At 41.7% G+C, this 127,400-nt stretch overlaps 12 protein-coding genes across 22 annotated transcripts in view; 8 read left to right on the forward strand and 4 right to left on the reverse strand.

Moving 5' to 3' along the window:
* Nucleotides 1-4,409: 4,409 nt before the first annotated feature.
* LOC116390593 (galanin receptor type 2) lies at nucleotides 4,410-5,333 on the reverse strand. The gene has a single exon (XM_031860432.1). The coding sequence runs from the start codon at nucleotides 5,331-5,333 to the stop codon at nucleotides 4,410-4,412; it is 924 nt and encodes a 307-aa protein (XP_031716292.1).
* Nucleotides 5,334-8,464: 3,131 nt separating this feature from the next.
* Nucleotides 8,465-10,528, reverse strand: pthlhb (parathyroid hormone-like hormone b). The gene is made up of 3 exons (XM_031870383.1): nucleotides 10,431-10,528; nucleotides 10,108-10,226; nucleotides 8,465-9,485 (listed from the first exon to the last, which is right to left on the reverse strand). The coding sequence occupies exons 2-3, from the start codon at nucleotides 10,209-10,211 to the stop codon at nucleotides 9,095-9,097; spliced, it is 495 nt and encodes a 164-aa protein (XP_031726243.1). The 5' UTR covers nucleotides 10,212-10,226; nucleotides 10,431-10,528; the 3' UTR covers nucleotides 8,465-9,094.
* Nucleotides 10,529-34,734: 24,206 nt separating this feature from the next.
* tmpob (thymopoietin b) lies at nucleotides 34,735-38,601 on the forward strand. Its single transcript, XM_031865818.1, has 6 exons — nucleotides 34,735-35,459; nucleotides 35,589-35,706; nucleotides 35,990-36,145; nucleotides 36,373-36,488; nucleotides 36,578-36,678; nucleotides 36,798-38,601. Exons 1-6 carry the CDS (start codon nucleotides 35,229-35,231, stop codon nucleotides 37,177-37,179), a joined length of 1,104 nt encoding a protein of 367 aa, XP_031721678.1. The 5' UTR covers nucleotides 34,735-35,228; the 3' UTR covers nucleotides 37,180-38,601.
* An 80-nt stretch (nucleotides 38,602-38,681) lies between these two features.
* ldhbb (lactate dehydrogenase Bb) lies at nucleotides 38,682-45,401 on the forward strand. 2 transcript variants are annotated; one of them, XM_031865838.1, is made up of 8 exons: nucleotides 38,682-40,229; nucleotides 41,909-42,045; nucleotides 42,900-43,017; nucleotides 43,172-43,345; nucleotides 43,424-43,597; nucleotides 43,710-43,827; nucleotides 44,273-44,396; nucleotides 44,828-45,401. In XM_031865838.1, the coding sequence occupies exons 2-8, from the start codon at nucleotides 41,917-41,919 to the stop codon at nucleotides 44,993-44,995; spliced, it is 1,005 nt and encodes a 334-aa protein (XP_031721698.1). In that variant the 5' UTR covers nucleotides 38,682-40,229; nucleotides 41,909-41,916; the 3' UTR covers nucleotides 44,996-45,401. The 2 variants fall into 2 exon arrangements, with proteins under 2 accessions (XP_031721698.1, XP_031721690.1); XM_031865830.1 differs by lacking the exon at nucleotides 38,682-40,229 and adding an exon at nucleotides 40,254-41,540.
* Nucleotides 45,402-47,819: 2,418 nt separating this feature from the next.
* golt1bb (golgi transport 1Bb) lies at nucleotides 47,820-50,752 on the reverse strand. Of its 4 annotated transcripts, XM_031865556.1 has the most exons (5): nucleotides 50,636-50,752; nucleotides 49,716-49,807; nucleotides 49,442-49,620; nucleotides 49,263-49,344; nucleotides 47,820-48,352 (listed from the first exon to the last, which is right to left on the reverse strand). In XM_031865556.1, the coding sequence occupies exons 1-5, from the start codon at nucleotides 50,658-50,660 to the stop codon at nucleotides 48,314-48,316; spliced, it is 417 nt and encodes a 138-aa protein (XP_031721416.1). In that variant the 5' UTR covers nucleotides 50,661-50,752; the 3' UTR covers nucleotides 47,820-48,313. The 4 variants fall into 4 exon arrangements, with proteins under 4 accessions (XP_031721416.1, XP_031721397.1, XP_031721407.1 ...); XM_031865537.1 differs by lacking the exon at nucleotides 50,636-50,752 and having other exon boundaries at nucleotides 49,716-50,609; XM_031865547.1 differs by lacking the exon at nucleotides 47,820-48,352 and having other exon boundaries at nucleotides 49,202-49,344.
* Nucleotides 50,753-52,227: 1,475 nt separating this feature from the next.
* slc35b4 (solute carrier family 35 member B4) lies at nucleotides 52,228-55,557 on the forward strand. The gene is made up of 10 exons (XM_031866712.1): nucleotides 52,228-52,452; nucleotides 53,341-53,454; nucleotides 53,551-53,653; nucleotides 53,730-53,779; nucleotides 53,888-53,969; nucleotides 54,140-54,200; nucleotides 54,475-54,584; nucleotides 54,716-54,791; nucleotides 54,894-54,969; nucleotides 55,273-55,557. Exons 1-10 carry the CDS (start codon nucleotides 52,376-52,378, stop codon nucleotides 55,520-55,522), a joined length of 999 nt encoding a protein of 332 aa, XP_031722572.1. The 5' UTR covers nucleotides 52,228-52,375; the 3' UTR covers nucleotides 55,523-55,557.
* Nucleotides 55,558-56,166: 609 nt separating this feature from the next.
* LOC116388465 (proline-rich extensin-like protein EPR1) lies at nucleotides 56,167-63,644 on the forward strand. The gene is made up of 9 exons (XM_031856354.1): nucleotides 56,167-57,953; nucleotides 58,807-60,505; nucleotides 60,605-60,719; nucleotides 61,659-61,839; nucleotides 61,953-61,967; nucleotides 62,179-62,262; nucleotides 62,522-62,592; nucleotides 62,749-62,884; nucleotides 62,988-63,644. Exons 1-9 carry the CDS (start codon nucleotides 57,876-57,878, stop codon nucleotides 63,009-63,011), a joined length of 2,403 nt encoding a protein of 800 aa, XP_031712214.1. The 5' UTR covers nucleotides 56,167-57,875; the 3' UTR covers nucleotides 63,012-63,644.
* A 12,759-nt stretch (nucleotides 63,645-76,403) lies between these two features.
* On the forward strand, nucleotides 76,404-83,401 carry LOC116392291 (neuroepithelial cell-transforming gene 1 protein-like). Its single transcript, XM_031863612.1, has 12 exons — nucleotides 76,404-76,701; nucleotides 78,260-78,326; nucleotides 78,513-78,572; nucleotides 79,224-79,331; nucleotides 79,456-79,623; nucleotides 79,730-79,792; nucleotides 79,881-79,977; nucleotides 80,506-80,582; nucleotides 80,675-80,932; nucleotides 81,094-81,264; nucleotides 81,354-81,540; nucleotides 81,809-83,401. The coding sequence occupies exons 1-12, from the start codon at nucleotides 76,562-76,564 to the stop codon at nucleotides 82,138-82,140; spliced, it is 1,728 nt and encodes a 575-aa protein (XP_031719472.1). The 5' UTR covers nucleotides 76,404-76,561; the 3' UTR covers nucleotides 82,141-83,401.
* Nucleotides 83,402-86,811: 3,410 nt separating this feature from the next.
* Nucleotides 86,812-93,807, reverse strand: LOC116391205 (ankyrin repeat and SOCS box protein 13-like). The gene is made up of 6 exons (XM_031861588.1): nucleotides 90,332-93,807; nucleotides 89,659-89,858; nucleotides 89,430-89,580; nucleotides 88,496-88,630; nucleotides 88,149-88,340; nucleotides 86,812-88,067 (listed from the first exon to the last, which is right to left on the reverse strand). Exons 1-6 carry the CDS (start codon nucleotides 90,375-90,377, stop codon nucleotides 87,907-87,909), a joined length of 885 nt encoding a protein of 294 aa, XP_031717448.1. The 5' UTR covers nucleotides 90,378-93,807; the 3' UTR covers nucleotides 86,812-87,906.
* On the forward strand, nucleotides 92,017-111,340 carry tasor2 (transcription activation suppressor family member 2). 5 transcript variants are annotated; one of them, XM_031861538.1, is made up of 22 exons: nucleotides 92,017-92,478; nucleotides 92,778-92,926; nucleotides 93,214-93,309; nucleotides 93,397-93,469; nucleotides 95,015-95,106; nucleotides 95,194-95,331; nucleotides 95,491-95,624; nucleotides 95,715-95,731; nucleotides 95,993-96,092; nucleotides 96,212-96,306; nucleotides 96,441-96,547; nucleotides 96,913-96,985; nucleotides 97,115-97,186; nucleotides 97,306-99,441; nucleotides 99,854-100,607; nucleotides 100,806-101,259; nucleotides 103,038-106,607; nucleotides 108,301-108,423; nucleotides 109,073-109,226; nucleotides 109,320-109,425; nucleotides 109,650-109,831; nucleotides 110,019-111,340. In XM_031861538.1, the coding sequence occupies exons 1-22, from the start codon at nucleotides 92,445-92,447 to the stop codon at nucleotides 110,114-110,116; spliced, it is 8,757 nt and encodes a 2,918-aa protein (XP_031717398.1). In that variant the 5' UTR covers nucleotides 92,017-92,444; the 3' UTR covers nucleotides 110,117-111,340. The 5 variants fall into 5 exon arrangements, with proteins under 5 accessions (XP_031717398.1, XP_031717435.1, XP_031717407.1 ...); XM_031861575.1 differs by having other exon boundaries at nucleotides 100,292-100,607; XM_031861547.1 differs by lacking the exons at nucleotides 92,017-92,478; nucleotides 92,778-92,926 and having other exon boundaries at nucleotides 92,937-93,309; nucleotides 93,397-93,581.
* Nucleotides 111,341-115,160: 3,820 nt separating this feature from the next.
* On the forward strand, nucleotides 115,161-121,629 carry taf3 (TAF3 RNA polymerase II, TATA box binding protein (TBP)-associated facto). The gene is made up of 7 exons (XM_031869651.1): nucleotides 115,161-115,509; nucleotides 115,951-116,193; nucleotides 116,685-118,498; nucleotides 118,576-118,658; nucleotides 119,048-119,318; nucleotides 119,577-119,683; nucleotides 120,743-121,629. The coding sequence occupies exons 1-7, from the start codon at nucleotides 115,344-115,346 to the stop codon at nucleotides 120,855-120,857; spliced, it is 2,799 nt and encodes a 932-aa protein (XP_031725511.1). The 5' UTR covers nucleotides 115,161-115,343; the 3' UTR covers nucleotides 120,858-121,629.
* A 3,905-nt stretch (nucleotides 121,630-125,534) lies between these two features.
* LOC116390646 (CUGBP Elav-like family member 2) overlaps nucleotides 125,535-127,400 on the forward strand; it is a 27,698-nt gene continuing 25,832 nt past the window's right edge. For 2 of the 3 annotated variants that reach the window (XR_004213184.1, XM_031860528.1), the window contains exon 1: nucleotides 125,537-125,784. Coding sequence is in view for 2 of the 3 variants with exons in the window: in XM_031860528.1 (XP_031716388.1) it covers nucleotides 125,672-125,784 (113 nt within the window). In the remaining variant the exon portion in view is untranslated. Of the gene's footprint in view, nucleotides 125,785-127,400 lie in introns of all 3 variants that reach the window. The other variant, XM_031860541.1, reaches the window with a different exon arrangement.

Raw genomic sequence — 127,400 nt, forward strand, 5'->3', positions numbered from 1 at the left:
TGTGGCGTCATGAGATGCTTCAGCTGCAGGACAGCAGTGAAGGCCCAGGTATAAAATGCACGGCCCGCTACTATTTTTGTAAGACTAAACATTGGTAAATGTTAGCGATATACTAGCACTGAGATTTGAAAGGAGGCCTATAGCTACTCCCGAAATGGACCCGAGGACGAAGTTGGCGGACATGTGAGAGATGGACAATGTCAGTTGAGTTGTCTGTGGTGAAATACCTCAAGCCCAGTGGGGATGTATTATGGTATGTATTAAGTAATGTGTGTGTCAGAATGGAGATACCGATGTTAGTGAACACACACTCGGCATCATGAACAGGGCTTGCCAAGGTGTTGGACACATTTGGAATCCATTATTTCACATCAGTGGTTGTCACCATTAGTTTGTTATTGTTTATAGTCCGTGCAGAGGTCTAATAGTAGTCACTTGTTTGAATGTTTTCATCCTTGACTCGGTTTTAAGATGGGCTGTGTAATCGATGGCCGTGAGAGTGAAAATTGGTTTTAATGAGTTATTAGTAATAAAAAAAATGCTTTTTTGCATTCCATGTCATGTGTATTTGACACATATACCTTGAACATGATTTTGAAAGTATTCTGTGAATGTAAAACATATTTCACTACTGCCTAATACTTCATATATAAGAGCACAAGAAGCTGGATAATAGACATTATGTCATATCCTTATGTAACTTTGTGATCTGTTGACATATATGTCACGACCCGGCTCAAAAAGTCGTAACATGAGGGAGACAAGACGAGTGATAAAAGTAATAAATAGACATTTATTTAACGTACAACTAACTAAACCTAACTAACTAAACAAACAATCAAATCAAGGCAGCAGCCAGCCAGGTCCTCCACACAGGAGTCAGAGAGGAGAGGCGCAGCGAGGGACCACATCCTAAGAAGAGGGGCAGCCTTTATAGCTGGGACCAACCCAGCAGGCTCAGGTGGGGCTCGTTAGCTGCCGATCAACATCCTGCAAGACAATCTGAGAGGAAACAGACACAGACCCCTGGTGGAAAGGAGGGGTCGTGACATATCATGCATTTCATACAGAAGTTTCACTCGGCTTTCTTTTGAATGAACAAGTTTGTGATAACCAGTCTATACTGAAGTCACCTAAAAAAAACAAAAAGCTTTCTCTGTCATGATCAGAAGACCTCTGCAGTTTTAAACACAAGTCCTCTAAATATTGAATATCTACTTCAAGAGGTATATAACCACATCCTAAAAGAAATGGTCTGGTATGAGGTAAATTCATCAATATCCAAAGCATCTCAATAAATGGATTCATGAGGTCGTCTCTCAATTCAGTATGCTATATGATTTAGAATATATATTGCAAAGCCACAGACAGCTAATTATATCTATTCTATGAACACTGCAATTTCATTACCATCTACCGATGTATCTAAACGTGTTTCTGAAATGGCAAGTATGTATAAATTCTCATGTATAAGCAAGCAACTTACCTCGTGAATTAAATTCCTTAGGCTATATAAATTATGATGTGAAATTCGGTACCCTTTAGTCATGATGAGGGTGATAATAACTCATTCTTATCAGTGTCTATGAAAAGTTAACAATCACAAGTATTAAACCTGTTAAACAGATGATCACGCCTCGGGTCTCTCAACATCTGTCCTTGGTTTCACGATAAGACGATCATAACTAATAACTGCATTGTCCCTCTTGCTTTAGCTTGCTGTTAAGAGAGCAGCACGTCTGTGGTTCTGAGACGTCTTGTTAAAGACGTGACTATTTCTGAGGTTTTCCTTTACCTTAAGATGCTTTCTTTATGGCACAGAAACTTAACCACAATTGGCCTTGGCATGAACCCTGAATCTCCTATTCCTGTGTGCACATGTGATTTCTATGCTGCTTGCATCCAGATTAAGTTTTGAGAAGAATAGCTCATGGACTCTTGTCTAGGTCTCATCTGCATTATCAGGTTTTAGGCCTTCAATGACCTGGTTGCTCCTCAGAGTTTATTTTTGAATTAGCCAGCAGCCCCAGCAGATAATCTTGAAATATAGGTTCACCAACCATTATAGAAATTGGTTAATAGTTTTCTTTGCTGGGTTTTCCTGACTCTGAGCTATTGCTGAAATTGACGGAAGGGCATCACCAGGTGTGGAGCCTGCGGCTTAATTTGACTCAACACGGGAAACCTCACCCGGCCCGGACACGGAAAGGATCGACAGATTGATACTGTCGTAGCATCAACTTAATAAAACTCTCTCAAGGAACATGCTGACTCAAGATACTGAGGATGTGCAGGCCCAAAGAACTGAATATTTAGTATCTGATAGTTTGATTCATTAGGATGCTACGTACATCACCAGAAGACATCAGCGATAATAGACAATTACTCTGCTGCCACCTTGAGATTCCCTCCACATAAGTCGGTGTAATGCAAAATTGAAAGTCAGATGATGATGACCCACTTCTGCAAAGTGAATTGTGTTGTTTTCACTGTTATAAAAGATGCATTGAGACATTAATCATATATAAAATCATATTACCTCAGAGTATTCAGAGGTAATGGATAGATGCCGACATCACTCAAGAAACATCACATGATTATTGCTTTAATGTCACTTGATTATCAGTAGCTACACTCTGAAGTACGTTCAGAAGGTTTACTTAAAGCGTCCTAGCTTCACCACATCCGACATGCTGATGGTCTACAGATGATGGTCTGTACGAGTCAAGCCAGCTGCCCTTGCTGTACGCTAAAGAGAAGGCCAAAAGTCAGGGGGCAAACTGACAGGGGGGGGGGCAGGTTGTCTCCTATTACTGCAACGGCCGCCTGAACTCAGCCAGACTTCTTATTCCCTTTCCCAATCGGTTTGCTTTCTGTGTAACAACAACACTTGCGCCAAGGCCCTCTCCTTACTCCTCTGCTACTCCGACCTTTAGGCCTATAGCTGCCTGAGAAAAAAAAGTGGGAAGTCAGGTGCTAGCGAGCAAAGAATGGCACACTGAAGCTAGTGGTGTTACTGTTGATCCACCCATGGGACAGCCACCAGGTCCTGGGGGATTAAGCTAAATAAAGAAGCAGTCATCCCTAAAACACTTAGTGTTGGTAACGGGCCATTTGTGTGTTTTTTTCAATTGATTTATTAATTAAACATGTTATGGACCCAGCATCAATATCTGACTGGGTGGGGTTATGTTGTGTCCCATTGAGTGCAGCCACAATATCATAACAGAAAAAATATTATATTCTGTAAATGTAAAAATATAGTTAAAAGAAAGCATTAATACCTGTATTTACAAGAGCACCGCCCAGAGACAGTACATCTGTATTTAGGGGAAATATCTGAACAAAATCACACTTACAGTCCCTGAATTATAGTTGACTCCAACAATGCATTTACTGTTCCTGCATTACAATTGTTAATTTTTCTGATGATCCTTCGCCATCTCTTTACTTTGCCTGTATGCTCTTGCGCTTGTATCTTGCTATATAATTACAATATTACTGATCAATGTGAATAATATATATAAGACATGAAATAATACACTGAAACTAGCCCTGAAACAATTGTAATCACACTGTTGGCGATCAGAATCTTGGCATTCTGGCCAGTGTCGTTGAAACGTCACTTTTGATGGCTCAATAAAATGATATGAAGGCTGAGAGGCATATAGCTCATATTTAATGGCCGCCCTCTGCCAAGGTGGCTAAACCTACTGAATGATTTGTTGTTGCTTGAAAGACTAACTACCCGGTGAAAGTTTATTTGTCATATGAGCATTTGTGTGTTTTTTGTGGTTGTTGCGCTCAGATTTTCAAATATGATGGAATATTGCAACACAGTGTAGTACAGTTGTGTATTTACATGTACCGTTGGAATGAAATAGATTGTGAAATTTACTTGAAATTTACTCGGGAGTAGGAATATGTCAGTAGACCCACGTCTTTATTACAGTAAATTAACACAACGTCAGATAGACCTGCTATCCTGTCACGTAGCGTAAATGTCAAGGATTTTTTCCTGGTGGCACTCGTGAAAACACAAACGTACTCAAACATATGTGAAACAAAGACACCAGAACCTCACATATTTTGTAAATTTAAACACAGCACAAAGGGAAAAGACAAGGCAAAGCAGTAAAACTACTCCAGCATTGCTATCTTTCAAAATGGAAACATTTGCAAAGTACAACCTTGTATTCCTGTTATTGAAAAAAATAAAAAATAAAAATCCTAAACCATGCATCATTTTTTCCTGTCTTCTGATTTTGACATTTATATCTCAAATATGTTGGTAAAATCTGAAAGTAATCACAAAAACATCTGTATTATTGTAAAAAGCAATTGATTTTTATGAACAATAAATATAAAAGAGTGTCCTTAAATGCCACCAACTCATTGCTGGGCTGTGTTTATAAGCTGTCTGTGGTGACGCTGATGACCTGTGGCTGCACTCTGTTTCTGTTACAGCTGAAGAGCCAGGCTGCCCTCCTGTGGCGGTAGCGCTTTGACAGCAGCACATAGAGCACAGGGTTGATACAGGGGTGCAGGTACTGCAGCACAGTACAGATGAAGTAAAACATCTCCCAAGCCTGTCCGTGGCGATACAGCCCCATGTACACGCACAGCTCCAGCACATAACCAGGCAGCCAGCACACTGAGAAGGTAGCAGCAGCCAAGAACACCATGACAGAGGCACGGCGGGTGTTCCTGGCACTGGACACCGTCATTACGGGGCTCTTGTGGAGAAAAAGAGCCAGCCGGACGTAGTTGAAGGCGATGACTAGCATTGGAACAAAGTAGTAAAGTACAAACTGGCTCAGCACCACTTGGTAGTGGTGCTCATGAATGGTTGGAAGGCAGAAGGTGAAGTTGGCCAGGCTCGGGCCCAGGCTTTCTTTTGTGGCAAACATACGCAGCGGCAGGCTGATGAAGAAGCTGAGGGCCCAGACCAAGACAAACATGAGGATGACCAGGTCCATGGTTGGCGGCTGGTACGGGTTGGTGATGATCATGGCGCGGGTCATGGACACGGCACATAGCGAGTAGGTGCTGGCGGCTAGGCTGAAGGCCAGCAGGAACTGGTAGACCTTGCAGGAGGTGTCGCTCAAAGGCCAGGAGTAACTGACGGCGGAGTGCAAGGTGAAGGGGATGAGCAGGAGGGTGAGGAAGTCGGCCAGAGTCATACTGAGCAGGAGGATGTCGAGGCGGTTCTTGCGCAAGGTGTTGTACTTTGCAAACAATGAGAAGACCAGCAGGTTGGCACAGAGCCCAATGCCCAGGATCACTCCACAGGTACAGGCAAAGATCAGCACGTAGGTATTGGGAACAGCCATATTATCACTGACTTGACATCACCTTTCAAATATAAGAACAAAAACAAACATTTATTAATTTATGTTTAACATTAGTTGATTGTCAATATACATTGGCAACTATTTTAAAATCAATTGTTTCAACAAAAACTCCAAACTTTTGCTTTTCCATCTTTTATTTTCTTTGTGATATACGATATTGAACTTAATATTTTTGGTGTTTTGACTATTATTTAAAAAGCAAGACAAAATACATCATATTGGGCTCTGGAAAAAAAGGTTATTTTTTGCTATATTTCTTTGTAGTCAAAACAATCGTTTCCTTGACAAAATATCGTAAAAATAATAATTAATTGTAGCTCTATTTGTATTATGAGTGAGAGAGGAAAGTTACATGTGTGTAACATGTCAGCTTTGTTTCTAGCTTGGCTAAAATGCTAAAGAAATATTCTCTATGTATCATACTGTCACCAAAACACACATGATGCAATATCACCAAAATAAAAGGTACATGGTTTTTACATAGAAACAGTAATATGGTAGTCTGCTAAGATACAAATCTTTATTGAATCAACATTTTGACAGCTACTCTTGTGTAAATATCTAGAACATACGTGTGTCGTACTAAAACGGTAGATGATACAGTTCTCCATCATTTGGGCGCACTCACCATCATCGTTCCAGTGGTATCTTCAGGTTCATGTTTGTGAGTGAGCTATCCTCAAAACGTAAACTTCTGTTTCACTGGTGTCCATCCTGTTAAACTGGACTGACAGAGGGAGAGGTGGCAGCCTCTCAGGACTCATTACAAAGTGTGATAGGTGAATGTGGAGGGTAGGAAGGCAAACATCACTTGGGTCACATTGATTCTGGTTGACTTGGTTTAAAGAGAAACGACGTCAGACCAGCTGCTCAGGAAACGGTGATATACTATGCGTGCCAGTTTTGTTATTGTTATTAGAGTATGTGTATCTGTTAAAGCCTCTTTTGTTTTTGGGGATTTCATTCACACTGTATGAATTATATTTTAAAAAAGTATCACTCTCCAAAGAAAAAGGGACAAATCCATTGATCACGATTACTGTTCCTCCCCTTCTCTGGGGATATTAATGTCTCTCCATTGTTTGATTGATTTCTTCGGCGTGAGCTTCAGGCTCCTGACAGCGGTTTTATCAGGCTTTCCACAGCGTTTATGACTCTGTGTCAGCTAATGGCCTTTGGTGTATACTGCTGCTCTTAGCACAGGATATAGTTGATGCTGATGCATCTGCTAACCCCTCCATTACCAGTGTCTGTGCCATTCAGTCAGCAGCTGTTACAAATGCCACATGTTCTCAAATGGGACATTAACAGCTTCATTGTGCTCTGTCCGCGCCCCAAAAGTGAACAGAAATATTGACATTGATTTTTGCCTTTTGACCCAAATATTGAACTTCCTCTTTATTTCTCTAAACCTCTTAGCAAGGCTAAATGTCATGATGAAATACACAAACCAGGACCTCAACATTTAAAGAGATTCAATGGTTTTCTCAAAGACATTTCAGCTGGACAGATATTTACTGATTGAACTCAGGACCATAGTCATTACATTCCCCTTTTATAACCATTTTTATTTTTAGCCACTTATTCTTCATGAAGAGGCATACAGGTCTCCTCATAATCAACTTAGGATTTTAGGGATAAAATGGGTAACTGACCTACTGACTACATTGTCTGATATGATCGAATACTAAATATTCAGCTTTTGGACTGGACAGTGCAAGCTATTTGAAGAGGTCACATAATGTTCTGTAAAATGATGATGGACAGGCATTTTAATTATTATATAAATAAAGTGATGAATCAAAAATAATCATCAGCCTTAGTCTCCTCCATATCATTGCCAGGTTTTTGAGGTAAAATAAGCAGTTGAATATGTTGCAGATTGATCTAATTTGCAATCAATCTATTGTTGTACTACAACATTTTATGCATATTGCTCTAAGTGACAACAAACCTTGCATTTATGTATTTATGCACGACATGTATTATATATTCACAAACGACAATCTAAGTGATATTTAGCATTTTTGCTTGACTTAAAAATCACTAAAAAGGATCAATCTATAATCTAAATATTTGCTTTTAATAATTGTAGCTCTACTTGTCATTGGTATTCAGTGTTACCAATACACTGATTACCAGTGGCGGGCCGTGCATTTTATACCTGGGCCTTCTGTGCTGTCCTACTGAGCTACGGTTATTTGTTTCTATTGGTGTAATAATACACGTATTCGTATTAAACCGAGGCTGACAAACCGAACAATACGTTTGAATAATACTAGTGCATTTGGAAAATGCAGAAGCTTAAATTGTGGGAAATATAATGTTTTCGGTGGACTGCGCTCACGTAACAGACAACGGGATGTGTGACCTTTTGAACCCGGAACAATAACAAAAAACAGCTGGGGCCGGCCGGCGTTCTGCGTTCTACGTTCGCCGGCTGAGAAATAGAGAAATAGGGGCTGAATCTTTATTATTATTAAATTATTAAATAGCTATAACTTTGTGATTCTGTTTAGGCCAGCAGAGAAGGCTTAGCTGGCCCTGACGGACCACCACTGCTTATTACGATTATGAACTGAAAAGTGTCTGCTCCGTCGCCTACAGCAGAGAGAGTAGCAGGAGTCACATTTCACTTATCACGTGAGAGTTAACCGTCAGGATGATGGTGGAGGATTTGGCGTCAAAGTGAAAAGCAAAACCCTCTGTTTGGCAATATAGTAGTAGCAGAGCAGTAGTGGTAAGAGCTCTACTGATAGTGATCGTCATAGACACATACATTTTCTTGAAAAGAAATCTGGTGTTATCGGTAACACTAGTGAAAATGTCCTTGCAGTGACTTCTCTACCTGTCATAAATCATAAGTGGCACATTTGAGCCACATATGGCTCGTGAACAAAGACGCCGTGAATAGAAAATATTCTAATGGCTACACTTTTAATGTTTGATTAACTGGAAACATGTACAGTATGCCCTCAGTGCATGGTGAAGAACATTAAATGAGTCTGACAGCCCCTGACTTGGGCTTGTTCTATAAAAATAAACTATAGTATGAAATGGTGAGAGTGGATTTGATGAAGCATCCAATAAGTTACAAGTCCGTGGGGGATTTAAGTTTGGAAAGGAAAGCAGGACCATCAGAAAGAAACATCAAAACAGAACTCAACCACAAAAGAACATGTACAGAATATAACTAAAGTGCATTATGGAATTTAGTCAGCAGCACCATGATACATTCACAAAATAAATACACACTTTCAAAGTGAAATAAATTATTGCAGAACAGTTCGAACAGATGTATGCAGTGAACAGTTTCTATGTACAATAACTAAGTTCACAATAGTCAACATAGAGCCAAACACAAGTAAACCATTTTGAAGTTACATAATATTCAGGCAATAAATATTTCCTCCTATGATCTACTCGTGCACACGGTTGGTTAGAGATGACAACACATGGCTTTGTTTTGAAGTCAATCAAAGTTACAGATGCCTACAGATGTTCCAAAATAAATATGGACCTAAGAAGATGTTATGAAGATAATTCACAAAAACTTTGTGATCAAAAATATAAACAGCAAAATATTATCATACAAGCACAAACCCAGGGTGTATAATGAAGTGACTGAGTCAGCCACGAGTAGAGTCTCTCAGATCCCAGTCTGGCTGAACCTATGTCAGTGTCTCAGTGCAGTACCATGCAAAGGCTAGTAGGAGTCTCTAGCCAGGGCACTGCGTCCTTCATGGCTCCTTTGTTGTGGCAGACCGTGCCCGCCTCCGCTTCTTGTCGCTCTCTCTACGTCGGCCTAACCTCGCCTTTTTTTTCCTCTTGGTGGCCACCTTAAGTGGCTGGTCCTTATAGGCCAGAGCCTTGTTGGTCTCCTGGGGCAGGTTAGGGCCCTCTCTGTCCAGCCTGAACCTGTCGGGGAGGTCCTTCGTGGCCCCTGGGGGCTTCTCGTGCAGGGCATTCCCACTGAAGGTTTGGCTCTGGGTTCTGCTCTGCACAGGTGGAGCTCGCTCATCGGCGGTGTGCACCTCTTCCAGCAGCTCCTGCAGCCACATGCGGCGCTTGAACTCCTGCAAGGAGCGGCCCTTGTCATGCATCAGCTGGGCGTGGCTCACTGACCTCTTCCTTATTGCATGAAAATGAAGACACAGAGTGAGAGTCAGATTAACAAGGGAGGTTGCATTACAGCTAATAAATAAATCCTAAAGCTGCATCGTGCCTGAGAGGAGAGCAGTTCACTTTTCCCTAAATCTGTCAGAAATCTTTTTTTTCTGATTTCTCTTAAACCATCTGTGAAACAATTAAACCAGAAGTCCTCATTTCAAAGTTAGCACCAATAAAATCTGACAATTTTCTTTTCTGTATAGATTATTTTGTAATTTCATGATACACCACAGTGTTGAGGTTTTGTGTGGAGCAGTGATAGAAGACGTGGAAGCTGAAATGTGGTCAGGCACCAGGAAACCTCAGTACAGTAGGTGGCAGCATAAACAAGTTTGTTAGAGCCACCACTAATCTGAGCTCCAGACCCCAAAAAGCCAGAGTTGAAAAAGAGAAAACCTCCTGTACCTTAATTAAATATGATTAATCAACTGTCGATGTATTTTCTAATCCAAACAGGAATCTTTCAAAAGTATTGCTTTAGTACTTTTAATTATTAACTCGTCTTCCATTTGAAACCTCCATATTGCCTAACATTTCTATCACATTTCTATTGTCATCAAAATCGATATAAAGGATAACTCACGTTCTGCTACTAAGTGCAGCAACTGGTCTCCCATCAAGAGTCACTGGGGAGCACAGCAAGAACACAGCCAGACTCCACTGATGAAGCATGACTATAGAGCACATCCTGAAGCCCAGGATCTGAAGAACACAAGAAATAGTACATCAGTGACTTCAAGGAATGAAGTGAAACTTTGTTTTATGAACTGTCTACTATCCACAGATTGTCAGAAGCAGTGTAGGCAGCTGGAAAATGACACAGTTCCTGAGTACGGGAGATGTCCAAGGCAGCATTAGTTGTGCCAACAAATAGTTCATTAAAGTAAAAGAGAAACTTAGACTTACATATTTATAGTGAAATCCACAAAAAGGTCAGTCTGCAAGTTATTAAGAGATGAGCTTGTTGCAAAAATTGATTTACAAAGTAAGAAGAAAAATTATTCTTCCAAATACAATCTGGCCAGTTCAAAACGTGTGTCCAGATCGGTGTGCAGGCAGCCTGGGGAAATCCCCCTTCACTCAGCTCCATTCATTTGCCTCCCAACAGGGTGGGTCGAGCTATTTATTTCTCCCCAGCGTCCCAATTGAAAGAGAGATAAAGATGGAAAGAGCAGCAGCAGCAGCAGCCCATCAGCTGCGGAGCTGCCACTCCACCCAGTGTTGCAGTAATCTCATGAAGAGTAATGATGAAGCATCTTCTCTGGTGGCCCGGAGCCGGAGAGCAGAGCAGAGAGAGGGTTTTTTTTTTACAGTCCAGCACTGTGTGAGTCTGTCTGAGAAAGGCACAGTGAGAAAGTCAAACTCCTCTTTGGGTGAAGAAGAAGGCACTACCTTAGCCCCTACCCATTAAGTCCAGTCCTAACACCCTCCCTCTCTCCCTCCCCCCAGACCTTCACACACACACCTGCTGTGACAAGAAGGTGGCACCCATGCAACATCCAAAACGCCCCACAGCACAGAGTATACTTTACACAAGTACATTTTTAATCAATTTCAAATCATTTCAACTAAATAAAGTCCACTAATTATTTAATCATAAAGAGGTCAGAAAATGACAGGTGTGCACCAATGGAGGTAATCATGGGTTACCAAGCAGAGTGTATAAGGGGAGGGGCAGAGTTACTCCAAAGTAAACAGCCAGGCCTGACCACATTCCCAGGGGAGAATGACCATAACCTCAGAGAAACCCAACCCACAGATTCTCACTGCAGACCATTCAATTCACCTCCACTCTGCCTCAGCAAACCAGCTCACCACCGAATGGTTACAGTGGGCTCTGAGGCATCTCTCATATCCAGCTAATAAAAAGAGTGGAGGAGTTTGCATTGAGACAGCCATATACAATCCCAGGTTCACTGTATGTTGTATGTTTAGGTGATGAAACCGGTCTCGAGCATTCAGCAACATTTGTGAATTTACTAAAAATAATAACTACACACATCACAGGTCGGTAGTCTGATGTAAGAGGTAGCTCGTGTGTGGCTAAAATTGTATGTATTTTTAGTAGCACATTGATTGACAGCACTACATGAGTATATGCAGCAAGGGCAGGGCGATTTTTTTAGTTTTTAGTTTTTTTGTAATATCTTGTAATGCTTTACAGTTGAACAGGGAATTCATTTCCTGTTCAACTGTTGGTGAAATTTGAAGTTTTGACATGTTGGTGGCAACAGATGTAATCACTGAATTTATCACAATTCGTGCTGGGGGAACATAAATATATGTATAAAATAGCATGGCAATCTGTCCAACAGTTGTTGAAATATTCAAGTATAAACTGAAGTACTTGACCAACCGACAGACTGAGAGCCATACTGCTATCATGGCTAAAAATGCATTGTCCCATGCAACATCAATTACAGCCTGCAGTGTTTGATCTTAAACATTTTTTCCTTGAACTGACGACCATATTTTGCTCCACTTGTGAAACTTTGTGATCTTGAATCTCACAATTGGCAAATCATTTCCACATCTTTCATGGTAGGTACAATACGAACACGTTGTTCTGGGGTGTGTTCAAAATGATCCCTCCGTAAAATGCAATTGGACTCAAATGAGCGATAACAACAAGACCATGAACATGGGAGTCCCTCAGTTGTGGTTAAAGTTCATTTAGGTCTGGCAGCAGATTGTTCTCAAACCAGTTAAATGTTGCTGTGATTCATTTCTGGGTCATGACCCATCAGTTGAAGAAGGATAGTACAGCCTGTACTTTTGCAAGGAAATTCTGCCTCTGTATAGACTACCATTGTTCTCTTTATTTTACTCAACACCATTTCTTTAGCCATGTTTGTGGTGTGGCTCTAGGGTAAGCAGTGCTGGTCTGGTCCCCCTCTTTGGTCAAGACTGAAATATATCAAGAATCATTTGATGGATCACCTTCACATTGTGTATGGACATTCATGATCCCCAGAGGATGAACCCAACTGGCTTCGGTGATCCTCTGTTGTTGTTTTTTAGTGCCACCAGCAGGTTGACTTTAACTTTTAGCGAAATTTGGGGTCCCTCGGAGGTTGGATCCTGATGAATTTTATGATCTTCTGACTTTTCTTGTAGCGCCATCTACAGGTCAACGATTTCACTTATCCATGAAAATGGTACAATTGGTACAGACATCTCTGGTTCCGAGACGATGTATCAGAATACTTTGGTGAACTTTGTAGGAGACTTTCACCCAGCGCCACTATGAGGTTGACATTTGTTGTTTGGAGTGATATGTCTCTATGTCTATTGCATGGATTACCATAACATTTGATGTCCCTCTCTGGATGATTTATAATAACTTGTGTGATCCCTAAGCACCCCTGTCACCATCAGGTCAAAATGTCTAATACTTTGGTTTCTGATCAAATACAAAACTAAAAAAACTAATGGCATTTCCATCAGCCTCAACTGTACTTTGTGTTTAGTGCCAAAAAATGTTTTTACCATTGATGTTTTAATGCATTTGATGGAATGTTTTTTTCATTTAATATCTTTAAGGTTTTTTAAACTTATGAATTTATGTATTGTTGAATATTTCACTCTTTATTATTTTGATTCTTGTCATGTAATACTTGTAATGTAGTACTGCAACATTTCCAGAGTAGATACACTGTGTGTTAAAATTGTTTGTGAGCTGACTAAAATGAATACAGTCCATTCAAAAATCCGGAGTCATTTATGTGGTTACTGCACCTACTTACACTGTTTTACTGGATGGAATAACTTGCATTTCTCCTCATGAATAAAACCCATAAATTATTTCTGTGAGCAGTGATGATTAGTAGAATCACTTCAGGCTAGACTGTAGACCAGTTGGTGGTAAATTACTTAATAGAGGGCTCAGTATTTTACAAGCAGTCATGATTCAATTCAGCAAGAGGTCCAGAAGGGGTTTTGGGGCAAATATATGGCAGACCCCCCTGCTGTCTCCAAAACTCCGCTTTCTTCTGTTTCCAGCGAGTCTGCCTCAAACTTCGAACACTTTAACATTCGGTAGGGAAAGAAATACCTCATTTGATTCCATTCTGCAAAGACTTTACCTGCAAAAAAATATATAAAAAAGAAAAAATCCCATTTCCTGGCAGACAGCAGTGAAGGGAACAGGAGCCAGGAAAGCTGCTTTTGATTCATGTTAAATTGCACTCTCAACACAGAACAGTATTCCTGTCCGTTTTTCATCCTTTTCACACTGCACCTACTTCACACATACAGAACATATACACACCCACCCTCCCTCCTCTTCCAAGCATCCAGTATCCAGAGAAACACCCTCATTTCATTTATAATTTCAGAGTTTGGCATCTATTTTTGGATGTGTTGTACCCATTCCCTCTTATTGGCCCATCCAATTATGTCATAAATCTTAGCTTTAGTTGCAGCAACAGTTCCTGCTTTTGTTGTGGGGTAAAAGTCAGAGTCACCATGTACTGGGCATGCACGTTAGTCAGTGTTAATTTCCACACAAGTCACATTCTAGTGCTGTCAGCGTTCTCTATTATTTTATTCCTATTTCACAGCACCACTCCCCTTTTTAATTCTCAACACCATTCCAGCTTTCAATGAAATTTGAACATGACGGTAAAGTGAAAAGAATAGACATGTACTCTAAAAACATCCAAAGTCTGTTTGAAGAAATGATTATTCACAGGCGTACGTGTTAAACGTGAACATATATAACACCTTAAATATCATCTGTAACAATATATTTAGCTGCAAAGAACAGAATCCGAGGTTTTTACAGTGTATTTGATAATGGTGCCTTTATGATGCACTCAGGGCTTTGATGGCTTGGCCATTTGTTCGCATGAGAACTTCAGGTTTGTTATCCTGGAAAACCTCACTTGAAAAATGACTTCTGCAGAGTTACTTTCCCCTCATAATGGTTTTTCAACGATGAGTTACTGTACGGGCCGTTTCAGTCATTTCATTTGAGGCATGCTTCATAATGTCATATTGTGGGCAGTTGGAAGAGTTTTTTTTCTTCTAATCATTCACACCTTCCAATCATAACTGTCTTCCCAGAAAAGCTCTTTATTCGTCTTTACCTTCTTCTGGTTCAGCTATTTTCAACAACTCCCCTACTGAGGCAGCAGTTGTTTTTTTTCATAAAAGCTCAGGAGATGAAATGTAAAATTGATACTCTCTGTTTTCTTTTCGGTTGGCGGTTTATTGGTGCTTAAAATGTGTCACATTAAATTTAGACGCTCCACAGTGAAGTGAAATCAGCAGTGGAAGAAAAGAGCTCTTCATCAAACTAACTTCGAGACACAGAAAACACCATGAGGTGCGATTGAAAGCTTAAGAAAAAGCTAGTACGTTTGCAGCTGAGATTTTTGGCTAAACAACATATTTTCCAATAATGTAACTATTTAAACAGTAAAAGAAAATCATGATTACATATTTAACATGTATATTGTGACAATGATTACATGTTTTTATACGTATATAATCGAGCAGCTGGCAACAATGAACGTTTGGCATTTTTGCTCGAAAAAGTATTGAAATTATTCATTGAGTATCAAAATAGTCGCCAATTGATTTTCTGTAGTTCAAATAATCAATCAATAGTCTTAATTGTCTCGGCTTTATAATGTTGAAAGAATTCACAAAGAATCTGTAACCCACTGAAAAGCTCTAAGCTATAGAGAGAACGTATTTCTCACAGTTAAAAACAATAATGTGTTTAGTACAACATTTTACATGTTCACATCCATTATATTGCACTCATTTAAATTTACAAGTTTTGAGTCGATGTTTCCAACAGGAAAAGCAGACTGCCACAATGCACAATGGATAGTTTAGTCAGGATGTCAGAGAAGGGTCACCGCTCCACACTTTAAGAGGCATACATCCTGAACATTACCTAATTCCTGCTCAGGGTTACCCAAACATGCCCTCCTCCGTCACGCATTTACTTGATCTGAAAGTAGCTGCACGATTTGTCTGTTTCTGTTTCTGCTGCTTGATATATGATAATCCTCCTCAGGTAGCGCTTTGGGGCTGATTTCTACTTTATAACTAGATTATTTTTAAACATTAACCATAAATGTCAAGCTCCTGGAGACAGTGAGTCGGGGAGGTCCTACTAGGACAAAAGCATGTTGTCCAGACTCAGTCTAGAGCACAGGTACATTAAATCATTATTTTTCAGACAGGAAATATCTACCACTGGACATTTTGCCTGTAAAATGTATTTCTAAGATGAAATGATTCCTCCTGGCTCTACTCTCATCTGAACTGGAGTGTTATTACACTCATCTATTCAATGTTGGAGCTTGTTTCTGGTGAAAACCATTAATGTTGTTCATCTTGTGATTAAACCGTGTTTGATCATGCCCAAGATGTGATTCAGAGTGATTCAAAAAGCAGAAAAACAAGTCTTTGACCTGGCCTTATAAGGTGGGTGTCTGACTGTGGCCGGCCTCTCTGCAGTGGCCCTGTCCTCCGGGCTCTGGGGAAGGGGGGGGCCTTATTTCTTACCCTTTAACCCCCCCCCCCCCCCAACCTAAACCACAAGCTGCCTCATGTCTGATGTCTGACTGATGCCCCCCTCTCACTCTCCTGACCTCAAACCAGCTGAACACAGCCTGCAACCCCACACAGTTACCACACAGCCACCACCAATAGCCGCCACCCTCCTGCCCCTGACCTATCACCCAAAATATTACCATAAACTTCTGCCCCGCTGCCAAGCAAGACACACACACAGCAGAGCTCACAGTCAGACTCTGCACTGCTCGTCCATGTAAAGATAGCTCTGTCTGAGGGGAGAAAGTGGAGCTGATGTAGAAGGGTAAACGCTCTCGGTTATGATGGCGTTTTTACATGCAACATAAAACCTACTGTGGTGTTTTATGTTTTGTGGCTTGTGGTGATGCCGTGGCATTGCCTGTGGAACAGACTTCTGCCCTCTGCAACAACTACTGTGCAGTATTTGAGGCTGATGAAAAATGTGTCCGCTAGTGTGTCAACCGCTTTGAAACACTCCACAAGTCTGCGTGCTCCATGTCTTCTACACGCTTGACAAACCGTGCCGTTTAGCGTTGCCTCAGCCTCGGCGAAAATTGGAGAATCAATAGAGGTCTGATTGAGAAGACCACACACACATGGTGTTACGGTAATGACGGGCCGAGCCTGTTTGTTTGCACAAGTGAAGAGCAGGCTCAAATCGTTAATGAGTGCTTTGCGTCCAGCGTGCAACCACAGCTAAGCCAGTGGGTCAACAAGGTTGGCCAAACTAACCACTGTGTGTGTGTGTGTGTGTGTGTGTGTGTGTGAGAGAGAGAGTGTACATGTTTCTGCATGTCCTTGAAAAGTTAAAAAAAGTTTACATACATGAAGTAATATTTGATTTCTTCAGACTCCCCTTGTTTTCTTTGCGTGTGTTAATTTGTTCTTACATCATCTATAAGCACTGGCTGTAATGTTTCTATATTTAACATCACTCTATATTTACTTGTGCTCTGACACACAGACACAGTTTTGTTTTCCCATTGAAAAAAAAAATGCTTCACTTGAAATTTCCAAATCGTTATAATGCGCGGTGTGAGCCAAGTGCACTTCACCAGCTCAAAGCTGATCCATTTACTGTAAACGAGCTTGTCTCTGTTGGTTTCCTGGCCAATTACTGCACAGTGAACTTAGGTCCTGTATTTATTTATCCATAGGTTATTTTAAATGGACTGCACTCAATGCAGAGGCCTTGTTGAGCAGTCTTGTCCTCCCAGCCTACCATGGGACATGCTAGCAGTGCTTGGCAGACGGACACGGATGCTGAAGGCAGCCTCCGGACAGCCTTATCCTGCGTGGAGCGAGGCCACCCGCCTAGTGCTCACCAGGGCACAGTGACTGGCACGGCATTCTCCGGCCTCAGTTTTTACCTCTCGTTTTTCTGCTGCTCCGGGAGAACTGGAAAACACTGTGGACTTTTTTAAAGCTGTGTGAACATGAAAGGATATCAAGGCCAACAAGAGAATAGGAAGTCTTATACTTTGCTTGATACATTATTATATCTTTAAAAAGACATCCCAACGAGGGGATTATTAAGTGAGTTATGTCTTCATCTTTGTCTTACAGTGTAGACAAGTGAATTTCTGTGGATTTTGACTTGGTCGGACAAAACAAGTAATTTCACTACAACTTCTACAATCTTGGGTATTTTCTGACTATTTATATACATAACGTGTCATTCAAGAATATAGTTGGATACATCAATAATGAAAACAATTGTATGAAAAAATAAAACTGTCGAGGATGTTTTAGTGCCACAAAAGTTGGATAAATCCTCTAACAGGTGAAACCTAAAAACAAGAAAAATAATGCAATGAAACTGCAGCAGTGGGATAGAGAAGTACGGCACAATTTAAGTTGTGTGGCTGTAGCGAAGCAAAAAGCAGAAGGAGCCAGACTCACTGGTGCTAAATAGAGGAGGGATATGTCATCTTTGATCATTTATTATTAATTGGTATTTTTCACTGTGTGGTCTCGTTTAGCAGAGGTCTCTTTGTAAAAGGAACTGTTACGTCTGCAATATTCAAAGATGGGATTTGTTATTTTGTTGAAAATGCATTCCAGCCGGTTTATAAAGCTAAAATAGTCAAATGTGGTGAACAGTCATGCTCTTTTACAGAGTGCCACATATTTGTTTTACTGAAGACTTCACCAAACACAGACAGACAGACCATTAAAATGACATGAGCTCCGTCATCGAAATTGTTTTTTTTCCTGAGAGACACAATAAATTAGAGCAGCACTTAAAACTTGATCAAATATGAGAGGACACGGTTTAAGGAGTATCTATGGCTCCTCAGACTAGAAATAACATTCTGTAAACAGGCTTTTTTTATGGCTAAAATAGCTTCGTATGAAAAGAAATGCAGTGAAAAAACTCTAAGAAACAGAAACAGTTAAAAATAAAAAAATCTTTAACTATATCGTCTTTTATGTCTGACAGTAAAGTGAGATAAAGAGTCGATTTTTACTTTTATATCTTGTAGCTTTGTAGACGTTTATATAACTGTACCACTATAAACACTGAGGGGCAGGCTCAACAGTAAATGCACACAACATACAGTGAGCTTGAGATTAGTTTGGGATGATAGTATTTCAACACAGGCCATAGCGTCACATTTATGGATTGGTCCTTCAATATTGTCAGTAATGATCCCTTTAAATCTTAACAAGGCACAGTTTTAAGAGGTGTTGGGATGAAAGTGGTTCTGTAATTCTATATTTTTCAGAATGGGTTCCCACAAAAATATCCCCACCCTCTGAGCAAAAACTCTGAAATAACTTTTTCTTTCATAAATTGGAAACATGTGCGTGGCCTTGATGATGTAAATGTTCAAAAGTGTCAATTCACTAATGAACAGTGAGTCCATTAGACATTCGATTACATACTCTGGGCAGCAGATAAATCAACACAGAGTGTAATTCAAACACGGGTTCTGGCCAGGTGGCTTGTTTTCTGTCCGACTGTGGTTTTCCAACAGTATAAATCCATGAAGCGGATTTGCTCACAACAGCCAACATATTTCTCCAATCTGCATCCCCTTGTAAAGCAAAGGAAGGAAGGAAGGCAGAGCTCACAACTGTTGGTTTTGTGCTGCCCACGGTCTCGCAACCCTGTAACATAAGGCCAGGCTTTCATTGCCTCTCCACTGCGTGAGCAAAAGGGAATTAGCTTTTAAAAGTTTGTTTTGTAAGAGTTGTAAATAAAGCGGCACTGATTCAGACCTAGATCCCCCTTTCTCTCAGATGGGGTATGGCTTATGTGGGTGGCTTTGGAAATACTGAGGCATGCTGAATATGTTTATATTACACTGTCCCCAAGGAGAGTTGAGCTTTGTGGTGCAGATGAATTACAGGGGGAAAAGAGCTGTTGTAGGGCTTTTAAAGTTCAGTGTTAATGGTGGGAGTGAAGTGGCTGTGTAGGTGTGATGTGTTCATTTCACAGGTCGCTGGTATTTCTGTCCGCAACGATGAAGGGTCAGGGGGATTCCCCCACCAGCTCAGAAATGATAGTGTTTTTGCTTTAAAGCTGGTATCTAAAAGAGGTCCTGATTCTGCAGAGTGTTGCAGCATCTTCCAGCTCATTGTTTTGGTTTTAGGGTCGATAACTGCTGAAAGTTAGATGAGAAGATTGATACCACTATGTATGTCTTTGAAGCAAAAATGAAGATACCGCCAGTCAGCTTAACTTAGCTTAGCTCAACAGCTGGTCTTGCTCACACTGAAAGTAACTAAATCCACCTGACAGCACCTCTAAAGCTCGCTAATTAACACTTTATATCTTGTTTATTTGTCGCCTGGCACATAATTCCAGTATAGCCGCAACATGCTGTTTTTACACAAACAAACAAGATATAATGTGTTAATTATTGAGCTTTAGAGGTTATGATAGGAGGATTTTATTATCTTTGAGTCGGGCTAGCTCTTCCTTGTTTCTAATCTTTAAACTAAACTAACTGTAGCAAAATGTTGAACTATTTATTTCAGGAGTTGGTGGAGAACAAAACAGAGCTCAAAGAGAGTGAATAGTGGACTTAAAAGGAGCAAGATCCGAGGTTGGGAGCATTTCGATTGCCTCTCAACGGCTCTCAACATGTCAACAGTGAGCCGGCGGCTCACAGCTAACGGTGCTAACTGTGCAAACTACGGCGAACGTGCTGACAGAGCTAGCAGCTTTTACCTGAGGTGGAACCGGAGGTTGTTTGCTACGATTCTGCGACAACACTGTCGGTCAGGGGCGGCATTATCAGCTGTAACCACCGTATGAGAGCAGGGCAGGGCAGCGGCCAAGCTAACCAGTGAGGCACGCTCACATGCACTAACAAATGATAATATGTCACTGTTGTGTTTACACCTTGCGTCAGTGAATGCAGATTAATGGTATTTTTTTATAAAACAAAGGCCAGAAAAGAAAAAAGTACAAGGAAGGTTAAAACAGTAAAAGATGTTGATGGATTTATTTTAACACCTCCGCAGCTGTAGATATCTGATCCCAATCAAGACTTTTCGTGTAAGAGCACACCAGCTCCTTTTCTACAGTAATGAACCACAGAGAGAGCAGTTCTGGGCTGTTTGAATGGGAGCGTGTGTGTTTTTGTGTGTGTGGGCGGGCATGCCTGAGGTTGCTGAGCCTCGACCTTCTCCTCAACATTAATAAGGACTTCCTTCCTACCAGACAGAGTCAAACACCTGATCACTTACCGAGGAGGACATGCCCACGCATCCCTCAGAGCTGGCATCCTTCAGCCACTAATGGACCCTTTTACAGCCAACGTCATCGAAAATATGCGTGCGCATGTTGCCAATTGAAGGTTTTGCCCCAGCCGTCCAGACGAGTTAGCAAGCTTTAAACATTGAATTAAAACTGTCACAAGCATCAAAATGCCTGGTTGTTGCATGTTCGGTTGTCAGAACCGATATTCCAACAGCGGACTCAAGTTCTACAGAATTACGACCGAGTCACGAGTTGACTGGTGACTTTCAGCTGGAAGTTACTCGTAGTTGTCAACAGCTGCGGTCACTACGAGCAGCCACAGACGCATTTGGTTAAGTCACCAGTTAACACAATCACGGTGGCGTCAACTTGTTTAGGTTGGATTAGCAATCTTTGGGGGTTAATGCCCTTGATAAACTATTGCACTCCGCTGTGCTTCCTTTGCCAAACTTCGTGCGCATGCTTGCATACATCATCATTGCTTATCAAACTGTGAAAGGATCTCTAAGGGTCGGCCTGTGTTCTGTATCCATCAATCAGACGTTCACGTGCCGGACATCCACACACAAATCATGTTTTCTCTCCGTACTTGTGTGTTTATGTGTAAGATTAAGAGTTAGATATCATGGGTGGCAACTAAATCCAGAAATAATCTTCACTCCACTTCAAAAATTACAACTTTTTCTCCAATGGCAATAACGTTTTGCTTCTTTTAAAAAGTGTTGAGCCAAGGTACACCAGCTGAAATGTGCATTTTCATGATGTGCATATAACCTCTTATTTTCTCCTTAAATATCCGGTTTTCAAATGTTTTTCCCCTCAATTGAATTAGAACGGCCAGTCACAACTGACTCAAGAACACATCCACAGAGATTTCAGCCCAGATGCTGTCAAAGAATCACTTGGCCAAAGCAACAGACAAGTTGCTGATGCTCATGTCAGGCACGAAATTATTTGGCTTCCTAATGTCCCATTTTAGTGTTGACATAGCAGTTGTTAGCTCTTCATTTTAAGGTAACACAGTACATTTACTGAAGTACTCTGCTAAAATTCTTTGTTTCTGTTGTTTGTGATCATTGTTTGAGTTTTTGGTGCAGCTCCTGCTTAATTTACATTTTCTTCTTGTATTTGTTACAAATAATCCTCTGTTTTGTCCTCCAGTAGTACAAAAATCACTTCTCTGTTTTTCCTCATTAAAGACCATTGCCTTGAGTCAACAAGCAGCTATGTGGCGAACTGGAAATGATCACATGAAAATGTCATGGAGTAGATCCCTCCCACTTTTCGTCATGGGGCGGGTGAAGCTACGTGTGGTATAGAGCTCCGTAATCCTAGGGTTGGTGTTTTGATCCCCAGTTCTACGTGTCAAAGTCAGTGAGCCAAGACACAAAAAAATAAAAAATGTAGGCAGCTTTTGACAAAGTCTTTGTCTGCCAAATGAATGTCATATAATGTAATGTAGACATCCTAAATGTGACATTTGGGCTGCATTTAGGGAAAGCATTCAATACCTTTAAAACGGACTGCTACCTCCTCTTCTCGACCTACAATGGAGACATATAGTATATTACAGCAAAATAGAAAGTTTATTTACTTTCTCCAGTGAGTCTAGAGAAAGCAGGTCGACACTTTGGAAAGTATTACAGACGATACATATTTTACATAATTTGCAAGGACTGAATTTCAAGTGATTCCCTTTAGGGGGCCTTGACACTGCAGTTGGTTAATCCTGTTTGCCCCGGGCTTGGTACGTGCTCCTCTATGTTACAGCTAAAACCACAAAGCTCAGTGGCACCATCAAAGACAAACAACACTAATCTCTATCGAGCTCCAATTTGATAATGCAGTTTCTTTTTGAATATCCCCCTGTGTGGGTTTTCCACGGTACAAGTCTGAACAAATTCAAGCCCGTCTATTCGACAGTGCTCAGGTCCTCAGCTCTGTTTGATTAGGGGCAACACACAGGAGGTCCACTGCCACGGTGTTTTCTTTACCTGGGCCCATAACTCTTAAAAACACACAAACACTTGGGTTGTAAATGACCTGTTCATCACACAGTGACAGGAGAGGTGATTCTGGACTCTTGGTGGGCCAGGTGTGCAGATCAGGACAGCTGTGCCGTGCCAAGACCTATTGGCATGGCGACGCGGGACCATGGAAAGTTCTGGAATCTGTCGCTGCTGGCAGGACCGAGCTCCTGAACGGGACGGGTGTTGGCTTTGCCTCCAGCTGTTTCTTTACAGACATGCTGAACGCCAGCAACAGCCAGGGGCCAAGATCAGCCCAGCGAGTCTGGCCACACACAGGCCACTTACACACACACACACACAAACACGTATATATATATATATATATATATATATATATATATATATATATACACCCCACAGTTATACAAGCACACACAAACAAACAAACACAAGCATTTTCTGCAATAAGCCTGTCTCTGCCAGAGCAACAAAATGCAACAGACATATTTTCACAAATCCTTGTTTTATTCATATTCCTACATTATTATTAACTGATGTATCTTTGTACATTTTATTTGCAGTATGTTCTTGTTTTTTACGGCCCTTTTTCATCCATCTTGGAATTAGTTTTCCTGTTACTTTGTATTTTCATTTCTATAATCCTCATTTGTTTTATTAGTTTTACTTTTTGCAGTGTTGGCTCCCAGGTTATATAATATTGTCCCTCTGAGGGAGTTTTTTAAGTCTCATCTCAATACCTGTTTATTCTCATATACATTTTATTGAAGCTTTTTTCCCCTTTTTGTGTTCATATTTTTAAAATATTTGCTTGTCTTTGATTTAAATAATTATTCAAATGCCCTTGATTCCCTTTTTCGTAATTGCAAAGCACCTTGTGACCCGGGTTTAAAGTCCTATATAAATAAAATGTAAGATATTTTTCCCCTCTTGCTGTGTGGCGTTTGCTATGTATTTGGCCAGCAATTCAAAGGTGTGGAACCAGGTGCTGTGTTTGCTGCTGTAATAATCTAATCTTTTCTATGATCACATAATGAACAATATGCTTCTCTGTGTACAGCTGTCTAAAAAAACCCGACTACAATAAACACATTAGTAGTGTGCCACTCAGCTTTGCAGCACTAAAAACATTCTTGGACAAATACTTTACAGATGTTGTTTTCTTCTTTGAAAAAATATACAAAGCATACCCTTCCAGTTCTTAACTAATTATAATGTGACAATATAATACACAGTACTAGAATGTTCCCAGTGTAGCTCAGTACTATCAGTGGTGCTTGAAAGGTTTGATTGAGGAACGTTTGAAGGTGGTGTCAGTGAATAATCACTCTGTTGAAACAGCCCCACCACAGAAAAATAAACTTGCCATCTTTTGTTTTCCTTGTGTGGTCGCAGGTAATTCATTGAGTAAAGAGAAATGCGAAAGAATTCTTTCAAGGCTTTTGTTTGGTAATTCATTACGATCTTATGAGTGGGGAAAGTGGCTGCGGAAAGTACAATTTATTGAAATCTATTTCAGTGGTAAAGTTGGCCGTGTTTCTTGGAGAGTCTGGCCCTTTTTAAAACTCGCACAGTGAGTTTTGGTCAATTGAGGAGGTGAACTGCTCTTGTGGCCGTGCTCAGAGGGAGGAATGTGTAGGCTTGCGGTTGGTGGAAACCTGCAGTTAGAGGAACTGGTCCTAATGGGAAGGTATAGACTGATGAAGTGGCCAGCGGGGCATCAGATTGACAGTTTGACAGCACAAAACCATTAGTAGTACGTAGTGTTATGAAGCGCAACGGTTACAACAATGTTACAGGGAGAAATCCAGTATAGAGGAAGAAGATACCATTTCTTCACTAACCGACATCTCGGTTGTCCAGCTGCAAGACTTGTTTTGACCCAACATGCTTCTTGTCTTGCTTTTGCTATCCTATCACAAAAATAACAGCAGAATGCATGACAGTGTAAGATATTCTGGGAAATGTAGGGAATCATAAAGAAAGTACGTCTCAATCATTTTAAAGGTAGTTTAAAGTGAGCCTATGAAACTTTTTGCAGATGCTGCGTTCATGTCATATCTGAGTTAACATAATTAAGTGAAGCGAGGCGGGAGAAGAGCAAAAACATTTTTGCCATCGAGAAAAGCCTTCAGTGTCGTTATTTGTTCTTCTTTCAATAAAGAAATACACTCCAGTTCTGTTATAACTGATGCTATTGCAGCATCTACGGTCATCTCTTTAGATCACCATTGTCGCCTCTCCATGTCGTCACTCACACACCTACACCACGCCCTTAGCTGCTCACAGGATGCTTACCGGTCTGTGCACAAACACATTACTTGAAGCCCGACAATATTGGATTTTTCCACCTCAACCTGGTCTCCTTACTGACAGCCAAGCTTTTCATTACATAAGTGAGTGAAAATTCCTATGAGAATGTGAAGAATTATTTGATCACTCGTCATTGTCGGTTGACACAAGTTTTGGCAAAATTCACCACCAATGCCGGTTTCAGTCAACGCTGAAGCTGCAGTTGCTAAAGCCATTCATCATTTTTCCTGCAAATAAATATGCAGATTTAAGAATTAGGCCATTTCTGTAAGTTGACTTACAACAACCTGTACAGCTGCGTCAATCTCATTCACGCTTGTTACCATTTTTGTAGAAGGTTTTCTGGCCCTTTTTTTTCCGACTCTCACACATGAAGGTGACGACGCCATTCTCAATCCCGCCTGCAAAGCTTTTATTGGCTCAGAGCCATCGATGAACACAACACCAGACCTTTTTGAATTTCTGAAAAGAATGTAGACAGCCATTCAGAGGGAGACTGTTTTGCTGCTTTTCTCCCATGCATGGTATCACCAGTAGGTTTCGGGTGTGCAAAGTTTCACTTAAAGCTCTGTCCATCGTCCAGCAGCTCAATAGCCTGCTGAGATGAAGTACGACCTGAGTGACTGAAAGACTTCCTCTCCGCTGTCCCCCTCACTGGGCACAGAGTGGGTGGATATGGTTAGCAGCAGTCATAACAAGCATTTTTCAAAATGAGCTTCATCTGATGACAACCTCGGACATATTGAATGCTCGACAGTGTTTTTCCAGTGGAAGTCTGATGATGCTGTCCAACAAAGACTTTTCTCTATAACCGTATAGAGAGAGGAAATAGAGAAAAAAAACATGTTTTTGGAAATGGAGCAGACATCATGCGGGAGAGCAATGTTTTAATTAAGCATCTCGCACACAGCTGGACATGCACGGCTTCCTCAAGCTGCTACAAAACTTTTCACCGAATCCACCCTAAATCATTATGTTGTCACTTCAATTTCAGTCTCGCAGATGGCATCATATGTCTTAATGCATGTGGTTACTACACTTATTACTTCACCAGAGTGTGTCCATCAACTCGCAAAGCTTCACCAATAAACTAATTTCCATTTGCTGTCTACTGCTGGTGTTGTAAGTAAATCTTTGCTTTCCATATCTGTGGTGACTGCCAGCGCTCACACAACCCACCCATCTGGTCTCATTTTGACACCCGAGGTTGCCATCGTGTAAGTCAGAAAAAGTAAGAGCTATAGAAAGGTGACAACAGTTTTCCCTCCTAGTTTACCTCCCTGCACCACACTGAGTCTGACAAGCTGCTGAAAAATAGGACCGGGTCACATTTCAGCCTCAAAAGAATGTGCATGGGCTGTGAGTAACCCTGTGGTCTGCCTTGGCATGTTTGGTCTGGCTCTTCATTATATCATGTAGTGTGCCATTGAGGACCGAGGGCACGAACACCAAAGAGAAGTGCCGAGGGCGTTCCTACTTTGGACCAGAATTGACGCCACAACCTAATAGTAGCACTGTAATCAGTCTCCCCCTAATATTAGCACCATGACTTTTTTCTCCAGGGTGGCGGTCGGTGTGTTTGGCTCAGTGCATCCTCTTTGACCTTAAATTCAGTCCTGTCGCTTTGTAAAGCAACTCTTGGCATAATCAGCAGTCAGCACATGAATAAAAATTCAACATTAACCTCATTTAAGATGCTTTTACCTGCAGATAATTATACCAGTGATTTCAAAAACATCCTCAATATGTACAATACACTTATCCTTCTTAAAAACAGAGCAGGTTACTGAATTGATCCGCTATGGTCCTTCGGCATGTAAGATGTATTAACTTCTTGAGCTGTTTTTGCCACATGGTTTTATCGTTGAACTCAGGTTGTCTCATGGAACTGGTATTTTATCAAAACCAGAAGTGTTGGCGATGGCGGGCTGAAGCAGGCAGAGAAAGAGTCCAGTTACACAGAGGAATAAATGACGTGTCCCAAAAGGACTGGACATGAACTTTAAGATAACTTGAACAATGCACTTGAAATCATGGTTGATAATAAATATCACCCCCCCCACTGGCGATTGTTGCACCTCTCACACTGCAGCGTTGCCTTCCACTATCGCACCTGTGCTGAATTTGCAGGAAAACTCACCCCAAAGAGAAGAGCTTGTCAATTAAACTAGAAGCCGATCTGTGGTCAATCAAGCCACCCAGTATGCGCTCTCACTGTGAATTAAAATTAAAATTGATATCCCCAGCAAGGCCAATGTTTTTGTTCTGCCACTAAATGTCGACGATTTATCATTCAAACATCCCAGGGTTTTGTGTAGGTCCTTTTGGACCTCAGGTTCAGTGGGTTTGATGCTCAGCCAGGGACAATATCCAATCCATGCCAAGAGTCCAAGCTGTGAACGCTTGTCTGAGAGTTACCGTAAATCCTTCTGCTCGCACCACTAAGAAGCTCAGAAAGCCACAGCCCTGCTATTTGCCACCCCTGTGGTCCTTACAGGTAGCCACTGAGACTCCCCAAATTATGATCTTTGTGTATAGGGGAGCAATGCAAGAACAGAGCTCAATGGATAAAGGCCTACCTGTTGCCCCTTATTTTCCTCCGTGGATAAGGACCGGGGCTGTCAGTTTTCCTCTGCGTTGATTAATCTGGCACTTTATTGGATATGATCCTGATGATTAATGGCATATTATCCTGGAAAGGTTGCCCTTCTGATAAAAACATTGAGATTTCAGATATTTCCTGATTGAACCTGATATTTGTGGCTGTTATTCCTCAACTATTGAATGGGATATATACATAATACCATCTGCTCAATTAACCATTTACACTCATCTCACTGTAGAAATTACATTCATTTATAATTTTTCTTATATCCCGATTGCTTAATTTAATTTATATTAATTCCTTTTAAATGTATGAAATATTAATTGAAGGACATTTTGCTGTGCAGAGAAATGCCTACAAACATTTATTTCCACCTTAAAGAAACTCCAGGGAGCATTTATTCTGATCTAACCATAGTAATTTAAGTGTCATCATTGTTTTTTTTCTGTTTCCCTTGATTGAAAGTTACACCTTTTCCATCTTTAAAAAAAATCACTGATGAAGGTCAAATCATATCCATCACAGCCTCAATTGCATAATGGGTCATTTATGTCCTGATAGATCTCACTTGCAAATCACCATGAATAAGCATAATGACAGTAAACATAACAATGTTCTTAATTTAGACTTCTTTTTTTCCAGATGGAAAATGATCCGTCAGAGGGGTCCAGAAGGTGAAGTCCAACACTGCCCCCACCAGGAGTTCCCAGCAGGGTTCTGGGATCACACATCAAGGTCTGTCGCTGGCCCTCGACCCCTGCCGAGGCCTCTGTGATGGGGAGGAGCCAAGATTGAGTGGGCAGAAGGAGACAACACACCATAGCTGTGTGCAACTGCACAGTGAGTCCTTTCGCGCGTTGCCATGCTGTAGCTGACCGCAGGATTGCAGTGTTTACTTAAGAGCCGGTGCATAAGAGAAAGGCGGACCACCGGCAGTCACCACCCGCCGGGCCCTGGGCTGGACCTGGGGCTCATCTTTGTTGAAAATGGCTGTGGAACCTGCCACCTCCCACCGGGCTGGCCTATATTTAGCAACAAACTGAAAAACCTCTTCATTCTTAAAAAGCTGTTTGGGTTTCCATTGAGAAGGAGGTTCAGAGAAGGACGGGTGGTGATGCTGTACTTCTGTGGTCTGAGAGGTGCTTCTCTTTGCCCTGGACTCACCTGTACAAGATATAACTTACCTAGGGTGGAAATACTCCATCTCCGAAGGACAGTAAAATGTGGTCAATAAGAAGACGGGTCCTGGGATCCCCAATCAGAGACATCGTTAGGAAGAAGAAAGTGATAAAATCTGTATGTGAAAAATACAAACACATGTAAGCTCACTGCCAATGCTCCTAATTTCTTAGCCGAGATATAAATCAATATTGACACTTTCTTCTGATCTGTTGGCGGTAATTAACATGGAAAGGGACTACTGAGACGTTAAGCCTGTCAGGGTGCTTAAAGACAATCATAATTAAATGTGAAATAACTTACAATATCTGAAAAAAGTCAAATAAGATTGCACTCATATTAGAATACACGGTACGTACTGTATGTATGCAGGTGTAGGCAAAACAATAGGAATTCACACTGAATTTACAAGCTCCCTTTAATAGTTTAAACACTAGCCAATTCAGAAATCAACAACTAAATAATGTAAATAATACTTTTTTACCACAAAGGATATCTGTCTTAATTCCAGGTGTCTACTTTCTACTTTCTCAAACTTTTCTTTTAAGCATTTCAATGTTGAATATTTAACTAAAAAACAATCAGGCTGCATGTTGCTTTCCTAATGAGAGTGAAGATTTGCTGACTCTTTTCTGTTTGCGTGCTGTTCTACTTCTTCTCTTCCCACTTCTCAACTTCTCATTGAACTCTGGAGGAGGGCAAATCCAAGAAAGGACATGCGTAGTCCATGTTTTCATTTGCCCTCATATATTCCTGAATAGTGAAACAATCCCTCTTTTCATGCCCATGGTTTCATTTAGTGGGTGGCGAGAGCACCACTATGATTGAGGATGAGGGAGCTGGGTGATTTTTTTTTTTTTCCAAGGTGAGTACCTCATGGGAGATGACTGCTCGCTGCCATTAGTTTAAGTGCAGGAGTGTCAGTTAACCCGACACTGGCACCAGGAATACTTAATGCCAGATGGAGGGAGCTGTCCTTGAAGTCGTAACAAGCAGGCACAGAGAAACAAGCGTTTCTTCAGTGTGAGAGAACATAGAAAAAATTGATAACTTAGCAAGGTTACCACAAAGTGTACGTTAAATCCCACATAGGAAAGGGAGGGATAAAGGAGATTGAAGGGGGTGGGGAGGGGCAAAAGTCCAAAGTGGATAAAAACACAGTTTAGATGTTGCTGACTGTAATTTTTGATTGCGTTCAAAATATGCAGGAATATAAAACAAAGCAGCGGTTGTCACGCTGAAGGGTCCAGCTGCTTAAAAGGTGTCAAATTATTGTACCTCAGCTGGATACATCGGTGTTGGAAGCCAGGGGGTGAGAAAAGAGCCAAACCCAGCAGACTTTGGCACATTTGTCCTTCACTGCTGGCACGGATGAGCCACGCTGTGAGGCTTTAGAGCATCGATAGACCCCCACCGTTTTACTACCCAAAACTATGAGCTGCTGCAGGAGCCGGACCATGAAGACTACCTCCTGGAAGGACAGTAAACATGACGACAAGTGCTTTTTCCACATGATGCACCTCCTAGTCCACTGACCAAATAGTTGTGATGTAGGTCCAGCTAAAGAGCAGTCTATTCAGGCAGCGAGGCACCATGAGGCCTAAAAGTTTCAGTTTTCAAGATTGAATAAATAAGATCATATCGGCTTGAAGTACCAGGTTTTTGGGAATGTGTCCTGGCTGCAGTAAAGACCGAGCTGAGAGCTATTACTTAAAATAACTCGACACCAGAAGGACCTCAAATCCACCAGTAAGGAAATTACAAACACAGTCATGTCAGTCTGTGGAAGCACCTCACACAAAGGTCCCCAAAGAGCTCTCTTGTTGTCAGCTTTTATAAAATCCATTCCCTTTTCTTTTTTGGTACTAAATTGAAAGTTGAGCTTGAGTCCTGCCAATGATTGCAATAAAATGCTGAATACACTGAGCTGTTGGCATGTTCCTTGATCTGGCACTTGCACACAGGAGTGCTGCTGAGTCTCTGTTGATTGTCTACTTCTCATTCATTAGGTACGGTTATTGCTGACGCTCCTGAACGGTGACTCCTCACTTGAGCGAGGGGCCCGTGAGCTCAGAGCCCAGGCATCCTGGAAAGAGAGGAAACCGTCGAGGGGCACGGCGGTGTCACAACCGACACATCACAGGAGGCTTTTGAGAAGCCTTTGGCTCTTCCCATACTGGTCCGGTACCCGTGTTCAGCCATGCGTACAGAAAAACTAAGCAGAGGCAGTTCTGTTGAGAGCGTCGGCCAAGTTAAGCACGGAAATATGTCTTTCCTGTTAACTCAAGAGTTTGGCAGTCACCTGTGTGAGGTTGCCGTCCTCTTTTAGTCGCGAGCCACCGGCCGTAGGGTTCAGCCGTGTCAGGCACGTTAACAAAAGGTCAACCTAGTGATGAACCATGAGTGAAGTCAAATATGTGGGGTTTTGAAATATTACATTGTGTTTACAGAGTATTATGACACTATATTGCACTGCGTGTCATTGTCTCTTAACTAAGAAAATGTTCACTTTGCTGTGTTGGCTGAAACAAATTACCTTATTTTCTACCTAAGTGTAGAGTTCCTGAAGGCCCTGTCATGGGGGAGCCAGTTCTGCGCTCATCAACAATGGATGTGTCTCTGTTTAGGCAGGGCTGGTGATCGTGTTTGCCACACAGTAGCTCATTAGCACATGCTCGCCTTTAAACTGCATTAACTGTTTTTTGGCCACATGGGAGCAACTTTAGCATTCATTTAGGATTGTGTTTCTGGTCACCTGATGAATTTAAGTCCAGTATTGTCTCTTTCTCTGCTGTTTGGTGTTGAACAGATAGTGTACAGTGTGCTTTTAGAGCTGTTTAACTGACAACAGTTGCCTATTGGGGTTTAAAATGACGGCTCCGGGTGATCATGGCAGATTTGTCACGATGAGCGACCCCTTTCTCATTACACATAATAATTTGGTCCATTTCTAATATTGAAATGATTGATTCTAGCAGCTTTACCTATATGCACACAGAGCCCATGATCTCCTGAAGTGTGAAGTGGAAAAAAGATCTGCATCAGTGAAGCTCCATTGCCTTGGAGTACATTTGCAGTGGCAGAAGAGGCACTTTCAGTAGCTCTGACGGATCAAATTTGTCTTGATCCTTTTTATGTCAGTGCATTACATTTTGAGGAGATGGATGGCCCATGTTAAGTTTTCCTCTCAGTGATCCAACATGGCATCACATGGGTGCCTCACTGTGGAGACTCAGTAGAAATTCTTCATTCACTACATGAAAGTTCACACACAGAAATGTTTGCCTTAAGTTCAGTGAGGACACGAGCAAGTGTGTGTCTGCACTCAATGGCCAAATAAAACGGGAAAAGCCCGAATCATAATAGTAACGCAAATATACGGAGGAGTACTTATGATACAAACAGGCAGGTGGCCAAATGGGCATCAACAAGGACCAGGGAGGGGAGTCTCATTTTTCCTTCAGACAGAAATGTCTACAACTAAGTGTGTGTCCTTCAAGTAGAATTTGGATTGTCAACAGATGAAAATATACTGTGTGAGCACTACAAGATGGCTGTTCTTAGGCCAGGACACACAAATCTCAGCTCCTGTGAAATACACTGCTGACACTGCCTGCTCCCTGCCCTCGGTTATGCACAGGAAACTGCCCAGGACTTGATCTCAATTAGTTTGGCACTGTGCAAACATCCTCTGAGGATTAGAGATTATTGTCATTACTGCAGGAAAACTCACCTTTTTTAAGTTTTTGTTTGGTACAACAAAATGCTCTGCTAATGTAAAAAATCTTTTTATGTGAATTTTGTCAAAGAAAACACACTTTTAGATATGAAATTATAAAAGAAAAACAGCTGAATGTTTAGTTATTGTGTAAATCTGGACCAAGCAACAGATTGATGTCCATGAGGTGATGAGGGCTGTTATCGTATACGTTGTGCTGAAATGTCATAACTAGGTAGGCTATAACTAAGTATGTGTTGTGTTGTGTCAGTGGAATTGGATCAGACATCCTCTGGGTGGTAAAGGTTGACTTTTCCTAAGCTACTTCTGTGGTTGGCTCAATTGGGATTTAGAAATGTTTAAAATCCAAGATAAACTTGACCGAGGAGTCTGTGTTCAACATTTTTCTAAATGATCAGAAATCCCCTTTTAGAACATGGACGCTTTAGTTTGAGATGTGCCGCGTTTTCCAAACACTACAACATTTAATGATTCAATCCAATTTTCTTTAAGTAACTGCACGCAGGCCTTTATTTTCACATAAATTGCTTTTGTTTTTTCTTTAACAGTTGTTTCATTTGTCTCCTAGATATATTTTTACAATCTTCCGTCAAGTAATGGCGTCGATTAAACTGGCTGTTCGACATCAGATGGAGCAGTTCCATTTTCAATGAACTCATTCTGAAAATGTGAATGTTGACGATTAAAGAGCGGGCTTTGATCATTTTTCAGAGGCCATGACTGTTATGCTTAAAGAGGCACTCTCTATGTTTCTTGGCTCACTCCTTATTTTCTGTATAAATTACACACAAAGAAAGCTTAAGAGGTGTTTCTCAAGGGCTCAACATTTTTTATGCTTACACTCCATTGGCAAATGTACTATGGAAAAGCTGAACTATACTTGAAGTGCTGTATTTTGGTGTGGTTTGGAGCTGAGGTGGGGATCAATTGCTTGGTTCTGCAGCAGCATCCCAGAAAGCCCCAGAGAGGCCGGTCTGAAGGACAGGTGGGGAGCCACACAGTGCCACCTCAAACCACTGTCCCCACGACAGGAAGGGGGAAGGCCTCACCACAGGGTTAGAGACCAGCATGCCCAGAGACCCAGGAGAGACCAGGTGGTCAAACACTTCCATGTCTGTGTGCGAGTCTGTAGGGCTGCAACTTGCAATTATTTTCATTATTGAGTCATCAATCAATTATTTGATTTAATTAATAATTTAGTCCACAAGATGTCAAACAATACTGGAAGATGTGCCTGGCTCCAGTACTCTTGAGTTGCTGTCCTCATCTTGTATTTGTTCAGCTATAGGGTGAAATAAAATTGCAACTCAGTAGAATTATCAGGCTACTGATACTTTAAATGTCTTGTTTTGTCCAAAAACAGTCTGAAACACAAATATTTGCAATTTGCAATAATATAAAACAGACAAAAGCAGCAAATCCTCGCATTGGAGAAGCAGCAGTTTGTGCGTGTTGAAGGGGGACTGGAAGAAAGTGATTATTGTGTCATTGTTTGCTTTTCTGCTTCTCCCTGTGTCCTTAATTTTATCATTTTACTATTGACCACCTCTGTGCATCTGTTCCTAGGTCAAGGCTGAATAGCGATTGTGTTGATACAGACTCGTCTTTGTTTCCTTTGGCTTTCCCTTGATTTTATTTTGTAGTTTATTTCTTCTTCTCTCTCTCATAACCGTATCCAGCCTGCTTGCTGGCTGGATATTGAGTATGAAACCTAAAATAAGACTAAACCCTTGTCTCTTTCGAATAATGTGGCTCGTGCTGCCCTCCTCTGTTACAGAGGCAGACTTCATCTGTGTGACCTCACATTCACTCAATGCCACACTCTGTAATATGAAAACCATTGGTGAAGCTGTAGTTATTGTTATTAACTGCTATATTAATGCATGATGCAAACATGCTACAAGCTGAAACTGCCTGTGTGTCAACGCGAGTAACACACCGCTGTTAAGTCGCCATTAACATCGTCTTCTCGTCAAATGCGACTCATTTTCATTATTTAAACTCGCATTTGTCTACGTATCAAAACCAGAAGTTCTATTACGCCAGTTATTTCAAACAATAGTGGAAATATCAGCAGGATTAACGTGAAGTCGTTGTCTGTAACACGGCCTGCTTGTTTCTTTGTGGCAGAGGCCTGCACGCGAGCCTGCCATTCACAGCCAGCCAATCAGAGCGCAGCTTACTAGGCTCTCCCACCCAATAGCGGGGACGGTTGTTGTTTCGCCCTGGTGCGACCGCGGACAGACAGAAGCAAGTGGACCGGGTTTGAAGCTAAGCTAATTTAATCACATTGCAGCTAGTTCATTTTGATTGTTTGTATCGGCTTCCGTTTGCAGTACGCGCGCGTATCCGTTAGCGAAAAATCCGATGCACCTGTGAATGTTTCATCCAGCGGGCTAAGAAGCAAACACGCGCATTTATTTAGGCAAACCGCGTCTGTGCTGCTAGCTGAATTGGCGCCAGTCGTGTTTGACAACAGCCGTTATTCGGTCACGTTCTCGGTGTTGTTGTTTTTAGCGGCTCTTGAGTGAAACGAGCTCATTTCCGTTAGCGGGAAAAAAAATAACAAATTAAAAAAAAAGCTCACGACAGCTAAAATATAAAGTTAAAAATGGCAGATTTCCTCGAAGATCCGTCGGTTCTCACGAAGGAAAAGCTGAAGAATGAGCTTACAGCCAACAATGTGCCACTTCCCACCGGAGAGCATAAGAAAGAAGTGTACGTGCAGCTGTATCTGAAGAACTTAACGGCGCTAAACAACAAGAGTCCGTCTGCAGACACCTTCTCCAGCGACGAAGAGCTGCCTGCTCCCGTGGTCTCCAACAGGAGTCGATCTGGAAGAGTAGGTTTTGTTTGTTTTATTCGTGAATAGCTGTGATATGATGCTGGGGTCGCCCGTGTGTGACGTTATTGATAGAACACGTGTGAGTTATGACTTGTATGATTATATGTATCTTAATTCTTTCTGCAGAAAGCAACCAAAAAGACAGACAAGCCTCGCACAGAGGAAGTGGAGGTGACAGATCTCACTGATGAAGATTTAAAACAACAGCTGGAGAAGCATGGTGTGGCCATAGGACCCATTGTTGGTGAGTTCCTTCAGGCCTGTCAGAAAACATGTGACATAAGATGAGGTTAAAGATATTCAAAGAGGCATGTAGAAATACATTTATCGGCATTATTTATACATTTTAGCAAGAATCCTTTAAATTTGGTTTGTTTGTTTTGACCAGCTGTTAGAAAAAATATAACAGATACTTGCAAACACAGGTCATTGCTGTGTGTTTCCAAGTAATCGTGTTTAAATGAGTTAATTGAACAAAATGTATAAATCCTAAATAAATATGTAATTCATCCCTGTCCTCCGTTCAGCCTCCACCCGTAAGTTTTATGAGAAGCAGCTGCAGAAGCTTCTGGACCAGCCTCCATCTGAACCTGAAGCGCCTACAGACGTCACAGCTCTCCCCAAAGCAGACAGTAACCAGAACGGCAACACCAATTCTGACCAGTACAGTGACAAGGAAGATGGTGAGCTCTGAGCACACATCACCTGTGAGCTTTTTAAAAGTTCACATCACTTACCGAGTGCCCATAACGTAGCCTGAATATGTCTGTATGTTGTCTTTTCTTACGTGAAGTTATCCAGACTCTGCTTCATGCAACAGGTCCCTGATTAAATGTTGGGAAAACACAGATTATGATACTGATGGCTTCATGTTTCACTGTTGTGTTAACGTTGCATGTATTGTTTTCAGAGGAAATTGCTGCCCCTGAACCAGAACCAGAACCAGTTCCTGTGGTGGAGACATCTGTGAGGAGCAGAGGGAAAACTCCAGTTACCGTCAGAACCAGCAGCAGACGACACACCAAGGTGAGGCACATCTTTGCCATTTCCACTCTTTGTGATAGGAGTATATTTTAAGTTTGTATTAAAAACATTTTTCAATATTAAACTGACAGGTGGTGGAGGAAATTCTTACTGAAGAAACTCCTAAGAAGGCCAGCAAGAGTGTTGTTGAAGATATTCTTGCCAACGAAATAAACACACCAACAGGCATGAGGTAACAGGCATATGAATCCTGCTCTGCACAATTTGGATTAAAATGTTCAAGTGGATGTTGGATTAAGATATACGTTTGTGTCTAGCCTAACATTTTGATTTTGTTGTTTCCCTGATCAGTGCGACCTGCAGGCGTCCGATCCGAGGGGCCGCCAGTCGACCATTAAAAGCAAGCGAATACTGGCTGGACGAGTCCCGTCTGCAGCACAGCGTCCACACCGAGAACCGCTCTTACTCTGAGTCTTTATCCAGAGCGGGCGGCTCCGTCTCCTCGAGCAAAGCGCCCGCCCGACGAGGCTTCCCGTCTCTGTTGCTGAAGCTCCTGCTCCTTGTTGTGGTGGGTGTTTCTCTCTTCTATGCCTACCAGAACCTGGATGCTGACCGCATCAACACCCTCAAAGGCCTCCTGGACAACGCCATCGTCCCCCTTCAGGGCATTGTGAACAACGCAGCCACCTACCTGGGCATCAGCAGCGGTGCTCCAGAGGGTGCCGGTAAGTAAAGACCCTCAGCAGCCTCTCCCCCACGCCACCTTCCTGCTGCCTGCCACAGCACACCACAACTCACGCAGCAAACTTGGCTCACCTCTTCTCTTTACCTGCGCGGTTGGACAAAGGTTGCAGATTTAATTGGAATGCTGAACTTTCTCCTTTCTGGACTTTGGCTTTCCTCCCACCACAAGATGAACCGGTAGCTTCTGGATAACACTGTTTTTATGGCAGTCAGAAGAGACTCATTTTATTGTTGATTTTAATCTCTGAATCGTTTGTGTCTTTGTGTGTAGTTAACCCCTTGTGTGTAGAAACAGGTGAAGAATGGAGAGGCCAGTTTGTCCATGCATGGTTGTAGTTTTTGACGGTCATACTGTAGTTTCTAACTCTCTGTGCCAGGTGTTTTTTCAGGTGAAGTGCCTGGACACTCTTAGCACGTAGTGCCCTCCCATTCTCACGCACAAAGCAGTGCTCCTACTAATGCCAGAATGTTAGCTGTGTTTCTGTATGAATTTCAAGATTAGCTCTAGAGTTAGGTAGAGTGATTTATTCTTTCTATGGTGCTCAGGTCGATTCAGCTCAAACGTTTTAATGCGGTCTGTGCTGGGAGGAGACGCGTGGTGTAATCAGGTCGCATCACTGCATGAGGAAAATCTGCCCACGTTCAGGTTGAGGTATAAAAACCTTTTCAAAGGCTGTTGATCACTGCTGGAGTCATTGTGTACGGGGCTCTGTGGCTAAAATTCTGATTCTGTGGATTGTTATCCAGAATATTTACTTTTAAAATCTCTCATAAACGTCCATCAGTTGACAAACAAAATTGTAAATGAATAAGTGGATAGTTTTGATTATCTTCCACTTATTTGACAGTTCCTCCTTAAGGATGCAGTGTTTGATCATGGATTATTGATTAACCAGTCCTGCCAGTGTTTCCATTTGAGTTTACAATGCTTTGGGTTTTAGTGCTCTGTTGTGCTTTTCTTTCTGTTCTTGTTAGATTTCTGATCCTTCAGTCCTATAAGCAGGATTGGCTGTTGCACTGCACCCACATAGCCCACCTCACTGACTGCATGTGTCCAGACACATGGAGGGAGTTAAATAATGAGCAAATTACCACAATTAAGAGACGGTGTGTTCACCTGCTGGGAGAGGGGATGTGGTGGTGGTGGGGGGGGGTTCTGGGATGTCTTTGTTTCTATTTTGATATTTTTCTAAAATGGTATGTTTTTATAGCACATTTGAAAGCAATATGTAATACATGAAAGTGATACTGTATCTTAATTTGAACTTTGCTGACTCAACACAAATGAGTCATTAACGGGCAGCTCTCCCACAACGGACAAAAACGACGGGTTATGTGGGTAAGGATTGTGAATCTGTTTATTTATGATAATGTAGGCAGCGTATCATAAAATAAACGTGCTATTACCAGACTTTTTGTTTCTCTTTGTCTTCTGTAGCACTGTTTGGGCAATACCAGTGTTTTTGCACGTTTTAACTATTTTATCGCAACACATTTACAATGCTACTAATATTTTGCAGCTGCAATATCATCTTACTAGGATGCACTGAGGAATTTATTGCTATAATCAACATTTATCATTGAATAAATTTGTTTTAAACACAGCTCCCCGTCTAATAATCTGACACCTGAGGGTAGAGGTTAACGTAAACCCTTCCAACAATACAAACATTTAAAACGCTGACTCGTGTTAGTTTGTCAGCTGTTAGAAGAGGCGACTTGAGTGGTTGACGATGCGTTACCAGCAAAAGGGTTTCGATTAACGTTTTCTCACCGTGCAAATTTCCCTTCCGTTCTCGTGGCCTCTGTACACTTGAATGTGTTGTTAATGTGACAGCCTGAGCAGGTAAGTCCCTGCAGCTCCCTGCTGTTGTCCCTGTCCCCGACAGAGCGCATACACTGCTGTGGCTTTCATGTTAAACTCCTGGATGCTGTGAAGTTGCCTTACCTGCAGTCCTACAGCCTTATTGTTTGTCAAAGAGGTAAATATAATTGTTGCAATTTGTAACACCAGAAAATTACGATGTTTATTGTATTTTTTTGTCCTAAAAGCTTCTGAAAACCAATGTAAGCCGTGGAACACTAAATTGACCCAAATTGATTATGTTCTTATTTTTCCTGAGTGCAGCCAGTGGCTGACCAATTACAAATAAGCGTAAAGAGGGTAAAAAATATTTTAAGGCTTTTAGTCTGTAGGTTAGAGAAATGTTTATCACATTCTAAAGTAGACGACATGATTGGCTAATTGTCAACAAATGGTAATACCTAATATGTATTTACCAGAAGGCTAATGGTGATGTTGAGTGTAGCGGCCCTTCACCGATAATCAGATGTCTCTCTTGAGGTTTTCACTGCATTTGTTGTGCTCCAACTTTGATTATCCCTCTGCCGGCTCAGTGGTGCCTGTGCTTTAAGAAGGAATGCAGCTCAGCATTCAGTGTCCTCAAGAGGCTCGGATTTAAGAGTGAGTAAGTGACTGAAACCTGTTGTCTGTGGTAACAGCCAAATCAGACACACTCCCCGATATCGTTCTCTTCTCGAGCAGCTCCCTGGCTCTGAAGCGCTCGAGTCATTTTCATGTCAAGCGGTCAGCTCTGCCAAAACACTGCATCGGCCCTTCAACTGGACCTTAAGCAGTGCAGAGAGGCTGTGAGGCAGGTGCTTATTTGAAAATATACATGTGTAATATTAAGTATGAAAATTAAAGTTGCTGTTTTCTTTATATGGCTTTGAACAAAAGGCATTATTATTATTGTGAAGTGGTATGTGGGCTAGTTTTCTTTTTCTTTCTTTTCTACCAGCAAATCTGCGTTGTCGGTGAATGTGTACCAGCTGACTGAGGTGAACTTTGGAGTGCCAAAATGAGACTTTGCATGGGATGGAGAGGCTTAGTCAAATAAATCTTGTCAGCTGCAGCCTGACAGCACAACAGGAAGAGGAGCAGGCACACAGGACCGCACACCAAGGTTGAGTCTGACTGACCTGTTGAAAAAAGGACGAGGACTTGCACTCAAAGTGACTGGACCCTCAAGACAACAGGTGAACAGCCATGATTTCCTTTGTTATGTGGACATTTTAAATATCTGCCGGATGCACACAAATCTACACTGGATTTGATTGGATTCTGGTTTGGATTTGTCAAATTGTGGTGAAGGTTCTGCTGTCCAACCTTTTCCTTCTAAAGTGATGACGTTTGTTTTGTATGTATCCTCTTCCTGCACTGATGTTGCACCATTATCAAAGTTAAATGTTTTACACATTGTATTGTCCCTACAGTGTAGAAGTCCTATTGTTTGACTGTTCTGGTGCTTAATGTGTTGTCTGGCTCCTGCCCCGTGCACCGTCTGTGTTCAAGGGAGACTTAACCTCATCAGTCAAATACAAATATTCGACAAGTTGCTACACAACAGCTGTGTTATCTACAATTTGGGTTTTAAAAAGGCTAATTCTCTGATGATACTTTGTTTCCTCGATCATTCAGGTACCAACAATGTTTTTATTTTGCGTAATTAAAAGTGCCCCCACTGTGACCTTGCAGGCTAAGCCACCTCATTAACCAGTCGTGTTTACATGCTTTGAGTGCACAACGCTTTCTCTTGGTGATCCAGCTTCACTCGAGGCTAATGAATGGACACTTTGCCCGTGCACTTTTAATGGTACTTTCATCCTACTTCAGAGATGGCAAATTGTGAGAGCTAATTTCTGCAGATGTGCGTTGTCGTTCACAATAACTTGATTTACTTCATTCCGAAGCACTAATCTCATACACAGACAACAGTTGGAGAGTGCCTCTTGTATTATAGTATTTACAATTTGCAGCATAAATGTGCTAAAAATTCAGTGGCAGCAAGAGCATACATAATTAAGATTTCTGCCTGTTATTGGGAGTAAGGATTATGTAATGTACTGTATCTATTCATTTTAGTAAAATGATCTCTAAACTTCTGAGGTAATGTGTAATTGTTCTTTCGAGACATCCTACTAGATGCAAGGTTAATGTGCCTCTGTAGTTTGGGTGCAACAGATGGCGGCAGCGTTAAGGGATTACACAGTAACTCCTTTTAACAGTCTGCAGTCACTCAGTCAAGTTCGGCATACGATTATAGTGCTCCGTCCTCCATTTGGGGAGGTGGGGGGAGGAGGAGATGAGCCGGGCCTGAGTCACATGTGCTCCGAGCTGCAGCTGACCAGATACCTGATTGTCTGTCTGGTTTGCACAAATAGTAACTGTGGGAGGTGGATGTGGATGCAGGGGGTACGCAGCTCTGTGGGAACACACCGTAGTTCACTTTGCCATGCTGGTTACATGTTGGTATTTATACCTCGCAGCTCGGAGCCTCGCCAAACAATGCAAGTATTGCTGCTGTTTTTTGTATCTGGGTGCTTGTCATTTCAAAGAAAGATAATGTGTGGGACAAAGCTCTGTCAGTGTGTTCCCTCTTTTTTTGGTAATTGATCTAGATGAGAGAGAAGTCATGCTTGCATTAGTGCTACTGTGATAAATGTCTGGCCTAATTTTTAATCCCTCTACACTCAGAATATAAAATGTGACGTCGTGATTGCAATATTTATGAAGCTTGAGCACGCAGCTTTCTGGATGCAGGACTGTTTCCCTCAGTTGTGTCTGTGCATAGTGTTTGTCACTTGTCAACGTGTTTTCTGACCAGGAACATTCTTCTCTTCCTCCTTCCTCCCCATCTTAATTTTACTCTCCTCAGCACTGAACATGGCCTCAATTCTGCAGAAGCTGATCACCCCGATGTTCAGTGGTCCTCCTGAGCCCCCCAGGAATAAAGTGACAGTGGTGGGCGTGGGCCAGGTTGGCATGGCCTGTGCCATCAGCATCCTGCTCAGGGTAAGAGCTCCACTGCTTTTGCCTCAGATTGCCGTCACGCCTGCTGGTGTCACAGGACGGGATAATACCCAGGATTCTTCCAGACTGACACCGGATTATTACTAATCTCTTGGTGTCTGATCTGTTATCCATTCACTGTCCTTATTGAGGGGTGGTGACAATGAATGAAAAATGTATTCGTCACCAAAAGCTGTAGCTCAGTAGTAGAGTGGTCATGCTCCTAGAAGCTTGGCGGCTCTATCTCTGCTTCCCACAGTCTGCATGTTAACATCTTTGAGCGAGACACTGAAGTTGCTCCACTCTTCCTGAATGCTGAGGATGGGTTAGAGCTCAAATTTCATGTACTTACTACTATGTGTATGACCATTGAAATTAACACAATGACTTTCTACTAAAACAGCTGAAATTGGGGTGCAGCTTTCTGTCTGTGCAGTAGTAATGTATGTAGATTTTGTTTTACCTGAATGGAGTTTGAGAAAGTTTTCAATTGCAAGCCATCCCGTCTTACACTTCATTGATGCAATCCTGCAGTAAAATTATATTATTCTATTCATAATTTATGCTCTATATATAATTGAGTGTCCTCTGTGTAAAAGTGGTGTAAAAAAAAGCCAAAGCAACTTATAATGTGGCCTTAATGGAGAACATACATGCAGAACACTGGTTTGGAATGGCCAGTGGATGTACCAGGTGGAGGCCATGCTACAATAGTGTGTCAGGTATATATTTAGTCCCTAAAACAAACAGGTTGAACTTCTCTATTTAGGTTATTTCAACTGGGAACTCCAATTGCAGAAACGGGTAGATTGCTGAATGAGTACTGTGTAGTTCTGAATTTGCCTGATATGTTGCAGGAGCTGTCCGATGAACTGGCCCTGGTGGACGTGATGGAGGACAAGCTGAAAGGAGAGATGATGGACCTGCAGCACGGCAGCCTCTTCCTCAAAACTGCCAAAATAGTTGCAAACAAAGGCAAGTTTACGCCTCAGACATTGTAGTGTGCAGCTAACTGGCAAGCATTGTGACTGAACCATTTTTGTCCTTTGTTTATCTAAAGACACCTGCGTTTAGATAGGAATTTGACAGTGAGGACACTAAACCGTTATGACTCCTCCTTCTCTTTCAGACTACTCCGTGACAGCGAAATCCCGCATCGTGGTGGTGACAGCTGGAGTCCGTCAGCAGGAAGGAGAGAGCCGGCTGAACCTCGTCCAGAGAAACATCAACATCTTCAAACACATTGTCCCTCAGATCGTCAGATACAGCCCCGACTGCACCATCATTGTGGTTTCCAACCCAGGTACTCTCCAACGCACATCTCTTACACACAGACATACAGCATGCACCCTCTAATGATGATAACAACACTCTTTAACAGTCGATGTGCTGACTTATGTAACCTGGAAACTGAGCGGCCTTCCCCAGCACCGCATCATCGGCAGCGGCACCAACTTGGACTCGGCGCGCTTTCGCTTCCTGATGGCCGACAAACTGGGAATCCACCCCAGCAGCTTCAACGGCTGGATCCTGGGAGAACATGGAGACACCAGTGGTGAGGATCTGTTGGACGTCTGAATGTTGTTATGTTATTGACGAACGATCGTGCAGACTGTGATGCGTGGAGCATGTGGACGAAGGTCAATGGTGTCAGCATGTGTTTCTAGTGCCTGTGTGGAGCGGAACAAACGTGGCAGGCGTCAACCTGCAGACCCTAAACCCGGACATCGGCACTGACTGTGACGAAGAGAACTGGATGGAAACACACAAGATGGTGGTGGACAGGTGGGCCACAGTTCCTTGACTGATATATATTTTTAACACCTCTCCATGTAGTCATATATACTTTGGTTCACTCTTCTCACATCTAAAGGAATAATAACACTCAAACATTTTCATCAAGACCTTAAATAATCATCATTATTTTTAAATTATTTTAGGGTCTTCTATATAATAAATCATTTGTCTAAATGGTATTTCACATTAGTTAAACTTTGTTATCTGAGTTTAATACTAGTACTATAATAATCGTCACATTTCAAAACAGAGAAAGTGATAACTATTCACTATTGATTCATTTGATCCATATTTTCCTCAATTGTCACCTGATTGAACTAGTATTGTGTTGGTATAAAAATAAGTGATAAATTCGAGGACAAGACATAAAAAGTTCATGATGCATTCAGACAAAAATGTCCGTCACCCCTAAAGCCGTGTGCTGTCCTCTCAGTGCCTACGAGGTGATCAAACTGAAGGGTTACACCAACTGGGCCATCGGTCTGAGTGTAGCTGACCTGACAGAAAGCCTCATCAGGAACATGAACAGGATTCATCCGGTTTCCACCATGGTGAAGGTAAAGGCTGCCCACACACACAGATTCATTTTCACTTAAGACCGAACCTGAAGTGAGCTGTATCTTATCTCTAAAGCGTACTGTTGCCTACAAAAACGATGTTGCTTTGTAACAACATGTATGTATCTAAATCAGTGGCACTGAAGTACTTTTATGTTACTTTTTAGCATAAATATTCATTCATTTTTGGAAGGAATGTCAGCAAAGGTTTTAATTTGCATACATTTGGATTGTTCATGATCATATTGTGTCTAAAGTTTAATTTGTAAAACAAAAGCTGAAACAGTCGCTGATTAAAATACAATTTTGAAGAATTCAGGTTCAAATTTTGGGTTCTTTGTAGCTTACTGTTTTTTTGTTCGGCCTTTTCAAATTTAAGCACAATAATTGACATTTCTGCTGACAGTGCGGTTTTTGTTCGTTGTGTACAGGGCATGTATGGGATCACTGACGAGGTGTACCTGAGTCTGCCCTGCGTGCTGAACAGCGGAGGTGTGGCCAGCGTGGTCAACATGACCCTGACCGATGACGAGGTGGCCCAGCTGCAGGCCAGTGCCGACACGCTGTGGGACATCCAGAAGGACCTGCAGGACGTCTAACTGAACAGCAGGGGGCGCTGCAGCCCTTCCCTCCTGACGAGTGTTATCGCTTGTTGTGATTTATCACTGTGCAGTCACTAAGCGCCACTCTTCACACCTTCATCCCACTGCCCTCTGTAGATTCACAGGCTTACTGGAGTTTAAACCCGTCAGATGTAGCTGTAGGTGTCAGTTTGCGACATTAACTGAGTGAAATGCTGCTCTGACTCATCTGCCCTCGGCTGTTTTGCAGTGTGGGACCGTGTGTCACTCATGTTGCTTTGGTGTGTCATAAAGCAAGTTAGTTGTTGCTTGAACAGTAAAGTGCACTGGAAGTTTAATCTAAAAAATAAACAGTCCACAGATAATTTGATACTTCCTTCCACATATATTGGATCTTCATTGTAAACAAATAAAATAAAGCTCTTTAAAGAATGCTCTGGTGTCAGAAAATCATTATTGTGCAAGATCTTTTGAATGACAAAATGTCAGCTGGGTTCATTCACATGTGACCTGCAGATAGTGATGATCACATGGTGAACATCTTCCATAACTAAGAAGCCGTTTGATTAGGAGTCATACACATACACTTTTATTCTCATGTATGTCTACAAACAAGACTAAAACTCTTCTCAGCTGGTGACCTTTCATTGACTCAGTCACGAGTCCAGCCTGCCATTTCCAATACAACTCATGGGGCCACCTCTCTCCGACAGTGTGTTGATGATGACTTAGTGATGTTTAGCATGGTGTTAATCACTGTGTGGTGTGAATTACTTAATTGTTGCCCCAAGCTGACACAGACTTCTTTGTTTTTCTTCCCAGTAGATAAATTGTACGACTGTGAAAGAAAATCCTTCAATGTTGGACACACAGCTCACTGATTTATTTAGCACGTTTGATTACAAGTAAACTCAAACAGCGACATGTAACAAGTAATGAAAACATAATGAATACAAGAATGCAACAATAAGACATAAAAGAAAAAATATATCTTCACACATATTTCAAATTCAGCTCTTGTTCATCCTGGTAATTATCTGGATTGCCTCCACCTGAGTAAGAAAATAGATTTGCTTGTAAATCTTTAATTTGCTGTGTTGTTGGTAACTTTCGGGGTTTTTACCTCCTTTAATAGTTCGCTGCAGAAGCTCCAGAAGAATGGAAGACAGAGACAGTCCGGGTCCATCACGGCTCTGGTTGTGAGTCACTGCAGAGACATTTAAAAAGTAATAGTCCGAGTAAATATGTCATAAAAAAGTGTTTGTATTGGATACTCTATAAATACTTTATAGATCAGTGAAATCAGTACTAAGAGCACCTTTTGGGTAAGCAAATCATGAAACATCTCTATTTCTGGTAGTATTTAAATGTCAAGTAATCAAGTCTGCAGTTATAAATGTCAATAGGTTGTCAATAACAGCTTGTATCATTTATTTACCAAGTCATTAGTTACACGTTTTAAACCCTTTATAAAGTGTCACTACTAGAAAGTGGAACAAGCTTTTAAGAGTCCAAAAATAATACTTCACCACAGCATACATAATATTTGTATTGATTTGACATCACATACTACACTCACCTATGTGTAAAGTGTCCCCTTCCTCTCTGCTGGTGCGCCGCAACACTGAGCGGTGTCCTTCTGTAAAACATCAACACTCAACACAGTTTACTCTGAATTTGACAGGACGGCTTAAAACCAGTTCAACAGTTTAAATGTCCTCTGCAAACTCTTACGTGCTCCTTTTAGGTATAAGATGGCTTGAGGAGTCCAGTTCCTCCGCTGATGCAAAAAATCATAGTTTATCTCATCATCATATTTCTTAATGTGTTTGAATTCAGCTTAAAGAGAAACTAAATCTACTTTCACCCACCTGTGGATCTCCCCAACACTGAGCAACCAATGTCACCACCAGCAAAGTGACTGTTAGAACCATTGTTGAACTCTGTAATGACATAAAAATAAAACAAATATTAATAGAACTTCTAATAGAAGAAGAGGAGTAACTACCCACCACCAATTCATAAATGATTGATAACAAAATATAATGTAGTTATAGGCAGATATAAGAATATCTTAAGTGTTTATTAATGTACAGTATGTCAATTAAAATTCCAAAAGAAAAGTCCTATGAAGACATTTATATTATATCTTCAAATGTATTTTACAACAACTAATAGTATTAATAATAATAATAAATTACTACTAATAAGAAGAAGAAGAATATCTTACCGTTAATTGTATGTGTAGTGCTCTCCTGCAGGCTAAATAATTGTGTTATGATTTCCTCTGTCACTGCTACGTTATACTAACGACAATGCAAATCACCTCATTAGACGGCGTCATTGATGAGAATAATTAGTACCTCAGTTGGTCCTCTCGTTATATTTCCACTGACCAGATTGACAGGTGTTGTTAAATCTGTCACCGCTCATTAACCACAGACAGACGAGAGAGATTTACACTTGTTAAGACTCTCATCAGCAGCGGAGTCTCTTCACGAGGTCACCGCGTGATGACGACACTGGTGAGATTTTATGAATGAAAGTTGACTACTTTACTGACACTACTGATGACAGCGTGTCAGTAGAGTACGTGGGCGTAGACCCGTGCATGAGGCCTGAGGATGAGGAGGAGGAAGGTAGCCTAACAACAGTTCAAGTCCTGCACTTTTCATCATGTACTTTGTTGTAATTTGTTTTTATAACGTGCTGGTAAGTGGATCTTTACCTTTGGACAGAGCCAGACTAGCTGTTACACAAATCCAAGGTATTTTTACTGTAATAATTATCCTGGGTGGCATTTAAAACTGTTATCTCTGCTGCAAAAAACCACAACACAAACTTATAAAAGACACTTTATTCCAAGTATGCACTTACAAAAGTTACAGTAAAACATCTCCATAGAAAGCATCTTAAACCTTAAACTATGTTCCGCTGTTTTTGCCCAAGTTACATTTAGCTCAATATTATTTATTTTTTAATGTACAAAATTCCAGTAACATTGAAGCTCTCAGTTCAGGCACACAATCCAGAGGAGAGGATGCTGCAAAGAGCTCCCGACTCTCCGCTGAGTGAATCCAGTGGTCCCAAGTCATCGGCCCATAAATATCAGACAGGAATGATACAAAATGGGAGACCTGCTTCCAGCTTTTAAAATAATAATTGAAAAAATGTCTTGGCTGTCAGATTCAAAACACCATGACGTCAGTCAAACACCCACAGATGCACTTAGTTTGGATTCACAGTTCTGGAGTGGCAATGACCAAAGTATACAGTAACTATGATAACTATATGATAAATACTGACGCTCTCCTCTCATACAAAAACAGTCCTCTGTTATACCATGTTGTTGCTCTCACCAATTTTATCCACCAGCTGAAAGAGAATAAGACAACAGTGTTATTTATAAGCTGCAACTTTTACAACTTATACTGAATCAGACAAAATAAGTTTAAAGCTCAGAGGAAGAGAAGGAGAAAATAAATCTTTTGAAACTATACTGAAAGGAAAGTTTTCCCTAAAGACGCAATGAGACATTAAGATAATTATATCACTGAGAACTGATCCTGGACTCCAACAGTCTTCCCTGACAACAGACTCCATGTGTTCAGTACAACAGAGACTCTGTCCTCAGACTGTCACCCGCTCACACGTCGGCTTTAGTTATTGTCAGCACAGCATGAAAGAGAGTCGGCTTCTATGGGAAATCTTTGTAATGACATCAGTATAGCTCCAACGATTTGTTTATGAATGGACAAAATGAAAATCAGTACAGAAAGTCAATCTACATCTATTTAGATCATTTTGGATATTTTTCAAGCAAAAATGCAAAACAAATTCTCCGGTTCCAGCTTTTAAAATGTGAGGATTTTTTAGTTTTGTAATGTATGATATTACTATCATATCATACCGAGTATCTTTTGATTTTGGATGACTGACTATTTGAATACATCACCTCGGGCTGTGAGAAATCTTAACATTTTTTGAAATGTATTTTCATCCAAACAATGAATAATAATGAAAATAATCATTTGTTAAAACCCTAAAAGTAAACTACTAAATTCATTTTTGTAACTTTTTGTCTTGGCTTCCTGTGACAACAGCTCGTAAATACTGTGTTTCTTTCAGGATCTAACTGTCAAACATCGTATGTTGTTGTTGCAGCTTCTGATACAAAGGAACACATAAAATAACGAAAACCGAGAAGCCGAGAAGCAAGTTTAAAAGTCTGCATTCATTTAAAGGGGCATTCAGTTTGCGGTTGATTGCTGGATGTGATACTTACTGCACTGATCCCTGGTAAACTGAGCAAAGACCCGAGCACAGGTACCCTTCTCATGAAGCCCACCGCCACCGGGAAGAACCCTCTGTTAATGAGAGAGCGAGAGAGGTGAGGCCAATAAATCACATTGATTCAGGATATTGATGGCAATGAGATTTTGTATTCTCTCTGTTTGAGCCGACCTGAATAAGAGGAAGAAACCGTAGATCTCCAGAACGACTCCAACGATCGGCCAGCCGATGAGAACCACCAGCACCCCTCCGAGGAAGAAGCTGGTGGCTTTCACTTTGTGTCTCTGGAAGAAGAATCTGAACGTTCGCTCCAGGCCGATGACGAAGGACAGGCCCGAAACAAACAGGATCTGCACAACGAGCAAAGACACACAATAAGACCGTATAGGTGAGGGAGATGTTTGACTGTCGTGCAGTGTGATAATCGGATCATTGGTCAACTCACATTTCCAATGGCGAGGAGAGCTTTATCAAAAAACAGCATCATCCCAAAGAAGAGGAAAAACACGCCGAACCCTGTCAGCCCCATCCCAATTTCTGTGAGAAACAAAACGGTTATTAAAATATGTGGTGACATGAAATAAACTGTTGGTGAGATTATACTTAGATTTCCGTGAAGAAACCCAGCAGCTGCAGACACTAATAACTAGCAACAAATAAGAAAGGAAGATCGGATAACAATAAACAAGGCAAACCGGAGTTCCTCAAACACACACAAAAATAAACAGTTAAAGATAAATAAAAAAAGAATGTGGGAATAAATGTATAAAAACATATGAGGATTCCAGTATTCACGAGGAGTGCATTGGTCTCCATTCAAGAGCAACATTGGATTTTCTAAAGGATCTATGTGATGTAACGAGAGATGGCAATATCAAATACATCAAATCAGACACACTGACAGATCATTTTATCCATATTACAAACTCCTACTTCAGTGTTTAGTTCTGAAACAACATTGTTAGTAGTTGATTCAATTCCCATTTCAATCAATTAAAGAAAAGGTAAATCAAGGCAATTCCAATGTGGAATGAATTACTTTGGTATATTTTACACAGAACCATTTTAATACTAGTGATGTAGGTAATTGATGGCAACCAATATGCTAATTGTTTACGTTTTAATAGATGCATTATAACAAACTAGTTGATAACCTGAATGCATACGAAGGGAAGTATATTTTAAGAAAATAAAAGAGTTATTTCAATTTAAAACCCTTCACAGTGACGTACAGCTACATGACGTAACTACAATCTCAGCCAATGGTGTTTGAGCTGCTAACCTCAGATGTTCAGCTCACTAACCGGGTTTTACGCACCAAAAAAACAACGACAAAAGACACGGAAAAACATCAACCGATCTTACTTTGTGAGTCCGTGAGTGAAATCATTGTGGCGGCAGCAGGAGATAAATATTTAATGAATAATCAAAGAACACGGAGCTCGTAACGGCTCAAACCTGCTGCTTTCCGCCTTTAGAACAGTAGCAGCGGTGGAGGCGAAGCTATAGCGGGTCATTACGCCACGTCGTCCGGAGACACGCACGTATTCTACCGGAGATCGTCTATGTTACAGTTGTCGGTCCAGCACGTGGTCGTGTTTCTGCTCCCCGATGTTGTCAGCACAACTTTGACCTGCTTTTACTTTACATTCGTAAATCACTTTCATTCTGTACATTGCACGTTATATTCTTTATACGTCTTTCTTTTTGCAAAACACTGTACAGCTCTTTACAAAACATAGACATACATCAAAAACATATTGTATTTTGAAATATTATTATTAATTATTATTGTATATTATTCTTATTTTTATTGTACATTTTTCTATTTTATTTTTAAGTTTCTTGACTTTGCAGTACTCGCTTTTTACCTTTTTTTCCTATGTTTATTGTTATGCCCCAAAAACACCAAGACATACTCCTGTAAAAACCGACTTGATTCTGCAGTTTTCCTGCGTTATTCTTATCTGACAGCTGCAGTTGCTTGTTACTTTGCCTTTAGAAATATGATGCACTATTATAGAATAAACTACCTGATATTATATAAAGTAGTTTACATTGTCTCCTTCATCATCAGCATGAAAAATGCTGCATGTATGTTGATGTACAGTATAACGCTCTGGTCTGCTTATTTTGAATGCAGGACTTGTAAGTCAAAGATCTGATCGCTTCCATCACTGGTCTTAACAACAGATTTTCCATTAGATAGACTATGGATTAAAAAAAACCATTTTGAAGATCTAGTCAGACCAGTATTTAAGACAGTCGATTTTCACATTACATTTACTAAAACTCCCACTTAATTGTTTTATCACCAGTAGGACAAATCTATGACACTTGCATGTGAAATGCTGCTGTTGACAAATCCCCTAATTAACATAACAGCATCTACTGCTGCTGATAAAACTGCCAGTTTCTGTTGTGTTTTCTAAATATATGCAGTTGGCTACATCTCCAACAGTGAAATCACAGCACGGCTTTATGCATTTGACATGTATGCTTTCAAACACATTGTGATGTATAAGATTGCACAAAATAACCACATATAATATGACCATTCAGGGTCACCGATGGATCTATAGTGTCTGATAAACCTGTGACCCTCTCAAATCTTGGACTGATTAACCTGTTTCTTAAAATACCCAGAGATTCAAGCAGAGTGAGAGCTCTTCACATTTTTTAAGGCAGTACTGGTATGCGCATGCACGTCCGAACGTTTCTGTGCGTCACAACTGCGCAGTGATTGCGCCAAATTAACACATTCATTTACGCTTTCTGTTCATAATGTTCCACATATTTCACGAAAATGTGCATCTAATGTTATTGCCCAAACAATACATATATTTATTTTTTAATGTTGCCTTAAATACTGATACTGTTAACAACACTGCGTGCCTTATTCCCCCGATGTCAGAAAGGAACTACAACTCCCAACAGACCACGCAATAAGGAAGCGTTTCAATTTCAGATTCAGAGTTTTGTGTCGAAGCAGAAGATCTGCTCTAAGACAAAAAGACGCTGCGTGTTTGCAAATATGCACCGATTGGAAATCTGCTTTATCAAGTGACACGTTTTGCACCGAGTTGTTCTCAGCGGTGAACCAACATGGGTACTGGTGCTGCTATTGCTCTGGTGTTTGTCGGATGCTGTTGCAATGTGGTGTCTCTCGAGCTGCTTGTAAGGTCAGTGACAAACTGACTGTCCTGTTTCCACAGCTTTAACTTCCCACTGTACGAGTGTTTGTTACTGTATCCAAATATGAAGTGTCTCTGTGGAGCGATACATTTACACATTAACAGAGCTATAAAGTAACTAGTAGGGTAATTAAGTAGCTCTTGTACTCGTGTAAGTTCATTAAATGCTCTGAACTGACTGCTACACTGGTGCTATTTTAAAACAAGATAAGAGGCAACTTAATTCATCCCAAATGTTGTTTTTTAGCCAAGATGTTTGATATGGATTGAAAATATTTGTATAAATATACAATACAGCCTACTGTATGTTTAGGCCATATAGTACAGTCGAAGTCATACATTCATGACTTAAATAGAATAAGGACAAATGGGAAATATGAAGTAAAGGTTAGTGCAAAGTACACATGAGGGAACTGGTTATTTGATTATTCTTTTATTGGATGGGATCCTCATTAGCGTCTGCAGGGAACGAAGGAGGTATGCAAGTTTAAAAAAAGCCTTTTTTCTGTAGAGCCAGTGATCAACTCAAATAGTTGTGATGTATTTTTTTTTCTTGCACCCGTATCTTTGCCTGTATGTGCGCATACTTGCTCCCTCTTTCCTCATTAGCTGGAATCGTCCTGGGTGTCCAAATAAATCACTACAATTGTGAAAGCAAAGGTCCAAAAGAAAATGTTAAATAGAGAAAAACAAAGCTAATCTCAAATAAACACAAAACTATCAACAATTCATATTACACTGTTCCAATTATCCAACAGAAATGTAAACACATTGCCCTTGCCTGTTTTAAAGTAGTCTGTGTTTTGCAACTTCATTAATAATCAAACCTCTTTAAATCTATTAAATGTGGATACTTTCTGTTGTTTTGTCCTTCAGACAGTTTCCAGGATGTGGCAACATAGTCACCTTCGCTCAGTTTTTATTCATCGCATTAGAAGGTTTCATCTTCGAAACACACTTTGGGAGGAAGAAACCAGCGATCCCTGTAAGGTAAAAACTCGTCGATGGGGCTTTGAACTTGCTGCAGCAGAAACATATGTAGAACGGACGCTGAAATAAACCCGTTATGTCCCTTTATTTCTCCAGGAACTATGTGGTTATGGTGACCATGTTCTTCACAGTCAGTGTGATCAACAACTACGCTCTGAACTTCAACATCGCCATGCCGTTACACATGATCTTCAGATCGGTAAGAACTGTTGTTTGTCAATCACCTCCATCCATCACCTCCACCTCGGTCTGATCCACGCCTTGTTTCTTTGCAGGGATCGCTGATCGCGAACATGATTCTGGGAATAATCATCCTGAAGAAAAGGTACGCCTGCTTCCTGTGACAACAATAAGAGCTTGTATGGATGAAGGCAAGTCTGCAGGTTTCAAAGCATCAAGGTTGATTGTGCCTCACTTTCTTCTTCCCCTGCAGGTATTCAGCGAGTAAATATCTGTCTATAGCTTTAGTTTCAGCCGGTATCTTCATCTGCACCATCATGTCTGCCAAACAAGTGGTGAGTCCTCTGCAGAGGTATAATTCAATATCACGATGCTTGATGATTGAGTGTCTTTAGTGTCTGGTTTCTACACAGTCATTTCTTCAATCCACCATTATATTTGTCCATAAATACGCCATGTTGACATGTACATTTTTTTATGCATTATGTCATTTTTGTTTCTGCAGAATGTGACCAATGAGGGATCAGAAGAGCAAAACATTCATGCCTTCATGCGCTGGCTTGTAGGTGAGTTTTCGGGTGCCAAACACTTCATATTAACATGTCAGTTGGAATAGGAGTCCTTTTCGTTAACAATTTAGCAATCCGTTATTTTTGTTGATTTAATCTGTGAAGCATTTAGTCTATAAAACGTTGTAAAATAGTGAAAACCAGTGACGTCTTCAAACTGCTTGCTAGCTAAGCTAAAGAGAATGTAGCTTATGCTTGATAAATGACATTAACATGATGTCCTACAAGTATTTTTATTTGTTGTTGTTGTTGATGATTTCTGTCCATTAAGGTATTGGCATGCTGACCTTCGCTCTGCTGATGTCTGCGAGGATGGGCATCTTCCAGGAAACGCTGTACAAGCAGTACGGAAAACACTCCAAGGAAGCTCTCTTCTATAATGTGAGCGTTCTCTCTGCTCCGACATGCAGGACTCTGCATGCAAGATTCAGACGTTCAAGCTATGAGGAAATATTCCCTCTTGGGCATAAATTATCACTTCAACAGCTGTTGATCTTTTTGTCTCTTTGTAGCACTGCCTGCCTCTGCCGGGCTTCCTGCTTCTCTCCACAAACATCTACAACCACTGTGTCTACTTCAGTCAGAGCAGTGAGTGCCAACGATTCATTCAGGAGAGCGAACGTTTTGTCTCACAGATGTAAATAAATCTCTCTCTCTCTCTCTCTCTCTCTCTCTCTCTCTCTCTCTCAGCTCCTACAGTTGTTCCTGTGGTTGGAGTCACTGTGCCGCTAATGTGGCTCTACCTGCTGATCAACGTCGTCACACAGTATCCTGTAAAACAAAAATATATATATATTTTTTTTAATCTTCTGTAGCAGTTATTACCTTATTACGTTGGTGTGCAACCTCCACCAGATGACAGAACTAATTTCTACTACTGCTCTCAACTGACGAAGTAGACACATCCAACATGTGACGAGAGGTTTGCAAGTGAAGATGCTAAACAATGCTTTTGTTTTTGTTTGTTGTCGAGGAATTCAATTCAACTTTAGAAAAACCTGCCATTCAACAAATGGCAGGTTTTTTATTTTCTCACACTCTTGTTACAGACTTTAACCATTTTTTTCAGGTACGTGTGCATTCGCGGTGTTTTCATTCTCACCACAGAGTGCGCCTCGCTGACCGTCACTCTGGTGGTGACCCTGAGGAAGTTCCTCAGCCTCATCTTCTCCATCATGTACTTCCAAAACCCCTTCACCGAGTGGCACTGGGTGGGCACAGGGGTGGTCTTCCTGGGCACTCTGCTGTACACGGAGGTGTGGAGCAGCGTGCGGGCGGCTCTGCGTGGACCCGATGTCAAGGAGAAGAAGGCAGATTAAAGAGACAGAAGAAGAAGAAGAAGAAGAAAGGACTGGTGGTCGAATAGAAAACAGCCGCTGTGTTGGACTTGGAGATTGTTATTGGTTGACTATCCTGCAGTGATGTTATACAGTTACGTATGTCATTTAGTTTAGGCCGTAGGAAACCTCTCACACACACACACACACACATGCAACAGTTTACAAGATAAGGCTGGTGACCGTCTATATTTTCTTTGCGTTGGTCTGTATTTAAGACCGCAGACAGTCACCGACTAGCTGGTCAACATAATTGAACATTTAGCAGCTAAAGAGACAAATATTTCCCTCCACAGTTGGTTGAGACCAAACACAGAGCTCAAAGAGAGTGAATATCAAGTGGGCATAAACACGACTCCAAATGAATTATAAGTATTTAAAACTCTTAAAAGGGAGAATTTGCTTAAAGGTTGTCTGTACAATATTCAGAGCTTTAATATAGCAGCAAACAACTATTTACAATGGTCATCGCAGAATAGATAAACACAGTTGGCTCTTTCAGTAGTGTTGGTGTTTGCACTGTTAGCACCGTTAGCTGCTAGCCGCCACCTCAGCCGGCACCATGTTGAGAGCCGTGTGGAGGCAATACTCTGAATTTTGAATTTAGCACCTTTTAAGGTCAGTTAATTTTTTTTGGGCTTTGAATTGTTGTTTCTGATCTTTCATGAACCAAATGTGAAAAGCAGATTAATCGATAATGAAAATAATTGTTCAATGCAACATTACTGTAGTGCCCCCAAGTGGCCAAAAAACCTGCTCTAAAAACCTTTTTTTATTTTTTTAAGTGGTTAAATAATTAAAATAAAACAGTTGGGTACTGTAGTTTCTATAAAACGTTAGTCAAACAGGATTAAATAGTGCATTTGGTTGGGACTATTTTCAGCCGCGGATTAATACACAATTAGTGCACTAATGAGTAGATACAGCAGGACGTGTTTATAATGGTCTAAAAATAAACTGCAGTGCCCAAGTTCATCATAATGAGGGAACATGTCATGTGGCTCATCAATGAGTTTTTGGAAATCAATGGAACAGAGGAACAAGTTGTATCAGACTTTGGCTCCTTGTTAAAATATAGAACTATAATAATTTAAGAATATAAATATAGAATATCACCAACCCTATTCTTTAACTTCAGTACCTCATTCACAGTCACTGATGCAAAATCATGGTGCAACTTTTCTTTTGTCTTAACATTATTTAAATATTTATTTTCTTAATGTGACAACTAATTTCCTCAATATTAGCCTTGATAGTAATGTTCATCGACAGGATTACAGTGAACACAATGTGAAGCTGAATACACAAAATACTATTGTATTACTATATAAATGTTTAAGCAGCTGAATCAGGATTATTTTGAAACATGAATATACAAAGGGATCATTTATGGAGATCATGTCGTGTTTTATTTCCCTCGTGTGTCAAAGTGTCTCAGGTGTATCAGATCATTATTTAATCAATGAAAAACATCACATTGTACAGTACAATACTTTACACTCCCTGCCTGCTGGAATTAAAATGACAAACCTGACTATAAATATAGATTTCAGAGTCTCTGTAGCTGCATTTTCAAATAATTAAGCATTACAAGAAGTGCTTGTTTATAAAGTAGCAGTCAAAAGTAACTAAGTACATTCACTCAAGTACTGTACTTGGTATTTCTATTTTAATACTTGTACTCTACTACATTTCTTCAGGAAATATTGTATTTTATGCTCCACTTTATTCATCTGACAGCTGTAACTACTTATCAGATTCAGATTATTAATACAAATTATATTCTAACTAATAAATTATTAAGTATTATTACAGATTAAGCAACCCTGCGGTAAATAAAGTAGTTGAAATTCGCTGCACTTTTACCAGCTGCAACATTTATGTGATGCTTAAACATAAATGCATCAATAGTTATGATACAATAATGTAATATATTATGAAATGGGCCAATACGTATAATGACTACTTTCTAAGTATATTTGGATTCACTTTGAATCCAGGACTTTTACTTGAGTATTTCCACGTGGTTGTGTTGCTACTTTTACTCCAGTAAACTATCTGAGTACTACCTCCACCACTGGAAAAAAGTACAATGCATTTTTAATTCGTTTAATAAATGTTGCACGATGGGACACGATGTTCCTTTACGTTTCATTGGCTTTAAATTGAGTCGACCAATCCAGAGAGGCCTTGTTCAGCTGCATCCAATAGCAGCAGCTGATGTTGACACCCAGTGGTGGGAAGGGCAGATTGTTGCAGCTGATCATAGAGTTTATTTCACTGAGTGCAGACACACGTTGTGGATTCAATATTTTTTAGTACGCACCCGGTCCTGATGGGGGGAAACAGCCCGAGTCACCTCTCTCGTGAGGATGGTGAAGGCGGAGGAGTTACTTTTGTGAAGGGCATTCGGGTGAGTGAAAGCTCAGGGAGAATGCATGGACTTGAAGTGGGAGAAATTAAAATATATTAGTGCAGACTGTTTCAAAAAGAGAGACCGTCGCTGCATTGTGCACGAGTGTTTTGTTTTTTTGTTTCATCTGCAATCGTGGCTGATCTTTAATTCTCTGATTCTGTGATATGTAATCCATAAGTATTGATCTCGCCCTCATGTTTGTTGTCGCAGCACAAAGTCAGGGTCTCAGATGATCAATTATATCATGAATATAACTGCAAATATTATTTATTTATATTTTTAATAACCTGACAAAACAATGAAAGTAGCTTTACTTCTGTGAATGAACTCTTAACAATCCTTTAGTTATTTGTAGGCAGTTATAATCTGTGACATCTTGTTATTTTGACCACTACTGGTGACCTCATGCAACGTCTAGAAAACTCTAAACTTTTTAGCCAAAGTAGCCAAAACATGGGTTGTCCTTTTCCCAACTACTTTTCTAATAAATAACAAGAATGTGAGGTAGTTCATATAATAAAAATATGTGATCGTGACAACATTTTTTATTATTATTTCCTCATTTTTAAATGATAATCCATGTTTTTTTCTCATATCAGGCTTTCAAAACTGTTATTTTCCCTACAAGCTCTGCACAGTAGCTGTTCTGTAGCTCCTCCTCCTAACTTCAAAACACAAAAGTAGAAACTGAACAGAAACAAAGCTGGAAAAACTGGATTTTCAGACCAAAACAACAAAATTAAATTAATTTAGGCTGGTCACAGGCTGCTGAGGGAAAGAAAAACACATTAGAATGAGAAGAGACGCTGATTAATCCGTATTAACAAGTGTTTGTCTTGTTTCTCTTCAGCTGTCAGATAAAGTGATCCACCGGATGAAAGAGTCTCCAAAGGTCTCACAGGGTGGACGTCCTAATTTTCGCTCACCTGAAACACAAACACCCACTCCAGTTCCCGCCCCCTCTGTCGAACACTTGATGCCTCTTCTGAAGCCTCCTCCTCCGTTCAGCACACCATCCACACCTCCGTCAGCGGAACCTTCTCCTGCTGTAAAACTCGTCCCTCCTCCTCCTGTAAAGTTTCACTCCCTGCCTCCTACTTCTGTGGAGCCTGCATCCCCGCCTCCACCTGTAGAGCCAAAAACTCCACCTCTAATTGCGCCTGTTGTCTCAGATGCCGCTGCACCCACTCCCCCTCCTCCTCCTCCTCAAGAAGCCCCACCCACACCTCCATCAGTGGAACCACCTCCTCCTGTAAAGTTTCACTCCCTTCCTCCTACTCTGGAGCCCGAAGCCCCGCCAAAAACTCCACCTCTAACCATTCCTGTGGTAGCAGCCCCTCCTCCATCTACACCATCTCCACAAGTAGAAGCACCTGTGGAGCTTGAATTGCCTCCTCCTCCTCCACCAGCTGCTGGAGAGCCAGTAGTCCTGCCTCCTGTTGAATCCTTCATCCTACCTCATGTAGAGCCAGAAACCATGTCTACTCCGGCGATAGCAGAACACATCTTCGACCCTATTGTCCTACCTCCACCCGTAGAATCGGCTGTAGCTCCACCTGAACCTTTAGCTTCACTGCTGCCCTCTGAAACATCTCCAACTACTATTGAACCTGCTGCTGTCACTCCCTCTGTTGAATCTGTTATAATACCAGTGGAAATGGCTCAACCTCCACCCACTGTTGAATTTACACCAGTTCAACCAATAACACCAACCTGTCATGTTGATTCTGCTCCTGTTGAAGCTCTAGTTTTACCGCCGCAAGTGGAGACGACTCTTGTTGGAGCTGCAGTCCCACCTGCTGCAGTTGAAAAAGAAATGCCTCCTGTCCTGGTTTCAGCTGTCGATCCACCACTTCCATGTGAACTTATTTCACCTCCTCTGGAGCCGGTGGCAGCACCCTCTCCTCCTCTGGAGCCGGTGGCAGCACCCTCTCCTCCTCTGGAGCCGGTGGCAGCACCCTCTCCTCCTCTGGAGCCGGTGGCAGTACCCTCTCCTCCTCCGGAGCCGGTGGCAGCACCCTCTCCTCCTCCGGAGCCGGTGGCAGTACCCTCACCTCCTCCGGAGCCGGTGGCAGTACCCTCACCTCCTCCGGAGCCGGTGGCAGCACCCTCACCTCCTCCGGAGCCGGTGGCAGCACCCTCACCTCCTCCGGAGCCGGTGGCAGCACCCTCACCTCCTCCGGAGCCGGTGGCAGTACCCTTACCTCCTCTGGAGCCGGTGGCAGCACCAGCACCTCCTCCGGAGCCGGTGGCAGCACCATCTCCTCCTCCGGAGCCGGTGGCAGCACCCTCACCTCCTCCGGAGCCGGTGGCAGCACCAGCACCTCCTCCAGAGCTCACTTTTGAAGAGCCCCCCCTACCCTGTCACTGTGTGGAGCTGGCCATCATACCGACTGATGCACCTATAAGTGAACCCTTCGTAGAGCCTCTGGCACCACCTCCACCCTCTCCAGCTCCTCCTGCTGAGGAGCCCACCATAAACCCGTCTCTGCCCCCTGTTGTTGAGGACGAAGTACCTGCTGTTGCCTCAGCAGCGCCACCTGCAGCAGGTGAGCTGATCACCACGATAAAGATTGATGCAACAGTTTGAAATAAATCAACTTCTTATGTTTTTTTTTTTCTCACAAATATAATATGTTTACTTACAGCTTCACCCGTTCCTCCTGCAGTGGTGGAGGAAGAGCTGAGGCAGAAGATCAAAGAGGAGATGCAGATGAGTCTGGAGGAGGAGATCAACCAGAAGAGGCAGGAGCTGCAGCGACAGTAAGGACACATTACTGTGAACGTTTTACTGAGTTTCTGTCACATCTCATATGTGTGGGAAGATTTTTGTGTTCCTGTCTTTGCTTGATGAGATAAAATAAATACAGATAAATTGGGGATAATTTTTCTACCTGAAGTAAAGAAAGATGCTCGATATACTGTACATAGGAAAGCTGAAACGGTTATTGATTGAATTGATCAGTCAATTAATAAACATTTAAAAGTTTTAAAAATTCACTGATTCAGACTTCTTAAATGTGGTTATTTGCTGACAAGTAAATTGAATATATTTTGGTTGAACAAAACATGGAATTTAAAAACTCTGGGAACGTTATGATGGACATTTTCACCATTTTATAAGATACAATTATTGACTATTTGAGGAAATAATCAGCCGATTAACCGATAGTAAAAATAATCATAAGTTGCACCTCTAAAATGTAGTAAAATACATAAATATCAGTGTAGTAAAATAGTATAAAGTGACAGTAGAGCAAACCATAACAAAAGGAGGTATAAAATACAAATTGTGGGTGTAACCTACAACTGTACAGAAAGGTGCATCTATGTTACGAATTATAAACATAGAAATGTAAAGTATGAGTGGAAATTGATAAAAATGAGATGACTGTAGGGCTGCAACCTACGATAATTTTCAGTATGAGTTAACCAGCCAAAAGGTTTTGTCAATCAATCGATTGATTCATCATCTTGTGTATAAAAATTGTGAAAAATGCTCATTTTATATTTCCCAGAACCCATAAAGATGTTGATCAAAAGTTAAAAACCAAAAGATATTCAGTTTACAGTCGCATGACGCAGGAAATCTTGATGGAATTTCTGTCTGTCAACTAATCAACCCATCATTCACTCTCATGAAATGTATGAACTATGCATCACTGCTAGCAGAAAGAGTAATGGAATGTGATCTGTGTATAGGCTGGAGGAGATGAGGGCTCAGGCTCAATCAGAGGCCCGTGCAGCCGTTCGGGCTCAGGTGGAGGAGCAGGTGAGGAAGACGCTGGGGGCGGAGAAGGAGGCGTACGTAGAGAACCTGACGGACTCCATCATGAAGGAGAGAATGAAGACTGGCGACGAGAGGCTGATGGTGCAGCTTTATGTGAGCGCAACAAAAACATGAATAGTTGGCGTGTCAAGATCTCTCTTGTAAATGTGAAAATCTTTCCTCTTATTGTGCCTCTTTCTCTTTCTTGCCCTCTTGTGTTGTTTCAGCGGATGGAGGTGAAGGTAAGACGGGAGAGAATTTATACGTGCATGACTCACTTTTTCCACTTTCATTCTGCTCTAGTTGCACTTGAAATCACAGCTCTGAAGGAAAAAAGTCAGTTATCAATTATCACGGCCTGCAAAATATGAATCGATAAAATGTTGTATTTGCATGAATGTGGCCGGTTTAAGAGAGGTGATGACGTCAGCAAAACATTTAAAACTACCACAGGCTCATCAGCTGGAGGAGAGGGAGAAAGAGTTGATGAAACGAGATGTTCTCTACAAGGAACATGTCGCAAAACTTGAGGCAAAGGTGAGAAACATTTTGCATTCCTCATCAAGTTACATCCAAGCCCTTGGAAACTAGTTTAAATCCTATTTTATTTCTTGATAACACTGAATATTTATGACTCAAAAAGTAATATATGATGGGGGGGTCACTCCCCTGAATGTGAATCTCCCCTCGGCTTTACGATGCTTCACCTGTTGAGTTTCTGCTCGTTGTTTAGCTGTCGGGCTGCTACTTTACTCTTGTGGTTTACTCTCACTCTCACTCTTTACCTCTTTGGCAGTGCACCGAGTTTTACAAAGTGACTGCTGAGAGCTTCCAGAAGGGCAAAGAGGAGACTCACAACCGTTTTGCGTAAGTTTGGAGTCACTGTGTTTGTATAAATGTAAAAAATGATATGCAAACATTTTAGAGGGCCATGGTAGCAGGTGTAACCACAGTCCATGGAGAAATATAATGGTGTTAACGACCAAACCAACATGGTGTTTGATATTTGAATGTCTCTCTCAGGCGTTTCGACATCCAGCCGGTGTGCGGTGACTTGCAGAGTCAGATTCTGAAATGCTACAAGGACAACACGGGAAAGACTCTGTCGTGCTCGAGCATCGCCTCGGCCTACATGCAGTGTGTGGACAACGCCAAGAAGGTGCAACTCAATATATACGTATACACATCTACCGCTTCTTCACTGCCCGTCACTCGCATTGAGTTGTCTGTTGTTTTAACCCGTTTCTGCCCCCTGTGTACAGAATAAATTGAGCCCCGGAGGTTAATGTGGACCGCTTGATGAGGATGAAAACATCTGGAAGCTTTACAGCTGCAGCAAGGAAAAGTTGACCGACAGATGAGTCACAGGAGAATCGACTCCAGCCTTTACATATATCTGGAAAAACGTGGTGACGTCATGTTTTCAACCTCTCTGGTTCTTGGGATCATCTTAAAACCAATTGTGCCACAACAATAACAGACGGATCAATTCATTTTATGTGCTCGTCTTCGTAAATGAGGTGAAGCACACAAAAGGAGTTTGACTTTTGAATTTAAGTCAAGTGTTTGTGTGAGATATACAGTATATATACGGAATGACATCCTGGTGAATCGATATGTATGTGTGCCTTGAAGTTACAAAAGCTAATTATCAGATTTCAGATGCATGAAAGAACTGTTTAATGAGCGGGATGTCAAGTAACAAAGACTTGTACATGCTTGAGTTTATTGATTCTGTATATAAGTTATTTCAGAAGTTTTCTTTCTGATGCATGCAAAGAAAATTAAATCGGTCTCAATAAACTTTGTTGTGGAATCGCATAATGTTGTAGTTTGAGTAAAAGTGCACAATTTCTTCTACAGGGTATGCATTCTTCATCATTACATAATTAAGGACTGAACCTTCACTTTATTTTCCACCATTCACAGAAGTTGTGGAAGTTTTCAGGATTATTTTGGTTACAAGAAATCACTGGAATACGCCTTTAATCTTCCTATGATTTGGTTTTAATCAATCATAAAACAATATACCAAAACATAAAACACACTAAAATAAAAATGTGAGATGTACTCTATATGTCAAGAAAAAACTATATATAATATATATATTTTTTAAACCATAAAGAGCATGGAGTACAAACATGTTATGCATGAAATAATGGAAGGGGTGTGTATTAATTTAAAGAAAAAGTCCACATCTGTACACGCATTCTTAGTTTGCTCACCAACCAACCACTTTAGGAAGTTTTAGGAATATGTGCCTCACTCGAGTGTACTTCAGTGGTCAGGACTCGCACTGGGAATTTTCATGAGAAAATCTTGAATGGTTATACAGTATGTAAAGGAAGATGGAACACGGCATAAACTAAAGATTTAATTTCCGCCTAATAAAACTGTACAATTTTTAGAGTGAATACCTCTTTGGAATGATGCTATTGCAGCTCAAAACCTCTAGCGAACCGTAACACAACATCTGAACACTACCTGTGCACACACTGATGCTGATATAGTGCATCTTACTTGAAGTGTGAATCATCAAATTGGTTATTTGGGTACATTTGGGGACATCTGTGCCATTTGCTTTAAAAAAAATGTATTTAATTTACATGTCATTAAGTATTAATTCCATGTAAATACAACAGTTTTTTTTAAACTTTGTGAATCAATCAGTGAGAACTGAATACATGTTCCCATTCAAAGAAAACCATAACCCATTGGTCTGTGTGGGCACCTCTCGCCTGTAATGAAAGCTAATAACTTAAGAATGGGTGCAGTACCACAATTCAGCCACCGGATGGAGACACGTGGAAGACTGGCTTTTTGATGCTGGAGGAAGACAAAGTGCAAATGGTCCTCCACAAAAAATGATACCAGAAAGCTGGAATCTACTCAAAAATGATCCAGAGACATTGGAGAAGCCATTTGCAGCATTGATATCCCCTCAAACACATTTTTATTGATCACAAAACCGCAAATGTAAGACATAGTTTATACTTAATGTCTGCATTAAGTGAAGTTTATTTTTGCTGTTCTTCGGCTGCTGCTTCAGTGAGTTTTTGGTTGTAGGGTGATAGAATTCATACTGCTAGAATCTGTTTGATTTCAACTTTCATAATAATGTTTGTGTGGGTAGCATGAAGTAGCCTATTGCTAGGCATGCATATACATCGACTCTTACTCTTACCCTTTGCTGTAAGTCATTTTGTCTTTAGTCCTTACTTTGAATCACTGGTGGAGCTCAACATCAGACAGAACACTGATGCCAACAATGACATCAGTAGAGGTCCCTCGACTTCAACTACAGGCTGCTGGTAAGAACATTTCCTTCCTCTTCTGTTATTGACTAAAGATAGTCCCTGTTTTCAGAGTCACTTATTCACCATTCTTCAAACAGCTGGTTGAGTTCAGTGACTTCCATTTAGCTTGTAAATAAGAGTCTTGGTTGCAGCAGTAAAAGATTGTATCTCAATGAGTGAGAAGTATTCAGTATGTGAATGCAGCAATTCCAGACGATACAAAATATTCCTTTATTATTCTTAATATTCTGGCATTCTAAACGTAACTTGAGCAAAAGAGAAGTATCAAGTGTCATGATTTTTTAGCATGTTTTTTTAGTTTTTTAGATTCCCTGCATGTTACCTATTTTATAGTAGTTTCTCGCTGTTTATTTGAAGTTATGTATCACAATGATCTAAACCTGTCCCTATTCAGTTGACGTCATGCTTGAGAACTGAAGAACCTATTATTGAAAAATGCTTGAGCAATAAAAGGCAACCTACTGCTCTCCAACCTAGTGTTTTTATTTATGATCTGGAAAAATGTGTCAGTCTTTTCAAGATAGCTGCGTTTGTGTTTAGGCGGTATTTTTTTCTAAATCTTATTTTACCAAGTGATCATGTTTGTTATAAGTCACAATATTTGCCTCTGAAATATAGATTAAATAGAAGTATGACATTAAATAAGTACAAGTGAATAAAAAGTTATTTCAACACTAGTTTTATTATCCAATCTCGTGTCTTCGTTCCTAATTTCAGTAAAACCACAGTGCAGTTAAATCGAGAACTTGCGTGTCTGTTAGCATGTGAGTGTTTGTCTCATCTAATTTTAGCTGCAGCATGTCCTGCTCTATATGAAGAGGAAGTAAGCATTTGCATGGATGTGTGGCTGTGTGTGTGCAGACACCCAAAGAGAAATTCTGGGTAAAAACTCACATTTTGACAATTTGCATGCAGTTATATTAAAAGATTACATGCTGTTTATGTAGGTTGAGAAAGTGCCACAGACACCGAAACTTCCTGAATAAATTGAATATTGAATGGTTGTCAAACTAAAAACAAAGCCGCCTCTGTTAGTTAATAAAATATGAACATTTTGGAGGTAAAGGTGCACGAAAACTACAAGTTTTAGCCTTTTTTATTTTTAGTCTTACTACTCATTCCCGATATTGTTACCACTTTGTTTCATGTAAATTCCTTCACAAAGGACTTTCACAAACAGGTTGGATTGAAGTAGACGTGAACGTGTTTATTTTGCCCTTGCAGCTTACATCCTCATCCACTCGCTGCACAAGAAAAGCCAGGAAAGTAAAACAGAGATGAAGCTGTGGTCTGCAGACCAGACCTGACGTCAAGTTCTGTCATTAGCCACAGAGGAAACAGCGGCCAAACTCACTGGTGTTTATCTGTGGCTTTTTGTGTTCATGGAGTGGAGTGTGAGGGTAAACATTATGTAATTGCATTTGAGTGCACTCATGCCTTTTGAAAATAGCACTACTCCACATGTGTTTTTGTCTGTGTTTGAATTGTTTTTACTATCAAATGAGGTACAAACATTTACTCAACTAACCGCTAGCTGGTGAGTGAAGCATTTAACTGCTAAAGATACAGACCTGTTTTCTCTCAGGAGCTGGTGACAGTCATCAAATGGATAAAAACACAACTCAAAAGTAATGCTAATGTTGCTACGTGTCTGCTGGATGTATAAATAAGTGACAGTTGTGCTAACGTATTCGCCATTTACTGTACAAGTCAAAGTTGTACTTGCTTCTGCTGCTCCCAAGTGACCAAAATAATCACTTAATGCAGGTTTAATATAACAAAAAGTCTCTTTGTTTAGGTGGTCGTCCTGCTCCCGTCCTGCTCTTCCTGTCGTGTCTCTTCGCTGCTGGATATTTTCACATCCATGGTCGTGGTGCAGATCACAGACAGGATCATCTGACCCTCCAGATTGTAGTCAGACACTCTCCATGTGCTCGGAGTCTTTCGTCCATCATGTGAGTGAACAGAGGAGGTGACTCTCACAAACTTCCTCCCCCTCAAGCTCCATGGTGTTGAAGAGATTCTGGGTGTTAGCCAGGGGCCTGTATGTGGATCTGGACTGGAGTCACCAGCAGTAACTGGCTGCTGTCTGTCCTCCCCCCTCCTCCTCCTCTCTGCTTCAGCTGTTACTGCTGAGAGTGGGGTTGTGTTCAGTTGGGAACTTGAGCCGAATTGGCGCACCTTTAGCCTTTCTTTGCACCACATTTGTTCAAACTGCTCATCATCTGTTCTGGGCCCACTCTGCAGTGAAGGTAAGCAGGCAGCAGGCAGCTCTGTTGAGTCAGAGCAGAAGACCTGAGGTTTGACACTTCCATCTTAATGACCTTTCGCCATACATGGTAACCATACATGGTACAAAATCTATTTGCCCAGTGTTCATTAGTCTCATATTGAACATGTTTACCATGCTTTTTAAAAATAATGCATCATACCCAAAGAGTGTGCAGGTGATGTCATACCTGCAGTTTCATACTGACCTGTAAACAAGTTTCAAAAGTTTAAGAAAGTTAGGGGGGATTTTCACGCACTAAATATTACTGTGTTTGAGATGTTAGCAGTCTGACAAAATAACACCTTATCACGTACTCAATGTTTTGAGAAATAACTCATAATACACTAACACAAAGAATGTTGAATATCCAGCAGCATCACATCGCAGCTTATCATCAGAATGTAACAGCATGAAGGGCACATTGCTCTTTTGAAGGGAAACTATTCATCTCTTATACTGTTGGTTTGGGAGGTTTGCATATGGCTTTGCTGAAACAACAAAACAATGCTATGGAGCTGCAGGGCTGCATCAAATTAATCATAACTTTATTGAAACGTAAAGATCCAAGCATCAGAACCTCACAGTATCACAGAGCATGCGAGTGTATAACGGCTGCATTTAGCTACTATTCGAAGGCATTGAGTTTGTCGTTATGCAATCCTGTCCTTTGGTGGTGGTGCTATAGTGATTGTTACCAAGGACGCATCTGAAGCCTGCAGACTATTTGAGTAGGATTGTTACATAATGCTGTTTTTACTTTGTGGATTTCTCTTGTCGCCTTGTTGCCTGCTGAACCTGAGGGAGAGCATGACATCTGCTGAGATATTACCACAACAATCCCGCAGGGCACAGGTCATATACACAGTAAGTGCAACGAAATCTACTTGTATTGCACAGAGGCGTACAGCAGCCATGCACCAGTACCTTCTTTGCAACCTGCAATGTGTATTGTGTCTGCATATCACTCCTGTGACAACCGACCTTTAGCCTTCACCCACCCTATCAGTGATGACACACACACACAAACACTTTGACACCACTCTCATTTTTGTGCCTAAATAGGAAGCTAGAGCTGCTATCTTTTCTTAACCATGGAATAGAAGCAGGTGTTAAAACACATGTGGAAAGTGTAAAAACAACGAGTGGTTATTTCACCAGGGGTTTTGTGCGACAGGGTTGTTTCTTAGCAATGTGCCGTGACTTCCTGAAGTCTGTGCTGGTTGCCTGGAAACCTCACTGCGACGTCAAGACACGTCACAAAACCACAACTAAACAAACAAGACATAACTTGTTAATCAGTGAACTTTATAGGTGCTGGTAGGTGAATATTGTTACCTTTGGACGGAGCCAGGGTAGCTTTTTACCTTGGTTTCCACTCTTGTGCTAAGCTAAGCTAACCAGCTGCTGGATGTGGCTTCATATTTAACAGAGAGATGTGAGAGTTGTATCAATGTTCTTATCGAACTCTCTGCTAGAAAACGATGTCTTGCTATAGCTCTACATTCAGCGCACACTGTGAAGTTAAACTGAGCTCTTGACAGTCTCGATACAGCTCAAGTCTGTATTCTTGTTGTCAGAATTACACAAACAGAGAGAGAAGAAGAAGAAGAAAGTGTGAAGAGAGGAGAGATATTTTCAGGAGCTCAGTCTTTATAGCAGAGTCGTCCTCTGGTGAGGGGATCTTACAAAGAAGGTCAGGATGTCGGGTAGCGGGTGGAGGCCGGCTGTGGGACTGCGGGCATCTAGAGAGGCATTCCTCGCAATACTGCGGCTGTGGATTCACACACAGCTGGAAGGATGCCTCAAAGGGAAGGAGAGGAGGGTGGGAGGTCGGAGGAGGGGAGAGTAGAAGCAGGTGCCCACGGCGCTGTGGGAGGATCCTGGATGACTGACAGCAGGATAAAAGTGTAGATGCTGTTGCTGTTGTGATGATGAAGAGGGGTTTTGGGGTGGGTTGAGAAGTTGATGTGGCTCAGCCCTCACAGTCACTTCCTTTGGCATCTTCATGACGGACAGATGAAAGGAGCGACTCATCGTGTGGTCAGCCGACTCACCCTATAGGAACGGATACTGGGAAAGGAAACACGTGCTGGATGGGTGATTGGGGAGGGGGCTGGGCTTATGTATGCATGTGTATGAGTGCGTTATGCCTTTGGTGTTTGACAGAGGCACAATTATTCCATTTCCCGTCACACCAGAGGAATGCAAATTGACATTCCTGCTCAGTGAGTCGCGCCCTCTCACCTGCCATCACCATACGGATACGATTTCATCTTTCCCTTTTCCCCTCGGCCGGGGAGTTTCCCAGCTTGTTTGCTTTTATTCATGGAGGAAGTTACAGAGTTTGGGTGAGCTGTGTTGTTCTGCCAATAGTTGGCTACAAGTTGCAGCTCAGTTAAAAAAAACAACAATGTTTTCTCAATTAAAGGTCAGGAGTCTAATCCGGTCATACATGAGGGGAAACGTGGGGAATTTCACAGCATTTTAGAGTTGGGTCATTTACGAGCATGGAGGAAATATATCAGGAGGATTATAATGGATGAAGTGTGTTTATGGAGTAAATTGCTTGCTTGCGTTGGCGAGACAAAGGATGCCTTGTCATGCTGGGTGTGTAATGTTTGCATGTGTGTTTGGGAGAGAGAGAGAGAAAGAGAGGTTTTATTTTCTGTTGATTATGATTGTGTTTCAAAGGCTTACAAAACGTTACTATCTTCGCTGTTTACATCCTCATAACTTTCTGTAAATATAGATATTAATACAGGGCAGACGATCTGCATGTATGAGTGTTGTTCTGTGTGTGTGTGTGTGTGTGTGTGTGTGTGTGTGTGTGTGTGTGTGTGTATGTGTGTGTGTGTGTGTGCGTGCGTGCGTGCGTGCATGCGTACGTGCGTGCGTGCGTACGTCCGTACGTACGTGGGAGCCGGTGTTGACTCACAGTTACAATAATGACTCTGGCAGAGAACAGCTCACGCTGACTGTAAAGAGAGAGAGAGAGAGAGAGAGAGAGAGAGAGAGAGAGAGAGAGGAGAGAGAGAGAGAGAGATCAATCAGAGAGAGAGAGAGGGGCTGTGCTCTCTCTGGCATCTCCATCTCATAACTCTTCTGCTGCTTCGTGTGTTCACACACACAAATACATAGAAACACACACATTCATACAACCATGAGGACTACAGCACCTACAGTTCAGTATAATACACTTCAGTCGGAGCAGTCGGAGTGTGAATGTCTCCAGGGAGGAAACAAAGCTGTGTGCGGTAGGTGGCGGATGATTTGCAACAGGTTAGTGTTCTTCTTTATGTATTTAAGTGATCCTGTGTTATTGCTGTTTTTACTTACACACTCTTGCTGCTTCACAGCTTAATAATTTACCATTTTATTGGGTGTTACAGAAAGTGACGAAGCAGTTTCACTTTCTATTTTTGAACCACAGTCTGTAGCCACGTCTTGAAAAACTTGTTAGGCTTCAAATGCATTTTTCTTCAGTAGCGTTTACTGGAAAAAGGAAACAACTCGTCCATGTAGACGATGAACACATTTGTGCTGATTGGGGGAGGAAATTAATCTGCGATCGTTTCAGGAGGAGATCCAACATGGAGGTTTGTTCTCCGATCTCATGATCTCAAATGCAATGGCACACAGTCTCAGATGTATTCCTGCTGTCTCTTCTCAGAGAAACACGTTCCCTCTGTCACTCTGCACTCACAGAAAAATGTGATACCACTTGGTGAGTCTGTGAGATGGATTTTTCGAGGCTCAAAGTCCTTCCTTTATATTAAATCATCTTGTGTATATATGTGTGTCCATACAGTACTTTCTGTCTTTATTTTTACTGTCATATATAAGTGTTGCCAGATAACCACAACTGGATCCTGTCCTACATTGGTGCGGGTATATATATGTATATATATATATATAGCTGTAAAGTACATTCCCTGCAAACCTCATTCTGTCATTTAAATCCTGCGAGTAATAAAGTCTTTGTTGGTCTGCACTGATCTCAACCAAGGCCAGACTAATTAACGGCAGACTGGCAGGTCTGTAAAATCCCCTGGTTACTCATCCTCCAACATCAAATAGAATGACATTTATTTCCATATTTTGACATAAGTAATTCAGTTTCTGCTTCTCTTATGCACTTGTCTTCATACATCAAAATCACCGTGCTGAGACAGGTGTATGATATCATGAACAAGAGATGTGTCCGACGCTGCCTCTTCAAAAGCCCAGGAAGTATTTTCTTTGACTCATCTGTCACAAGGTTGATTGCCTTAAATGATGCACATCTGAGTTTGAGTGTTGACATCATAGACTATGTGGACAAGGAGATGATTGACTTTAGTTTATTGTCCTGTAAGACAGTTTGGGTTGGGTTTCTGATCCTAACAGCTTCCTGGAGATTCACACTGCCCTTAACGAAATATTTGTTTCCTTGTTGAGATACCACTGATACCACTGTCCATTTCATGAAGCTACAACCAGCAGCCGGTTAGCTTAGCTTAGCATAAAGCCTGGAAACAGGGGGAAACAGCTAGCCCGGCTCTGTCCTTTGAAGCTCACTAAAACCACAACACACTTTGCTTTTGGACGGATTAAACAAACAAGATAAGATCGAGATCGAGCTTCAGAGAGAGAGCCGGGCTACCTGCTGTTTCCAGTCATTATGCTAAGCTAAGCTAACCAGCCGCTCGCCATATCTTCATATTTATGTGAGAGCGGTATCAATCTTTTTACATAACTCTCGGCAAGAAAGCAAATAGGTGTATTTCCCAAAATGTTGAACTACTTGAAGGAAGCAGGACTTCTATGATGACATTAATATGTGTCTGCATGTCACAATAGCAAGAAAATGCATTTCTTTGGAAGTAAATCCTCTCACCATGGTCCAGCAGTAATTGTTTCTGCTTTGCTGCAAAACATTAAGTGCTGTCTTGGAGGGTAAATGCTTCAAATAATTGTTTTAAGTCACCCAAAGGTCTGGCTGACTCAGGTTTCCCACACCTGCTGAACTTAAAACTGCTCAAATTCTTCAATAAATACTTCAGGAACCTGAATGTCAATTATCCTTTGCTTGGGTCAACAAGCCTCCATGTTTATGTTATGATGAATAGGAGACCTTTCCACTAGATTCACTCCTTCCTTCCGCATCTCGCTGCCTCACGAGCACATGATTGTACATATTCATAGTGGTTTTTCCTTCCGCCAAGAAGCATAATTGCTCTGCTCGCCCTAGCTTTGAACTCACTGAAGCATGCTGAGGAGCATTCAGTGCGACACGAGCATGAGGATGCAACGAGAGACACACCACCTTCAAGAGGAGCTCAGGGGATCGTTAGATTGCAAACATCATATCTCCCTCCGTGACTCTTCAACTGACTCATTCCTGCTCTGAATTCTTGGACGCTTGATGACTCCAGACAAAAATATTTGGGGTGATGAGAGATAAATTGATGACCACAGTTTCTTCGGATGCCTCTTGAGGCCTCTCTCATTTAGCTGTGGCTCAGTCGTGGTCCCAGTTTGGTGATGCAGAGCCATCAAACCATCAAACCCAGAGGAGGTTAGAGTTTATATTCCTCTCACTTAACTCATCCAGGGCTGTTTTGATGTGACGTGGCAAAGATTGCACCACGACGAACCTTCTCCTTGAATGGGCACATGATTTATTTTTATTTTTTTGTCACTGCATGTCACTTTTATGTTTACTTAGATGGGATTTGGCCCATGAACGTGGTGGGAAGGAAGGGGAAGAGGAGGTGTGATGAACAGTGTGTCATAAGATAAACCTTCACCCCCTTCAGCTCCTGTTCAAATGAAGCCATCTGGAAACAAACATGAGTCATAGCATTATTATTAGACCTGGTACCTTTATGTTGCACATTTAATGTCAACAGAATTTCTATAGCTCAGACAATAATGCATTTGTGTTCACTTCTCTTTCGTCCTGCTACCTCTTCTTCTTCTTTTTCATATTAAGGCGGTAATTTATATACACCAGCAATGTCATAACCCCTTATTTGACACCTGTTTAACCCTATATGGCTTACCTGAATGGAGGATTTGTCCTTGTAAGATGATGACTGATGTATTTCCCGGTCATGACATGAGAGGAGCATTGAGGCGTCCATCCTGCTTCTCCATCAATTCAGTTTGATGGTTTTTCCAGCACCTTCTGCTCATAGAGCAATAGCTTCACATTTTGGGATTCAAGCTTGTTCACTTTTTTCCGAGAATCAGAGGAGAAGATTGATATCACTCTTAGTTGTGTCTGTTCAACAGGAAGCTACAGCCAATAGCTGGTTAGCTTAGCTTAGCATTAAGACTGGATACAGGAAGACACAGCTAGCTTGGCTCCGTCCAAATCTCATTAGTTAACCTAACTGAGTAGATTCCTGTGAAGACGGAAGTTTATTTTTAAAGGAACGTATGCCATTTTTTAGGCTAACTAGCTGCTTGCTGTAGCTTCATGTGAAGCTTAAAACATGAAAGTGGTATCAATCTTCTCATATTATCTTAAGCAAGAAAGTTAATCAGTACATTTCCCAAAACGACAAATGATTTCTTCAGAAACACTCTTAATGTTCAATGCTAAAATGTCATCTCAAGCAAAAATGACTTTTTCCCCAGAAGTATCCTGATGTACAATATAAACTTTACATGATTGTTTTACTATGATGTATGTTTGTGTGAGTTTGGTCTCTTTAGGTGGAGTACCAGGATACACGAGGGGGGTTCCCTCCAAGATGGTCTTCACAAAAATATCCCTTTGAGGTTCACTTTAAATAATCTTCCACTGGGTCACTGGTTTGGCTCTGGCTTTCCATGTAACCACACCCTCTGCTGTTGGTTTGTAGAATGGGTCATCGTGCAGCAAGAGGAGCAAACACAGGGCATCCTCCTTCCTCAAACAACACTTTTGACCTACATCTGCATCCACTTTGCAGCAGGAGGCTGACCACTCCATGTGACACAATATCAAATATCTCTTCTTCTGTATCCAACATGTCTTGTATTGCGTGTCTCAAGCACAATGCACTGTGTATAAAACCGGAGGACTGCACTCAGAAACTGATTTCATTTGGTGACGTAGATGTTTGTACCCAGTCTCTAGCACCATATGAAATCAGTGTTCTGGGAGGTGGATCATCAGCATGTACAGACGCTGTACATTCATACACTGAAATATGAGATGTTTTTATAATTCCACAAAGTAGGTCAGATTTGTATAAATTACTGTTCATTCACTAACTGGTCACAGCTGCTCTCCTTCTTCTTGTTAACTCTTTTTTCCCCCTCTGTGTCTGACTCAAACTTACTTTTATCATGAAACCACTTTCATTGATAAATTCTGACACAATTAGCATACAAATGGGTATGATTTTCCTGAAATAAACTATGTATAGACTCTCAATGATCACCAACAGTGTGGCGATGCCTGCCCTCTGCCTGTATTTTCTCTTTTTTTTAATTTTGATTTGTTCGGGGCGTTTCTATAAAAGCACATTACCACGATTCTTCCATCAGATGGAAACATAGAGGGTGTTTTCACATGGATGGCTGAGGATTAGCTGAAAGAAGGCAGAGTGAGAATGCTCCTCCATGACATGCAAATGAACACAGACGGCTGGAAGTGACTCAGAAATGAACCAGAGAAATTATAGTCTGGTCTCCTACCACCTACTGCCCTGCTTTCCATCCCATACTATTATTATTTGTATTATTCTATTTTATTATAAATTAGTGTACAGGTAATTGACGGCTACTTTATACAGTTTTCAGTTTTTAATACACTTGAAAGTGGATCTGACTCCACGACAGCTACTGCATGGACCTTGAGGTGAGATTGTTTCATAGATCCATATGTTAGATTGTGTTTATCCCATTCAACTGTAAATGCACACTACAAATGTTATGGTTTCTGTACAATACATAGAAATAAAATATTCTATTTCTATGCTTCAGTCTTATTGTGTCACCCTGACTTCATGAAGACACCCTAGCAGTGATATCTAGCACCATATTTCATGTGACTGACAGGTATGTTGATCAAAGTGGAATGGATGGACACCTTAAGGTGATGATGTGCTCATGAAGGACAGAACTGTGGAGTCTGAGGGGCTCTCCGTGACCTGTTTGACGGGTGGTCGGGTCGTAGGATACGGTCAAACAGGCTTTCTGAGTAACCATAAGATCGAATCCTGATCCTCATATGGAGGTAACAAAATGATGCATTGCATGTCAGCAGATTTACCTTGAGATGATATGTTTAATAAAAAGCCAAGGAATTTGTAGGAAATTAGAGTGTCATCATAGTTTTAATCCATTTTACCTGCATGGCCTTTATACTGAAATGGATAAATGAAATATATCAAATGCAATATGCATGAGAAAAACGTACACGCAGGCGTCATGATATAATATTTATAGGATAACATGAATCTTCATAATATTTACCTCCCTGTCTCTGCACGAGTAGCTTTAAATATACAAAGGAGACAACAAACATGATGCACAACAGTGAAACATCAAATAAAAACAATGGTAAGCATACATAGAAATATAGCTGCTATTTAGCCAACAGGCAAGTATGAGGATAAATGTATACATAAATAACATTTGGAGAAACAAAAGCTAGCAGCCATATACAGTTAAAACTATTACTGCATTATAAAAGCTCTTGGTCTGTCTGTGCTAAAAATGCCGAAATGTCTACTTATTATCAAAAGTATTTGGGGCAGGAAAATACGATGATATTATATTTTTTCAGTCTTATACACACAAAGAAATCTGTTTATCAATTTAAAACTGGGCCAACTTTATCATTTCTACACACTGAATTAAATGTGTAGGTTTATACCATCCACCGTCGTTTACTATTATTATGTTAGCATAATTATATATAACCTAGTATATGTTTTACGGTTAGCTTGCTTTCCATTATCTCCCGCTTGTAACAAATTACGTATGTATGTGTGCTACATTCAAGGTCCTTTTAGTCTCACTGGCCACTCCCACCTCATGGTATCACAGCAACGGAGCTCTGAGCCCTCTCCTGATTGGTCCATATCCAAGAATCCGAGAATCCGCCATATTCAAACTTCCGCCGTGGTGTGTGCGCTCTGTTGTCATCGATCTTCTGCCTTCTTTGTACACATCGGGCCAGTTTTCATGGGTCTGGACTGTGTATTTTGTTCGCAACGCCGTTAATACGTCTCGATACAACCGATCTAAAAACGAAGCCTCCTGTAAAATGGAAGAAAATGAAAACGTTGGAGGAAGAAGGGGGGGAAAGAAGAAGCAGAAACTCCGCAGGATGTCATCGAGGACGTCCACCACCATTGTGATAAGCGCGGCGGAGCCGTCTCCTCAAACACTCCGCAAAAACAAGAAGTACGTAGATCAGGCCAGATACATGTGATATCGTTATATGTAATTCATTATTTATGTATGTATTTATTCTGGAGCTCTGATTGTTACGTAATAGGACTTCAGCACATTGTGAGCTAACGTTGGTTAGCCGACATGTGAAGGGAAGGGCTGTTATTGTAACCGGCCATGATGCCTTCAAGTGCACCTCGGATACTTAAGCTGCGTGTGGTGGCACTAAATATGCAGTGTGGTGGCACTAAATGTGAGTTATAACACAATGAACGACTGTTTTTAGCGGTCTACAAAATCCACATCATGCAATCTGCTGGTTAACTGATGAATACAAACTACAGTTATAACTAAGAATGGAAATATGATCAATTATGGCTGCAACTGATTATTATTTGTATTATTGATTCATCTGTGGATTAATAAAGTAGAAAAAATGTCCATCATGACTTCTGAAATCCCCAAAAAGGTGTCTTTGTAATGCTTGTATCTTTTGACCAAACAAAATCTAAAACTCAATGATATTCAATTGACTATGATGTGAAAAAAGACACAATTTAAAAGCTGCAACCAGCAAATGCTGAATTGTAAATGTGGCATTCTTGCATGATACATTGCTTGATTACAAGTCACTTTTCTGTTGGCTTATTTTTTCAGCACTGTAATCAACGGCAGAGTAAGTTAGATGCATCAATATCAGATATAATTTCCTCAGTTTGGTTTTGTTTACACTGCTGATACTGGGAAACGGTGGAGTTGGTATTTCCATGATTTCTCTGCCTGTATTATATGTATGTCACGGTAGAAACAGTTGCCAGACGTGTGTGCATAGTTAAACCTGGACTGCACCTTTGTTTGTTCTTCGATACTGCAGATAGGGTTGAGGAAATACTCAAATACAAATAATTTTTTAACTTGCATGATTATTAGCTTGTAATTAATACTCTGCCTACACATTTATCATGATTTTTGCAGACGGCTTGCAGATGAATGCAACTTCACCAATTATTTTTCATCACTTTCCTCTGATCTTTCACTCTCCACTCATATTTCCGTTATTTCCAACATGACAACAGTACGTTTTATAGCAGTGTGTTCAGCTGACTTTGGCCTTGACAGCACCCTCAGGGTGTCATCAGAAGAAGACATTGTAACTCTCTGTATCTGCATTGTTTTGTGTCCATAACTGACTTTTTTCCTGCAGCAGCAGAGAGCCGTCCAGCTCCTTATATGGTTCTATCAACGTCCCTCAGTCGTCATCCACAGCGTTTGACATAATTGAAACATAAAAGTGACTGAAGCAAAAATGGCACACAAAAGGAAAAAGGCATTCATCATGTTAACAAAGCTGAAATGCTCTTTAGTCGTGTTTGTATGCCTTGATTTGCTGTTTGTGGTGTATTTACGCAGCTATGTCTGCACGTATGATCAGATTCCGTATGTCTTTTCATCAATAGAAGACAAAAAATAACATCCTCAGCAGAGTAGTAGTCAGTCTCTCTGCAATGAAGTCGATATAACCTTGTTGTCATTGTGTTTGACCGACGCTTATTTGTCGCATTTCCTGCAGACCTCCTCTGCAGAGAGGCAGCTCCTTCACCTTTCTCACTCCTGGAACTCCGTGGGATTTCAGTCTCGTGAGTTGATGTTGAAAGCACAACACCATCATGTTAGATTGCAGTGTTCACATCCACGCACATATGATCTGTTAAAGCCATACGTGACTGTTTATTCAGGATAATATTTCTGGGCTGCGATCCTAACATTTAAATGTTGTTACAGACTTGTAAAAGTAACCAGTTTGTATTCTTGTGTTGCTACAGAAGAGAAAGCGCAAAGAGAAGGAGGATGACACAGTCAGTCTGTCCAGCTTCGACCTCAAGGTGAGAGTCAAGGCAGCAAGTCTAGTGTTGCACCCGCGAACGTGTCCTCACAACAAACTTTAATCCCTCTGCATGACTCAGGTACTCACCACAGACAGCCATGAGTGTGCTTGTGTGTTATGAGCTCAGGATAATCCCAATACGCCTTTCACTGGCACAAGTGTCTGTCTGAGGAGAGGATAATGGTGACAGCAAATCCTATCCTTGTCCCTCAGTATTATCACAGTCTCTTGGCTCTGCCAAAGTGGTTTAATACCTTTTTCTAAACAACATCAACAACTTTCATGTCCATTTTAATACCGTGACATTAAGCTTGCATAAAAGTCAGCTGTGGTGTTTGAGAGTGAAATAAAACTTGAGTATTTCCTGATTTAGAGTTGTTTCTATGTGAAACAAAAGCAGTGCTTTATAATAAGCAAATACATATTTGTAAGTAATAAAGGGAATATCTGTCATCTAATTTCTGCAACTGCAGAACAGCCTTTTTTTAATCAGGCTTTGAACAAAATTAGTAATAAAAGGTTTTATTCCCAATGTGTGATTGACAGCCTTGTATTTAACAATGCCTTAGTATTCAATACTACAATCTACACATCAATACAATCAACTGAATATCAAAAACTCAATACAATTTATTTCCTTGATTCCCAGGAACCCAGTAACAAGCGTGTCCGACCGCTGGCTAAAGTTTCATCCCTCGTCAACTTGCTATCTCCTGCAAAGAATGGAGCAGTGCGGCGCTTTGGTCAGACCATCCAGGTACATGCCAAACTCTAGTGGCACTCCCTCTACAAATTTACATGGTAGAACATTGAAATTAGTAAAATTTGCATTTGACTGTAAAATCTTTTTTTTTTTTTTTTTTCTCTCTCTCTCTCTCTAGTCAATGTCATTACGTGGGGACAACAAGTCACCGGGGATGTCCCTCAAAGCTAGCAGCAAGGCAGCAGGTCCCACTCCCACCAAACGCAGAAACAGCACGCTGTGGTCAGAGACACTGGATGTCCATCAGAAGAGCACGTTCTCCACCAAAGAGATCAAGAGACAAGAGGTTCTGCAGTTCAGTCTTTTTTAAAGTTTACAGCACAGTCACCTTAAAAGCATGGAGGGCAGAAAAAAAATAACTTCTCCTGCTGCGGTTTCTGTTTCTTCTTCAGGCAATTCATGAGCTTTACAGGGGAGAGCAGGATCTCATAGAGGATCTCCAACTTGCACGAAAGGTTAGAAAAGCCTTATTTAATGTTGTACAAATACATAAAAACATGCTCCCTTTTTTGTGCTCACAATGCTGCTTTTCTTCACAATCAGGCATACCATGATCCGATGCTAAAACTCTCCATCATGACAGAGGAGGAACTGGCTCACATATTCGGGGACCTGGATGCATACATCCCCTTACATGAGGGTAAATTACCAACAAATATTCTTGGATTTAAACTGCTTGACAGTTTACTTTTGGTTTCATTGGACAACATGTCCATAATAACCTTTCGGCATATAATTGTGGTCTGGCAGAAATCTAGACTTCTGCACCTCCGCTTGGCTCTGCTTTCTTGGGTTAGAAAATCTATCGTGTGACCAGAGACTTTGGCCTATCACAGGTCATTTCAGAGAGAAGACGTTCCTATTGGCTGTTCTACAAATGCAGATGTGCGTGCACGTCCCTTCGGTGAAAGCCTATAATTCAATGGCGGAATATCCTGCCGGAAAAGTTGCTATACCAGCAGTGGGAAAACAAATTGGAGAGAAATTGTTGCTACGGTTAGCAGAAAGCTAAACTATCAGCAACATTTTCTCTCCATCCCTCTAATAGTTTTGCCTCTTGCGCAAGGCAATTTTGCCCAATGATGCCAAAAATAAACTGCCTACCCAAGCTTTAAATGACGCTTGAAGCATTTCTGACTATGTGTGTGCTTTTTTTAATAATCTGCAGACTTACTGATGAAACTGACGGTGGGAACTGGCCCCGATGGAACAGTAGCTCAGATTGGACGGATCGTTATTGACTGGGTGTGTGTTGATGTTCACCTGACACACATTAGCTTCAGATACGATACATTTCAACATGCAAAAAGATTGTAACTTTTCTTATATCTTTTCAGCTGCCTGGTCTGAACGCTTACAAAGGCTATTGTAGCAACCAGCTCGCGGCCAAAGCCCTGCTGGACCAGAAAAAGCAGGACAGGCGGGTCCAGGACTTCCTGCAGCGCTGCCTGGAGTCGCCCTTCAGCAGGAAGCTGGATCTTTGGAGCTTCCTAGACATCCCTCGATCGCGTCTGGTGAAATACCCACTGCTGCTGCGAGAGATCCTCAGACACACTGCTCCTGATCACCCAGACGTACCCAGTCTGGAGAGAGCTGTACGTTATTCAAATGACATGCCTTTGCAGTCACAGACAGTGTTCCTTATATTTAGCTGCTATATCTGATAAATAACATATTCCGCTATTATTTCACTGATTATGTAGTCTTGTGTGTTTTACCAAATAACCAACTGATCGGCCTTTCTTTATTTGTGCAGATCACTATAATCCAGGAGATTCTGTCTGATATCAATGTGAGAAAAGGGGAGTCTGAGTGTCAGTATTATATAGACAAACTGGAGTATCTGGATGATAAGCAGCGGGACCCTCTCATAGACAACTGTAAGACCCTACTTTGTCACGGCGAGCTGCGGAACAAAAGTGGCTCGGTGAGAATTAGGATTACTCTCCTTATTATGACCATCCACATACATTTTGTCTGTGTTGTATCATTTTATATTAATGTGTTTCTTCGCAGAGGCTGCATGTGTTCCTCTTCTGTGAGCTGTTGGTTCTGACCCGACCGGTGACCCGGAATGAGAGGAGCTGCTTCCAGGTGTATCGACAACCCATCCCAGTTCTGGATTTGGGTCTAGAGGACCTGCAGGATGGAGAGATCCGCATGGGGGGCTCCTTCAGAGGGGCTTTCACCAATGGAGAGAAAGGTGGGTTGAGTTGAGTTGAGCTCCACCAGCTGGCGGTTTGTGGCCGAGGCATGTTGTCTCATCTATTAAAGTGTTTGATCGTTTCATTTATCCAGCAAAGATTCTCAACTTTTGTGATTTCAGGCTCTCGGATGTGAAGATTTGGTGCTTTTCTCTTTGATATCATTGATAATTTGAAAAGTTTTGGACAGTTGGTCAGACAGAGCAAATTGGAGACTTTGGCTTTGTCGCTCAGTGGACTATCTCTTTTCTTTCTGCGTCCCTCCAGCTAAGAACGCTTTCCGTGTGAGCTCTCTGGATCCCTCCCACGGCCAGTCCCACACCCTGCATGTCAACGATGTCTACCACAAGCAGCAGTGGCTCAACTGTCTACGCACCGCCATGGCCCAACAACAGGGGGCTCCACCCAGAGTTCAGCAGGGAGAAGCTGTCAGAGCCAAGCGTCGCTCCTCCACCATCTCAGTCACCACCTCTGACGAGGAGACGGACGAGAACTGCCCGCCTGTCTGTGGCCCTAAACTCAGGCCTCAGACGCTCTCCAAAACCAGACTGGACCAGAAGTTACAAGGCTCACTAAAGAGGAAGGAAACTGGAGTGTAGACATTTAACCCGGCAGCAGGTTCCTCTTAGACAGACACATTTAGGCAACAAGTGTCTGTCAGTGAATTTTCATGCAACCACTGTTTTTCTGCTTTTACTTCATCACTGTAGCTGCACTGAAAGTCTTTCTAATCAATTCCATCCAAATGTATTGTCAAATTTTAGTCTTTACAAAGTGTAATTAGTTTACAACAAAAAAAAACAATGTGTCAGTGTTACTGAAATGTGTGTTTATACCTGCTAATTGTGTGTGGAATTAGGGTTTTATGTGTACTTACATTTAAACAGCTTTATACCACTTGTAGCTCTTCAAATGTAGTTTCAACATTCCTTCTGGTGTCAACACTTATCTTTTTTTTTGCTGCAATCAAAATGTCAATTAATCTATATTAAAGATGTATGTAGTTGTAAGTGCTATCGGTGTCAAGCGATCAAGGAACTAAGACACTGGTGGTCTGAGCTGTTAGTGCAGGAAGACTTTGGGTGACAGAAGTCTAGGTTTTTGAGATGAGATACAAGATAATGAGCAGAATTAAAAAGCACACCGATCACGAATATGATGAAGAAAAAATTTCTTGGGCAATCTAGATGTATTTCAGAGAAAAGTTGTTAAATGGAAAAAGATAAAACATTTAGTTTGTACTTTTAAAAGACTCCCAATAGACTGAGATATTCCGTGTTCAAAATCAAATACATTTTTACTTTTAGTTCGTACTGCAGCTGCCCTTACAAAGACGCACTGTTGCAAGAGTATGCACTCAGTTGGGACATACCGTTTCATCATAACATTGCACCTTGAACTTTTACCTTCTTGCTCATATATCATCTGTGCAGAAGATCGTGGGTCAGAATAACCAGAAAAGCTGGCTTGCCTATGTGCAAAATGTGACCAGATTCAGTCAGACATCCTGGTATTTTTGGCATACTGCATTTGACGTCCTATGTATTGGGTCATGCTAGATCTTTTTCTGGCATACTAAATAGTGTGGTAGTATGGGTATTATGGGGGTACAAACATCCTCTCAGTTGTACTTTGACTCCTCAGTCGCTTTACTGTTGGCAGAGCTGTTCAACAGTGTGTCGCAACATTTTGTCCAGTAAACGGAAGCTGAAAAAAAAACTTAAGTGTGCTCCTCCTTTTCTCTTAATGTCTTGAAATCCTACATATCCGTTATGTAGTTCTGTTCATTTTTAATTTCAGAATACCGTTGTAAAGGCCATTTGATATATCTAGAAACATTAAAAACCCATTTAAAAAAAACAACCTCTTACTTATTTAACCTTTAAATATTTGCAAAAATAGGTTTAAGCAGTGGCGGGCTGTGCATTTTATACCTGGGCCTTCTGTGCTGTCCTACTGAGCTATGGTTATTTGTTTCTATTGGTGTGATGATACACGTAACAGACAATGGGATGTGTGACCTTTTGAACCCGGAACAACAACAAAAAACAGCTGGGGCCGGCCGGCGTTCTGCGTTCGGCATTCGCCAGCCGAGAAATAGAGACTGAAGCTTTATTATTATTAAATTATAAAATAGCTATAACTTTGTGATTCTGTTTAGGCCAGCAGAGAAGGCTTAGCTGGCCCTGACGGCCCACCACTGGGTTTAAGTAAACTACATCTGAACGTCTTGTTTTTTAGTTTCTACTCGCTGTAAAGCAGTGATTATCAACGTTGGATGTGTCAAGAGTGACATAAGAAAAGGAGATCTACTTTATCACACATGACTTAAGACTTGTTGATGAAAAGAAATACAGCATGTGTTCAAAATCCATACTGACAAACAAAATGGCTGCAGAGTTTCATGAAGATAATTAAAAGCAGGTTAGGAGCTGAACCTGGAAGTGCTCAAAGAGGAACTAACTCTTGAATTAATTCTGTGCTAGAAGACAAACCTCAAATTCTCGAGTGTGAACAGCTCTCAGAGGTAAAGAGATGGATAATTATATTCATCTTGTTCACCAGACTGCATTTGGAGGTGCAGGTGTCTGGAGAAAGATCAGGGTCATGAAGTTAAACTAACATGTCCACAGCAACCTGTGCATTTCAACGTTTCCTTGTACATGAGTTACCTGGCTGTTGCATTTTCCTACTCCCCCTTCTTCTTTTTCTTCCTGGTGCCTGCTGGTCCTGCCACAACCCCAGCTGCACACCACACTTACCATTTGACTGAAAGGGCCTCTTCCACATTGTCAGCTGCTGAACCTGCAGTATTTATAGCGCATTGTGAGCCACCAACAATAACAGCTTCTCAACAACCTTGCTGATAAGATAGCGTGTTCCTCAAAAATGTATTTTCTGCTAAAGTAAGACGCTGTTGGATGAACAATGTACTGCTGCCGAATGCAGTCTTTGAGAGTTTAAAAGGTATCACTTCATGTAAAAAAACACCTGGCATCCTTTTGCCATTGTCCCTGATTATTATTTTTGTAAGCTTTAGCTCAGTGGTTCCCCAAGGACAATATCTCGTACTGTCCTGATGTGTCTCTTACAAACCTAACACCTTCCTAGATGGGATCAGTGGAGACAGCTGGGGGTTGAGGTAGGATCAAATAACAAGCTCAGGAATCTGAAAGTTTTTAGGATTTTCAACGCCTCCACCGAATGTGGCTGTCTTTCTTTTTTACCAAATTACGTGAATTCATCACTGTTTGTTTAAAGCATCTTCATCAGATACACATTTAACTTGTGGCCTGCATGACAATTCAAGAAATATTTCATACCTAGTTTAGCTCCTTTCTATTCTATTTTACCACACTGTTTTTATAAATATCTCTATTTGTTGGCTTCTCTGCTTTCTAGATAATTTGCATCAAGTCGTGCCCTGAAAGCAACATGTCCTCATTCCTTATATTAAGGGACTTCATCCATAAAACCAAAATGAAAAGCCGGAAGTTATATCGTGAGTAGGAACTAGTGTTACAGGTTGTTGTGGTTAGCTCGGTTTAACAGGAGGTAACACCGAGCTAATACTGTTAGCAGCAGTCTTGCGGTCGTGATGTTATCTTGACGTTAAATTATTAGGTTTAACGCCTGTAACCTCGTATTATTCAAGCACATTTGATTTTACATTTTACGTTATGCCAGTATTTTACTTTTTGTATTTTTGTATTGTCCTCTACAAGCCATCTTTAGCTGCTAGCTAACGTTTGGCTAGCAATGTACTGCTATGGGTAACGGTAGAGGAAGGAGGGGCTAAAGACAGGAAATACGTCATCAGCCTTAATCCACTCGATTATGTAGCAGTTATATGCGAGATGTTTTCATATTTTATTTGTTCAGTTAACTGTTGAGTTATGTGAATCTTTAATTCCGTTTAGCCTTATTTCCTAAGATGGTTTTGATGATTTTGTGTAAGTTGTTTAAGCTGATTGGAAATTCAGTTTTAAAGCATTCTGGTGGAGAATTACTGCATTCTTTACATTTTTAAGTGGTGATGTCAGTCTTTTTTTTTTTTTTGGTAATCTTTCATTTGGTTCCAGCTTGTCTGCCCACTCTCAACATCCAGTGTATGCCCGACTGCCTTGCAAAGAGGATCTCAGCCTTGCTGCTTTGAGGCCTAATCACAGAATTGTTATCCTGATATTTACATATTTCCTCCTGCATATTCACCAGTTTTGGGGAAGTCTCTTCATTTTTTGTAAAGTTTCCAGACCTAGTTCCCCCTATTGTTACACCATTAACTGCACTTATATTACTATTCACAGACATTAACCCATAACAACCAAAACCCATTTGTCCTTAAAGGAAAATTATAGGGGATATAAAACAGACCACATAGAACACATTTCTGAAAATAGTTTCTAAATACTACCTTTTAGTGGCAAAGATCTGAAATGTTACATATATGTCATATTGGGCGTTTACATATAGATGTTTTCTTTATTTGAAAACCAATCAACTTGGCCTATTTTTTTTTGTTTAAACGTCTTTTGAATTCAACAAAAGAACATATTTTAACTAAAAATAATTGAATCAATTGAGCAGAAATTAGCTAGTTCTGCCAAATGTGCTGACCAGCCAGGCGGCCATTTTGGAAGTGATGCCATTGGTACACAAATAAACTCACGGTCACATGACTTTTCCAGGATGTTCAGTATGTGTCACTTAGGGACTTTCCAGGATATTTAAAGTGTCTGTGACAACTGTGTCACCGTGGGTCCTTATGGGTTCCTCAATCTTTCTGAAACCCATCACGTAGGGTCTTATTTACAAAGAGATGCCCTTAATTGAACTGAATATTTCAGATCCATGTGTCCATCCGGGAGGTCTCACATTTGAGCTCAAAAGCTCCCAAACTACAAATATTTTATAATTAAAAGGGCCAGTATGTAGCATTTCGTGGGGGATCTATTAGCAGATTCATAGAATAGTCATAATTGTTTATTTTAGTGAATAATCACCTGGAACTAAGAATCGTGTTTGCGTTAGCTGAAAGTGAGCCCTTCATGTCTACATGGAGCTAGTCCTCTTCACAGAGTCCGCCATATTTCTACCGTAAGCCAGAATGGTCAAGCCAACCTCTGGCTGTAGAGAGATCATTTCATCACGTTTTTGCATTACCTGACGGCCACTGTAGTTCTCCGACACACTTGTGAACGAATGCAACCAACTGAATACCCCTCGACTCACTCCTCCCTTTCAAAAAATGCGGTAATGTGAGCTGCCGAAGGCAAAAAAAAAGTTTGAAAAGTCTGGACTGAATGACCTAATAACCATAGTGTCGTTTTGACAAGTGCAACCCTTTAAAGCAATATTTTTCTGAAAGAAACAACCAAAACAATAACAACCAATATTGATACTCGCAGTTCAGCTACAACAGAAGACACAACACGAGAGAATTATTTTTAAAATAGCCCCGTAGTGGTCTTTTTATTTACACAAATTGAATAGAGGTAGAACCATCTGTATTATTTACAAATTTACATTCAAAGTACACAGTTACATAATATATACAGTGACATAATCCTAGCAAACTACTTCATGTTCCCTCTGGTTTCAATTAAGTATCACAAGATCTATGATGAAGTCCCCATGACGAGCAAGCCAGGTTCATGTTTATTTTAAGCTCCATGAAGCAACACTTTTGATATTATCACTGATTCAAAGTAATGTGAAATTGTTCTGTGGCCAAACATTCTGGGAATGCATTGTTAAGGTGTGGCTGACGACGCCCCTGCTCGGGCGAAGGTGGGCTGAGCTATGCTGGAAGTTATGCGAGGTCACGTTATGACTCCACGTAGTAATACGGAGATTAAAAGATAAAGATAATAAGAGAGTATGTATGCTGACATTCCTGAGAAGAGGACAAATTGATTCATATCACCTGTGTGGGTTTACACTAGTTGTTACGGTTGTTTGTCCTTCATGCAGACTGTATGGGTGAGACTCATCTACTTCCAGGAGAAGACGGGTGTTTTTGCAGCAAAGGGTTTAAATGAAAGTAAATGCCGGACTTAACATTAATTTGGTGGCCTTAAACATAACTCGAGTGGATGTGTAAGCTTACAGTTGTTTACCGACAGGTTAGCCAGAACATCATGATGAGATCATGGTACATGTTTCAACGCTGTCAAATGTGCCTGGGCAAGCAGTCTGATTATTCAAGTTAAGAAATCTCTCTAGTCTTGAAGTGTTATGACATTTGATCTGTGCTGCTCTTCTGCTCTTCACTTCAACATCCTGTCATATGACTTTCCGGAGAGGAGATGTCAGCAGACATAACTGGTCTAGAATTAACCTTCTAAAGAGCTGCGCCTTAAGTTTCACACAGGTGATTCAATTTCAATAACTTGAGGTGGCATGTAGGACAAAAAACGTATGATGCGATTGGGCAAGTTCAGTTGGGAAACGACTTCCCGTGCTCTGCTGCCGAGAGCTCCTCTCACAGCCACTCTGCTGATCTGCTGTAGACTGAGAGGGGTATCTACGGAAGAGGAAACAACAGAGATGAGATGATCTATATATTGACAGTGACAGCATGCTGGCTTAAAATAAACACACTTACTCTCATAGAACTCAAGGCAGAGATAAGGTGTAGAGCCCAGACTGGTGTAGTGGATGGGTTTTTTGTTCAGGTTATCTCTGGCGTACACGTTCCCCCCAAACTCCACAAGTAGATCAATCAAGTCAGCCCTCTTGGATTTGGCTGCATGATGAAGGGCCGTCTCATGTAACTTGGCAGCATTCACATTTGCCCCTTTTGGGGAAAAGTAAGAGAAAATTGTATGAAGAAGGAGAAATACTTCTTGTTTGTAGCATTTGTGTTTATACGCTAATTGCAAATGCATTATAATCAATAATCATTGGACCCAAAAATATTTATTTTGACCGAGAAGACAAACTTGACCTCACCTGCATTGAGGAGAACTTTGGCGCAGTCATAATGTTTCCTTGCACAGGATACGTGAAGCGGCGTCCCATAGTGGCAGTCGTGGGCCTCCATGAAAGCTCCTTGATCAATCAGGAACTGAACACAATCGGAATTTCCTATTGGGAGAGACGGGATAAATAAAGTCGGTTTAGAACTAAATTAAAGGTTCTAAGAGAAGTTAATGTAGATATGGTACTCCAACCAGAAATTCGGTCTTAAGTATCTAACACCCAATTCCTGTGGGCTTTAAAAGGTGGCTGCATATTGTAGTTTCCTTCACAGAGTACTGAAGATGTTGTTCAGCATGAATAGATTTTGAGTTTCACTTTAAAGCTTTCTTCTTACTCGTCACTTCCATGTTCAAAGCAATGCTGCAATCATTCCAGTGTGTTCCAATTCCTAGGCAAGCATAACCAGTCCACGTTTGTCCCATAGGCTTAATGGTAATTGTATAATTGGTTTCTGATTCATTGCTAGCTCTAAAAAGGCTTTTAATTAATAAGCAAGAGCTCTGGTATTGTATTTGTTTTCCACATTTCTGCACTCTCTTCCTGTTTTGTGTTCCACGTCCCTGCCTCTTGGAGAAATGTCCTATTACAGGAGACTTTTAAAAAGTTTTAAACTTGTTACAACATGTATGAACTTAGCCTTGAGCTAGATGTGTTCCTGGCTCTATTCAGGAAGAACACTGACTCCCTTCGTGAAGGTACAGCCTGCTATGATGAATGTTTTATTGACTTTTCCAGGAACATAACTAGTTCCCCCACCTTTCACCTGCATTGACACAACACAAGCACTGTTTAGAAACAGGTTTGGCAATGCAGGACAACTGAAACAAAGACCTCTTGATAATGCACAGATACAGGACTCAACATACATACATCCCTGTGCGATGTTGTATGCAACAAGACGCACCTCCCATGCAAGCCTCATGAAGTGGTGAGAAGGTAAACAGTGGAGGATTAACTGTTGCTCCGTACTCCAACAGCAGCTTGACACATTCAAGGCTACCCGCTGCACAGGCATCACACAGCGGCGTGCTTCCATCGATGTTACGAGCGTCCACCTGGAAGACACAGATACAGTCAATAAACAAGAGTCCCTCGTGCACTGATGGGGGAAGCCATCTCTGACACCATCTCACCTGTGCACCAGCATCCAGCAGCAGTCTGACGCATTGGGTCTGTCCCTGTATGCACGCCTCATGCAGCGGGGTGATGGAGTCGATTGCCACAATGTTAACTGCTGCACCGCCCAGGATCAGCTGCTGCAGCTGGAGGGCCCGGCCCTCTGCAGCGGCCACATGCACCGCTGACCGGTCCGTCCAGAATCCAAGACCATGAGCTGCAAATGTGTGAAGCCAAACAATACCGAGTGTCTGCATGTTGAATTATGATTCAAGTTTATTTAGTCATTCCAACCATTTAAATACAGCTGAAATATAACTTTATTTATATTTAGCCTCAAGCACAAAGTAGAGAAAAAGATCCACAATTAGCTTCCTCAAAAACATGACAGAAAAATAATAAAGTCACTAATGTAGAGCATGATCCAAACTATCACGAGCTACAGCACTAGTGTATTGGATCGTATTACATTGTAAGGTGTGTGTTACTGGCTCCATTGATCTGTTCAATCGCAACGAGCTTATGCTTAAAGTGCTTTCACAGGCACTTTAAGAGAGCATGCTAGCTCACAATGGCCTAGCTAAACGTGTGACAGCTAGCCACCATGACATCAAAGCTAATGGAAACTCTTGTAGCTACCAGCCATGGATACCAGCCACATCCGGTCATTCGCTTGGCTAAGCTACTTACCGATTTCTCCAAACAAGGACGGTCTGGTCCGAGTGATCTCCATCATTTCATGTTACCGTTTTTCTTTTCCGTCGACCACGAAGACTTCAGTCAAACATGCTGTTCATTTTGAGGCAAAAGAGTAAAGACTGGAAGGGCTGCATTACCGTAAAACACGCGGGGTGGTCAGTGACGTTGACGTCCAGTACAAAACAAACAAAAGCTATGAACTCTGGGAGATGTAGGCGACTGACTTTTGGAAAATCAATCAAGTAAAACAATTGAATGCCATAAATATAAAAAATATAAATACCAAAAATAAAAAACAAATGTTTATTCCTATTTAACAATGCAGAAAAAAATGGGAAAATGTATTTATTTACTCGAACCTTTACTAGAACCTCCTGGTTCATGGACATCAGAACCACATGAAACTGAACATAATGTCCTACTTATGAGTTAACCAATTAAGATAAAGCGTTTAACTTGCGCAGTGCAGCTAAATATGTTTGGGTGTAGCCACAGATGGCCCAGAAACTACTGAGTCCCCCTTGTTAAACCATCATGCTTGGGCAGGTACATGCTGTGTTCGTGTGGTCTGACAACTCTGAATTGTAGACCAATTTTAGTGTTTGCAACTGCTGAAACAGTGGCGGCTTGTGAGATCCTTTTAGTTTTTATCAAAATATGAACAACAGACTCGAGTGAACAGATGTTGTAATACCTTTTGTGGACTGTACCAACACACTAAATGTTCCTATGGGTTCAGGGGAATGGAAAATGGGAGAAATGAGAAAACATTCAGAGGCAACATAAAAGAAGTTCAAAAAAATAATTCCCAACATGACTCTTTGGGGTCATTGTACATTTTTTTATTGCATTGCAAAAATAAAAAGGCAAACATGTATTGCAAGTCCGTGCAATCTCCGGTGCTGAGAAATGAAGCCAACGTTGAAGTGCCAAACATTGCAGTTCCTTAAATGTCCACTTGAAGCTGGCTCTGAAAGCAAATCGATCTCCATAGAAGCAGAAATAAACCTGTTTACAGCTTGGTACAAAAAACAGTTTAGCTCTCCAAAGCTATTATCCTCATCCAATGCAACTGAAACTTTTGTTTAACTCACCCATGTAAATTATATTAAAGCTTAAAGTTAGATCAATAAGGGCGTGTCCGCTTTGAGTGTCTACTCCGACAGGAGCCACCTAGCTTCACAAGGCTCCTCAGACCCCTATAGGAGACGTCACATAGACTACATCCACTCAGGTTATGGTTTTGACGATGAGAGCCACGAGACTCAACCATACACCACAGTGTATTTAACCTCAAACCAAGTTAGTGTGCACTTGTTAACGACCAACAGAAGCAGAATGGTCTTTAATCCAAACTCTGTCGGCTAATGGTTTCTTTTCACAAATACTTACATTATTATATCGGCAGAAATGAAAGTAAAAGTTTGGTGCTGCCTCAATGTGAGTGTTTTAACAGTTAGCACTGATCCAACTACCTCCTCAAGCTCTAGAGTTACACCTAAAAAACAATGTGCATATACATATGTATTTATTATACAATCAAAATTATAACCTTACACTGCCAGGCTGTTAACGTAACGGGTAGAAACGCGATTTTTGTCGATTTCGGTTCGTTTCATAGCTAGCAATCATTCACTATTCACTGAATAGAGAACAACACACACACACACACACACACAGAGGAGAAGAGAACCGCAGGCGCAGACTAGCTTCACCAACACGACCAGTTTGGTGTAGACTTTCAAGATGGAGGTTTCTCCTCGATAGGTTTCTGTTTCTATTTCGAAGCGGAATATACACGCGCTGATCAGCCCTGTCAGAAGACCGAGGATCTGTCTTAACTAAAAAGGATTTATTGCCCAAAATAAGCGGATTTAACTGGACGTTTTTCCTCCTACGTGTTCGGACGGGTGCATATTTTCTGTAACTTCCTGGTTGTCGCATTAATATGTCGGTTGAAACTGCGGCGAAAGCTCAAGTTACTTTGAACGGTTCTCTCGTTTACAGCACTACATGGGACTTCATATTTATATTGTAATGTTTAAGAACAACTGTTTTCATCGAAGGGCAAAACGAGAACGACAGATGTCATAAGTATTCAGCAATGGAAAGTGGGAATGGTGGTGCCTCGAGTAAAGGTGACGAGCTTCTTTTTTGTCTGCTTTTTTTTTTTTTTTCTTCCTCTCCTCGTGTAACGTAACTTTCAACAAGAAATGTGGATCGTATATGTATTTCCAAGTATTTGTGAGATATCCACCTCCTGTTCTCGTGTGATTAGCCTAAAAGAAAAGGACGCGTGGACAAGGTGTCGTGTCTCACAGTACAAAAAGTCCCAGCCCTGTGAAACTTTTCCCTTGAAGAACAATTCGCTGTAATTTCGCTCGTGTCGCTTGCATGTCATGCTAACGATTGTACTTGTCCTTTTGTGTACTTCTAGGTGTTTTAGTACCTGTCTCAGAACGGTCTGATGTCTTTCAAAGCAGTATTTTGGCCCCACTTAAAAGTGCGTACTTGTACGAGGAGTCGAGACGGTCTTTCAGGTATAAGTCCGCTGTGCTGGTAAAAAACACAGCACTGGAAGAAAAGGTCAGTGCACACCTTTAGTCATTAAACATTAAGCCACGTGTAATGGCTAACCTTAAATATGTTTATTTATTAGTGGCACAGGGTTTGATGTCATAGATATACTTTTTTGTGTGTAAATATTCCCATTTGATTCATGTATCTCTTCATTTGTATATCAAATCCTTTATGTTAAAGAAATAGTGGAAATAGGAACTGCTCTTAAATGCCACAAGAGGAACCTCAAACATATCCTTAAATGACATTATCCAGCTTTCAAACTCATTTCTTCTTCCTTCTTTTTACACCAGTACAATGCGTTCCGTGAAAAGAGACGGAAATTTGGTTATTCAGAGGAGGAGCTGAAGGAATCTTACGGCTTTTTGCTGTTTGAGGATATCAACCAGGTAAAACACTGGCACAACTGAGAAAATTCATGCTCATACAAATCCTAGTGATTATGCTCACATCGATATATTTGTATCTGTTTGAAGGCAAATGCACTCAGTGAAACTGGTGTGCTCACTGGAAACAGCACATGTACAACTCTGGGAGATCCCTCGACAGGTAAATAATGTTGATTCATGTTTTTCCTCCTCTCACAGGGCAGTAGTGTCAACCAGTAGTGAGGTCACAGCGACATGTTACTACAGAGAGCTCCACCACCACCAACCTACAGGTCATATTACTACGCAGAAAACATCCAAGTAAACACTTAGAAACAACAACTGTTGTAAAATATAGCATGCATTTACTTACTAGTCACTTGATTCAAATTAAAATAATTACAATAAGCTGTTTTATTTAAAGTTATTACCTTTGTTCGTGCATGCAGCGGTCCAAAGTATCTGCAATGTAGATCGAGCTAAAGAGAGGTCCATGTTGAGAGTCTGGTTCGCTCCTGCCTTTGAAAGTGAAAGCAAGTTTAAAAAGCTACATGAATTATAAAAATGAAAGTGGAAGACTTTCTGCCGTGAAACAGAAACTAAATGTTGGCCCACAGGATATGAATTGTGTTGAAAGCAGAAAGACAATGAATACAGCATTTGTTTTCTGTTTCCCAGTAGCTGTTTCCTTTAACTGTGATATGAATTCCTATGATGCTTTGCTTTATAACTTCACATTTTAAATGTTTCCTCTCAAATATTTTGTCTATTATCCCTCAAAACACTGTGATAAGTGTGGAAGTTCTCAGGTGTAAATCAATGGCCAAAGTCCTTGTTTTTCTGTAAATGTTGGTGTGAAACTGCGCACGAGACCAAGAGCTCCACTGTGTCACATGTTGTTGAATGTAGCAGCGTTGCACGGGGTTAAGTTAGGTTGTGCTTCACATCCAATGTCTGTTCTTGCCTGTACTCTGTTTAAGTTCCTGTGACAGACTTCCTCAAATACCTTCACATAACAGACGCATTTCTTTTTGACGTTACGACTGCATTGCCTAATGGCCGAAAGAGACATTTTGAAAGGTTACACAGTCATTTTTTTTTTTTTCTATTATGTCGTAACTTTCTTCACTTTGTCAGCAGCACACTGCTAGCGGGGGACTATAACAGACACACCAAACCTGTCTAACCAGGTTGTTCAGCCGCCGATATTCAGACTTGCAACCTGAGAGAATTTACCTGAATGCGACCTGTTGTCAAGTTTCTTATCTTTGCTCACTGTGAATGTATTATAATAAAACCTTCACCAAAATCCTATCATCTGGTGACCATTAGAGGTACGGTCTGCTGCTGGGAGATTACACTTTCTCCTTGTGGAATCAATAAAGTTTGATTTGCCGTGTGGAAACTAAGAACTAAGTGCGTGTAAAGTTTTCACTCCTCGTCGACTTTCTTTTTTATCTTAAAATCTGTTATTGGTGAGCGTAAAGAAATGTATGTATTATGTCTTATTAAAAACTGTACAAAGAGCTTAATGTGACATTGTTTTGAGTTCACCTCTAGCTGCAGTGGGTTCAGATCGCTGGTAATGGTGTGGTCCTTGACAGCCGTGACACATTTGTCTTTCCGGGTGTGGCCTTGCTGCTCTGAGTGTCAGTTGTTTGGAAAAATCTCTTTCGTGACCATTCCTGTATTTATTTTTAAGTGAAAGTCTTCTGTGTTTACTCAGGTGTTTACATATCAATGTACTCTGACTGTCTGGATCTTAATCGCTGGTATCATGGGAAGTCTGGATACATTGCCATCATCAGGCTGTCAAAGGTATTGAAAAAATTAAATTGTGCAACATTGTTTTCACTCATGGAAAACAATTTATGAACATCATTGTCCTTTTGTTGTTACCAACAGGGTAGAGTTAAACAAGTTTTAGAGAACTACACCCAGAACTTCACTGCACCCACTGTGGGATTTGACTGCCATGTGTCCGAACAGCTGCCCTCGGTATCTCCCAAAACCAGCTCTTTCCTTGCCTTTGAGAGAACTCAGGTAAGTAGAGGCATGTAGCGGGTGATCGAAAAACATGCAGTGATAATACTTTGTGTCTTTCCTCTCTGTCTGTGTGTTGACACATCTTTGTGAGCACAATATTGTTGAGTACCTAAATGCATGGTGATAAGCGAAATATGTCTTGTTTTGTCCTCGCAGTATTACATGTATGAGCTGCTAGATGATGGAAGCAATGTGACAATTCAATCGCCCAGCGCTGCCTGTCCTATTGCCATTGTGTCATTTTCATATACGGATACCAAAGCAACACTTGAAGCACCACAGGAGAAAAGGTACTCACTTCAGCAACTCAAATTGCATTTCATACAAATTGAAAATAGTTAAGTCACGTTGATTAATTGTTTCCTGATTTCTCTTTTCAGTGAGGAGAAAAAACTCAGTAAGTAACATATAATTAATGGCAAACCTAGTGTTTCTCCATACTTATTGCCATCAAAAAGAGATGCAATAGCACTGCCCTAAAGTAGTTCGGCACAATAAACGGCTCATATACAGCTGCCAAAATGTCATTGAAACAAATGCATAGCAATATTCTAATACAATATTCTTGTACCAATATCCATTGAGTGACAAAGGAACGTTATAAATTTATTTTCTTATTTTAAATAATTGTTTCATTTCATGTTTTCTTTGCCCCTAGTTCATCAGTACTTTCCGTGGAGGGGCCAGCTTCAAATAGGCCCACAGGTCTATGATGTTGGGCTGCGATCTACAGCAGGGGCCTTGATCCCTGTAGTGCTGTAAGTTAAGATGTGCTCATAGAAAATGCACACATTTTTTATTCTTTAATGTCTTCTATAATTTAGATTATATAACTTAACCTAACCTGTCTGTGCTTTGTTTTTTTTTTCCTTTTAAGGCCACCAGTGGTTAAAATAGACCGAGCCATTTCCATGTTCAATCTGCGACAGCTGCTGCCAAGGGCTGCCTTTGAAACCTGCTTTTCTGGTGAAGGTGTGCTGTTGGAAAATAATTGAAAAAATCAGCCATATTACACTGGAGTTACATCTTCAAGGAATGTCTCAACGCAATTCTTTGATTTATTGAACATTTCATTAATGAATTTGGCTTTTTCTTATGTTTTTTAGTCTTTCTGGATGGCTTGTACTGCAGTCTGTGTGAGTTGGTTTCTTCTGAGGTGGAAGAAACTCGCTCACTCTCTCTACTTCTGCAGGAGATCAAGGAGAACGATCTTGTGAGTTTCTGTTTATAATCCTGCCAGAGATTGCAGGCCTTATTCCATAAATTGTAAAAAAAAATAATAGTCACAAATATGCATCTTATCACAGCCCAAGTGTTGTTTTAATGTGACAGTGAGCAACTTAAAGTATTCAATTTAAACTGATATGAAATGCAGAAAACAAGACAAACCCTAACATTTTTACAATTGTTACAAGCAAATGATTGGTGTTTTTATCAAAGAACGACAAACTATGAATTGATTATAAAAATTGTTCACCATTTTCTCTGTCGATTGTGCTGCATTATGTGTTTGTACAATTTTACTTTCTATCCAACATCCAAAAACTGTACCTGACAAACATGCTCATTCACGCACAGGCTCTCACCATTCAGCTGAATGATGGTGGTTTTCTTATCCTGTTGCACTCCACCCATTTCCTCACATATGATGGTAAGCTATGAAAAGGATGACAGAGCACTATGCTGTCAATCTCACAACAAAACTTGTTGATTTCTATCATTTTTAACAACTATGATTCAAGTTCATATCAGCCACATACAGTATATTTGTTTTCTTCAGATACTGGGTCCAGTGTGACTGATGTCCTGCAAGGCATGTTTGTGTTTCCAGACTCACAAGTCATACAGAGAGGTGATTACAGCATATGTTTAACAATGGATGTTTTCATTCGATATGTTGATATTTTATGAATACAAAGCAAAGATTTAACAGTTACACTTTCTTGATTTTTTTTTTTTTTTTTTTCACAGACACTAAATTTCGGGAGAAAAAGCTTGCCATCTCATCTGAAATCCTGCATGTTCTACCGGTGCTGAGTTATGCAGAGGGTGAAGTTGAGAAAACACCTATTGACCCAAGTGAAGAGCTCTGTGAAGTCTTGGCGCAGCATATGCAGACTTACGCATCACTGATAAATCCTGGGTTGGCATCAAGTCCCACGAGGGAAGTCAGCATCTTTCCTGATCAGTATGATGTACCAGATGCCCACAAGCACCTCTACTCATCTCCGGAGTGGACCGACAAGGCATGGCAGAGCTTCAGGTCATACCTGAGCAAACCAGAGTCTTTTCAACTGCCACTGTCCAAGGCTTCAGAAATCCTGGCGGCTGGACAAGAGGAGAGAATGGAAGACTTTGATGATGATGTCTACATCTGTCTATCATCTCCTGAAGGGCCACCAGTCAAACCTGTTGGCATAGAGTCAGAAGACCAGTTGACAGGCCAGACATCTCCTGTAAACAGTGAAACACCTGCGGACACTTGTATAACAAATGTGGGATCAGAAGTTGATTTAAAAACTGTGCCTCAAAGTGTTGTACCAGATGATGTGCAAGCTGGAGAGGCCACCAAAGACATGAGCAAATCTAATCTGAGTGTGCTGATCAAAGCTGATGACACGGGGGCAAAAAATCTCCTGACCCCTTCGATATCAGATGACCTTCCTGCAGAGCTGATTGTCAGCATCACTTCGGCAGAGCAAACTGTCACTGGTGAGGGTTTAAGTATGATCAGTACTGTGTCTGCCACAAAGCATAATGACTTTCAGCTTTCTGGTTTTTCAACAGCCAAAGGAGTGAACTGTCTGCATGATGAGAGTGTTGCAACCACAAAGGTTTTGGACTGCCCTGAGGTCACAAATCTCACAAAAACAAAACGGAGGAAACTACGCAGGGGACATTACAAAAGTCGGAAAAAGGTATCTAAAGCTTGCATTAAAACTCGCAGTTTAAAAATACCAGTGGAGGATGACAACTTGAGTCGGAAGAAATACCAGGCAAAGAAACCATCAGGTCATCCTTCAAATAGTGATCGGAGGAAAGTACAAATGCGAAAGTGCAAATTTAGACACCTATCATCAAAAACTGGAAAGGTGAGCTCCGCTTCTGTTGGATTAGCAGTACCAGAGGAGAAAAAAACAGACCCTGAACAGCAGAGCTTGGAAAGCACCATTTTTATGGACTTTGAAGCGAGTCCTCTGAGAAAGAAAACGGAGCGCTGGGACTTAAAGCCGATCATCAGCGAATGTGGAAGAATCTTGGTTCCTCATGGCTCTGTAGATTTTGCTGATCAGATTAAGTCTTTAAAGGAGAAATTTCAATCTACAAAAGATGAACAGTGTCCTGAAAAAATGTTGGTGGATACCTCTGTGAATGCTCATGACTCGGACAAAATGGTGCAAGAGTCCAGTCCTACTTCGGAGACAGCAGTGGGCGAAACAGAGGCCACAACATCCAAGGATGGAAGGAACCATCTTCAACATGTCAGTGATGTTAATCCTGAACACAGTATTTTAGGACCGTCAGATGATGGCTGTGGTTCATTGACTTTGAATTCAGAGAGTAGTGAGCTTTTTTCAAAGACTGATGGAACAGCAACTCCTCCCTCAGAAGCAGTTAAAGGAAAACGCACTGATACCCTCTCCCCAGGAAAGATTGCCAAAAAGGGTGAATTTCTGTTGAGTAAATTAAAATCAGTTCTTCTACGAGGAAAGAGAAAAATTGATCTCCTTGTGTCAAAGGAAACAACGGCAGATACTGCCCAATGCACGGATCCCTCTTTGAAGAAGGGCAAAGTTGACTCTCACTCTGGGAACCTGAAGAGTAATTATGCAATTACAAGTGTCCAGGACACCAACGTGTGTGTCAAGGAAGTTTCAAAGATGCTGTCAGTTGACCCTATTTTTGCATATGCATTAGGTCTGACCCCTAGAGAGACGGCAGATAAGATACAGAAAACTGATGGTCGGGATACTCAACCAGAGCAAACCATTTTAGACAAACAACCTCAAATCCTACACAGGCCTTCACCAATCTTTGCGCGAAGGGGAAGGATTAAAACGCTCAAAAAGCATCAAGGCATCTCTACAGAATATGTTAAAAAGAAATGTAAGTCATATTTATTCAATTCTGCATGATTCTTTTGCATGATTTATAACATCTCCTCAGTATTGAGCATGACATCAAAACTAACTGACACCTTTCTTGGATCTTTCTTGTCACCTCTGCATCTGTCCTGAGCATGCTATCGCTGCGCTTTGCCAAGTCTTTGCAAAGTCTTTGCTAGTTCTTCATTTGATTTTGCTCTTATCTTGCTTTTGCTGCATTTTGTCCATCGTATGCATCTGCGCCCAAATGTGGTGGTGTTGGCTTTTTAAACCAATCCCTTTGTTTGAAACAATGACATAGTTTACACGTTGGTGACAGGTTTTCTAATAGTAATACGTTAGTATATTTCAAATGCTTTCAATGTGCTACTTTTTCATTCTGTTACTCTTTTCTCTCTGTTTTGTCTTCACAGGGTGGTTGCATTTTCAAACCCCAGCTTGTTATGCCAGTGAAAAACTCAAATTCAAAGAGTATACTAGGGATAATTCTGTCAGGAAGACTGTTAAGGAAAAAATTAACAGTGCTTGCTCATCTACAGATGCTTTGAGCTTACTTGCTGACTTGGCACTCAGTGCCAGTAATGACCAGGTTCCACCACAACCTGACCCAGCACTTGAGAGAAAAACTGAGACAAGTTTGAAGAACTGTGACCTTTCGAAAGATCTTACCAGTCCTGAGCAAGAGTCAGTTCTTCATTCTCTGCTTAGACAGCCTGCTGCTAGATCCATGCAGCCTCTTGAGTCTACTTCACCAAACCCTCTTGTGGAAGGCAGTGAATGGGTTGGTTTGGTATCTAAAGAACATGCTTACTCATTGCCCCCGTCTTCCTCTCTACTGTTGGGTTTGCCAGGTACACCTTTCCCGGTATCCCCTTTAAGTGGTTCTACCAGACTGCTGCGCCATCACCAGACAATGTATGGCAATGGAATTAAAACACTACACCCCTCTGTTGGCCAGGAAGACAGTAGTGAACAAAACTACAGGACTCCAGAATACCTGAAAAAACACATGGTGCGAAGAAGAAAGTTCAGACAGTCCCGCACCTTTGTTAACAAAGATGGATCTATCCAAGTCACAAAGCAATGGAAAGAAGACTATGACTTTAATGTAGACAGCAAGTTTACAAATGACTCAAAGGATAGAACCATCATCCGAGCCTTACATGGGTATGTACATTGTATTCCTTATTTATACAGGAAATATAACGTAATAGTAAAAAATGTATCTTTAGACTTCACATAATTTAAGTGTTATACGTTTGTATCTAGTTGACAAAAATGGTAAATATGTGGTAAAGTGGACTTTTAGTTCAGATGTGATTCAACTGAAAGAGCTAATTTTTGTGCATTTCACATCTTCGATAGCCCATGGGATTTCTCCCTGCAAGACACCAATGAAGAAGTGCGGCTCATCGTCCACATGTGGATAGGTCTGTTCTACAGCCGGTCAACAGACAGGTTCTTTCATGTTGACTCATACCCATGTTCAGAAGAGAGTGATTCTTTGGAGGTGTCCAGTGGAATGGTTTATGCTCCAGCTCAGTCTGAGCTCAAGGCCAATTCATTTGCTCCTTTCCCGAGTATTACAGACACTTTGATTTCAAAAGCTTTGGACTTCAGCAAAAAAGATGACTCTATGTTGGACGAAGGATCTGGGATTTTGGACTTGTCACTGAGAAACTCCAATGCCGAGATTGTCAGTCCAGATCCACAAGTCAACAAAAAGGAGACTTCTGTGTCCATTGATCGGAAAGAAGCAAGTGAAACATTAAACGCACTTGAGTCATCCGTGGGACCACAGGAGGCAATTGCAAAACAGGTTGGGTTCTAATGTTAATGTTACATTAAAGACAAACTATTATGCATTTGTTTTTGTCATGATTTTGAGATGGTATTTACGATATAGATCAATAAATGATCAGATTAGTTTGCTTGCCATGCAGTAATAAACATACAATAATTTACATAATTAAGGGACTACCAATAGAGAACTATTGAAGATATTAGGGTCAGATGGATTGGAAAATCCACTGTTTTTCTGTCAGAGTGCTATGGCATCTGAATGACAGTCACAAGCTCCCTCTGCAAAATCCGCTCAGACATTTTGTCCATAGCTCTTAACAGTTGTCTCTGCAATGGAGACTTTGAACAGGGCTCTCTCAGACATCATGTCCCTTGGGATGCTGACAAATCTTGAGTCCCTGAAAGACTTCCAGAGTTCAATTCACTACTCCTTTTAGGTTTATTCTGTCAATCTACCAGGTTCTACTGTTCCACCATCTGATATAAACACTATGAAATGCTATTTGGCACATAAGAACAAACAAAAAGGGGGCTATCCTTTTATTCTCTGGGGGGGATACTCCAACACATCAGCATACAACCAGGATGTTGAGTATCCTCACATCCACAAGGCCAGCACCCTGGACAACTCCAGACAAGGAGAGTCCAGCTTCTATCCAGGAGCTGAGAAATGTGCCCAACTGCGTATAGTCCATTAAAGGTGAAATTCTACATACTGATTGCTGATTTCAGTGGTTAGTGATCAACTAGACAAGGACTTCACCTTTGTCTGTTGCCCAAACTAACAGTGTTCTAGACCATTCCTTTCCTTGTGGTTGGTGGCCCCTGAACAGAAAAGGCCCTGCCTTTTTTTTGGGCTCAGGCTGGCAAAGTTGCATTGGGCCAGGCCCAGCTGAAAGGCTGTCCTGTAAAAACTTCCCTCCCAGGCTTGGCTTCAAGAAGCAGCCCCATTTTCCATATTCCGGATAAGGTGGCTATGTCCCGTTTTGGACTTCTCATAAGGGGGTTCATACCACTCCTTTTATGGCCTATAGACATTGATCAATTGGCAATGGGAGAGCCTACCAAGAACTATTGTCCATGATAACACAGCTCCCATGCAAACCCCTCAATCATCAATGCATACTCCTGGTAGAGCAGAAATAGATTATCTGCAGTTGACCTAAGGGTGAGCTTCAGAGATGGCCAATCACATCTTCCTTTAACCCTCCCTAATGGGCAGTCTAATGGATGTCCATCCCACCTTCTAAAGCACCCAATGGTTTGCAGTAGCAGTGTCTTAACATGTCCGTCTCGTACCGCCCTCTGGTGATGCACACATTTACCATATGGACTGTGCATACCATGTTGCTGATGTAGTGTATGATTGCTATAGGGATTTAACCAACTGACAGGGGATGCCTTCAAACATCCTATTTATTGTATTATGGCTCTGTGCGATTGGTGGGCATAAAATGGATAAGGGGACAGAAAATCAGGGAAATTTAATGCCAAAATGGTACTTTGTTTATGACTGATGCACCCGCATGTCAGGCAGCAACTATCTTCTTAAAGGACTTCTTCACCATAAATTTGCCACTTGTATATCAAATGATCATTTTAATGGTGAAGTATACCTCTAATATCGAAATTAATACAATGCATTTGTGGTTACCTTTCTAATTGTGATTTACAGTATTCATTGTTGAAATCTTAAAAAAATCCCTGAGAGAAACACCAGTCATGGTTTTTTAGTGAACAAAAGATATTTGTACTTGATATAATTCTTATTCCGTTTTATTTTTATGCTTCCAGCGTTCCAAAAAGATGGTACACTCCAGAGAGATCATTAATGAGATGAATGATGTCAGAAGTTCCGATGAAAATAAGAGGACTTGTACCCCGTTGCAAAATGCTGGGAGTCTGGAGCACACCAATGTACCATGTTGTAAAGGTGATGGAACAACCATTTCTGTACGAGAAGAAATGGAAAGAGTATCCGTTCAGCCAGAAAATAATCAAACGGCTTCAGGAATTAGCCCCGTGTTACATGGATGCAACAATAAGAAGACGGATATAAAGGATGGAATAGAAAATTCAGAAGCTACAGAGATGAGTTCAGTCCAAAAACATGGAATGGATTCATCCAAATCTGTGACAGACGAAGAGGTAGACTCCAACAGAGAAGCAGGTGATGCGCTTCATACAGTTGAGCATGATGAAACTGAAACCAAAGATGGGGAAAACTGGAAAGTGAAAGAAAAGCCATACCAAGAAGGCAATGTAGAACCTTCTCCAAAAGGGAGTCATACAAATGAGGATCCAACAAACGAAGAATTGGGTATAGTGTGCAATGGAAATGGTTTGGAAAATGAGAAGCAGTTGCCTCCAGAGGAGCCGAAAGCAGTTTCACCTAGCAAGGCTGAAAATGTGAATGAAGATGTGGATTGTTGTTCAGTGCACGAAGGTAAAGAGATGGAAGATGAAGATCACATTGGAAAAGAAGACGGACTTGATGAGAAAGACGGTTGGATTTCACCTGTGGACACTGACAGTGAATTAAGTGATCACCCAGTACCTATATGTGATAGCCCAAACTCTGTAAAGACAGATTGCGTCACAGAGAGTAATCCAGAACCACCATTGGATGAGCAACCATCTCAAGCTGACAACAAAGAAGATCCCTGCCATGATTTGCAGTTGAGAAAGCTGTGTGCAAATGGCAGTGTGTTGACAGATGAACCTGCCATTTCAGAAAAGTGTACTCATGCTCCATCAGAAATGGATCCTTTTTCTGATGAACCTGCTGTTGAGAAAAGTTCAGAAAATTATATTTGTTTGACAGATATGGTACATTATCAGAAGCTAGCATTATCCATGTCTGACGACAAGTGCAAAGATGAGCCTATTCCCCAGACAAATGACAGTGTTGAAACAGGAAGCCAAAACAAAGTAATGGTAAACTTCCATCAGAGTAGTGATGATCATGAAGATTGGGATACCAAAGCAATTAAGGGAGAGCAAAAAGTTGATAACACAACTGAAAAAGAACTATTTCATCATCAGACTCATTCCCCTCAGTGCGAAGCTGAAGTGGAACTCACTAAAGAAACAGATCTCAAACGGAACGACAAAACAATTGAGGCATTGGAAAAGATCCATAGTGAGGTTGTAATTCCATTTATTGGAATAGACACCTCTGGGGAGGGTAAAGTACGACCACATGATTCACACTCACAAGGCAAGGTTGAAAAAGTTGTTCAAGGCCAGGAAGAAATACCATTCATCAGTGAAACTACCTACCCTGAAACGGTCTTACCCACAGAAGTATGCAGCGCATCTCAAATGGACACTCAGAAGGCAGAACTGTCTGCTGGCAAAATATCACTTATTGATGCAAGTGATACAAACCATCTGGGAGGTGAGTCTGACGACCGATGCTCCACCCCTACTATGGATGAGAAACCATATGAGTACATAACTTCCTCTGGCCCTAGAAGTACTAGTGTTTCTGCCTTTAGTGGTAGTGAAACCTCCAAAAACACGACTCAGAAACGTCTTGGCAGAGGCTCAACATCAATTGAAGATGAGATGCCTCACAGGTCTACAGTTAACTGTGATGCCAACCCTCACCTTGATCCTCATCCTGATGTTGAACTAAGAACTCTAAGAGTTCTACGAAGTATAGACAAGTTCCTCTCCAAATCGAGCCTCGGTGACAAATTCAGCCAGATTGAAAAAGCTGATATGAAACGCACTCTTGATCAAACCACTAACCCCAGAAGCAAGAACATCACCACTTGCTTTGCGTCAAGCCATACCTCAATTGACTCTAAGGACAAGAAAATGAGCAACACAGCACCAGCTTTGGTGCCAGCCTCTACCACACAAGAACCGAACACAGAATCAACAGGTCACTTTCTTATATCACCTTTCAAAATTAAATTAGAGGAAGTACTTGGTGTTAAGTTGCAGCTACAGAAAACTGACTCATCAGTTCAACGCTATTTTGAAAGAACAGATAACATACAGGAAACCTCCCCAGGGCAAGATTATTGTCAAACCTACAGATCCGTTCCCACTATTGACAGTTTGGAAGCTATTAACCCAAATGTTGACCAGGATGTACATACAACAACATCGCAAACTAATTTAAGTCATGAACCACGTTCATACAGTCAGCGTCCTATCATGGCAGTGAAACCATCTAAGAGTGATGAAAGTCAAGGGGATTACATCTCTAAAAACAGACAAATTGAAAACGCTGTAATGTCACATTTCTCCAAAGATAAACAGTTTAAAAACCTCAAAGTTACATACACCATACCTGCTACCATGCTCTTGGTGAAAAACACAGAAAGTCTCAAGAGAAGTTCTGAAGTAGTAAATGTTGACAAGCAAGTGGCCAGTGAGGTTTCTTCAAAGAGCAGTTGGTTATCAAATGTTAGTGACAGTAAGTCACAAGACATTTCAAAACTCAACAAGATGCCCTCATCCCTCCCTGTGCAGTCTTTCGAATCTGCAAAAAGTTCCCCTAAGCTCGATGGTGGAAACCAAGTTTCAGTTAAAATTGAGCAAACAACTAAAAAGAGCATTCAGATGACTCAGAAAGACTGCTCTGTTGCATCAACTTCACATGCAGATTTCAACGATCTTTCCCTGGGACCTCAAAGCTCACTCACTTGTACGGTCCATAACAACCCCCGGAAGAGATCTTCTTCTTTTCTGGAGCAGGTTTCTCAGAGGTGCATACAAGATGACCTTACCGAGGCGTCAATGGAGCAGGAGTGCCTTATCTTCTCAGAAAAAATGAAACATCTTATGAAAAGGACTAAGAGGGGACCCATCAGCCAGCAGGACACACATGACAAACTGAATTTGCCTTGCACCAGTCCTTTGACTGTGCACTTTTGCAGTTTGGAGGAGCAGGACGATTCAGTGGATCACTTGACCACACATTTGGACACACCGTTACTTGTTGGACAGAAAATCAAGGTAGACATGTCTGAGAGGAAAGACCTGGCAGATTCCACAGAGGAGGAAAAGACTTTGCGTCTTCAAAACATTTCTCAAAGAGCAGGGAACCTAATGGAACATGCTGGAGTTTCTGGTGTGACTTCAGAGTGTGCCAGGCTGTACAAGGCAAGGATGAAAGATGTTTGTGCTGTCAAAAAGGTCCCATCTAGACCTAAGCACTTCAGAATGGATATAGGTTACCCAAAGACTGAACCAGGGAACCATTTTGACTTTTGTGATCAAATGAAGAGAGAGCTGGATAAAAGTTTTCGCAGTAATCTGAATTCAGTTGTGAAGAAATCCTGTAAAACAAAGTACAGATTCTACATATTGGTGATGTCAGAAGATGCCTTCTTTGAGGAAACCAAGGTAAGACGACTTTTCAACACACTTCCAATGCAGTATTTCTATTGACTATGTTTCTTCAAGGATATACCATGTACAACTTGCATTTCTGAACTAGCTAAAGTGATATGCCACCTAAAATGTAGTTGTTGACAATGTTTGACTTCTGTATAGAAGGTGCCAGCACACGTTTGTTTGCTCCTCAATGGAGATCAGAGGTTGTGGTCAGCTTGGATGGAAGTTTGCACAGTGGAAACATCCATTCAATCTTTTAAGTCTACCTCTGACGAAGAAGCGATTTCTCTGCTGTTCATCTGTATGATCAGTATGTTCCCACAGTTCCTCAAAATGTGGCTTAATATACTGCGTCTGTATTAGTCCTCACACACTATCCCAGAACTATACTTTCTTGTGTCCTAGCTTACTCTGTGGCCAGCCCAATGCTACACTTACAAAAGTACTGTCACACATTTAGTGAACATAAAGACCTATTAAAAAAAACATTAAATAAGGTTAACATTTACACTTTTGGATGCCTACCAAGCCTGAACTTTCAGTTCACTTTTTCTGACGTTCCCCTCCCAGGGCTCCAGCCTACCAGTGTCTGTTGATCAAACACAGACACCAACACGCCCCACTGAGATGAAAAGAAGCATTTCTGATATTTACCCCAAAACTTATTTCTTCCTTTTTAATAAATAAAGAACTACTGACAATACATTTGTCAAAAAAAGTGCCTTCAGCCATACTTAGGTCTGATACAAATCTGCCTGAAATTTGTCCTAACTGCTTTGAATCCAAACTGATCACAGCCTCTGAACTTCATTACGGAGCATCTACGAACATGTCACTGCTCTCTTTCAAGCCTGCGGGGGTGTTCCATAACAGAAAGATACATTTTGGGTGGAGTATCATTAAATACTATTCCCATGAGGGTTTTAAAGGGGTTATTATACAAATCAAAAATGATGTCTGGCTATTCTTTCTTAAAAAACACATGGTTTGGATTAGTTTGAACATCTATTTTTGTGCATTATGTCCATGGGATTATGTCCTAACTGGCTGCGAGTGATATAGTGTGCAGCGTGTTGTTTTAGCTGAACCTTTGTCAGATTCCCTGTTTTTATTTATTCCCATTGCTTGCTTTGAAAACCAGCAATGGAATAGGAATGGCTGGGTCCTAGTTAATAGCTGTCAAAATGAGGAGATATCTTTACTATACCTCCTCATTTTCACTACAAGAACCTAAGATTGCCAGTTTCGTACTTCTCGTTGGGTATATTGTATTTCCAGTAATTATCACAATACAAAATGGGGTTTGTTGAAAAAAAAAAAAAATGTAGGAAGATGGCATGTCCAACTCACCCATCTTTTAAGTGGTTACGTCTCCAGTCTGACAGCTGATAGGTATGTGGTTTGTTTATGTGCCGAAAGGTTTCCGTTAGGACACAGTGTTACGATTTTGTGTGACTCCTATCATGTGGTGCATTCAGTGCACGAGGTAGACAGCCACGTTAGTGCTGCTTTTCTTTTCACAACCGAATATTCATATTCGAATAGGTTTTTAATTCATTTATTTTATTGTCGTTTACATATTTGCAATCAAAACATATTTTAAAGCAAAACGAGATTAATTTTAATGTTAAAGCAGTGTAAGACTTGCTGATGGAAAATGGCTTTTAACATTTTGGAAATTTCTTTCTTGATTTTCAAAAAGGCACAGTTGGAGGCAGAGGGCCACACTGCTGTACAGCCATCCCAGTTCTTCCTTGATGAGGATAGTTCTTCATCTCTGCTCATCATCCTCAGGAATGAAGACATTTCAGAGCACATTTGTGAGGTAATTGATCAGCTGGTGAAAAAGAACATGACGGGAACAAAATGTCTGGCACCTTTGCGTCCTCCTAGTGCTCCTAATGGCAATTGAAAGGAAACCAACCAATCGGAGCCGAAGAGCCTCTAACGCAGCGGTCATGGCTCAGTTAGCTGCTGATTCTGATTTAAAAAGTCAAACCAGGCAGCGCTGATCAAATATGAATCAAGATTCTGTTACTGCATCGCCCCTTTCTGGACTCCAATGTTTTCAGAAACATTTTATTGTACTGTTAACTGTAGAAGGAGAAAGTTTATGACCCGGCCATCATATTAAAAGAGTCGAGCCAAACCCAAGCCCCCCTTCCGGCCGGAGCAAACTTTCTCATTTTAGTGCTAAAGAGTACGCTAAAATATCTTTCTGAAAACATTTGAGGCAAAAAATAGGCAATACGCTAAAATAACCTTAATTCATATTGATCAACGCTGCGCTTTTTTCTTCTGGCGCGGTGGAATCCTGCAAACGCCATGTTGAGCACTAGTGGGCGGCAGAGGAGCCAGATAATCTGTCTCATGTACTACTTCTATCAGGATACAGTGATACTTTGAGCAAATATGATGAAATAGTAATTTTTTTTAAATAAAAGTTACCAATTGACTGCTTTCTGCTATCTCAGGTCCCACATTTGGTCAAGTTGAAGATGTCACCAGGTGTGCAGTTTGCTGGAATTGACGAACCAGATGATGTTGTGAACCTCACCCATCAGGAGCTCTTCACGAGGGGCGGCTTCATAATGTTCGACAGCGCAGCGCTGGAGCCCCTCAGCCTTTGTATGTGCACTTTTTACTGAATACCAACTTTTAGATTTTGTCATTCAAGCAGCCATGATAAACTCATGATATCAATTTTCTATGAATTTTAAGGCAACATGAAAACAATGTCAGAAATCTTGCAAGAGCGTAGCAGAACGGGGAGGTGGAAATGGATGATGCACTACAGAGACAGCCGCCGGCTGAAAGAAAACGCGAGGTAGGGGTTGACTTTGGAAAAGTAACCACAAAAAACTCTTGTTTCTCACTTCCCTATATAAGAGGTTACAGGTGTTGTTGGTCTTTTTTTACTGACTGGCCTCTTAGCATCCACGACAGTGTTTTTCCATATATTTTCTTCTATGTTTGAATTCATATCTCTTTCACAGATTGTCCTTATAAAAATGTTGCCTGTCTGAACATTGTGTCTCTTCTCACATCCAGGTTAAGTAAAGAGGCAAAAGACAAGAAGCTCTTCCTAAACTTTTGCCAAGAAGCTGGAATACTGGAGGTCTTGCCTTATCACGAGTGTGACCTCATGTCAAGGGACCTGCCCAACTATCTCACATGTTTGGTCCGTTTGCAGGTCCAGAATATATCGGCCCGTTACCCTATTTTTATTACCGGTGAGACACTAACGCACAAATACATTAACCGTACCTTTACACTCATTGAGCCTCATGATATTGTGGTTTTATTTTGAAGGTGTCTGGCCCATTTACATGACGGACTGATGTGCTTGTCAATTAATGTGCATTGACCCTCTTAAATATAGTGAACATAAGTATTGACATGTTTTTCGTATTCTTACAGATACAACAACAGACAGCGCATTTGGAAAGAACGGAATTTTGACGATGACCCTCCAATCTTTCCTCACGAGTTCTCCAAGCGAAACATTTACAGCCTGACCTGGAGAAAGTCAGATAACACACAAACTGTGCAAGAACAATAAAAAACCTGCTGGATGTGAGGAGAAACCTGCAACCTATCATTTCATGGTGATTTCAAACATACTACATTGTATGGAGCAATAATTATTGATTTAAGATTTGACATGTTCTTTTGTTTCATTTGTCCACTAAGTTATCAGTCAGTTAATGGTTAGAGTGACAAAAATGCCAATATACAGGCAGTTGTACTGTGTATATACTGTATTCACTTTGTAATATATTTTTATTGTAAATCGTTTTTTTAAAAGTTTATATTTTGTGTTCTTTACAATCTTGGCGTCTTACATTTGCAGCACAATCATTAGTGTTTGTTTTAAGTACAGTTTGACAATAAAGCTAAATTAGGCTGTTTTCAGATGGTATATAATGTATATATTTAAGTATAATACTGCACACTGTACAGGTTGCTGACAGTTATCCTCAACTACAGTGTTAATAAGGAGCACAACAGTTTAACATTATTACTAAGATATTTGCTATGTTTATATTTGATGACTCCCTACAGAGAAATTTGACTGAGAATAAAGATGTTTCTTTAATTGTTTTGCTTTAAAAATAATCACCCACACACAACAAATCACCTGACTACACACAGACCATCCTAACTGGAAAAAAAGGCAGGTGACAATGTTAAGAATGGAAGGATGAAGTGGCCTGCGGTTCAAAACGGCAAATTTACTGTCTTTAGGATTTGTGTGTAGGTAAATGAATACACTCATAAACACGCAACGGAGAATCATAAGTAAGAACTTTAACCAGAAGAGGGCCTCACTTAGAATACAAATCTCTTCGACAGGAGTGTTCTGGTCAAGACAGCAGCAGCACGTCATACAGAAGGTTGCAAAACCTTAAAGGTCATAATGCTATAACTGATTCCATTAAATTGGATCAGCAGATAGCATGAGAAGGATAAAGTACAACTGATAAAATTAGAAAGGTGCAGTCAGTTGAGTGCAGACCTCCGTAGGGTGTGTCTGCAACCACCATTGCTGTAATGTTTGATAGAATCACCCTCAACTGTCTTAAGAGTAGACTGCAAGTGTATCACACGTGTTTTTCACTCGCATACGATGTCATTGTAATCTATGCAGTGGTTCTGCACCGGCTCTATGTAGGCGTATACCGTCCTCCATCCATCCATTTTCCTCCGCTTATCCGGGGTCGGGCCGCGGTGGCAACAGGCCAAGCAGGCTGACCCAGACTTCCCTCTCCCCGGCAACATGTTCCAGCTCATTCTGGGGGATCCTGAGGTGTTCCCAGGCCAGCTGGGAGATGTAATCCCTCCAGCGTGTTCTGGGTCTTCCCCGGGGTCTCTTCCCAGTTGGACGTGCCTGGAAAACCTCAAGTGGGAGGCGTCCAGGAGGCATCCTAATTAGATGCCCGAACCACCTCAGCTGACTCCTTTCGACGCGAAGGAGTAGCGGCTCGACTCCAAGCTCCCTGCTGATGACCGAGCTCCTTACCCTATCTCTAAGGCTGAGCCAGGCCACCCTACGGAGGAAGCTCATTTCGGCCGCTTGTAGCCGCGACCTTGTCCTTTCGGTCACGACCCAGAGTTCGTGACCATAGGTGAGGGTAGGAACGTAGACCGAGTGGTAAATTGAGAGCTTTGCCTTCCGGCTCAGCTCCCTCTTCACCAAGACGGTCCGGTGCAGCGCCTGCTTTACTGCTGCAGCCGCACCGATCCGTCTGTCGATCTCCCGCTCCATCTTACCCTCACTCGTGAACAAGACCCCGAGATACTTGAACTCCTTCGCTTGAGGTAGGCACTCCGTCCCCACCTGGAGGGAGCAATCCACCGGTTTCCGGCAGAGCATCATAGCCTCAGATTTGGAGGTGCTAACTCTCATCCCTGCCGCTTCACACTCGGCTGCAAAAACCGCCCCAGTGAAATTAGTCACGATCCAAGGAGGCTAACAGGACCACATCATCTGCAAACAGCAGAGAGGCGATTCCGAGACCCCCGAACCTGATGTTCTCCACCCCCCGAACTCCTTCCATGCCCGAGTTTTAGCATTCGCGACCACCGCAGCTGCAGCCCTTTTGGCCTGCCGGTACCTGTCAGCTGCTTCGGGAGACCCCTGGGCCAACCAGGCCTTGAAGGTCTCCTTCTTCAGCTTGACGGCTTCCCTCACCTCCGGTGTCCACCACCGGGTTCTCGGGTTGCCGCCACGACAGGCACCGATGACCTTCCGGCCACAGCTCCTAGCGGCCGCGTCCACAATAGAGGCTTTGAACATGGTCCATTCGGATTCCATGTCCCCAACCTCCCTCGGGATGTGTGAGAAGTTCTTCCGGAGGTGGGAGTTAAAGACCTCCCGGACAGGGTCCTCCGCCAGACGTTCCCAGTTCACCCTCACTACACGTTTGGGCTTGCCGGGTCTTTCCAACCGATTCCCCTGCCATCTGATCCAACTCACCACCAAGTGGTGATCAGTTGACAGCTCTGCTCCTCTCTTCACCCGAGTGTCCAAGACATACGGCCGCAAATCAAATGATACGATTACAAAGTCGATCATTGATCTCCGGCCTAAGGTGTTCTGGTACCAGGTACACTTATGAGCCACCTTATGTTCGAACATGGTGTTCGTTATGGCCAAACCATGGCACGCACAGAAGTCCAATAACAAAACACCATTCGGGTTCAGATCGGGCAAGCCGTTCCTCCCAATCACCCCCCGCCAGGTTTCTCCATCATTGCCCACGTGAGCGTTGAAGTCCCCCAGGAGAACTATGGAGTCAGTAGGCGGCGCCCTTTCCCACCGACTCCAAGAAGGCCGGATACTCTGAACTGCTGTTTGGTGCATAAGCACAAACCAGTCAGAGCCTTGCTCCCCGCAACCCGTAGGCGCATGGAGGCGACCCTCTCGTTCTCCGGGGAGAACTCCAACACAGCAGCGCTCAGCTGGGGGCTCGTGAGTATCCCCACTCCCGCCCGGCGCCTCTCACCCTGGGCAACTCCGGAAAAGGACAAAGTCCAACCCCTCTCCAGGAGCTTGGTTCCAGAGCCAGCGCTGTGTGTGGAGGTGAGTCCAACTGTATCTAGCTGGTACCGCTCCACCTCCTGCACCAGCTCTGGCTCTTTCCCCGCTAGCGAGGTGACGTTCCACGTCCCTAGAGCTAGTCTATACTGCCGGCGATCGGCTCGCCCAGGCCTCCCGCCTGACCCGCCGCCCGGTCTGCATTGCACCCGACCCTGATGCTTATCCCTGCGGGTGGTGGGTCCACAGGGTGGCTGCTCCATGCTGTTCATTCGGGCTGAGCCCGACCGGGCCCCATGGGCGAAGGCCCGGCCACCAGACGCTCACCGACGAGCTCCTCTCCTGGGTCTGGCTCCGGGAGGGTGCCCCGGTTTCCCTGGTCCGGGCGAGGTGACTGAAGTCCGTGGGCTGCATACCGTCCTAACATATCCAAAAACAAAGTGAGCAAACTGTTTCCTCCTTCTGTGGTTGTGCTCAAAAGCGCATTCTAACATACTATTTTTACCAAATATGATGTAAAATTGAATATGTTTTGCGTTCAGACTGCATAGTATGTGGGTTTTGTGTACATGAGAAATGCCCGGATGTATACTCGCATACACAACTGCCCCACAATGCATTGCATCTGGGTGCCTTTAGATTTTCAGCCAGTTTAAAAGCTATTAATACGTCACTTTATTATGTTTTAATATATTTTCATAAGAGAAGGTAGCCGCTTGAATTCCCAATTTGTAGTCAGTTTATCCAAATAACACTTGAAATTTGCTGCAAACTGTTTTTGGAGATGTGAGAGACGCTGGCAAGGGTTCCTTACGTGTGAACAGTGCACAGCTATGTGAAGAGTAATTAGGGAGGAGTCAGCAGTATCAAACATGCAATAAAAGGTGTTTTGAGGAAGTATGAGTCACTTCAAACCATGAGAGGTCCTTGAGCATGAAGCCATAAATGACCACCCAAAAATATTGGGCAGTTTGGTGAAGCAGTGTGCTAAATTAAATGTGGACAGACACAGAGATGCACACTCACTCACACACACGACTGATCTCATTATAATTAAGAATTAAATGTAACAACCACAATAATAACAATACACACCATAACAGGCACCATTAAAACAAATATACAGTGGATGCAAAGTAGTCAAAATGAACACTAAAGTGGATCAAACGGATGATCAGTATTTATCCTAACCAAATAAAACAGTTAAAAATTGACCCAAAATAGTACGATTTGGGATGTTATTGAAAACAAATGAGAAAGAGGTCCTTTTTTTGGTATCCGTCATATTTCCCCAAATCGTTAAGATATATTTTACACACATACTGAATGTTCCTCTACTCAACTTCTACAAGGAACCATGCAGTAGGCAGGTTAACTACCAATCAAACAGTGAAGTCGTCTGCAATCATCATGATACGCTAAATAAAACCATTAAAAATACAAGAAGCTCAACAGTTTACCAAGTCCTTTCCTACTTGATGTTCTAAAACTCAACAGGAAATGAAATTGGACCCACTCTCTCGCCGTTCTTATTCAAAGATTTTATCAAAAAATAGATCGTATGTTTTAATTAAGAGTAACAAAATTACACAACTTCCATGACTAAACAGTTTAAACTTAATTGCCGCCACATAAATAAAGTTAGTCAGTCTGAACCAGGAACCGTTGACGGCATTTTCTCCACTTTAGTGGAGTGACACAGCGGATGTGAAGCGGAAACCAGAACTAGTCATCGGTGTGTGCTGTACGTTAAAAACACGGTTTAAAACGATTCCCGAGCAAATCTCCGGTAACTCAAATCACTCTTAGACATGACTACAATACACATTAAAAGGCTCAACTAACTGCCGCACTCGGTGTTATATATTAACTAGATATTTATTTGAACTAACGCTACTAAGTCGTCAAAACGGAGCTGCTGCGCATCTTCAGCGGTTGATGATCCGCTCGAACACAGCAGAGCTGTGTAGGGATTCGCCGATTTGTGCGCATGTGCAATCTGGATTTTGGGGATGGGTCTATCGATGGAATCAAGATGGCGACTCTGGCGAAAGCGCCAATATATTTACTGAAGTAGATGTCCAAAATTAACCGCGGTAGCGGGTTTTCTCAAGCCCCCGAGGGGTTTCCGTGAAACATGAAGGCCGGGACCATGTTTTTGAAGAGGAACTGACCGGGATTTATACCGTAACGAAGTCAGCGAGATGTGCGAGAGCTATGCCCGCTCGCTGCTGCGTGTTTCGGTGGCGCAGATCTGCCAGGCTCTGGGCTGGGATGCGATTCAGCTCACTGCGTGCGATCAGCTGTCCGATGTGCTGCATCGGTACATCCAGCAGTTGGCCAGGGTCTGCCATCGGTACTCCGAGCTCTGTGAGTGCTTCGTTTAAGTATCCCGATTACTTTTTTTAACCCTTACACTTGGAAGTAGTCGATCACGTTGTTGTTAACTGTCTGAAGCTGGCGCCCCCTAGCAAAGGTTGATGTGTCAAAAAAGTACATGGCTAGGTAGCTTCCATGGGTTGTTGTTATTGTGGCTCTGATGCCTTCCAGCTGTGGTCACAACACTGTGTTAGTCGATGCGTTAGCTTAGATAACTCAGCACTGTTTATTGTAAACATATTCACTTCATGCATCTGGGACCTGTTGAACATTACTTCTAGCTTCAAGTGGAATCAATCGGCATACATCCTTGTGTGTGCAGCACAATCACAAGCAAACGTTAGCAACCCTAACAGTATAATTTAGTAGTTATGAGGCTTGTACAGTATGCGCGTCAAGGTTTAAAGGACTTGTTGTGATGCTGCGTTTCAGATGGAAGAACGGATCCAGTGCTGGATGATGTCAGCCAGGCCTTCAGACTCCTGGGGGTGAGCCTGAGTGAACTGGAGGACTACGTCCACAACCTGGAGCCGGTGGCCTTCGCCCAACAAACTCCGCTTTTCCCTGTCAGCAAAAACAACGTCCTGCAGTTTCCCCAGCCTGGAGCCCGAGATGCAGAGGAAAGGAAGGATTACATTCCAGATCACATGCCACCCCTGGTCTCCCTGCAAGAAGGTCGGTGCATATAGTGACTACATGGACATCTCTGAGTGTATTCAGTGGTTTCCATCGGTGGAAAGTTAATTTTTTGGTCGACATGTTTCAACTAATCCACAATTTATAGAATATAATATACATAGTATACTCACATTCCTGTAGTGGGAATACAGTTAGAATATATTGCCTGTATAGCTAAAACTGCAATTTATCTATATGTTCATGATGGTTATAATCTTTGTTTTGTTGATTTTGTATTTTCAAAAACATCGCTCTATATAGTTTCAACAAAATCAAAATATTGTGAGCGTTATAGATTGTTTTATCTCGGCTTACCCAATAAACTGGCAACTGAGGATATGAAACCATATCTTTGGGTCGGGGAACCTCAGTTTTGATGGGCCACCATAATATCCTGTATAAGTGTTCAAAGAGGTGTTGTGATTGTAAAGAATGCTTGGAGATTTATTGAAAACAGTTCTCAACTTCTTGTCTTTTTTCCTCACTAGAAGAGGAGGAGGAGGAGGAGGTCCTTGCTGACATGGGCACTTCTGCCGAAGCTATGCAGGTGGCACTGGAGGAGGATGAGGAGGAAATAGATGAGGATGAGACGGTCAACGATGAGAACCACCCACTGAAGAGGCACCTGGACAGTCCTGATGCAGCTATGGGCATGATGCCTACCTCCAAGAGACCGCGCATGTACCCTGGCCTCAGCCCGGAATGGGGGGTGGAGCCCAGGGAGCCCCTCACCTCTCTCAACCCTCAACGTGTTCCCCCAGGCATGCTGCCTTCTCATGATAGCCTCGACCCCCTGTCACCTGAAACACCTTCTGGAGCCCTGCCTTCCTTCAGACCGCAGCCGGTGGTCCCAAAACACTCTGATCAAAAGGGCCTCACCACTCCAGGAAGAAAGTCCAAGGTCTCATCCCCTGGCAGACAACGGACTAAGTCCCCTAAAGGGGTCATTCCTGTTCCGGTGGGTGGTAGTCCCATCCATTCTCCCAAACAGTCTAAGGAAAAGAAGAAATCTCCAGGGAGGACGAAGAGTCCTAAAAGCCCGAAGAGCCCAAAGGTGGGTTCAGCCAAAGCATCCCAACCCCAGAGCAAGACGGACAGTATGCTCAAGCTCCCGCTGTGCGCGCTGAATGAGAGGATGGGCAAAGAGAACATCCACATGCGTCAAAATATAGAAGACAGGGAGTTAGCCGAGGGCCCCTTCAAGAGACTAGAGCCTGATAACACAGCCATCGATGAATCCATTGATGCTGTGATTGCCAGAGCGTGTGCTGAGAGGGAGCCTGATCCGTTTGCTTTCTCCTCGGGTTCTGATTCGGATAGCAATGGCTTCTCCAGCCCCCGGAGGCTGACCATCATGGAGCCGTCTACACCCAAGCTCTCGATTGGGATCTCAGTAAAAGACACGTCAACACCACTTCACCTACAGGCACACGCAGGCCTAGGAAATTGGACTATGGATGATTCAATCAATGAGGTGATCCGAAAAGTCAACCAGGGGGGTCCATCCGCTCCCCCGCCACACCTGGGAGACTACGTCTCCTCAGGATCGGCCTCGCCACCTACTCCTGAACCTTTACTCAAGGTGTTTGAGGAGAAGAACAAGATCGTGCCATCGTTAGATGTCAAGAAAAAGCTGAAGAAGGAACTGAAAACTAAAATGAAGAGGAAGGAGAAAGACAAGCCGAAAGACAAGGACCGGGAAAAGGATAAGGGCAAGCTGAAAGAGAAGAGCAAGGATAAGAACAGGGATAAAAACAAGGACTTTTCCAAGGAGGGCAAGATGCCCTGGAAGGATTTTGGAGTGAAGGACGACGAGCACTTCCTCATGCGAGACTTTACTCTGCCCGAGGGCTCCATCAAGATAAAAACCAGAGATGGAGATGGCCCTAAGAAGGAGAAGGAGAAACACAAAAAGAAAGATAAAGAAAAAAGTAAAAAGGACAAAGATAAGAGGGACAAAGGTAAAGACAGGAGCAAGGACGACCGGCAGAAACAATCTGCGTTGGCCCCCTTTGCGCTCAGTGAAATGCCGCCACTGTTCAGCCCCTCTGCCTGCCTGCGCATCCCCTCCATGCTTCCTTCTCTGGCCCCGATCCTCCAGGATAAGGATGTAAAGAGCAAGGAGAAGGACAAGAAGAAGGACAAGAAGGAGAAGAAGAAAAAGAAAGACAAGGAGAAGGATAAGGAGCGAGAAAAGGCCAAAGAAAAGGAGAGGGAGAAAGAAGAGAAGAGGAAAGAAAAGGAGAGGGAAAAACGAGAAAAGGAGAAAGAGAAGGAAAAAGAGAGAATTCGATTGGAGAAGGTAACTCTTTTTGTTTGGTATTAAGTATCTGCGTTAGAGTGTTACTTATATATAACCTGTCCTTCCTGTTTCCTTAGGTGAAAGTAGACACTCCAGCACCTCTACCGTCTCCAGTCATCCCCAGACTGACGCTCAGGGTGGGAGCCGGCCAGGACAAGATGTAAGCACTGAATGAATGTTTCTGGTGGTATTACACACGTCACATGAGGGTTTCTTTTTCTTTCTATATTCAAAACCAAACTTAAAGATGTTTGTTTCTGGAGCAGTATTATCGTGTCACATACTGCGAGTGCTATATATATTTTTTTATTAGTATGATTATCATTATAGCAGCATTAAAAGCTCTGCATTAAGATTCCTCAGATTCATAGTCTTATTTACTCTTTTTTGGGGGGATGATAAAGTTCCTGATTTAAATAAAAATGTTTTTCAGTTGAAACAATTATATATTGAAACACATTGTTGACATTCTTTACATCATGAAGCTCACATAGAGATGGAAAAGTCTCCTCTTTGTGTTAACTAGTATTTGTCTCCGTCCATCACCAGTGTTATTAGCAAGGTGGTTCCAAACTCAGAGCCCAAGACGTCAGCACCCAAGATCCCCGCTGCCAAGTCTGGACCTGGGAACCGCCCTCGGACTCCCCCCCCACCCCCGGTGCTCTGCCCAGTCTTGCCCATTCTGCCTCCGCCTCCCTCTCCGCTTCCTCCAGCTCCTGCCCCGTCATCGCTGCTCCCCTCCGCCCCGCTGCTCTCTCCCGCCGCATCCTTCAAAACTCCGGTCCGCAGCGTCGTAACCGAGACCGTCAGCACCTACGTGGTGAGTGCTCTTCCTTTATTTATTCATAATTAGTGCATGTGATAACACTCTTTATAAAGAGCATACAAAGGACAGTGTGCTTCATCTTTTGAGAGGTTTTCTTGAGTCTAGGTGAACAGGAACTTACACCTAAGATTAAACAAACTAACTGTTTTAACTGTTGTCTCTTTATTTTCACTAATCCGTTGTTTGCGTAACAGCTGTTTTGTCATTGAGCAGTGTGTTGCTAATGCTTTCTGTGAAATGAATCTTACTTAGATCCGAGATGAATGGGGGAACCAGATCTGGATTTGTCCTGGATGCAACAAACCCGATGATGGCAGTCCCATGATAGGATGTGATGACTGTGATGACTGGTATCATTGGTGAGAGACTTATTCCCCTTTTTCTTCTCTGGCGTGTTGTATCACGGTGTGTGTTTTCTACAAGATCGTAGTTAAGCATACTCTACAAGTTGATCCAGCTATTTGAGTCCGTATCGGACAGATATCAACATCTGTATTTTCAGTAGAGCAATATAATTTGGCTCATTGGTCGGTTGGTAAGAAAAAAAAGTAAAAGCAGAGTGGGGCTTTATTGTAGAACTTCACCTACTTCCAAGGTTCATGGAGAAGGAAAACTATAAATAAACAAATGTGAAGATGTCATAAATTGATTATTCTCATTAAAAAGACTCAAATGTGCAAATGTAAATTAGATGGAAAAAGGTAATTAAATAAAAGATAACCGCATGCTATGTATAGTAAACATTAGAGCCAGCAGCACAGCTATAAATGCAGTTGTTTCATGTTGTGCTCATTCACTTAGTGTTACTCATTAACTCTCTGTAGTCCTGGAGGTCCATCAGTAGTAAGACAGTCTGAGCAGGGCAGTGGATAATTCCTGGATAACAGCAGGAACATTACAGTGAAGCCCTGTAAACATGAAGTGTTGGTGTTACAACAGTTTAGCTTGTTTTAAGTTTCCAGAGACACGATGTCACCGAGCCACACCGCTTTGTGCCGTGTCATTGTGTCCTACTGGTAAAACCATAACGCTTCCAAATGATAGATCTAAATGTACCAGCTCTGGACTCTCATTTGCCAAAGCTGTCCGGGTTGAACTCTCACACTTAAAACTGTGGTTATCAGAATGAACAGAATTAGTTGGTTTCAGTATAATGCATGAAGCGTCCCTATAGCAGTGTTCGTTAGCTTTCTCCTGACGGGGCAACTTCACAGGCTCTTCAGACATTGATTGACAGTTGGTGCTTCAGTTAAGTATTAAGCTTATTTGACAGTAATCATTTAGTTAACTTTACATATCTGGAACTGAAGAAAGTGTCCTACCGAACTCAACGACGATTTGGGATAAAGCCATATGCTGTTCTATGACTTTGTAGATCTTTTCACCTGCCTGAACCCTCTTCTCCCTCCTCTGCTCAGGCCTTGTGTTGGGATGCTTACCGCCCCCCCCGAGGACCAGCAGTGGTTCTGTGTTAAATGTTCCAGCAGGAAGAAGGACAAAAAACACAAGAAAAGGAAACACAAAGTGCATTGAGACTATGCAAGAAGCACATATTTTGGACTTTTTTTGGACTTGAAAGCCATCACTGAACACTCGTGGCACTGCTGTAAAATAAAAATACAAAGGAAAGTTTCAAATTGTGGCTGGTACTAACATCTGATGAATTTTTTAAAGGATGTCAGCCATTGCATTGTGAGTTGATAAGGAAAAAAGGCTTTAACCAGCACATATCCAGCCTTAGTTCTCGTGTGGGCTCTTTCCCGTTTCACCTGTAAAACGTTTGCTTGTTGCTTTGGATGTCCAGTCGCAGGCGAGCATGACGATTATGTTCGTATGAGGAGGCCGAGACCATCGGTCTGAGACGAGAGCTCAACAAAGCAGAGAACCGGAGAACGACTAACATTCATTGTCCTTATTTCTGTTTCCTTTGTGTTGCCACACAGGCAGTGACCACCAAGTCAAACCTTTCCCCAGTCTTCTGCAGTACCATTGAAATGTCATGTATATAACGAGGATGGCATCAGGTGTGTATAAATGTGTCAATACCAACTTCCAAGCCAAGTGCATTTTGTTCTTAGGATTCTGACTTGTTAAATCCATTTTCAGATGATTGGTTTTTAACTCTAATGATTTCCTGTAATTTCTGTACATTTTTTAAATTTAAAGTTTGTATTTTTATTTTTTCTTCATATGGATATGTCCTGGAGTTAATACTGTAGCTGTGCTTGTAATGTAATTTCAATATTAAAGATGAACGGTCTGTGTACTCGCAGACTTTAAGACGTAAATGTCACTACCATCCAAATTATACCTTTTTTAAATTGATTTCAATTTTTGTTTTCCTAGTAACTGATTGTTTGCATTTGATTGAATGAAATAGAATAGATTGGAAATATTTGAACCAACTTGAGTTTCAGGTGTTGAATTTTGTTCCTGCTCCTTCTAGACGTGATGACATAGTTATCCGTCTCAGCAGTTGGTTACAGTTTAAATCCAGGATCCTCCCATGCAGCAGTCTGTGCAATGCATTAGCCTAGATTTGGGGCTTTTCCGCGGAGTTGCCATCCTGCACTTCAACTCGTGATGTATGTGGGAGAGTGCTTGGCAGTCCCATTGCACAGGCTGGTGTTTCTAAAAGATCGATCGCGAGGAGCTGTCTCTCGTCTTTAGAAGTGCGTCTGACGATATGTCTCCTGTGCCATTTGCAGCAGAGTTGTTGTTTTTGCTTTTCCCTCAACGACCACACGGTGTCCTTCTTCACGCGCAGACACCGGAGCATGCTGCTCATGACATGTACAGACACCGCAGCAGGCTGCTCACAAACCACATTCTGAATGTAGGAAATGTGACGGGTACCTCTCGGTTGATTCATGTGGAGTCCTTATCTCACAAGTAAAACCAGCTCCAGCAGTGCCATCCATCATGAGAGGACCTCCAGATGTCTGGGACTGGAAATAGGATTTACAGCCACTCAGATGCTATTAAGACGTAGAAATCTATAGAAGAGAATGTGAGATGGTAAAGTGTCTCCCCGGCTATCAATGGACCATCATATTTTATGAGGCAGGTTTTGTGTGTCTGATCTAACTTTTTCCATTTAAGTCAAATGCTCCAGTGAACAGGTTCACAACTGTTAACATCTATATCAGAGGGTTTTATTCCCAGTCAAGCTTGACTTCACATACTGGACTCTGAAAGGTCTAGATGTTTATCAGAAGCTCTGTGCTTCTGTTTATTTCTGGGAACAATCAGCACAGCCGTGCTGGCTGGACCTCAGAAGTCTACTTGGTTCACTGCATATCAGAAATTAATTTTGGTGCAAAACCATTTGATTATTTATAAACAGCAGCAGCAGTAGTTTAAAATACATGATTTTGACAGAGTGATGTGATGTGCATAGCAGCATTGTTGTGAACGAGCTGTTCAGAGAGCTTTTAAGAAAAGCTCGTTTAAGTCTAAGGGTAAAAGCATGGACAAGTTTAATTAAAGCTTCTTCAGACATGAATATGTGATAAGTTTGTGTCTTGATTGCTGTTACAAAAATCAGGTTTGAGTCATGACTACATCAGGATACCTTTCAGTCTTTCTACTTCTGGTGCAAAAAAAAAAAGGTTTTGCCCTCATTTAACTGAAGGAAATTGTGACACACCCAATCACTGAATTCAATGCCCTTGTTTAGTGAGTGCAGTCACAGACAGCAGTCATGGTTTCATTGTAAATAGGATTAAACCCCAAGCTCTCTGATACCGTGGTTATATGCGGATGCATCGTATTATCTCTATACTTAAAATACTCATTTACTTTTTAAACGGTCTCTGTCTTTGAGTGTGATGCTCCCATAGATGGCCCTGATGGAAATCTACTCGGTGTCTTCCGATAACAGAGAATCAAAGAGGAAGTGGAAAAGATGATGTGTGAAGTAAAAGGGGAAGTAAAAGTTACTTCTGCACCAAAACAAGCTGACATTTCAATGTGGTGCAGCTTTTTAATCATATGAGACGCATTCACTCAGGCAAGCCCACATGAAAAGTCATTTTAAGACACGAGTTAAGCCGGGAAGTACAGTATCTTATAAATAAATGAGCAATGAAGCACTTCAGTGATAAACTATTTGCAAATAGATTGAACCAGCAGGTTATTGTTGAGAGACAGAGGAGACTATGTACGGACCCGAAGGTTAAGGAGGTCATGGTTAGCAGTATCCTCTAATGCTAAAAGGCTAACTCCACTCGTGGCTGTGGGCCTCTCTCCCTCTTCAGTCACACATGCTGGTGTCAGGTCTCGTACAGGAGAAGCACGTTGCTCGCATCTGTTGCATCGTAAATTGTACTGACCAGTACGTTTGACATCTCTTATTAGGTTAAATGTTTGCACCTTGTCCAGGTGCATCTACACTGCTTCATAAACAGGATACTGTTCTTATATAATACAGAATGTAACTTCTTTGTTAAAGCTCACGTGTGCAGCACTGTGCGTTACTACACGCTACAGAACACAATGTGCACCGAGCTGGAACAGTTTCAGTTTTAATCCACAAAAACACAGACGGTATTTGTTTGTGCAATCAGTCCCAGGAGAGCCCACAAGTGGTAAAAAAGGGAAAGCTGATTGTAGCTTTCACTCATCACAAGGCCACCTGCAGTGCTGCAAACATGTGCTGCTATTTGACATATTACATGACAGGCATGAGTGCCTTTCTTTTTCTTTTTGTTCATGCACCAACACCACCTTTCTCTTCACTGTGGATGTGAACAGGATGTGGTTGTGTTCTCAAGAGCGATGCATATTTGCTGCACATTCACAAGTTACAAAGACATTTCGTTTTCACCTGCCATTTTGTGTCGTATTATTTTCCTCCTCCAACCTCTTTTGAGTTCGCTTTCAACAGGAAAGCATCATACTGAGCCTTTTTTTGGTGCTCTTCACATGTTGGTAGATCAGAGCTCTCTGAGATGCTGTGCTCAACATGACGCCCGTGGCGCTGACAGTCATACTAAGCAGCAACACATCATAAAGAGCTGGATTTCAGCGTTTAAAATATTCATGTCAGCAGAAAAAAGAGCAGGGCTGGAATGAAGAGGTTTGTGTGCCGCGACCAGAGGAAGTAGAGCCCATCCACGCTGGTCTTCTCGGCTGTGATACCGGCACACACTGACATGACCCTGTTTCAGATGACTTTCCTACTTTATGTCACGGTACTCTAACAGGGCACAACACCTTTGGGTGAATGAGACCTAGATTTAATTTCTCTTGGGTTTTGTGCAAAGAATATTGTTTCAAATCTTTAATCGGGTGCCACAGTGACAGCAAAACATGCTTTAAGTGTGTTAGTTATGAATATGTGTACAGAAACTGCCTCGCCTTCATCATATTACCGGCTATATGGCTCAGAACTTAGGTCTCTGTCCAATGCAAATTAACATGCAAAGAGTTTTTGTGATAGCACTCTTCAATATGCCATCAGTTGGTTGGGGCTTCCAGTATTTTCATCGTAATGAGGAAAGTCCTCTCCCAGATCGTTCTGCAGAATTACATACAGGTACATGTCATGAATGTATGTACATTATGCTCTGGAATACTGTAGGTAGGCCCATAGCTGGAACCTGTCATTATTTAACAAGTATTCATGCTGACTACAATGTGTGCTTATATTCTAGCAAGCTATCTTTGTCCCTGTCTAACATAAAGCAACAATGGCAGGAGGCTGTCAGCTCTCCACCTGTCACCCACTGGTGTATCATCAGCCAGCCCACGGGGGCGACAGTGACATGTACATCTCCGCATGAGCTGCATAGAGAGTAGTTGCTTTGTTTACCTGCAATATGTACAGGTGATGAGCAGACAAATAATTACATATACTGGGCAGAGTTTTGAGGATTTCAGGCTTCATAGACCCGTTGAAAGAAGTATGTGGAGCATTCATACATGCCAACGTGCACAGAAGTGTGACACAAAACCAGGACTTGTGGATGAGATCTTGAAGCAACGGTGTCTATGTTTCCTCTAACTTCCCCCCCAATCTGACAGTGGTAATAAATCATCCGTGTCCAATTTGCTGAAGTTTTCCTCATATGGGTGTCAATTAGTGCAAGAGTGCTACTGTGGCCACAGCTTTACAGCCTGCAAACTGGGCTGCCGCAGGCAGCACAATGCATTAGCGCACGATGAGCTGTCAGAGAGGATTATTTCAGCCACGCCAGTCAGCGAAGGGGGTGGGCGCCGCTCTGCTGCACTAAACCGAGGAAAAAGAGTGGGCGGGAGACGGAGAAAGGGAGAGAAACACATAGAGGAAAGAGGGAAAGAGAAGAAAGTGTCCATTACACCGGGTGGATTTTTCCAGAGCACCGATGTTGGAACGCTCTTGTGAGCTGGCCCTGGTGCAGAGTTTGTATGCCAACAGCATGCGCTGTCCCCCCTCTGCGACCGGGATCTCTGTCAGGAATGAGGACCTGCCTATGAGGTACGTCGGGGTTGGCCCCTCATTCAAATGGGGGCTAGGCTTTTGTGGAGCAGCCCGTGTTTGGACTGCGTCTTTGTCTGGGCTGAATATTGTCATAGGATGTATTGTTTCCAGTTGAGGCGTTCTCTCATGCTGTGACTGAGTGACTGTGGGCAGGGTGTGGGATTTTTTTTTCTTTTTTAGGATCCAAGAAACCATGTATTTGACTCCAATGAATTTGGCCATGCATGTCAATCCCATCATCCAGACAAAAATGATTAAATCAGAGGGTAGTGGGATTAGTTCTAAATTGTATCTGAAAAGAAAAATCAATACCTCACAGCATTCTCATGTCATTGAATTACCTTCCTCTTCTTTTCAAAGTTCCACAAGGACTCAGGTACTTGCATGAACTATAAAGAAAGAAAGAGAGAGGAATGTGATGCAGGTGTTTGTCTCTGAAATGAAAAAGACAAACCCGTGGGATCAGATATCTACTGAACCAACCCAGGCCTTACTGTACTCCCTCAGTCCAAAACAAGAAAATATATCAATCATCTTTAAAAGAACAAGAAGGAACACATACATCCATCATGGAATTTGCATTAATGAACTGGATCCTGATGAGGCCGTGTTATCATGCGTGCTCATCTTGACCCAGTAGGTTTCCTCCAGAAAGAATAAGATGAAGTTCTCTCTCTCCATTTTGAGTGCCATTTAGTTGGTCGCCATTCTGCAAATTATTTCACGAAAGGCAGAGCTGAGGAAAAAGTGTGCCTCCAAGTTCGAAGTGACGTATTAAAAAAAACATGATGTGACCCATTTGGGTTTTAAAGCTGGCCTATTTTTACACCATGCAGTTTGTCACGAAGGGGGTTGAAAATTTAAATGCTGGATGAGGATGATGGGTGATGGGTGAGTGGGACCTCGGCTCCACTGCATGAGGGGAAAACATTTGATGTAAACAACAAAAGCATGGTACGTGTGGAGGATTAGGATAGGATTACAGTAGTAATAATCTGAGATTAAGAAAAGGAGGCTAGTATTAGAAGGCGCTGGCAACGAGGCATCTGCCTCTGGAATCCAGTCAAAAAAACATTTCTTAGAAAAGCGGACACGCATAAACTGGTGCGGTGGCATAATGAACGGTGTAGAAAACTGTGTATATTGTATACCAATGAGAGAAACAGGAGCGGCACTTTACGAGAATCCTGCTCCTTCTATAACAAATCCATTCAATGAGATCCCCCGAGAGCTAACTGAGTCGAAGGAAATATGTGGATGCTGCAGATGGGATGGCATTATTATATTGTTCCTCCATTTGAATGAATCCTGAGTCTCCAGAGAGGTTCAGACTATCGATAATGCATGTTACATAGTGGGCTCGTCTGCATGTATGGCAAAATAGGTTGCACATCATGCACGCTCTGCGCTCGTATACAAGTTGCCTTAATATTGCTATGGATACGAGGATTAAATCGGATTTCATAAATGGGGGGTTGTTTCTCAACACTCGCTATGAATAATATTTTTGGATTGTGCAGCTGCTGGAGCAATACTGAAAGGTTTGATAATTAGGCTAGGACCCCCCACCCCCCCCTCCCTCCCCACCCATGCACACCTGCCGCATATGCGTC

This window comes from Anarrhichthys ocellatus, unplaced genomic scaffold (assembly GCF_004355925.1).
Source record: "Anarrhichthys ocellatus isolate YVR2014 unplaced genomic scaffold, GSC_Weel_1.0 scaffold2, whole genome shotgun sequence".
NCBI classification, from domain to species: Eukaryota; Metazoa; Chordata; class Actinopteri; order Perciformes; family Anarhichadidae; genus Anarrhichthys; species Anarrhichthys ocellatus.

Coding starts and splice junctions, on each gene's coding strand:
- taf3 (XM_031869651.1), top strand. CDS start 115,344: ATGTGCGAGAGCTATGCCCGCTCGCTGCTGCGTGTTTCGGTGGCGCAG. Junction 115,510..115,950: donor CCATCGGTACTCCGAGCTCT/GTGAGTGCTTCG, acceptor GCTGCGTTTCAG/ATGGAAGAACGGATCCAGTG. Junction 118,659..119,047: donor GGAGCCGGCCAGGACAAGAT/GTAAGCACTGAA, acceptor GTCCATCACCAG/TGTTATTAGCAAGGTGGTTC.
- tmpob (XM_031865818.1), top strand. CDS start 35,229: ATGGCAGATTTCCTCGAAGATCCGTCGGTTCTCACGAAGGAAAAGCTG. Junction 35,707..35,989: donor GGCCATAGGACCCATTGTTG/GTGAGTTCCTTC, acceptor TCCTCCGTTCAG/CCTCCACCCGTAAGTTTTAT. Junction 36,146..36,372: donor GTACAGTGACAAGGAAGATG/GTGAGCTCTGAG, acceptor TATTGTTTTCAG/AGGAAATTGCTGCCCCTGAA.
- slc35b4 (XM_031866712.1), top strand. CDS start 52,376: ATGGGTACTGGTGCTGCTATTGCTCTGGTGTTTGTCGGATGCTGTTGC. Junction 52,453..53,340: donor TCTCTCGAGCTGCTTGTAAG/GTCAGTGACAAA, acceptor TTTGTCCTTCAG/ACAGTTTCCAGGATGTGGCA. Junction 53,654..53,729: donor TACACATGATCTTCAGATCG/GTAAGAACTGTT, acceptor GTTTCTTTGCAG/GGATCGCTGATCGCGAACAT.
- tasor2 (XM_031861538.1), top strand. CDS start 92,445: ATGGAAAGTGGGAATGGTGGTGCCTCGAGTAAAG. Junction 101,260..103,037: donor AGGAGGCAATTGCAAAACAG/GTTGGGTTCTAA, acceptor TTATGCTTCCAG/CGTTCCAAAAAGATGGTACA. Junction 108,424..109,072: donor TTTCAGAGCACATTTGTGAG/GTAATTGATCAG, acceptor CTGCTATCTCAG/GTCCCACATTTGGTCAAGTT.
- LOC116388465 (XM_031856354.1), top strand. CDS start 57,876: ATGGGGGGAAACAGCCCGAGTCACCTCTCTCGTGAGGATGGTGAAGGC. Junction 57,954..58,806: donor CTTTTGTGAAGGGCATTCGG/GTGAGTGAAAGC, acceptor GTTTCTCTTCAG/CTGTCAGATAAAGTGATCCA. Junction 60,720..61,658: donor AGGCAGGAGCTGCAGCGACA/GTAAGGACACAT, acceptor ATCTGTGTATAG/GCTGGAGGAGATGAGGGCTC.
- LOC116392291 (XM_031863612.1), top strand. CDS start 76,562: ATGGAAGAAAATGAAAACGTTGGAGGAAGAAGGGGGGGAAAGAAGAAG. Junction 78,327..78,512: donor CTCCGTGGGATTTCAGTCTC/GTGAGTTGATGT, acceptor GTGTTGCTACAG/AAGAGAAAGCGCAAAGAGAA. Junction 81,265..81,353: donor TGCGGAACAAAAGTGGCTCG/GTGAGAATTAGG, acceptor GTTTCTTCGCAG/AGGCTGCATGTGTTCCTCTT.
- LOC116391205 (XM_031861588.1), bottom strand. CDS start 90,377: ATGATGGAGATCACTCGGACCAGACCGTCCTTGTTTGGAGAAATCG. Junction 89,859..90,331: donor GTCCTTGTTTGGAGAAATCG/GTAAGTAGCTTA, acceptor ACACATTTGCAG/CTCATGGTCTTGGATTCTGG. Junction 89,581..89,658: donor TGCTGGATGCTGGTGCACAG/GTGAGATGGTGT, acceptor TGTGTCTTCCAG/GTGGACGCTCGTAACATCGA.
- LOC116390593 (XM_031860432.1), bottom strand. CDS start 5,333: ATGGCTGTTCCCAATACCTACGTGCTGATCTTTGCCTGTACCTGTGGA.
- golt1bb (XM_031865527.1), bottom strand. CDS start 49,847: ATGTCACCACATATTTTAATAACCGTTTTGTTTCTCACAGAAATTGGG. Junction 49,621..49,715: donor CTCTCCTCGCCATTGGAAAT/GTGAGTTGACCA, acceptor CTCGTTGTGCAG/ATCCTGTTTGTTTCGGGCCT. Junction 49,345..49,441: donor GGTTTCTTCCTCTTATTCAG/GTCGGCTCAAAC, acceptor TCTCATTAACAG/AGGGTTCTTCCCGGTGGCGG.
- ldhbb (XM_031865830.1), top strand. CDS start 41,486: ATGCTGGTTACATGTTGGTATTTATACCTCGCAGCTCGGAGCCTCGCC. Junction 43,346..43,423: donor CATTGTGGTTTCCAACCCAG/GTACTCTCCAAC, acceptor ACTCTTTAACAG/TCGATGTGCTGACTTATGTA. Junction 43,828..44,272: donor CACAAGATGGTGGTGGACAG/GTGGGCCACAGT, acceptor CTGTCCTCTCAG/TGCCTACGAGGTGATCAAAC.
- pthlhb (XM_031870383.1), bottom strand. CDS start 10,211: ATGTGCTCTATAGTCATGCTTCATCAGTGGAGTCTGGCTGTGTTCTTG. Junction 9,486..10,107: donor GCTGCACTTAGTAGCAGAAC/GTGAGTTATCCT, acceptor TCATGCAATAAG/GAAGAGGTCAGTGAGCCACG.